The 117,069-nt window shown below is 36.7% G+C and overlaps 1 protein-coding gene and 3 long non-coding RNA genes across 4 annotated transcripts; 1 reads left to right on the top strand and 3 right to left on the bottom strand.

Annotated features, from left to right (window-relative positions):
* Positions 1–802: 802 nt before the first annotated feature.
* LOC137032429 (B-cell receptor CD22-like) lies at positions 803–60,449 on the bottom strand. The gene is made up of 13 exons (XM_067404190.1): positions 60,395–60,449; positions 50,836–51,183; positions 50,489–50,737; positions 17,478–17,735; positions 17,144–17,386; positions 3,529–3,867; positions 3,182–3,430; positions 2,849–3,106; positions 2,530–2,772; positions 2,350–2,446; positions 2,187–2,251; positions 1,588–1,822; positions 803–1,524 (listed from the first exon to the last, which is right to left on the bottom strand). Exons 1-13 carry the CDS (start codon positions 60,447–60,449, stop codon positions 1,467–1,469), a joined length of 2,697 nt encoding a protein of 898 aa, XP_067260291.1. The 3' UTR covers positions 803–1,466.
* On the bottom strand, positions 9,076–12,607 carry LOC137031583 (uncharacterized). Its single transcript, XR_010896579.1, has 3 exons — positions 11,501–12,607; positions 11,059–11,163; positions 9,076–10,271 (listed from the first exon to the last, which is right to left on the bottom strand). It is a non-coding gene; the product is annotated as an uncharacterized lncRNA (long non-coding RNA).
* On the bottom strand, positions 13,009–15,062 carry LOC137031585 (uncharacterized). The gene is made up of 3 exons (XR_010896581.1): positions 14,978–15,062; positions 14,858–14,903; positions 13,009–14,638 (listed from the first exon to the last, which is right to left on the bottom strand). It is a non-coding gene; the product is annotated as an uncharacterized lncRNA (long non-coding RNA).
* An 18,548-nt stretch (positions 60,450–78,997) lies between the features above and the next one.
* Positions 78,998–80,673, top strand: LOC137031584 (uncharacterized). The gene is made up of 3 exons (XR_010896580.1): positions 78,998–79,050; positions 79,140–79,221; positions 80,012–80,673. It is a non-coding gene; the product is annotated as an uncharacterized lncRNA (long non-coding RNA).
* The last annotated feature ends 36,396 nt before the right edge of the window (positions 80,674–117,069 follow it).

Raw genomic sequence — 117,069 nt, 5'->3', positions numbered from 1 at the left:
TTTTAAAGCTATTTATTATAATTCAATAAAGTGTTTTTTTGTACATATCCACGTCTCATTGTTTGGTGATTGTGGGAAGAAACTTGTGTGCCCTTAGTTGATATTTCCCCGGCTGATTAAGGTTGGGGTGGCGTAGTCGCTACTTTGTATATATCTGGATGCGAGAGTGCCCTCTTTGTGCCACATTTACAATATCTTGCAAGGTTTAATGTACAAAAACTCACTCAAGTTTAGTCAAAGCCCAAAATATACAGGCTATTTTACTCCGTGAGACTTTTCAAATGACATATGGCACATCACTCTCTGAGCTGTATGATGCTTTTGACACTTTGCAGTACATAGTACAAAAAAGTATTTCATAAATTATGGAAACTTTTTTTTTTTTTTTACATTTTAAAAGCAAATAACTCAGCACTACTTAGAAGTTTATCAAATATTACATTCGTTGTAAAGTTAAGATGCATTTTTGAACCTCAACGGGACTATTTTGTGTGGAACAGTGAACAATTTCTTCTGCTGTGTTTTATTTTGATCTAAAACACATTTCCTTTCATCAGATGGATTTGATACCAGAAACATAAGTGAGAGGACCTATTTTTTTATTTATTTTTTTAAAATCATTTTATTACCACTCAGTTTTAAGGGACAGTACCATTTCCCTTTCCGCTTTTAAACTTTTTGCACATTATTTGAAAGATCGGTTTGTCATCAACCACTAGAGGTCCTACCTGTGTAACCAGCAGACACAGAGACATTACTGCATGAGGTTAATAATCAGGTTTATTGAAGCATTGGCCTTAGTTATAAAAAACATACAAGGTAAAACATGAAGAGGAAACTCTTCATAAAATACAAAATACAACATAATACATTTAAAAAAAAAAAAAAAAAAAACTTTATGCATTTCAATATTGATAAGCAGTACAGATATAACTGGATTGTTTTCTTTGGCTTGTGTTATGTAAAAAAAATCCTTTATTATTTAATAAATGTAATATTGTTATGCAAAGAGTTATAAACTGCATATTCTAATTTCCATAAATGCATAACTGACATTCTTTGGCTTAACTTCAGATGAGAGTGTCATGACGTAAACAACATTGATAAGATTGTGATTTTTTCTCTCTCTGAAGTATATTTTTGATTTCTAAGTTAATGCCCAAAACTGAAGACCAAAAATACTGACATATAACAAATAATATAGACCAAAACATATAATACACCAAAGTCTACATTAAAATATTATATTCAAACTTAAAAAGAAACCATTAACACACACACACATTAAATACAGAAGAAACAGACAAAGAGTCAAAGAGAACAAATGCGTCTTATTGTGGGTGTTGAACCTGTGTGTATTGATTGTGGTTGGAACAGATGGGTAAATTATTGCACAACTATCCAATCCTCAATTTCCCAGCAGTCCAGATTGATGTCTGAACACAGGCTTTATGACGGTCTGTCTCTCATTTGACGCTGCTGTAGATCACTGATGCGTCTTCCACAGTTTCAACAGCTGATTGCCTAAAAACAGAAAAAAGAAAAAGAAACACTGTTACAGGCGATATGAAGTTGTTTGTTTCTCACCTCACGGCAGCATCAGGCTGATGAACTCTTATATTGTCATACTGGTTTTCATTCTCCTCTTCACTCTTCGTCTCTTTCTTTCTGTGATGTTGGACAGTTGCGTACTGGATCTCCTCAGTATCTCTGGATTCAGGAGTTTTTCCTCTGAATCTCTTTGGTTTCGCACTGGCATACAGAGAGTCATTGGCTGAATCCGGTTCAGAAAGAGGCTCGTCATGGACTGAAGCTCTCTGTGATGCAAGAAAATAAGTAATTATTAATTTAAAAAATGTAAATCAGTTTGATCTGAAGTCTAGAGCAGTTGGTCTCAAACTTTTCAGATCAGGCGCCACATCAGAACAATATTTTTTGAAATATTTCACTGATTCACACTTGATTGTAGGAGAAGAAAAGGACAGAAGAAGTGTTTTAAGTGAAACATTCACACTGCCAGTTTGAGAATCACTGGTCTAAAGAAAGAGAAATATTAGTTCATGAACATTTGTTTCTGGATTGTGTTAATAAAAACTTTGATAATGTTAGTTTCCCATCAGTCTGTTCAGTTACAGTCTGAAACACAGATAACAGCTGATCGATTGATTTTCTGCTTCTGTAAAGTCGTGTGTCTGAATGATTTACCTGTTTCACTGCGAGATCTTCAGTTTCATCACTCCTTCGTTTCTTTCTGTTATAATGACAGACATGAGCAGCATATGGACAAATATATTACATTAAAAATATCCACATCAAACCAAAATGTTTTTTTTTTTTTATCAAGCTCACATTATAAACAGGATGATGATGATGATGATGATGATGAAGAATAATCCTCCAGATGTCGCTGCGATCACAATCACATTCCTACCATCACCATGATGAACTGAAAGAGGAAGATCATCATGATTAACTCTCCAAACTGATGAATGATGTGAAGATACAGGAGTGTGTTAATAAAAGCTTCACCTGTGACAGTTACAGCGTCTGATCTCTGAGATCCATGTTGATTGTGAGCCTGACAGTAGAAGCGTCCACTCTGTAGTGCACTGAAACTCTGTCCAGATCCAACAGCTGAGCTTTCATTCTCCTTAAACCAGCTGAAGTTCAGAGCAGGAGGGTTTGAATCACTGCTGCAGATCAGAGTCACTGAATCTCCTGCCCAAATCTGACCAGACTGAATGATGGACACTGAGACATTCCTGGGTGGGTCTAAAATAGACAAAAGAAAGTGCATATTAATGTTTTGTGATTGTTAGTCCATTAATTTGAATCATCATTAACTCACACATGACGTTTAAAGTCACATTATCAGAGTATTTCTCTCCATGTTCATTGATGGATCTGCACTTGTATTCTCCACTGTCATCAGAGCTGATCTTTGAGATGCTGAAGATTCTTCCAGATCCTACAAACGTTCCTCCTTTAAACCAGCTGAAGTTCAGAGCAGGAGGGTTTGAATCACTGCTGCAGATCAGAGTCACTGAATCTCCTGACACTATTTCACCAGATCCGTTTATCAACACTGAGACGCTCCTGGGAGGATCTAAAACAGACAAATGAAAGTGTATTTCCAAACATAAACTCAATACATAAAAAGAACAAATGAATCTGTACTCACACATGACATTGATCTGAACAGCAGGAGAGATGTGATTGTGTCCGTGTACAGCACAGCTATATCTGCCTGCATCCTCTCTTCTGACTGACTGCAGCAGGAGTTCATTGTTTCTGTCTCTTCTCTCAGTTAATGGCTGTGAGTTTCTGTACCAGATGAATGTTGCTCTGTCAGTCAGAGTGCAGCTGCTTTTACATGTCAGACGGACTGAATCTCCCTCTGTCACTCTCTCAGGAGACTCCACCTGAAGATCTGAACACAACACACACATTATATCTAGTGCTGCTGTCATACACTGATTATTATTCAACATAATGCACAGAAGAAGAGAGAAACCTCATGAAAGTCACCTGTGACAGTAAGAGTCACTCCTGGATCACCAATCCATTTGTCTATATCAGTGATGATTCTGAAATAGTACATGTGTGAATCATTCAGTGTCACATGACTCAGTCTGATGGTGCAGTTCTGCTGTTTATCTCCCAGATACTGAAGCCTCTGACTGTATTCAGTGTCATTCAACAGATCTGGAGGCTCTACACCCCTTATAAAGTCTTTGGTCCAGAACGCTTTCTTGATCTGATGTCCAGTAGGGTATGTATAAGTGCAGTTCATTATCACTGATGAGTTCTTTAGTGCACAGATGTGTGAAGGACTGTAACTCACACCCCAATCAGCACTAGAAACCCCTGAAACACAGAATTCATCAAGATAAACGTTGTTTTATCAGTTACAATGGACCATGAAAACAGCCTTAGCGCTGTTTTATTGACATTATAGTAGCCTTAAAATAACACTGTATGAAATTATGTCCTGCTTTATGTTTTTCTGTCCTTTAATGTTTTTAGTTTGTTTTGTTTTGTTTTGTTTTTTGTGACTTTAGTAGCTTGTTTTATGATGTTCAGAGTTGATCTGAATATTTTTTTGATTTTGAACTTTTGCTATAAATTATCAATTAGTGTCGCACACCTGTAGGTAATGGATATGTGCGTTGGATAGAAGACCAGTGAAGTAAAAATTCAGAAAAAAAAAAAAAAAAAAAGAATCCCGCACACTATCAACTTACAAAACCGTAATATATATATATATATATATATATATATATATATATATATATATATATATATATATATATATATATATATATATATATATATATTAGCAAAGAAGATCATGAAGATCATGTGTTTTTTTTCAAAACTTTTGTTATAAGTTATAACAAATGTGCTTCAGAAACACACAGTTACAGCAACCAGAGAAACATTAAAGCTGTTGTCCGTAAGTTTTGCCTCTTTGTCGCCATCTCTGTTTGAAATCTGCAATTGCAGTCATATGTGGAATTATTATCTTTATTTTGGTTGTGCATTGGCACGGCTCCTCAGTGCAGATGAATCTAATCTGTGTGGATCCTGTACTTCAGAATCACAGACAGTAGACTTGAAGTATGACCAAAGTAGGATTTTTCAGCGGAAAATGTCATCTGAACAAGTAAGTAACATTTCTGCCACTTTTGTCCTGACCAACTGAGCATTAGGCCTACAATAAATCGTGCTGCCAATGGTGATTAAATTTAACGATCGCTTAGCTCGGATCATGCCAAACCGTGCAAATTATTATTACTGCTATACTTTGTTCTCAAATTGTTAATGCTAACATCAGCATTGCATGACTGTGCATTTAGTGTGAATTAACATTACCTGTAGATTTCAATGTCTGCATCCACTCTGCAAGTCTTTTGCTTTTGACTACGGGTGAATCTCCAGTTGTCATTTTGACCTTTCTGGATTATAATCCACCATCAAAATGATAAGTTTAATTATTGGAGCTGCTGTGAGAAAAGGCTATAAATGATCTGCTATCAGCAGCATCCTATATGCATAGTCTAGCTGGGACTCCTTTCTTTCTGTTTACAGACGTGATGTAAAGACGCAAAGACAAACAGCTGCATGCTTGAATTTCCTGCAGAAATCCACCAGTATCAATTTATTACAAAACATTATTACAGGCTTACCATTGTGAATCGAGCTAAGATAAGTAGATAGTTTTGAACACTGTCTGGCAAAAATTGGCTTTGGATAATTTTTAACCAAATAAACCCAGCCCAACTAAAGCAAGCTCTTACCTCCATAACAGTGACTTCAAACTTCATTATTTTCAATAAAACAGCAGTAAGGCTTCCTGGAGGTTAAGTGAGGGCTGCTCATGCAGGGCCACCGCTAAAGGGCCAACGTTTTGCCAATGAGCAAATTCTCAGGGGTCCTGCGCTGACAGTCCTAAGTGGAGTCCAGTGCGGGCTTTTTTGCAGGGATAACACCAATGTTATCATCTCTACACTGGTTACCTGTTCTGTATCAATTATAAAGTATTGCTAATGACCTATAAGGCCCTAAACGGTTTAGCTCATGTGTATTTAACCGTTCTTCTATCGCCCTACAATCCTTCACGCTCTTTAAGATCACAAACTCTGAGCTTCTGGTTGTTCCTAGGATATCTAAGTCCACTAAAGGAGGGAGAGCGTTTTCACATTTGGCTCCTAAACTCTCTGGAATAAGCTTCCTGATAATGTTCAGGACTCAGACTCGCTCACCCAGTTTACATTCACATAATGAATGTCATGTTTATAACATCCCTGTCAACAATTTGATCTCACAGTGATCTCAGCATGAGTTCCCAGGATACTCGTGATGTGGTCACAATGAGATAAATCTGTAACCTTACTGTCCCAGAAATTTCAACAAAATATCAATGGAAATGGCATTGAATCAATGTTACAATGTGATGTTGGTTCAACATCATTCTCTTTCAGAAAATGAAACACAACTACAACTGACTTAAAGCCACACAGCTTGAAATCAACTGAAGATAAAAGAAGACAATAAATATCTCAAGATCTCAGCAGAAGTTCTTTTTGAGAATTAACAGGTTTAGATGTTGATGTTTTATTGAAAATGTTTGTTCACCATTTTGGTGATCAGTGTTTCCTTTAGTTGGGCAGTTTGACTCTTGGCTTTTCATGTAAGTTTGTGGTCTTTGTAACAGTGTTTACCAAAACACATCATTTGTTGCAAAGAAACCAGAAACAAAGATGATCAGGTGATATAGTTTTCATCATCATAAAGCAAAGTCATTTACTAACTGTTTTCCTGAGCAAAAGTGTGTATTTGTTTTTAATAGGTTATATTCACCAAAAATACTTTCTTGCAACAGATCAGACATTCTGAATCTTGACTTGTAAAGTGCAAATTTCTAAAAACATTTGACACACACAGACATCAAGAATCAGCATATGAATCTCAACAATGGTGACAATCAAAAGCTTCATGCCGCAATGCATGCTGGGAGTAATGAGTTGTATACTATGGTGGCTCCCAGCATGCATTGCGGCATGAAGCTTTTGATTGTCACTATTGTTGAGATTCATATGCTGATTCTTGATGTCTCTTTTTGTCTGAGTGACACAGTTGTTCAAATTGTTTTTTTATCTTGTCATGCATTTAAAATCTTATTAAAATGTGAATTTTTAAAATGTTACTTTTATGCCTATGTTTTATGCATGTCAGTCAGCTCTGAGATCTTCTATGCAAACAAAGTCCTTTGACACATAAACCGCTACAATATCTCCACACGATCTTCTGAGAAAACAAAAATGATGATCTGATGATACACTGATGTGTGTCCAATCAAATGCTCTGATGAGTGAGAAAGTCCCTCCCCTAAACCACCTGACACTGACTAGACAGTACAAAATTACTAATTCATGTTTAAGACTGATATAACGAAAAACTATTGGACATTTATAAAATGGACAAGCCCATTGACACACCTCACCGAACTTCCGGTTTCAAAAGGAAATACATCAATATAGCACAGAAAACTGCTCATTAATCATAATTATATGATCCAAACAGGCCACAAACTTCAGAACAAAATGAAAGACTCTTTATATCTAAATTACACAGTGCCTCAGAAGTTGAAATGAAAGAGAGACTCACTGTGAATCATGAGCAGAAAGATCAGAGGAAGAGCAGGAGCCATTCTGACCAACATCAGCATCAAATATATCTATAATACAGCGTAAATCATCACTCATATACTCATAAACAGTGTCTGTTCATCACTCTAAACAGCTCTTAGTGTTAGTAAGATCTTTGCTCATCTGAAGATTATTAATGCTCAACATCAGTGTGTGTAAATGAACTGATCATTAGATGTACAGAAGATATTTCTCATGTCAGGAATCATGTGTTATATGAGCTTCATCTATAGAAATAATCATCAGTTTTTATTGAAGTATGAATGTGTTTGTCTTACCGTGTTGAAGCTCATCAGATCAACAGCAACCAAATGACTGACTGTTTTAACTCATGCACTTTAGCTTTACATTGAAGAACTTTCTGTGGTTAACACTGTTTATTAATGACCAGTGCTGGAAATATCAGTGTCCCTCCCTCTACAAGAGAACAACATCACTGAACTAAACCTAATTAAAGAAAAATAATGATCTTTTTCTTTAAGTTAATTTAAATACATTCACTATGAAGACGTTTAGAGAACAGGATTGAGATGTTCTGCTGGATATTTCAGACATTTTGTGAAGGTTAGTTGATGTTTTTGCACTCAAAAAGAGAAACTCTTTGTTCTCCTTTGTTCTTTTGTTTTTTTTTTTTGTTTTGTTTTTTTCTGTGAAAGGATTCACAGAAGTACTGTTTCAGATTCACCACTAATAAACCTGATGGAAACTGGATTGGTACTCCAGGAGTGACTCTTACTGTCACAGGTGACTTTCATGAGGTTTCTCTCTTCTTTTGTCTGTCGCCCCCTACTGGACATCTTTCATTGCTGTGTCACGTGATTAATGCTTCTGTTATAACTCAGTTAAAACAACCCAAACAAATTTTTATTTTAAAAAGTCAAGGGTCAAGAGCCCAACTAAAGCAAACCCTCATCTCCACGATGGTGGCTTAAAAATTGTGATTTTCTCCTTTGGTGATTCTGCTTGTTATCATCAGGTGTCTTCAATAATGCTCAATCATCACTGTTAATCACTTAATTATCTCATTAACTTTAACACTCTGGAGTATGTTCTCACATGTACTCTCTGGAGAGTTAATTTAACACTGCAGTTTTTGCTGTGTAGGAACATAGAAGTATGCTTAAAGTGCAAAAATAATATATAAAAAGTAAACTATAAGTGTGATGTCATGTTCACTTACAGAAAACTTAAAAGTATACTTGCACTAAACTAGCAGTTTACTGAGAGTATATTTCAAAGTGTACTTTCGGATACTAAAAATGTAGCTACTACTAGTATTAAAATAGTAAACTACTAGTATACTAGTATAAGTTCACTTTTAGTACCCTTGTGAAAAAAAAGTGCACTTTAGTATACTTTTATAAAGTGTACTTATTGCAAAAATAATATACTTTAAAAGAACACATTTAAGTGTGAATTAAATGTAATATTTTCATCGCTTAAGTGCAATCTATTTGTAATCAATTTCAAATATATCACAGATTAAGTTCATATTAAATGCAATAAGTTGAACTTTTGAGTGATTTTTTTGAACAACTTAAGTGGTACTTTAATACAACTTTATGACAACCTTCATAATTGCTTCTAGTACCTTTAAAATATAGTTGAAGTGCACTGCCCAATGTACTAACAAGCAATTAATGTGAACTAAAATATATTTTAATATCAGTTATCAATACACTTAAGTGTGAATTAAATGTAATGTTTTCAGCCGCTTAAGTGCATTCTATTTGTAATTAATTTCAAATATATCACAGATTAAGTTCATATTAAATGCAATAAGTTGAACTTCTGAGTGATTTTTTTTAAAGCACTGAAGTAGGACTTTAATACAATTTTTTATGTACTTCAAAATATGGTAAAAGTATACTTCCGAATGTACTGACAAGCAATTAATGCGAACTTAAATATACTTTAATGTAATTTACATGTACACTATTATATAATTTAATACATTTGTAATTACATTTTTTGTACATATAATAATGAAGTTACAATTTAGTATATTTCAAAATATTACAATCAACACAAATGCAAATTGAAACCCTCTACATTTACTGACAAAATAATCTCTAAAACAAATGCACAAAAACCTTTTTGTTGATGCACAAGAAAAACCCAAGAAACACTATACACAATCACAAACAATTACAACACTTTAACTCTCATTTAGAAAGAGTCTGGAGGACAGTGAGGCTTATATGCACTATAATTTTCTCCATCACATACAAAGGTACCTAAACCTACCATCACAATCTTTCTGCATTTTTACATTTTCAGATAAAATCATTCTGTATAAGATGATAAATAAGATAACACCCATGAATTAATACAAACAAAATGTAAAGAAAAGAAAAGATTCAAAACTTTGGGTAACACTGTACAATAATTTTCTATTAGTTAACTACTTTAGTTAACATGAACTATGAATGAAAAATACTTTAAGCATTTATAAATCCTAGTTAATATTACGTATGCATTATTAAAATCAAACGTTGCATATGTTAATAGATAATGCACTGTAAACTAACATGAACAATAACTATACATTTTATTAACTTTAGGCAATAAAAAATGTTTTTTTCTCATGTTAACAAATATTGATAAATACTGTAAAAAAAAAAAAGTCAATGCACATAGTTAGATAATGTTATCTAATATATTAATTGATGTTAACAAGCGAGACCTTTTGTAAAGTGTTACCTTTTGTAAACCTTGTTACTTATAAGCTCTGCAACCCTTACTAGCACAAACATTAAACAGGACAAAAAGGTTTCTTCTAAAATCTTTCTCCAGCATTACAGTGAATGTAATTTTGAAAAGAAAAAAACAAAACAAACAAAAAAAACAATGAATTCCAAAGGCACAAAAACAAGAAAACCAAAATTGTCTGTCACCACCTTTTTTTAAGTTGTATGAAAAAGTGCTGTTTATGTCAATGTCCCAGAAGCTCTTCATCGGCAGAAAACCTTAAATGTCCATGAAGCTGCGAACCACCTCTACACAGCATGCATAAATGAACATGTTCCAAAGAGGCAAGAAAGTAAAAAAAATAAATACCTGGAGGAAAAAAAAACAAAAAAGAAGTAAGAGTCAGTCTGTTATTATAATTGGTTCAATCGAATGAAATCAATAGATATAGATATATATACAGAACTCCAAAGTTTATATCCACCTTTGTAGGTTTGAAAATAATAAAAACCCATTTGGTATTCCCTAAAGGCAAAGAGTTACTGATAGTGATTGAAGCCTGTGGCCAAGATGTTTACTGTGTACTGATAATTTCCTCCACTTTAATACCAGTTACAGTGTGAAATAAATATGAATGAACATCTGAAGGTGTGTTACAACATACAGTACAACTGACCCATAACTTGTCACATTTAATCACTCAATCAGTGTTTCAACGCACGGAAAGACGTCAATGAAACAACTTGTAAACAATGTCACGTAACATCACATTTACTTCAGAAAAATCATATTCAGCATAAACTCATTAGTCAGCTATAGAGAGGAGCATTCTGCTAATTATATGCACCACGTTACATATTCATTATAATTTTATTTTAAATATTTTTTTTTATAATTAATTTATGTATTTAATGTTTGAATACATAATTTATGACAGCTACAATTTAAATGTTTATATTTCAAAAAACAATTTAGAGTAGAAATATGATTATGTAATTCTAAAGTTTACATAATCATAACTTTATTATAAAACAAACAAATCATACAAATTAGCATTGTATTTGTTTCTTTATTTAGTACTTCCCTGATGAAGCAGTTTATTCTGCAAGGTGTAAGTAAACTTTTGACCGCAACTGCATCACCCAAGATGAATTACCTCAGTCATCAGGACAACACTGTTGTAGAATCCTGGGAGAAGCTCCTTCACATTTCCCACAAACACCAGGATTCCAGTGACCACACCATCTTCACTGACACTGGCCTTTCAAAATAGAGAACATTTTTATAAATGTTATTATTCCTACTTTACAAGGAATTAAACATAACTTTATCAATTACACAAATACAGATAAATAACCTAAGACCCAAGCAAACTGAGGGGTTTTGCTTTGAAAATAATTATATAATAATATCATTATATATAAATATAAATATATAATGATTAGATGGGGATTTGTAAGTGCACAGGTGAGAATTTATTACTTGCAAACAGAAAAGATTCAAAGCATTTAAAAGCTATAAGGACAGTTGATGGCAGTGTTTTAGCTTGTAGTGTGTGATCAGGGTGGCTGAATTAATGGAAAAACATGGAACATCACCTCATCAACACGAGTCTTTGATTCCACACAGCTTGCACTGTATCTCCAATAACAAATATGTACTGATCCTACAAAGTGAATATATAAAACAACAGATAAGCACAAAAATATTACATATTACAAACACAAACAGTAATTGAACAACTAACTTTTCAAATGCAAAAAGAAAAATAGATTATAAGCATTACTGGTGGTTATAATAGCGATTAAATGTATTGTCTTTAAATGTTACAAGATCAGATCTTTGAATTTAGTTCTGCAAATTTAACTTAAAGTCATTTAAAATGATTTAAAAAGTCAGAGTTCAGTGTTCTTTGAACACGCCCACACACGCGACCACGTTCATATTGTATAAGAAATTATTATAATGCAATCATAAATAAATTACAGGAAACATGATTAATTCACCTCCATATTGCGATTAAACTAAATAAGTTACACTCATAAGAACTGCTATGTTCCGGTGAAAAAATAAAAATAAAGAGAGCATATATCAAGATACTTACTTGCTTCTTTATTTGTAATACATAACGTCTCATTTGTAGTCATCCAAACGTGCGCTCCTTTGTTTTCTTCTTTGATCAGCAAAGTTGCCTCGCGCATCGCGATCACAGAAAGATGGCTGAAGGTGCATTTTTCAAACTCTGGTGAAGTAATGCGCCGTCATGACGTAGTATTGTGGCGCATGCGCATGATTAAATTTGTTCAAGTTGGAAGTTTTCTAATTCATTGTTGTAGTTAGACTGTACGTTTACAGAACTTGACTCATTCACCTAACTGAAATTCAATTATTTTATAGTTTAGTCTGATTAAAATTAAATGTATTTTAACTGAATATGAATTCAAATTATTTTTTAGATCTGTTAAACTTTTGCTTGCAATTAAATAGGTTTAATCAACTTAGAACAACAATGATATTATAAGTATTATACAGATATGTAAAGTACAGCACTGTTGCATTAAGTATCACAAATACAGCACTCCGTAAAAAAAAAAAAAAACATTTTATGTCAAATATTATGTAGAAAACTGACACTAGTCGAGTTTAGAGCAGGAGCTGGTGATAAAAATTTCAACAATAAGTTGTACAGGATTATACACTGTAGGGCTGCACGATTAATCGCATGCTATTCTCACGCGCATTTCGTCAGTAAAGCCGGTTCCCTGATTACCGCTAAATCGCCATCACCTGCTTTCAAATGAAGCGGCATTTAATAGACAGAGCCGTAGATCACTGAAAAGCCACGCAATATCGCGTTCATATCGCAGATGAATCGCCTGCGATAATGAACGCGATATTGCGTGGCTTGTCCGTGAACTACGGCTCCGTCTATTAAAAGGCGCTCCGTTTAAAAACAAGTGATGGCGATTTAGCGGTAATCAGGGAACCGGCTTTACTGACGAAATGCGCGTGAGAATAGCATGCGATTAATCGTGCAGCCCTAATACACTGTATAAGCAAGTGTTTTGAAATTCAGAAAAATAAATTTCAAGTGTATTAATGCACACAGTATTTATTAAAGACTAAGCACATTTAAAATACATTAACAAATGTCATCTTGGACAACACACTTAAGTTGAAATTAAAATTAATTATTTTTCATGTACTTTAATATAGGCCTATAAGTCAATACATCAGAATAAGTTTACTTATTTAAAACACTATAAAGTCATAATTAGGTAAAAATTAAGTGCATTTTTAAAAAGTGCTCTTAAGCATGTTTAGAAATATTGTCATGAAAGTGTACTTTCTTCAAGTACAACTTAAGTCATTATTACAAAGTGCATTTTTAAAAAAGTGTTAATAAATATTGTCATTTAAGTGTACTTTCTTTAAGTACAACTTAATAAGTCATTATTACAAAGTGCATTTTTAAAAACGGCACTTAAGCGTGTTAATAAATATTGCTATTAAAGTGTACTTTTTTTTAAGTACAACTTAAGTCATTATTACAAAGTGCATTTTTAAAAAGTGCACTCAAGTGTGTTAATAAACATTGTCATTAAAGTTTACTTTCTGTAAGTACAATTAATAAGTCATTATTACAAAGTGTATTTTTAAAAAGTGCACTCAAGCGTGTTAGTAAATATTGTCATTTAAGTGTACTTTCTTTAAGTACAGCTTAATTTGACATTATTACAAAGGGCATTTTTAAAAAGTGCACTCGAGCATATTAATAAATATTGTCATTAAAGTGTACTTTCTTTAAGTAAAACTTAATTTGACATTATTACAAAGTGCATTTTTAAAAAGTGCACTTAAGCATGATAATAAATATTGTCATTAAAGTGTACTTTATTTAAGTACAACTTAATTAGACATTATTACAAAGTGTATTTTTAAAAAGTGCACTCAAGCGTGTTAGTAAATATTGTCATTTAAGTGTACTTTCTTTAAGTACAACTTAATTTGACATTATTACAAAGTGCATTTTTAAAAAGTGCACTTAAGCGTGTTAATAAATATTTTCATTAAAGTGTACTTTATTTAAGTACAACTTAATTAGACATTATTACAAAGTGCATTTTTAAAAAGTGCACTTAAGCGTGTTAATAAATATTTTCATTTAAGTGTACTTTCTTTAAGTACAACTTAATTTGACATTATTACAAAGGGCATTTTTAAAAAGTGCACTTAAGCATGATAATAAATATTGTCATTAAAGTATATTCTATTTAAGTACACTTAAGTGGCCTTTAATTTTAATTATATTGTATTATCTGCAAGTGCACTTTTTAAAAAGTATACTAAGTACACACAAAGTACACTTTCAATACAATTAAGTGCACTTCTTTTTCACAAGGGTACAGATGCAGTACAAATGAGAAACGTAGCTGTGAACTAGTTAAAGTTTACTACTGTTACACTTATAGTACACTTAAACGTATACTTCAATTGGGCCAATTTAGTCCCAAGCGGTATTAAAATAGTACACTTACAAGTTTACTACTAGTACATTGATATTATACTTACCACATAAAGTATACTTGAACATTACTTTAGTATACTTGATCAAATGTACTTGAAGTATACTAGTTTTTCGTAAGGGTACTGATGGATTGTGATGTTTAGAAAAGCTCTGAGGTCGTGGACTTGAGCTCAAGAGTTGTGTATTTGTCTTCATTGAAATAAGAGAGCTATAGGAACAGAGACAGAAGGACTTACATTATAAAATAAGAGCAGTGACAAGCAAAATGTATAGCAAATTTTAAATATATATATATGTCACTCTCTACACATCATGTGTAACACCACCTGAGGGCGCTGTACATACAGTTGTTTCAGTCTGAAACAGATAACAGCTGATCGATTGATTTTTTTGCTTCTGTAAAGTTGTTTGTGTCTGAATGATTTACCTGTTTCACTGTGAGATCTTCAGTTTTAACACTCCTTCGTTTCTTTCTGTTATAATGACAGACATTAACAGCTTATAGACAACTGTATTTGAAAATATGAATGTTGTTTGTGGTTCTCACATTATAAACAGTATGACGATGATAATGATGATGGCGAGGATGAAAAATGCTCCACATTCCACTGTGATCCCAAAAACTACATGCCAACTGGATCTATGATGCTCTGAAAGAGAGAAACATTATCAGCTAAGATGAACTGTCCAGACTGAAGAAAGTTCCCAGCCAGCAGAGCCATGTGGGCCAAATGGGTTTGACCTGGGCTATCTAACTGGGACCCAGTTTCCATGTAGGCCCCACATGGATTTGCCCAGATGAAATGAACACTCCTTAGAGATTCATATGCTGATTCTTGATGTCTGTGTGCGAGTAAAACTCACAGGAACCCAAAATATGTAAATGGTGTGTTATAAATCGTATAAATCAATCAGCTTACAGCATCTGATTATATTTTCTCTTGCAAACAGACACAGCTGTCAAGAGAAAAACTAATGTTAAAAAGTCAAGAGCCTGACTAAAGCACACACTGATCGCCACAATGGTAACATCAAATCAAACTATTACTTTCAAATAAGTAATCAACATCTAAGCCTCTTCTTAATTCTTAATACGAACTTCTGTAGATGTCTGACAGAAATAAAGTCAGTCTGGTTAGTAATAAGTGAAGCTAATGTTGTTTGTGGAGTTGTTTAATCAGATCTTGAGAGATGTAATGTATTTTATCTTCAGTTGATTTCATCCAAGGCTGTGGCTGGAAGCAGTTCTTGGGTGCTTCTCAATATCCCTCCTCGTCTCCTCGCTCCTCCGTCCTCCATCCTATGACCCGGAAAACGATCGAGCTCAGCCATCTTGAAGGACATATCAATTCTCTAATTGCACCGCGAGGATCGAGGAGTGAGGAGGCTTTCTGAGGAGTCATGAGCGAGGATACACCGGTGCATCCTTTGCGGAAGTCTTTCTCGTCGAGAAACCTGACGCAGGCATAAATTCTCCTCCCCCTTCATATCTGTCACAATAATTTAAATGTATGCTTTACTTTTACAGTTTAAATAAACTTTATACCTCATATATTTCAACGGGGCATCTTGCTTTATTAATATTTATTATAATTTTTTAAATAACCAAACTTTAACAACATGTGGATAGATTCCTCGAGCGCAACTGATGACGCTTTGAAGTGACGCTAAAGAGAGCGAGGATATATCATTTCACTTGATTCAATTCCTCCATCCTCGCATCTTTTCCTTGCGTCCTTCCCTCGCATCCTGAAGGGGTGGAGCTAATACGCGAGGAAAGGAAGCGAGGAAAGGAAACGAGGATGCACAAATAAGAATTGAGAAGCACCCCTGGTGTTTCTCTTTCCTTCAGTGATTATGCTTGTTAACAGCAGGTGTTCATCACTAATACAAAATCATTATTCAATCACTTAATTATCTCATTACCTCCAACACTGATTAAGGCTACGTTTACACGTGGACGGCTATTTTCATAAACGGACATTTCAGCCTCTCCGGTTTCAAAAATAACATCGTGCACACATGTCAGTTTTCAGAAAAGTGTTCATTTACACGTACCCGTGTATATATGACGTCAAGAGTGTAACGAGCAGCTCAAGCCCACGTAAGCCAATCAGAATCCCGAAAAAGAATCCCGAATTCCTCTTGAAGTGATTCGAAGTTGTTGCAAAATTGTTAACCTCCGAGCACTCATTCGTCTCTGCTCCTCGACATAATGGAGCAGCTGTATTTGCAAATGCAAACACACGAGAAGAGTTTGCACCAACATAAATGCGACTGCTACTCTGAACGCTTCCATGATCACATGTAAACATAGTTGCGAGCTCTGGCGCATACTGTGACGTTGGCTGCCTAAACACCCGTTTGTCTCAGTTTACATGCAAACGTGCAAACGAAGATTTTCAAAATCTCCACTCTGGCCGGAGTTTTTAGAAAGACTCGTTTTCAGAGGCGAATTCTCCGTTTGCGTGTAAACGAAGGGCGCAAACAAAGGGAAATGTCTCCGTTTTTCAAAATAACCATGTACGTGTAAACGGGGCCTAAGTGTTACATTAAACAGCCTGTAGTGTGCACACTAAGCAGTGTTCATTTCATCTGGGCAAATCCATGTGGGGCCTACATGGAAACTGGGTGCAAAACTGGCTGGGTCAAACTCATTTGGGCCCCACATGGCTCTGCTGGCTGGGTTATATACAGGTTTCCAAACCTTCACCTGTGACAGTTACAGCGTCTGATCTCTGAGATCCATGTTGATTGTGAGCCTGACAGTAGAAGCGTCCACTCTGTAGTGCACTGAAACTCTGTCCAGATCCAACAGCTGAGCTTTCATTCTCCTTAAACCAGCTGAAGTTCAGAGCAGGAGGGTTTGAATCACTGCTGCAGATCAGAGTCACTGAATCTCCTGACACTATTTCACCAGATCCAGTTATCAACACTGAGACGTTCCTGGGAGGATCTAAAACAATATGTAAATTAATGTTTTGCGATTGCTAATCTATTAATTTGTTTATTTGGTTACTACAGTTACTGAACCATTTTTAACTCACACATGACATTTAAAGTCACAGTATCAGAGTATTTCTCTCCATGTTCATTGATGGATCTGCACTTGTATTCTCCACTGTCATCAGAGCTGATCTTTGAGATGCTGTAGATTCTTCCAGATCCTACAAACGTTCCTCCTTTAAACCAGCTGAAGTTCAGAGCAGGAGGGTTTGAATCACTGCTGCAGTTCAGAGTCACTGAATCTCCTGACACTATTTCACCAGATGGACTGATGGACACTGAGACACTCTTTGGAGGGTCTAAAAGGGACAGAAAATAAATTCAAGACAAAACATTCCAAAAATGATGTAAAGAGCCGCTATTAAAACGAACAGACTGAAGAAACTAGAGACCTACATAGAAGGCAACGATCGTGTCCTTGCGCAACGTTCCCTAAAGTTCTCTAAAGGTGACGAAAATTCCAAACCTTTACAGAACATTCGGGACGTTCCTAAAACATCCTCTTTTGGTAATGAAAGTGCTGCAGTTCAAGCTTCCTAATATGACTTTAGGGGGGCGTTCTCTTTTGGTTATTTTACGGTCAAAAAAGAACGTTACAGAGAGGACATTTGGGAAGTTATCAGAACGTCCTATAGTAATAGTCCCCTAAACATTCCCAGAATGTCCTGAATGTTCCCTGAAGGTCCACCAAATAACGTTCCCCAAACCTTAAAAGAACTCCACATCGTGACCGACTCTGAACGTTCTGGGAACGTTATTAGACAACTTCCTTGACACCAGTGGAGACGTTGTGAGAATGTTCTGGGAACGTAAAATTTCTAGCGTTCAGAATATAATACAAACATGAAGGACTCTGAACACAGTACAGGATAAAACAACACTTGAAGATGAATGATTGTGATTTTTTTATTATTATTATTATTAAATGCTTGAAAGAACAATAACAATTGTCATCATTGTCATATAATAACAATAACACAGTACGCCAGAGTCCGACAGTCTTTCAGTCCAGAGAGTGTAGAACCCAAGAGGCGACACTTTGATACTTTTTGGGTAACAAAAAGGGTGAAAATACTAACTGGACCATAGAATCCTTCACATCTTACGCACCCAAAATCAGCGAATTTCACTGCCAAATCAGAAGCGCAATAGAACAGTTTTCTTTAAAATTAAGTCACCAGTAAATTGTATGGCTCCTACAGTAAATGTTGTATTGTCTTATATATGTTTTATTTTACCAGTTGTTGAATCCAACCATTCAACCATCTGAGGTAACGCAGTTAGCCTACTTTATTGAGTATTTCCATTTTATGCAACTTCACACATTTATTAATAGTAAATTAATAATTAATAAATGTAAGATCATCATGTTTGCAGCAAACAATATATTTCAGACCTAGTGGAGTAATAATAATAATATCTAGGTCTGAATTGAAATGTTAATATTGTACGTTTTAATAGATCACGCTACAAACATAATGATCTTATAATACATGATGCATTGCTGTGTCCGTTATCCCATAATAATTCCAACTTTTGGACACATTTGCTTTAACAGACATTAGACAACACTGCAAAATCAAGCTGTTATATTCATATATTTATTGTCCAACATTCCCAATTTTTCTGATTCATGTCCTTACTTTAGTTTCATATGTTGGTATTAATTCAGTGTTTATAATGCTAATACTTAATATAACCCAAACTGACTGGGTTTCTAGAGAGCAAAGGTTTTATGAAAAAAGTGGAAGACTTAAACACAAAGTGTGTAAAATAAACTGTTTAAAGGATTTGATGATCACTAGTGATAGTATTTTATTCTGTGTTGTCATCATTCAGGATGGATTTCAGCTTTAATGTACGTTTTGTTTTAACAAAGCAGCTGATATTGCCATAGAAACTAGTGGACTGACGAGTCGCTTTCACAAATGGCGGAAAATGGCGGAAACGCAGGGCTGCTGCTTGGCGCCGGTGTTGCAATGGATCGTTTTATTGAGTGTCACTTCTTGTTAGTATGGAAGCCCGTTTCCGCAACTAAAAAAAAAAAAAAAAAAAAAAAGGATTAATTGCGACTTTTTAACTCAGAATTCTACTTTATATCACGCAATTGTGAGATATAAAGTCGCAATTGCAAGTTAAAAAGTCAGAATTCGGAGATAAAAAGTTGCAATTAATCTTTTTTTTTTTTAGTGGCGTTTTTTTTTTTTTGTGCCGGAAACGGGCTTCCATATGTTAGTGTATAGTGTTTGGTCCAGATTAAGTGCCCAGTCATGAATGAATGATTGTGATTTACAGGTGACTCTCATCAAGGTTGATGTCAGTAGCAGGAGATGGTGACCTCTGGTGGTAGTTTGAGGGTTTGAACAAATGAGAAATAAAACTGATCAAGTTACAGAAACACAAAAGACAGAATAACAGAAGCTGACTGAGCACTTTGAGACCATCAATGAAACATTGTCCTTTGTGAATGTGCACAAAGTTTGTTTGAGGAAAAACATGAAATATACAGTTATGGTTTAATTTTTGTTAATTTGATTTAGTTGATCAGCATTTAGATGGTAATCGATCTGGCAACAGTAGGCCTTGTTTTTCTTGGACGATCACTTCCAAGTAGATAAACTGCTCACAAGTGTAATGTTTTCCTCAAATGACAAAGAAATTAATATTTATGTTAATATTAGGAAGCAAATCCCCACACTCATCCTCGTGAACGGCTCTGGTATTCCTACAGTTTATGTGGAGCGCGGCTTGTCAGGCTATCACCAGACGAAGCTCAATTTAAAATTGAACATTGGTCTGGGGAGTTTGCTATACTTTTCTACTGCACAAGAGGCGTGATCAACCAGCATTATTCACGCAATTGGATAGTCCTTTAACCAATCAGATCAACGATCCGGGTGACGTACTTTGCAGAGCGAAAACTCCAGACAGGTTTAGTTTGTATTGGTTTGTAGCATTGATCAGCGGTTTGCAGAAGCAGTAATGGCATCGAGCGATTTTTGCAGGTTGTGCAAAAAAAACATGAAAGTGAGTGATATTTACACCCGCTCGAGCGATTTGTTTGCTAAACTAAAGAAGTCATTCAGCATCGTCGAGAGGTTAAAGGGAATTGGATTGACGGTCGTGCTTGTCGTGTTATACCCACCAATAGCGAGCAAGGTGGATAAGCCAGTCTGTGATTGGTTCCCGCAAAAGTGTAACAGACGCAGTAGAAATGAATGTACGGGTTTCCTGATTGAGTTGCCGAGCGAAATCAAATCGCCGGCAGATCAGGCTGGGTTTACCCAGTCTAGAGCGCGGCCGTTTCCTGGAGGATCTGGTCATTTACACATAGAAGCACATATTGACAGAAGAACGGGGATAATAACGTTGTCCTAGAATGATTTAATACGTATTTGTCTTAAATAATAAAATATTGTTAAACACCTGAAATGATTATAGCATATTTTAAAATAATTCAGGTCTTCTTGGGTCCATTTGTTTTAAATTACCCGAGACCTGAAGCTACTATATCAGACCCGAACCGTATCCAAGGCCCTCGTCAAAGTTTTGGACACGAATCCTCTCGAGTCTCTGGTCAGATCTCTGGTTTTCAGATCCAAATCGACCCGTGAAGACATCTAGTATCCACCACTGAACATCTCTGACTCAGGGTACGGTTACACGACAACGATGTGTCTTAAAAACTGATACGTTTTTCTTTTCTTTTTTTTTTTGCATAAAGAAAACTATGTTATTAAAATGATTCCTGTTCACATGGATCCGTGAAAACGATTAAAAATGCTGAAACTGACGCTCTGTCCAGCCAGCCACTGCTGAGATACAAGTATAACGCGTTCCCTATCACTCTCGCTGCATTGAAATACATTATTTTACTATTATAAAAATATTCTTATGATTATTTTTTTGATGAAATTGTCTAGCTTTAATGATAATTAGAATAATTGTATGATTATATAGGCTATGATTTATATACAGTCAAACCAATATATATTCAGACAGTGGCTGGCTGGTTTAGGTCCAGCAAAGCATCCCCACTGAGCAAATTACGTCCAGAAGACGTCTTTTTGAGGTCTTGTCTCAGGTTGAAAAGACGTCCACTGAGGGGCCAGAATGAAAGTTTTTATGACGTCTTTTTTTGACGTCTTCTGGACATCCGATATAGACGAACACGCAGAATCACCAAAGGAGAAAAATCACAATTTTTAAGCCACCATCGTGGAGATGAGTGTTTGCTTTAGTTGGGCTCTTGACCCTTGCCTTATAAATATTAGTGTTTGTTTGGGCTGCTGTAACTGAGTTATAACAGCCAGACAAGCAAATAGAAATGATCAGGTGTTGGTTATGGACTCACATAATCATTATTTGACCTGAATCTCTGAACTCATTTAGAGCCCAATCTCTGAGTTAGATTTACATTATTGATTACAGCAGCACTGTGATTCTACAGCACAAGATCAGCTTTATCAATATAATATAAAGGATTTCACATGATAAAAGAATCATTCTCTTAAGCACACACAGACATCAAGAATCAGCCTGTGAATCTCAAGGACGGTGACAAGCAACATATTCTGATCAACAGATCAACTCTGAACATTAGAAAACAAGCTACTAAAAAGTCACATAAACAGAACAAAATAAAATATGAGAATAAAGGAAATTACTAAGACAATTCAGCTCATAATTTATTCATGCAGCAATGCATGATGGGAGCCATGGATGAATTTTGATTGGTGGCTCCCAGAATGCACTGCAACATGCTTTTTGATGGTCACCACTGTTGAGATTCACAGGCTGATTCTTGATGTCTGTGTGTGCCTAAGAAGAATACTTTTTTTTTAACACACCTTTTCTGAAATCATTTGAATCATATTGTAAAAGCTGATCTTCTGTAGAATCACAGTGCTGCTGTAATCAATAACGTAAATCTAACTCAGAGATTGGGCTCTAAATGAGTTCAGAGATTCAGGTCAAATAATGATTATGTGAGTCCATAACCAACACCTGATCATTTCGATTTGCTTGTCTGGCTGTTATGACTCAGTTACAGCAGCCCAAACAAACACTAATATTTATAAGGCAAGGGTCAAGAGCCCAACTAAAGCAAACACTCATCTCCACGATGGTGGCTTAAAAATTGTGATTTTTCTCCTTTGGTGATTCTGCGTGTTCGTCTATATCGGATGTCCAGAAGACGTCAAAAAAAGACGTCATAAAAACTTTCATTCTGGCCCCTCAGTGGACGTCTTTTCAACCTGAGACAAGACCTCAAAAAGACGTCTTCTGGACGTAATTTGCTCAGTGGGTACTTTTAGCCTTAAGATAATTTGTGAATACGGCCCCAGATAGGAGTCCTCTTGACTGCTCCTAACGTTCACAGATTTAGGAGCTAGTTTTAGCGCTAAAATGCTTTGTGAAATACTCTTAGAACAAAAATGTAGGACTCCTAAAATTAGGACTGACACGCCCATTATTTTTAAGAGTTTCTCCTAAATCGGCAAGTTAGGAGCTACTTTTAGCCTTAAGATGTTTTGTGAATACGGCCCCAGATCATTAGATGTACAGAAGATATTTCTCATGTCAGGAATCATGTGTTATATGAGCTTCATCAATAGAAATAATCATCAGTTTTTATTGAAGTATGAATGTGTTTGTCTTACCGTGTTGAAGCTCATCAGATCAACAGCAACCAAATGACTGACTGTTTTAACTCAAGCACTTTAGCTTCACAGTGAAGGACTTTCTGTGGTTAGCACTGTTTATTAATAACCAGTGCTGGAAATATCAGTGTCCCTCCCTAAACATGAGAACAACATCACTGAACTAAACCTAATTAAAGAAAAATAATGATCTTTTTCTTTAAGTTAATTTAAATACATTCACTATGAAGACGTTTAGAGAACAGGATTGAGATGTTCTGCTAGATATTTCACACCTATTATTGTGAATGTTATTTGATGTTTTTGCACTCAGAAAGAGAAACTCTTTGTCCTCTTTTGTCTGTCGCCCCCTACTGGACATCTTTCATTACTGTGTCACGTGATTAATGCTTCTGCACAGCAGTGACGTCCATTAGAGGCAAGCATGTGATCAGATAGATGATTTACTTACTAAAGTGCAGAACTTAGACACATATTTTGAAACCCAGACGAGTTTTAATTACTTAAATGCCAGAGGAGGCTGACAGCATAAACTCCTCTCATCACCAAACTGACCAATCAGAATTGATATTCAAATGACGCAACGTCCTTCACTTCCGTTAGTAATGCGGCCTGAAGCGAGAAATACAAGAGAAAACATTCAAAAAATGATGTAAAGAGCCGCTATTAAAACTAACAGACTGAAGAAACTAGAGACCTACATAGAAGGCAACGATCGTGTCCTTGCGCAACGTTCCCTAAAGTTCTCTAAAGGTGACGAAAATTCCAAACCTTTACAGAACATTCGGGACGTTCCTAAAACATCCTCTTTTGGTAATGAAAGTGCTGCAGTTCAAGCTTCCTAATATGACTTTAGGGGGACGTTCTCTTTTGGTTATTTTACGGTCAAAAAAGAACGTTACAGAGAGGACATTTGGGAAGTTATCAGAACGTCCTATAGTAATAGTCCCCTAAACATTCCCAGAATGTCCTGAATGTTCCCTGAAGGTCCACCAAATAACGTTCCCTAAACCTTAAAAGAACTCCACATCGTGACCGTCTCTGAACGTTCTGGGAACGTTATTAGACAACTTCCTTGACACCAGTGGAGACGTTGTGAGAATGTTCTGGGAACGTAAAATTTCTAGCGTTCAGAATATAATACAAACATGAAGGACTCTGAACACAGTACAGGATAAAACAACACTTGAAGATGAATGATTGTGATTTTATTATTATTATTATTATTAAATGCTTGAAAGAACAATAACAATTGTCATCATTGTCATATAATAACAATAACACAGTACGCCAGAGTCCGACAGTTTTTCAGTCCAGAGAGTGTAGAACCCAAGAGGCGACACTTTGATACTTTTTGGGTAACAAAAAGGGTGAAAATACTAACTGGACCATAGAATCCTTCACATCTTACGCACCCAAAATCAGCGAATTTCACTGCCAAATCAGAAGCGCAATAGAACAGTTTTCTTTAAAATTAAGTCACCAGTAAAGTGTATGGCTCCTACAGTAAATGTTGTATTGTCTTATATATGTTTTATTTTACCAGTTGTTGAATCCAACCATTCAACCATCTGAGGTAACGCAGTTAGCCTACTTTATTGAGTTTTTCCATTTTATGCAACTTCACACATTTATTAATAGTAAATTAAAAAATAAGAAATGTAAGATCATCATGTTTGCAGCAAACAATGTATTTCAGACCTAGTGGAGTAATAATAATAATATCTAGGTCTGAATTGAAATGTTAATATTGTACGTTTTAATAGATCACGCTACAAACATAATGATCTTATAATACATGATGCATTGCTGTGTCCGTTATCCCATAATAATTCCAACTTTTGGACACATTTGCTTTAACAGACATTAGACAACACTGCAAAATCAAGCTGTTATATTCATATATTTATTGTCCAACATTCCCAATTTTTCTGATTCATGTCCTTACTTTAGTTTCATATGTTGGTATTAATTCAGTGTTTATAATGCTAATACTTAATATAACCCAAACTGACTGGGTTTCTGGAGAGCAAAGGTTTTGTGAAAAAAGTGGAAGACTTAAACACAAAGTGTGTAAAATAAACTGTTTAAAGGATTTGATGATCACTAGTGATAGTATTTTATTCTGTGTTGTCATCATTCAGGATGGATTTCAGCTTTAATGTACGTTTTGTTTTAACAAAGCAGCTGATATTGCCATAGAAACTAGTGGACTGACGAGTCGCTTTCACAAATGGCGGAAACGCAGGGCTGCTGCTGGGCGCCGGTGTTGCAATGGATCGTTTTATTGAGTGTCACTTCTTGTTAGTATGGAAGCCCGTTTCCACAACAAAAAAAAAAAGAAAAAAAAAAAGATAAATTGCGACTTTTTAACTCAGAATTCTACTTTATATCACGCAATTGTGAGATATAAAGTCGCAATTGCGAGTTAAAAAGTCAGAATTCGGAGATAAAAAGTTGCAATTAATCTTTTTTTTTTTTTTAGTGGCGTTTTTTTGGTTTGTTTGTTTTTTTGATTTTTTTAGTGGCGGAAACGGGCTTCCATATGTTAGTGTATAGTGTTTGGTCCAGATTAACACTCTGGGGTGAGCGGTCACACCGGCGTGATCACCGCGTTTTTTTTCTAACCAGTGTGAAAGAGACTCAAAATACTCTGTCAGTGTTGCACATACAATTAAGAGTTATACACCATTTTAATCTGTGGAATATTTTCTTTTATTTGTATACACTCAGAGTAAAAACAAAATGTTGTGCTTTTCGTAAAATAAAGAAAACTAACATGATGCGTGATCTCTCGTCTCCCTCTGAACGAAGTCCAATCTGATAGTTCTCCGAAAATAAACTATAACTTAGTGAATACTAATCACAATAAAATTATACTTGTGTCTAAAGAGACGTTGAAATGTCAGGTTTTAAATCGTGTAAGTCAAATCGAAAACAAACCTTCTGTGTTTATGTAATCTGTATGAAAAGAGAGCCATGTCAGAAGTCTGTGATTCAGCTCATTATCCGCTAATGCGGCCACACCCACGGAGCCAGCGCTATTCAGAGGCAAATTCAGTCAATACATGCATACATCGTCTCAATCGTGTATTTATTGTCTTGAAAAGTGTATACCCATAGTTAGCGATCTCTGGCCTCTGTTAGTTCAGTTATTTCCTGGATTGCCTATTCTTCTTTAGCATTGGCATTTGTGGACTAAAAGTGTACAGAGCGCCCTCCGGCTGCAAGTATGAATTGTAAACACAGTATCCAGCGTTCACAGTGACAACAATAAATAATGAATAAATACTCCTCTGTATAGAAAATTGACATAAACATGAGAATCCATCAATATTTCTCCAAATGTGCATGCTTTTAAGCTAAAAGCCTATATGAAATGCCATAGAGGTAACATAACTGTTCAGACACTTTGTATCATAGAAATGCATTATATTTTAATAATAGAATACCATTATTTTAAATTGTAATAATATTTCACAGTATTGCTGTTTTTTCTGTATGTTTGATTTACATTGTGATGAGATTTGGGACATGATCAACAGAGGGTTTTTCACAGCCTATCTGACTGAAAGAGCTCATTATTTATGCAGGTCATTAGAGCTCTTTATGCGATTATTTTGTCTTCTCAGGTGAGAATCACTCATTATTCATGAGGATTCACGCCTCCACGCATACTGTGTTTCTTGACCAAATATGTTTTAGAAAATTTAAATCTCTCTATTGTTTTATATGAAGGAGTAGGAATGATAATTTTTACATAATTTTGAAGCAAAAACTCTAGTCTACAACCTCAAATACCCAGAAGTCTTGTGAACAAAGATTTAATATATATTTTTTGGCTTTATTTCAGTGACTTAAGTTTTTTGTTTTTTCCATAACCACGCATAAACGTTATTCCTTCAAAAATACAAACATGTACATACATGTTCCTTACATATTATTGTAGCCTAGTTTGTGCTGAATACAGTGTAATTACACTTTTTCCATTAATGTGTTTATGAACAACTGAAAAAAGCACAAATGTCAGGGCATGTCAAAACTTCTCCAGGCCCCAAATCAGCCACAGACCACTGAGGGTTAAGTGCCCAGTCAGGACCATAAAAAAAAATATTAATAATAATCTTCTCAGAATAGTGAGTGTGATAAAAGAAGGAAGTTGCAGAAATGAACAAACAAAGACAAGTGAAACCAGAAAAAGGAAATGAATCAAGAACATGCTGCATTATCAAATAAATTAAATACGTTAATTAATGTTGATTAAAAATCAATGTTGATTTTAAAAAAAGATCAATGATATAAAAAAATGGGAGTTCTAGATTTAAGTTAATGTCTATCAGCTCCGAGATCTTCTATCAGCTCTGCAGCATTTTGTTTTTTTTTAGAGGATTAGGCATATCTGAATTTAAAAGAGCACCCTAGCCACATACATTGCAGTAAATTGATTAAAATGGTCTCATTTTACAGAAAACCCTCTATATTTTAACACAGTGGTGGAATATTGTATATATTATATTGTATTTATTCATAATTTTATGATAAACACAGATAAAAAGTCAAATATTTATATAATTTTTATTATAATTTTTATTAAAAATATGTAATTTAGGATAGGTTTAGTCTACAAACCTGCAGAACGTTTCTTTTTATTCCACTAGGTGGCAGTAAACAGGGGAAAAAATAATCTTCTTGATATCTCTTTCTAAACAAAAGTGATTGAGATTTTACTGAAAGGAGGTATTGGTACCTCGAAGCGTTCCTTTACAGTCTCTGTTTTTGAATTCTGAAAGAATTGGACATACCCGAATTAAAAAGAGTGCCTTACCCATAAAAATTGAAGTAAATGGATAAAAATAGTTTCATTTTACAGAACACCCTCTAAATTTTAACACAGTAGTGGAATATTGCATATATTTTATTGTATCTATTCACAATTTTATGATAAATACAAATAAAAAAATCTGATTTTTATTTATTTTTCAATAAAGTTTTTATTTGAGAGTCTGTAATTCAGGATCCGTTTCGTATGGAAGCCCGTTTCCGCCACTAAAAAAAAAAAAAAAACTCCACTAAAAAAAAATAAAAAATAAAAAGCCACTAAAAAAAAAAAAAAAAGATGAATTGCGACTTTTTATCTCAGAATTCTGACTTTTTAACTCACAATTGCGAGTTATAAAGTCAGAATTCTGAGATATAAAGTCGCAATTGCGTGATATAAAGTCAGAATTCTGAGATATAAAGTCGCAATTGCGTGATATAAAGTCAGAATTCTGAGATATAAAGTCGCAATTGCGTGATATAAAGTCAGAATTCTGAGATATAAAGTCGCAATTGCGTGATAAAAAGTCAGAATTCTGAGATATAAAGTCGCAATTGCGTGATATAAAGTCAGAATTCTGAGATATAAAGTCGCAATTGCGTGATATAAAGTCAGAATTCTGAGATATAAAGTCGCAATTGCGTGATATAAAGTCAGAATTCTGAGATATAAAGTCGCAATTGCGTGATAAAAAGTCAGAATTCTGAGATATAAAGTCGCAATTGCGTGATAAAAAGTCAGAATTCTGAGATATAAAGTCGCAATTGCGTGATAAAAAGTCAGAATTCTGAGATATAAAGTCGCAATTGCGTGATATAAAGTCAGAATTCTGAGATATAAAGTCGCAATTGCGTGATAAAAAGTCAGAATTCTGAGATATAAAGTCGCAATTGCGTGATAAAAAGTCAGAATTCTGACTTTTTTTCTCGCAATTAACTGATGGTCAGTATCTCTGTCTGTAACAGTGCATCCAACGATAGCCGTGCTGCCGTGAAGTCTGAAGCTGTTGGTGTATAAAATGTGCCACTTCTGCTTTGTCTGATTTATTGCGCCTCCGCCACAGCAGATTCTTCTTCTTATTATGATTATTATTATATTGTTATTATTGTGTAAAATGCATTAGTGTATCCATTCTGTTAAAAACAACTTTTATTGTCCAAATACCTCGACTGTAATTTGCAGAATTGCATGATTCTACCCTTGAGTTGCAAAGTTAATGAAACATGATAGGTATTGGTTGTTTTAGTATTAAGCCCACTAGATGGCAGTAAAAGTTTTTTCTCCTTGAAACGCTGTGTACAAGGTTACCGTGGAAACATTCTATATGCATATTCCTGCATAATGCATATGTCCGGAGACTAATCTTTATGTGTCTCCTCCAGTAAAATCAATATTTCTTTATTGGTAAATCGGCACTAAAAATAATCCTTTATGATGTCCTCTATTTTATGTATAATAATTTCAAAGCAGCAATCCTGATGGTCTATTTAATGTATAATAATAACAAAGCAGTAATCCTGATGGTCAGTCGCAATGAAAGGAAATGCAAGCAAAGTAAGAACTGTGATAAATAACGTTTCACATTAGTGAGAAAAAGTCAGAATTCTGAGATATAAAGTCGCAACTGCGAGAAATAAAGTCAGAATTCTGACTTTTTATCACGCAATTGCGACTTTATATCTCAGAATTCTGACTTTATATCACGCAATTGCGACTTTATATCTCAGAATTCTGACTTTATATCACGCAATTGCGACTTTATATCTCAGAATTCTGACTTTATATCACGCAATTGCGACTTTATATCTCAGAATTCTGACTTTATATCACGCAATTGCGACTTTATATCTCAGAATTCTGACTTTATATCACGCAATTGCGACTTTATATCTCAGAATTCTGACTTTATATCACACAATTGCGACTTTATATCTCAGAATTCTGACTTTATATCACGCAATTGCGACTTTATATCTCAGAATTCTGACTTTATATCACGCAATTGCGACTTTATATCTCAGAATTCTTACTTTATAACTCGCAATTGCGACTTTATATCTCGCAATTCTGACTTTATATCTCAGAATTCTGACTTTATAACTCGCAATTCTGACTTTATATCTCAGAATTCTTACTTTATAACTCACAATTGCGACTTTATATCTCGCAATTCTGACTTTATATCTCAGAATTCTGACTTTTTATCACGCAATTGCGACTTTATATCTCAGAATTCTGACTTTATAACTCGCAATTGTGAGTTAAAAAGTCAGAATTCTGAGATAAAAAGTCGCAATTCATCTTTTTTTTTTTTTTAGGGGCTTTTTTTTTTTTTTAGTGGCGTTTTTTTTTTTTTTTTTTTTTTTTTTTTTAGTGGCGGAAACGGGCTTCCATAGTTTCGTCTATAAACCTGCAGAAAGTTTCTTTTGATTCCACTATGTGGCAGAAAATAGGGGAAAAAATAATCTTCTTGATATCTCCTTCTGAACAAAAGTTATTGAGATTAAACTGAAAGGAGGTGTTGGTACCTCCATGTGAACTTATACGGTCTCCAGTTTCTGAAAGAATTGGGCATACCTGAATTAAAAAGAGTGCCCTGCTCATATACGTTGGACTAAAAGGATAAAAATGGTCTCATTTTAAATAAAACGTTTTAACACAGTGGTGGAATATTGCATTTATTTTATTGTATTTATTCACAATTTTATGATACACAAATGAAAAAAAAAATCATTTTTATTTATTTTTCAAATCACGATTTGATTTAAGAGTCTGTAATTTATGATCTGTTTGGTCTATGTCCCTTCAGAATATTTATTTTTATTACACTGGGTAGCAGTAAACAGGGGAAAAAAGAATCTACTCAATATCTCCTTCTGAACAAAAATTATTGAGATTTAACTGAAAGTGAAAAGTGATCGACATGTCTATGGAGAGCTACGAGAGCTAGCTTTAAGGTGGTAGGACGCAATACGCGATGACGTCATCAACAATTGCCGCTAACAAAGATCATTGATACTAAGGGTAATAAACGTTTTTGGCTGCATCACATGTTTAGATCTGCACATATGAGACATATTACAGTGTTGTTTGGCCATACATGCTCATAGACAAGTGAAAATAGTCTCATTTGGAAGAAAACAACCTAAAGAACGAGCTGATATAGCATGTGAGGCTAGTAGCAACACGAGGAAGTAGTGATCGGAGCAGGAATATGATTCATGTATTGGCTTGTTCAGAGGAGTCATTTTTATCTTAATGATTCTTTTGATAATTTTGTTACTAAAACGTATCGGATCTGTGAAATAAACTACTCAGTGATGTTCTGGAGAGTGAGAGCTTTCATTTGATATACGACTTGTCTATGGTGAGTTTGTGTGATATAAATACTAATTTGAATATTATGAATATGATTTTTTCAATGGGGGGTCATTGGGGGGGGGGGGGGGGGGTAAATTGTAATAAAAATGCAAAAGTGACGGGATTGGCAAGAAAGCTGAGGTTCTAAGCTTTTAAAAGATACCCTATATGTCTAGTTTTGTGCTCCACAATTTATAGATTTTTGAAAATAATTAGCACATAAACCTCTACAATATCTCCACACAATCTTCTGAGAAAACAAAAATTTTGATGATCTGGTGACACACTGATGTTTGTCCAATCAAATGCTCTGATGAGTGAGAAAGTCCCTCCCCTAAACCACCTGACACTGACTAGACAGTACAAAATTACTAATTCATGTTCAAGACTGTGACGTAACTAAAAACTATTGGATATTTATAAAATGAACAAGCCCACTGACACGCCTCACCCAAACTTCCTGTTTCAAAAGGAAATACATCAATATACCACAGAAAACTGCTCATTTATTGCTCATTATGGGTTCTTTGAAAATAAAATGACATTTAAAAATATGAATGAAACAGGTACTCACTGTGAATCATGAGCAGAAAGATCAGAGGAAGAGCAGGAGCCACTCTGACCAACATCAGCATCAAATATATCTATAATACAGCATAAATCATCACTCATATACTCATAAACAGTGTCTGTTCATCACTCTAAACAGCTCTTAGTGTTAGTAAGATCTTTGCTCATCTGAAGATTATTAATGCTCAACATCAGTGTGTGTAAATTAACTGATCATTAGATGTTCAGAAGATATTTCTCATGTCAAGAATCATGTGTTATATGAGCTTCATCTATAGAAATAATCATCAGTTTTTATTGAAGTATGAATGTGTTTGTCTTACCGTGTTGAAGCTCATCAGATCAACAGCAACCAAATGACTGACTGTTTTAACTCATGCACTTTAGCTTCACAGTGAAGGACTTTCTGTGGTTAACACTGTTTATTAATGACCAGTGCTGGAAATATCAGTGTCACTCCCTCTACAAGAGAACAACATCACTGAACTAAACCTAATTAAAGAAAAATAATGATCTTTTTCTTTAAGTTAATTTAAATACATTCACTATGAAGACGTTTAGAGAACAGGATTGAGATGTTCTGCTGGATATTTCAGACATTTTGTGAAGGTTAGTTGATGTTTTTGCACTCAGAAAGAGAAACTCTTTGTTCTCCTTTGTTCTTTTGTTTTTTTTTGTTTTGTTTTTTTCTGTGAAAGGATTCACATGAGTACTGTTTCAGATTCACCACTAATAAACCTGATGGAAACTGGAATTGGTACTCCAGGAGTGACTCTTACTGTCACAGGTGACTTTCATGAGGTTTCTCTCTTCTTTTGTCTGTCGCCCCCTACTGGACATCTTTCATTGCTGTGTCACGTGATTAATGCTTCTGCACAGCAGTGACGTCCATTAGAGGCAAGCATGTGATCAGATAGATGATTTACTTACTAAAGTGCAGAACTTAGACACATATTTTGAAGCCCAGACGAGTTTTAATTACTTAAATGCCAGAGGAGGCTGACAGCATAAACTCCTCTCATCACCAAACTGACCAATCAGAATTGATATTCAAATGACGCAACGTTCTTCACTTTCGTTAGTAATGCGGCCTGAAGCCAGAAATACATAAAGCAAACAGGGACTGAAGAAACTAGAGATAAGACCCACGTAGAAGGCGACGTTCTCGTGACCTTCCGCAAAGTTCCCTAAAGTTCTCTAAAGGTGATGAAAATTCAGAAACTTTACAGAACATTTGGGACGTTCCTAAAACGTCCTCTTTTGGTAATGAAAGTGCTGCAGTTTAAAGGGTTAGTTCACCCAAAAATGAAAATTCTGTCATTTATTACTCACCCTCATGCCGTTCCACACCCGTAAGACCTTCGTTCATCTTCAGAACACAAATTAAGATATTTTTGATGAAATCCGATGGCTCAGTGAGGCCTCCATAGCCAGCAATGACACTTCCTCTCTCAAGATCCATTAATGTACTAAAAACATATTTAAATCAGTTCATGTGAGTACAGTGGTTCAACATCAATATTATAAAGCGATGAGAATATTTTTGGTGTGCCAAAAAACAAAAAAAAAAACAACTTTTTTAGTGATGGCCGATTTCAAAACACTGCTTCAGGAAGCTTCGGAGCGTTATGATTCTTCTGTGTCGATTCATGATTCAGATCGCGTGTCAAACTGCTGAAATCACGTGACTTTGGCACTCCGAACTGCGGATTTAACACGCTGATTCATTTGTGCTCCGATGCTTCCTGAAGCAGTGTTTTGACATCGGTCATCACTACATAAGTCATTATTTTGTTTTTTTTTGGTGCACCAAAAATATTCTTGTCGCTTTATAATATTAATATTGAACCACTGTACTCACATGAACTGATTTAAATATGTTTTTAGTACCTTTATGAATCTTGAGAGAGGAAATGTCATTGCTCCCTATGCAGGCCTCACGGAGCCATCGGATTTCAACAAAAATATCTTAATTTGTGTTCTGAAGATTAACGAAGGTCTTACGGGTGTGGAACGACATGAGGGTGAGTAATTAATGACAGAATTTTCATTTTTGGATGAACTAACCCTATAAGGTTCCTAATATGACTTTAGAGGGACGTTCTATTTTGGTTATTTTATGGTCAAAAAAGAACGTTACAGAGAGGACATTTGGGAAGTTATCAGAACGTCCTATAGTAATAGTCCCCTAAACATTCCCAGAATGTCCTGAATGTTCCCTGAAGGTCCACCAAATAACGTCCCCCAAACCTTCAAAGAACCGTCTCTGAACGTTCTGGGAACGTATTAGACAACTTCCTTGACACCAGTGGTGAGAATATAATACAAACATATAAAGGAGTTTGAACAACAGGATAAAATAACACTTGAAGATAAATGATTGTGATTTTTTTTAATTATTATTATTATTAAATGCTTAAAAGAACAATAACAATTGTCATCATTGTCATATAATAACAATAACACAGTACGCCAGAGTCCGACAGTCTTTGCAATGGATCGTTCTATTGAGTGTCGCTTCTTGTTAGTGTATAGTGTTTGGTCCAGATTAAGTGCCCAGTCATGAATGAATGATTGTGATTTACAGGTGACTCTCATCAAGGTTGATGTCAGTAGCAGGAGATGGTGACCTCTGGTGGTAGTTTGAGGGTTTGAACAAATGAGAAATAAAACTGATCAAGTTACAGAAACACAAAAGACAGAATAACAGAAGCTGATTGAGCACTTTGAGACCATCAATGAAACATTGTCCTTTGTGAATGTGCACAAAGTTTGTTTGAGGAAAAACATGAAATATACAGTTATGGTTTAATTTTTGTTAATTTGATTTAGTTGATCAGCATTTAGATGGTAATCGATCTGGCAACAGTAGGCCTTGTTTTTCTTGGACGATCACTTCCAAGTAGATAAACTGCTCACAAGTGTTATGTTTCTCCTCAAATGACAAGGAAATTAATATTTATGTTAATATTAGGAAGCAAATCCCCACACTCATCCTCGTGAACGGCTCTGGTATTCCTACAGTTTATGTGGAGCGCGGCTTGTCAGGCTATCACCAGACGAAGCTCAATTTAAAATTGAACATTGGTCTGGGGAGTTTGCTATACTTTTCTACTGCACAAGAGGCGTGATCAACCAGCATTATTCACGCAATTGGATAGTCCTTTAACCAATCAGATCAACGATCCGGGTGACGTACTTTGCAGAGCGGAAACTCCAGACAGGTTTAGTTTGTATTGGTTTGTAGCATTGATCAGCGGTTTGCAGAAGCAGTAATGGCATCGAGCGATTTTTGCAGGTTGTGCAAAAAAACATGAAAGTGAGTGATATTTACACCCGCTCGAGCGATTTGTTTGCTAAACTAAAGAAGTCATTCAGCATCGTCGAGAGGTTAAAAGGAATTGGATTGACGGTCGTGCTTGTCGTGTTATACCCACCAATAGCGAGCAAGGTGGATAAGCCAGTCTGTGATTGGTTCCCGCAAAAGTGTAACAGACGCAGTAGAAATGAATGTACGGGTTTCCAGATTGAGTTGCCGAGCAAAATCAAATCGCCGGCAGATCAGGCTGGGTTTACCCAGTCTAGAGCGCGGCCGTTTCCTGGAGGATCTGGTCATTTACACATAGAAGCACATATTGACAGAAAAACAGGGATAATAATGTTGTCCTAGAATGATTGAATATGTATTTGTCTTAAATAATAAAATATGGTTAAACACCTGACATGGTTATGGCATATTTTTAAATAATTCAGGTCTTCTTGGGTCCATTTGTTTTAAATTACCCGAGACCTGAAGCTACTATATCAGACCTGAACCGTATCCGAGGCCCTCGTCAAAGTTTTGGACACGAATCCTCTCGAGTCTCTGGTCAGATCTCTGGTTTTCAGATCCAAATCGACCCGTGAAGACATCTAGTATCCACCACTGAACATCTCTGACTCAGCGTACGGTTACACGACAACGATGTGTCTTAAAAACTGATACGTTTTTCTTTTCTTTTTTTTTTTGCATAAAGAAAACTATGTTATTAAAACGATTCCTGTTTACATGGATCCGTGAAAACGATTAAAAATGCTGAAACTGACGCTCTGTCCAGCCAGCCACTGCTGAGATACAAGTATAACGCGTTCCCTATCACTCTCGCTGCATTGAAATACATTATTTTACTATTATAAAAATATTCTTATGACTCTATTCTTTTGATGAAATTGTCTAGCTTTAATGATAATTAGAATAACTGTATGATTATATAGGCTATGATTTATATACAGTCAAACCAATATATATTCAGACAGTGGCTGGCTGGTTTAGGTCCAGCGAAGCATCAGTAAGCAACGAGTTGAGATCAGGGTCATTTGACCGCTTTAATTGAGATAAACCCATAAAAAGTCAATCATACAAAAGAACAGAGTCATAATATTATATTCATCATAATAAAATTGTGTATTTCTGTGCAGCAAGAGTGATAGGGAACATGTTACACTCTGCCAGCCACCAGCCCACCACTGACAGACCTGCCAGAATCAGACTGGCAGCTGCCACCAGATCATGTGACCTGTCAGTGGCTGCTCCCGCCAGCGAGTTGAAGATTGAACCCAAACTCAAACACTGTATTACTCATGCCTGGCCAGTAGGTGGCGATGTCACTTTGTAAAGAAACATTACACTCCTATAGATCTACTCCACTAGATATACCTGTACATCAGAATAAGAATGGCATCTACGCTAATATCTGTCTCTCTGCTTATCCTGAGGTTTTCCGGGTGCTGGATCCAGGCCGTATCCAGATCAGATGGAGAACCTGTGTCTGGACCTGACTACAACGTAGCCCAGGAGACAATGGGCCTAAAGATCCAGTTCTGGCTGCATCTATAATTCAGGGGCCGTATTCACAAAACATCTTAAGGCTAAAACTAGCTCCTAAATCTGTGAAACGTTAGGAGAGGACTCCTAAGTCACTACCCCACAAGAAATGTTACGTTCCCAGAACATTCTCAGAACGTCCCCACTGGTGTTGAGTAACGTTCCCCTTATGTTCACAGACGGTCACGATGTGGAGTTCTTTTATGGTTTGGGGGACTTTATTTGGCGGACCTTCAGGGAACATTCAAGACATTCTCTGAACGTTTAGGGAACCATACTTTATTTGGAAATGTTCTCAGAACGTCACCGCTGCCCTTGTCAAAAACCTGACTAATAAAAGTGGCTGTTCAAACAAAAACTATTTTCACTTAAAGCTCTTTACAGGTATTTCCTGGATTAATATTATGAAACCTTTTCTTTAAATTGCAAATCTCTTGCATTAAATCATTAGCTGACAAAAACACACACATGAGCTAAATGTAACTGCTGTATCACTGCATCAGTAACTACACAGTTACTGTCTTTAAATAAAGCAACATGCAGCAGAACATCAGAGTTTCTGGATCATCACTGACTGAAGCACAGGAGCTACCCTTCAGCACAATGGTGACACATAAAACTCAGATAACACAAACAACATTAAACAATAACAGGGGCTGTATTCACAAAACATTTTATCTTACCACTAAGAGTTCTCCTAAATAGCAGTAAAAGTTCTTAGCTAAGAGTTTTCTCTTAAAACCTATTCACAAAGCTGCTGAGACCAACTTTTACTAAGGAATAGACTGAAGTCTTAAGCTGAGAGTAAGGGCGGGGTTGACCTCGTTGCTATGGACTAAACACACAGTGATTGGCTGATGGGGGAGGAGTCAGTGATTTAATCATAGAAATATTGTAGAATGAGGTGTCATGTTTCCATATTAAAATAAAGGTTTTAAAATACAAATGTTGTCCTATTCAAATAAATGTTTTTTTTTAATAAAAATGTTCCCACAGTCAAAATAAAATGTTGACATATTTTTGCCATAAAGGTTTTAAAATGAAGGCTAAGTGTCACTAATTAAACTATACAGTTAACTGTCCACCTCTTGGTTGTCTGCATCTCAAGAGAATGCAGAATTCAAGCGACAAATTATGTTTTATAAACAAAGTTTGGGAGAAACACATTCAAACGGTCTTTCTAATCAGCATGATATACTCAGACGAGATATATATATATATATATATATATATATATATATTTTTTTTTTTAATCTATTAAATTATTTGTAATTGTGAACCCATGAAAACCATTGCCACAGGTAATCAGACAATATTTATTTATTTGTTAAAGATTAATTTTTGGCATCTCATCATAGATTCAAATCAATTCAAATTCAATTTTTTTTTTTTATTGCATTGCATTTTATTGCATTTATGAAGAAAAGGTTCAGCACCTAAGGCTCTGTCGCTATTGTCTCAATGGTGTTCAGTGTCTTTGGGTGGATTAGGACTGTTTGTGATTTGGTCTTAGTGACTTAGGAGTCCTCTTGACTACTCCTAATGTTTCACAGATTTAGGAGCTAGTTTTAGCGCTAAAATGCTTTGTGAAATACTCTTAGAGCAAAAATTTAGGAGTCCTAAAATTAGGACTGACACGCCCATTATTTTTAAGAGTTTCTCCTAAATCGGCAAGTTAGGAGCTACTTTTAGCCTTAAGATGTTTTTTGAATACGGCCCCTGACCTCTCTAGATATCTGCATCTTCACTTATTACAAACCACTCTGACTTTGTTTCTTTCATACACATCTTCTTAATGAGGTGTTGATGTTTTATCAAAATTTATAGATATCACTGTTACGGAGGTAAGCGCTTGCTTTAGTTGGGCTCCTGACCCTTGACCGTTTGACTTTTTTTTCTCCAGTTGTTGTAACTGTGTTTTTCTAAAGCATTTATTACTACAAAAAATTGTGAGAAAATAATTATTATCAGTTGGTTTTGATTTGATTATCATACAGTGACCTTATTCACTGATCTTCGAATATTGTTTTCTTTTATGTAGACATATGATAATGCATTAAATTCTGTCCTTTTTTGAAAGTTTTTATCCTAATGCAGAAATTATTCAGACAACATCATGTCGATTCACACAGACATCAAGATTCTGCGTATGATCCTCAACAATGGTGACAAAATTTTCAGATAAACAGATTAACTCTGAACATCACAAAACAAGCTACTAAAGTCACCAAAAAAAAGATTTTTTTAGTGTCACCATTGTTGAGGATCATACGCTGATTCATGATGTCTGTGTGAGTCTAATAGACAGTGCTCAAAACTCTGAATAAAATATATATATATATATATTTATAAAAAAATAAAAAAACTAATAAAAAAGGATAGAAAAAATGCTGATGCAAAACTGACATTTAACACACCCATAGTTTAGACTCTGGAGAAGACCAGTGAATCATCAGCACTAAACAACCAAATTCATCTGATCAGACTTTCTCCTGCATCTTTTGCTATAACAAACGTGTTTTGAAAACACAGTTAAAGCAGTCAAAGAAAATCTAATAATAAAATAGCAAAAATCAAGAGCCCATCTAAAGCAAACGCTCTCCTCTATAACGGTGACTTCAAACTTTATTATTTTCTATAAAACACACACACAGAAGGCAAAGTTCTTGTGCAACTTTGTCTAAAAGTGACGAAAATTGTGAAATTTTACAGAACATTTGGGACATAAAACAACCTCTTTTGGTAATGAAAGTGCTGCAGTTCAAGGTTCATTACATGATTTTAGGGGGACGTTCCAATTTGGTTTATTTTATGGTCACATAAGAACGTTACAAAGAGAACGTTTGGGAAGTTATCAGAACGAGCTATAGTAATAGTCCCCTAAACATTCTCAGAACGTCCTGAATGTTCCCTGAAGATCCACCAAATAACGTTCCCCAAACCTTAAAAGAACTCCACATCGTGACCATCTCTAAACGTTCTGGGAACGTTACTAGACAACGTTCTTAATACCAGTGGACGTTCTGAGAATGTTCTGGGATCGTAACATTTTTTGCAGGACAACCTGTCACCTAGTAACGTTCCCAGAACGTTCAGAGACGGTCACTATGTAGAGTTCTTTTAAGGTTTGGGGAACGTTATTTGGTGGACCTTCAGGGAACATTCAGGACGTTCTGGGAATGTTGAGGGTACTATCACTATAGGACGTTCTGATAACTTCCCAAATGTCCTCTTTGTAACGTTCTTGCATGACCATTAAATTACCAAAATGGAAAGTTCCCCTAAACTCATATCGGGAACGTTATTAAATGATCAACAGAGGACCGTGTGGGAACGTTCTGTTAATGTCCCAAATCTCCTATTTGTAACGTTCTTTTTTTGACCATAAAATAACCAAATTGGAATGTCCCCCTAAAGTCAGATAAGGAACCTTGAACTGCAGCACTTTCATTACCAAAAGAAGACGTTTTAGGAACGTCCCGAATGTTCTGTAAAGGTTCAGGGGCCGTATTCACAAAACATTTTATCTTACCACTAAGAGTTCTCCTAAATAGCAGTAAAAGTTCTTAGCTAAGAGTTTTCTCTTAAAACCTGTTCACAAACCTGCTGAGACCAACTTGAAGTCTTAAGCTAAGAGTAAGGGCGGGGTTGACCTCGTTGCTATGGACTATACACACAGTGATTGGCTGATGGGGAGGAGTCAGTGATTTAATCACAGAAATATTGTAGAATGAAGTGTCATGTTTCCATATTAAAATAAAGGTTTAAAAATACAAATGTTGCCCTATTCAAAATAAAATGTTGCCATATTGTTGCCATAAAGGTTTTAAAATATAGGCTAAGTGTCACTAATTAAACTAGTATATACAGTTAAAAAAAAAAAAAATAATATATATATATATATATATATATATATATATATATATATGTGTGTGTGTGTGTGTGTGTTTTTTTACTCTATTCGATCATTTGTAAGTGTGAACTAATGAAAACCACTGGCACAGGTAATCAGACAATATTTATTTATTTGTTAAAGATTTTTTTTGGCGTCTCATCGTAGATTCAAATCTATAAATCAAAATGTATTGCATTTAGGAAGAAAAGGTTCAGCACCCAAGGCTCTGTCGCTATTGCCTCAATGGTGTTCAGTGTCTTTGGGTGGATTAGGACTGTTTGTGATTTGGTCTTACCCACGTAGAAGGCAACGTTCTCAGGACCTTACGGAATGTTCCCTAAAAGTTCTCAAAAGGGGATAAAATTTCTGAACCTTTACAGAACATTCGGGACGTTCCTAAAACGTCCTCTTTTGGTAATGAAAGTGCTGCAGTTCCTTATATGACTTTAGGGGGACATTCCATTTTGGTTATTTTATGGTCAAAAAAAGAACGTTACAATGAGGATATTTGGGACATTAACAGAACATTGCCACATGGTCCTCTGCTAGTCATTTAATAACGTTCCCGATATGAGTTTAGGGGGACGTTCTATTTTGGTTATTTTATGGTCATGCAAGAACGTTACAAAGAGGACATTTGGGAAGTTATCAGAACGTCCTATAGTAATAGTACCCTCAACATTCCCAGAACGTCCTGAATGTTCCCTGAAGGTCCACCAAATAACGTTCCCCAAACCTTAAAAGAACTCCACATCGTGACCATCTCAGAACGTTCTGGAAACATTACTAGGTGACAGGTTGTCCTGCAAAAAATGTTACGATCCCAGAACATTCTCAGAACGTCCACTGGTATTAAGAACATTGTCTAGTAACGTTCCCAGAATGTTTAGAGACGGTCATGATGTGGAGATCTTTTAAGGTTTGGGGAATGTTATTTGGTGCACTCTTAAAACAGATGTGTTATATCTTAACACATCCGTGTGTCTAGTTAAAGACAACACATGTTGTGTTACTTTTAACTCAACCAGTGTGTTATTTTTTCTTAATACAGGCATAAAATATTTAACACACTAATGTGTGAGAGAGAGAGAGAGAGAAACGACACTGTGTCCAACACAACATGTGTTAACTATCATCCAATCACATTGCTGCTACATCACTCCACAAGCCGTTAAGCAAGTTTGTGCCTCTTTCTTCATTGGCGGATGACTTAACACACGTGTGTTAAAAACAACACAACCTGTGTTATATCTTAACACATCCGTGTGTCTAGTTAAGGACAACACATGTTGTGTTACTTTTTTTAACTCAACCAGTGTGTTATTCTTCTTAACACAGGCAATGTGTTAAAATATTTAACACACTAATGTGTCATAAATCACATAATTTGTGTCATAGATGTGCTATTTTTGACCAGTTAAAATGAATGCAATACACACTCTTAGAAAGGATGTGTTAAAACTGACTCAAAATGTGTTCAATTCTTACACATCAGTGTGTGAGTTTAGGGACAACACTTGTGTGTTAATTCTGACACATTCACTGAGTCAATGATTTTAACACAGTAAATGTGTCAGGAAGGTGATCTGCTGTTAACAAGCAGAATCAAAGGAGAAAATCACAATTTTTAAGCCACCATCATGGAGATGAGTGTTTGCTTTAGTTGGGCTCTTGAACCTTGACTTTTTAATATTAGACTTTGTTTGGGCTGTTGTAACAGCTAGTCAAGTAAACAGAAAAGATGATCAGGTGGTGTTAGTTATGTTTTCACATAATCATTATTTGACCTGAATCACTGAACTCATTTAGAGCCCAATATCTGAGTTAGATTTACATTATTGACTACAGCAGCACTGTGATTCTACAGCACAAGATCAGCTTTATCAATATAATCTGAAGGATTTCTCAAACGTTGTTCTGATTTAAAAGAAAAAAAAAGCTCTTTCATTTAGAGACACAGACATCAAGAATCAGTCTGTGAATCTCAACAATGGTGAGAATAATAAAGCATGTTGCAGTGCATGCTGGGAGCCACCAATCAAAATTCATCCATGGCTCCCATCATGCATTGCTGCATGAATAAATTATGAGCTGAATTGTCTTAATTTAATTCCCTTTATTCTCACTATTTTTTTTTTCTTTCTCTGTTTTATGTGACTTTTTAGTAGCTTCTTTTCTAATGTTTCTAAAATCAGAATATGTTGCCTGTCACCACTGTTGAGATTCACAGGCTGATTCTTGATGTCTGTGTGTGCCTAAAAGCAAGGATTTATTTATTTTTTTTTTTTTGATCAGAACAATTTTTTAAGAAATACCTTTGAATTATGTAGAAAAAGCTGATCTTCTGCTATAATCAATAATGTAAATCTAGCTCAGAGATTGGGCTCTAAATGAGTTCAAGACAAATAATGATTATGTGAAAACATAACAAACACCACCTGATCATCTTTTCTCTTTGCTTGTCTGGCTATTATAACTCACTCACAACAGCCCAAACAAAATCTAATATTAAAAAGTCAAGGGTCAAGAGCCCAACTAAAGCAAACACTCATCTCCATGATGGTAACTTAAAATTGTGAATTTCTCCTTTGATTCTGCTTGTTAACAGCAGATCACCTTCCTGACACATTTACTGTGTTAAAATCATAACACAATGAATGTGTCAAAATGAACACAAGTCATCCACCGATGAAGAAAGAGGCACAAACTTGCTTAACGGCTTGCGGAGTGACGTAGCAGCAATGTGATTGGATGATAGTTTAACACATGTTGTGTTGGACACAGTGTTGTTTCTCTCTTTCTCTCTCTCTCTCTCTGCACATGATCAACTTAAATTGACACAAAAATGTGTTAAAATAGCCATAACACAAAAAATGTGTTATTAATTAACACATCCTTTTTGAGAGTGTGGATCTTCGGGGAATGTTATTTGGTGGATCTTCAGGGAACATTCAGGACGTTCTGGGAATGTTTAGGGGACTATCACTATAGGACATTCTGATAACTTCCCAAACGTCCTCTTTGTAATGTTCTTATGTGACCATAAAATAAACCAAATTGGAACGTCCCCCTAAAATCATGTAATGAACCTTGAACTGCAGCTCTTTCATAACCAAAAGAGGACGTTTTATGTCCCAAATGTTCTGTAAAATTTCAGAATTTTCGTCACTTTTAGACAAAGTTGCACAAGAACTTTGCCTTCTGTGTGTGTTTTATAGAAAATAATAAAGTTTGAAGTCACCGTTATAGAGGAGAGCGTTTGCTTTAGATGGGCTCTTGATTTTTGCTATTTAACTATTAGATTTTTATTGGCTGCTTTAACTGTGTTTTCAAAACACGTTTTTTATAGCAAATGATGCAGGAGAAAGTCTGGTCAGATGAATTTGGTTGTTTAGTGCTGATGATTCACTGGTCTTCTCCAGAGTCTAAACTATGAGTGTGTTAAATGTCAGTTTTGCATCAACTTTTTTCCCCTCCTTTTTTTTTATAAAAATATTTTATACAGAGTTTTGAGCGGTGTCTTTTAGACTCACACAGACACCATGAATCAGCGTATGATCCTCAACAATGGTGACACTAAAAAAAATCTTTTTTGTGTGACTTTAGTAGCTTGTTTTGTGATGTTCAGAGTTAATCTGGTTATCTGAAAATTTTGTCACCATTGTTGAGGATCATACGCAGAATCTTGATTTCTGTGTGAATCGACATGATGTTGTCTGAATAATTTCTGCATAAGGATAAAAACTTTCAAAGAAGAACAGGATCTAATGCCTTATATGTCTACATAAAAGAAAACACAATATTCGAAGATCAGTGAATAAGGTCACTGTATGATGATCAAATCAACATCAATGACTAAACATCCAAACCCAACTGATAATATTTATTTTCTCACAATTTTTTGTAGTAACAAATGCTTTAGAAAAACAGTTACAACAATTAAAGAAAAAATAAAGTCAAATTGTCAAGGGTCAGGAACCCAACTAAAGCAAGCGCTTACCTCCGTAACGGTGATATCTATAAATTTAGATAAAACATCAACACCTCATTAAGAAGATTTGTATGAAAGAAACAAAGTCAGAGTGGTTTGTAATAAGTGAAGATGCAGATATCTAGAGAGATCTGGGGCCGTATTCACAAAACATCTTAAGGCTAAAAGTAGCTCCTAAATTGCTGATTTAGGAGAAACTCTTAAAAATAATGGGCGTGTCAGTCCTAATTTTAGGACTCCTAAATTTTTGCTCTAAGAGTATTTCACAAAGCATTTTAGCGCTAAAACTAGCTCCTAAACCTGTGAAACGTTAGGAGTAGTCAAGAGGACTCCTAAGTCACTAAGAGCAAATCACAAACAGTCCTAATCCACCCAAAGACACTGAACACCATTGAGACAATAGTGATAGAGCCTTAGGTGTTGAACCTTTTCTTCATAAATGCAATAAAATGCAATGCAATAAAAAAAAAATTGATTTATAGATTTGAATCTATGATGAGACGCCAAAAATTAATCTTTAACAAATAAATCAATATTGTCTGATTACCTGTGGCAGTGGTTTTCATGGGTTCACACTTACAAATAATTTAATAGAGTAAAAAAAAAAAAAAAAATATATATATATATATATATATATATGTATCCCCTCTGTGTATTTATTCCTCTTCTCGTGCTGATTAGAAAGACCGTTTGAATGTGTTTCTCCCAAACTTTGTTTATAAAACATAATTTGTCGGTTGAATTCTGCATTCTCTTGAGATGGCAGCAATATGTCAACATTTTATTTTGACTGTGGGAACATCTTTATTAAAAAAACATTTATTTGAATAGGGCAACATTTGTATTTTTAAACCTTTATTTTAATATGTAAACATGACACCTCATTCTACAATGTTTCTATGATTAAATCACTGACTCCTCCCCATCAGCCAATCACTGTGTGTTTATTCCATAGCAACGAGGTCAACCCCGCCCTTACTCTCAGCTTAAGACTTCAGTCTATTCCTTAGTAAAAGTTGGTCTCAGCAGCTTTGTGAATAGGTTTTAAGAGAAAACTCTTAGCTAAGAACTTTTACTGCTATTTAGGAGAACTCTTAGTGGTAAGATAAAATGTTTTGTGAATACAGCCCCTGTTATTGTTTAATGTTGTTTGTGTTATCTGAGTTTTATGTGTCACCATTGTGCTGAAGGGTAGCTCCTGTGCTTCAGTCAGTGATGATCCACAAACACTGATGTTCTGCTGCATGTTGCTTTTTTTAAAGACAGTAACTGTGTAGTTACTGATGCAGTGATACAGCAGTTACATTAGCTCATGTGTGTGTTTTTGTCAGCTAATGACTTAATGCAAGAGATTTGCAATTTGAAGAAAAGGTTTCATAATATTAATCCAGGAAATACCTGTAGAGAGCTTTAAGTGAAAATAGTTTTTGTTTGAACAGCCACTTTTATAAGTCAAGTTTTTGACAAGGGCAGCGGGGACGTTCTGAGAACATTTCCAAATAAAGTATGGTTCCCTAAACGTTCAGAGAATGTCTTGAATGTTCCCTGAAGGTCCACCAAATAACGTCCCCCAAACCTTAAAAGAACTCCACATCTTGACCGTCTGTGAACATAATGGGAACGTTACTCAACACCAGTGGGGACGTTCTGAGAATGTTCTGGGAACGTAAAATTTCTAGCGGGGTAGTGACTTAGGAGTCCTCTTGACTACTCCTAACGTTTCACAGATTTAGGAGCTAGTTTTAGCGCTAAAATGCTTTGTGAAATACTCTTAGAGCAAAAATTTAGGAGTCCTAAAATTAGGACTGACACACCCATTATTTTTAAGAGTTTCTCCTAAATCGGCAAGTTAGGAGCTACTTTTAGCCTTAAGATGTTTTGTGAATACGGCCCCAGAAATTGTATCACCTTTTGAGAACTTTTAGGGAACGTTGCGTAAGGTCCTGAGAACGTTTCCTTCTACGTGGGTAAGATCAAATCACAAACAGTCCTAATAAACCCAAAGACACTGAACACCATTGAGGCAATAGCGACAGAGCCTTGGGTGCTGAACCTTTTCTTCATAAATGCAATACATTTTGATTTATAGATTTGAATCTACGATGAGACGCCAAAAAAAATCTTTAACAAATAAATAAAGATTGTCTGATTACCTGTGCCAGTGGTTTTCATTAGTTCACACTTACAAATGATCAAATAGAGTAAAAAAAACACACACACACACACACACACACACACACACACACACACACACACACACACACACACACACACACACACAAACACACACACATATATATATATATATATATATATATTTTTTTTTTTTTTTTTTTAACTGTATATACTAGTTTAATTAGTGACACTTAGCCTATATTTTAAAACCTTTATGGCAACAATATGGCAACATTTTATTTTGAATAGGGCAACATTTGTATTTTTAAACCTTTATTTTAATAAGGAAACATGACACCTCATTCTACAATATTTCTGTGATTAAATCACTGACTCCTCCCCCATCAGCCAATCACTGTGTGTTTACTCCATAGCAACGAGGTCAGCCCCGCCCTTACTCTTAGCTTAAGACTTCAAGTTGGTCTCAGCAGCTTTGTGAACAGGTTTTAAGAGAAAACTCTTAGCTAAGAACTTTTACTGCTATTTAGGAGAACTCTTAGTGGTAAGATAAAATGTTTTGTGAATACGGCCCCAGATTTTTAATCCCCGTATCCGCTTACATATATTTATATATAATCTATTTTTAATCTTTATAATAAAAATGTATAATTCAGATTTTGATCTCCATATCCATTTACATATATTATATATATCTTCCAAGGGGGTTTTTCCCTCCTAGGACTTTTTTCCCAGTGTTAGCACGCTGGGTTTTTCTCCTAGGGGGTTTTTTCCACCCCTGGGAGTCAGCCGACATTGGCTTAATGTAGCACCATCTTGTATATGTTACATATTACCACGCTTGCTTGTACAGCTTATTTTTAACCACTTCTCTTTTTTCTGTGCTTCTAATATGTAAAGCTGCTTTGAAACAATTACCAATTGTAAAAGCGCTATATAAATAAATTTGACTTGACTTGACTATAGACTAAACATGTAACACACGTGCATGACGTCACCTTTTTAACAAATTCCTGTTTTTGTATTTTATACAAATATGATAACAGTATTGTTTTCAAAAACTTGCACTTTGAAACCCCCTTTTTTTTTCAGAAGTTTGCGTTTTTAGTACCCCAAAATGTCATTGTGGTGTAAATGAACAGCCAAAACTCATAAAAAGTTTTTAGTCGTGTCACGTAAATGGCCCCTTAATTTGAATTTTTTTGCACAATGACAATTCACCAGCTTTTTTACTTTCAACATGTTTCATCGTGTTTCTTCAACTATACAGAAATAAACATCTTTAGTGACTCATCACTGATGATCCTGTCAATCATATGTGGCTCCGCCCACAGAGCTCAGGATTGGTTCCTTCATGCTCCGCCTCTTACTGCAGCATCTTCCTGTTGATCGGAACAAACAATAAGATGAAGAAAGACTGACTGAAGTTCATCAACAACATTATAAACCTTTCACAAGATCCACAAATCAATCACACTAGAGCTGAAGAGAGTTTGATTGATGATATTGAGAAGAGCTGCAGGTTCAGACACTCACTGATGGATTCTCATGTTTAGAAAAGCTCTGAGGATCAAGAGTCCTGCAGGAGTCTTCAGGAGCTCTGGGATGAACCGTCTGTGTGAAAGAGAGAGAGATCGGTCATGTGATCATCTGTGATGGATCATCTGACTGTGACGTCTCACTTACTGTGAGTGTGTCGTACAGGTCAGAGGTCGTGGACTTGAGCTCAAGAGCTGTATATGTGTCTTCATTGGGATCAGAGATCTACAGGAGAGACAGAAGGACTCACATCACAAAATATCACAAAAATAAATGTATAATATTAAAAATATGGTCAATAATAAATTTAGGAATATACATGTTTTTATAGAAACACTGTAAAAATATAAAGGAAAAAAGATCCCTGACAATGTTCAAAATAAATGGGACGCCGTACGCTTTTCTTGGCTTCAAATTCAAGTCACATGACAGATTAGACCATGTTTTTGACCACATAAAACAAATCAATGATAAATGATTGTACGTGAATGAAGTCATCTCTGATTGGTCAGTGTTGTGGCAGACATGTATCTTGTACAAAACCCTTATTTATCATTAAAAACTCAACCAGATTGGATCAATTGACTAAAAACTTAAGCCCACTCACAACTGTCCAATAAAATCAGGTTTGTTTTTTGATTTTTATATTATCGTACAAACTAGTTACTGACTGGATTGTGACTGAGAAGGTTTGAATCCCGTCGGTCTGTACAGTTACAGTCTGAAACACAGACAACAGCTGATGTGAATCATGTTGAGATGATTTACCTGTTTCACTGTGAGATCTTCAGTTTGACCATCCCTTCGTTTCCTCCTGTTATAATGACAGACATTAACAGCATATGGACTCTATTAAATTAAGAGAAAATATGAATGTTGATTTTAAAGATTACTAATAATTAAAAACACAACTGAGCCATTATTAGACCAAAAGTGAACTTATACAATCACTGCAGGGTTTTTTGTTATTGAGCTCACATTATAAACAGGATGATGATGATGATGATGATGATGAAGCATAATCCTCCAGATGTCGCTGCGATCACAATCACATTCCTACCATCATCATGATGAACTGAAAGAGGAAGATCATCATGATTGACTCTCCAAACTGATGAATAATGTGAAGATACAGGAGTGTGTTAATAAAAGCTTCACCTGTGACAGTTACAGCGTCTGATCTCTGAGATCCATGTTGATTGTGAGCCTCACAGTAGAAGCGTCCACTCTGTAGTGCACTGTATTTTTTTAATGTATCTACCTCTAAAAGTACAATATTTTCATGTAAAATATGCTTATTTTTTATGTTGTATGTAAGCAATAAGGTACGAGAGGCTTTGCTGTATCATGTATAAGTCACGGCTGAAGGGCATTCACATATCGCATATCAGATTGGAAAGGCATTTATTTTCAATAAAAATATTTAAAAAAATTAAAATATAGTGCCTAATGAGCATTTAATAATAAAGAATTCATCAGGTTGTCCCAATAAGGCGGCATCTATGTAATAATTTTAATAAATTTAAGGAAACACATTATTCTGATGGTCCGCTTTAGACATTATACTAACTATAAGTAACTTTGCAACTACATGTCAACTAACTCTCATTAGAGTATTAGTAGAGTATTAGTAGGTTAGGTGTTAGTAGGGTTTGGGTTGAATAAGATGGAATGTAGTTGCAAAGTTACTTATATTTAGTAGAACATCTAAAGTGAACCATCAAAATAAAATGTAACCAAATATAATCATTTACACACTTTTGCATCCTGAAATGTACAACAATACTGAGGTGCAAATACTATCCACCACTATTTACAAGTATAAATAGTATCTAACTATTTATTGAAAATACTGCTAGTTTTACGTTATGTAAATAAAATCTATTGCTATTTTTACTTATTGTAAAGATCATATCACTAAGAAAATGCTGCTATTGTCACTTAGTGTAAATAGACTCTAATGCTATTTAAACTTGAAAATATCTGATGTTGAAAAATATAGTCCTATACCAGGGATGAGCAACTTCAGTCCTGGAGAGTCACTGTCCAACAGTTTAGCTCCAACCCTGATCAAAACTCACCTGTCTGTAGCTTTAGTCATGTTGTAGACCTTTAGATGGTTCAGGTGTGTTTGGAGCTAAACTCTGCAGGACTGATGTTGCCCATCCCAGTCCTAAACTCTGCTAGCTTTTCAACTTAAACAAGACCAAATACTCACACATGACACTGAGCTGAACAGCAGGAGAGATGTGATTGTGTCCGTGTACAGCACAGCTATATCTGCCTGCATCCTCTCTTCTGACTGACTGCAGCAGGAGTTCATTGTTTCTGTCTCTTCTCTCAGTTAATGGCTGTGAGTTTCTGTACCAGATGAATGTTGCTCTGTCAGTCAGAGTGCAGCTGCTTTTACATGTCAGACGGACTGAATCTCCCTCTGTCACTCTCTCAGGAGACTCCACCTGAAGATCTGAACACAACACACACATTATATCTAGTGCTGCTGTCATACACTGATTATTATTCAACATAATGCACAGAAGAAGAGAGAAACCTCACCAAAGTCACCTGTGACAGAAAGAGTCACTCCTGTTTTACCAATCCATTTTCCTTTATTAGTGATGAATCTGAAATAGTACATGTGTGAATCGTTCAGTGTCACATGACTCAGTCTGATGGTGCAGATCTGCTGTTTATCTCCCAGATACTGAAGCCTCTGACTGTATTCAGGGTCCTCAGACAGATCTGGAAACTCTTCTGTGTCCAGTTTATAGTTTTTTGTCTTGCTCCAGAACACTCTCCTGATCTTATATCCAGTAGGGTATGTATAAGTGCAGTTTATTATCACTGATGAGTCCTTTAGTGCACAGATGTGTGAAGGACTGTAACTCACACCCCAATCAGCACTAGAAACCCCTGAAACACAGAATTCATCAAGATGAACATATTGTCATAAAATGGGTTGTTCCAGTCCTTGATTCTGATTGGTTGAGCCGCGTTCAAAGCCAATGTAAATTACTCTACAAACATACACCTGCAATTTTTTTTTTTTTTAAATATAGATTTTTTTTTTAAGGACTAACGTTTATAAAAAGCAATAATCCCTGTGAAGTCGTGGTTTACAGTGAATTTAGAACAGATAAAGGTAGTGACGTTGATAGGCACAATGTGAAGCAGTTTTCATGTTTGTTTGTTTTTTCATTTTCAGTTACACTGGACCATCAAAACATCTACTAAATTATATATGAGCAATATCACACGAGTAGCCGTGCGATATGGCTGTATATCAGCCATATCGCACGGCTACGAGTGTGATATTGCGTTTATACAACAGTTCGACGGCACGAGTGTGTAAATAAATAAGAACAACAACGGAGTGTCTTTAAAATCCTCTTTTGTGCAGCACTACTTCCTTCCGCCACGGATTCAAATGTCAATTTGACAGTTGGACCAAGCCTCCGTTACTAATTCTAAAACGTCACTTCAGAACTAGTAACGAAGGAATGTTTCAAAACTCAAGTTGTCAGTTGAACCAAGCCTCCGTTGCTAACTCTAAAATGTCACTTTAGAACTAGTAACGAAGGAACGTTGAGTCGCTTCATTGAAACACATTGAATTTTCTACAGTATTAGAGAGAGAGAGAGAGAGAGAGAGAGAGAGACAAGAGAAGTCATGATCTACATGAGCTCTTAGATTTTCTTCTTTGTTTGCTATTTTGAGCTGAGAAATAGATAAAAAAATCTACAAAATCTACAAGAATACCACATACAGAAGTGAACTTTGATGAAAAGGACTCAGAAAGTATAGTATTTTTGTTTTTAAACCCAAATAATCAACGCAGAGGATCAGAGGATCAGATTTCTAGCAGCAGGCCTGTTGGAAAATTGGAGGGAAGTTTTAAAACAAGAGAAGATCCACTTATTCACAGAGGGAGAAGCAGTGAGTACAACTAAAACTGCCCTGGGAATCTTTTTTTATCTGGTTAGGTTGTTTTTTGCAAATACATGGGCATAAAATTGACATTTTTATATTTTTATAAGCTAAAAATGCTAAAAAGCTAAAACTATGGCTAGCCCACACTCTAGCATTCCTCAATGTAGCAATTCAAATGAGCCAGAGAGAATCAACCAATCAGAGCAGCAGCCGCAATCACCCCACGACCATATACAGATGAGCTCAGACTGTGTGCCCATACACTATCCCTCTGATATCAAAACTGACTCTGCAAGGAAAAACTACAAGCAGAAACTTCTTTCAAGCAGTCCAGAGACTCTATTTGCGGATCTGTTCAAAACTGGAGAAATCTGCAACCTTATTTTCTTCTCTGATCACCCCAATGCCTGGCATAAGGCCATCATCAACCATTACCCCTCTGTAAAGAAAGAAGGCATCTGTAATGGCTGGAAAGTCAAAATTAGAGAACCACATGACCCTGACAACACTGTGATGACTGTGAACATCTATAAAAATGGCACAGTCATGGTACAGGGGAACCTGAAATTATTCCAGGCGAACTATGAAGCTATGAAATATGAGAAGGCTTTACTCTCTGAAAGTCTGTCATCTGAGCAAAATGCACAGAACAGCACCTCAGATCTCAGACCCAATCCTGCAGAAACTGCTAAAAGTGAAAACATCTCACCCTCCCTGCTCAAATCTATACCTCTACTTCAGGAGCACTTCACAAAGCTGGAGATGGAGATGGTCCAGCTCAGAGAAACTGTGCTTAAACAGGAGCAGTCAGACACATGTCATACTGAGCTCAAGCAGAACACAGAACACTTAACACAGAGACTGACAGCCCTCACACAGCAAATGAGAAAGCTTCAGAAGGAGAAGGACAGTTATCAGTGTGAGCTGACTGCACTGAGACTTCAGCTACAGGACAGAGAACAGTCCACACTAGAGATGAGGCAGCAGCTGAGAGAGATACAGGAGGAGAGAGAAATAGAAAGCACTGAGATCCAGACCCTGAAAGAGCAGCTGAGAGAGATACAGGAGGAGAGAGAGACAGAAAGCAATGAGATTCAGACCCTGAAAGAGCAGCTGAGAGACATACAAGAGACGAGAGAGTTGGAGAACAGTGAGATCCAGGCCCTGAAAGAGCAACTAAGAGAGCTTCTCCTGGCCAGAAAAGAACCAGAGCAGACACACAGAGCTCAAACAATGCCCTCCACCCCAGAGCTTTCTAACACAAGGAGTCAACACCCACCCCTCTGTGCAGAGAGACCCAATCCAGACAGCTCACAGCCATCACAGCGCCCCCTGTCAGGCTCCCCTGTCCCAGCACAACAGCATCAGCCCTCGTCTCACAGCAGACCAGCACCATCCAGCACAGAGGAAGCTCAAATAGCTCTCCTCATTGATTCAAACGGCAAATTCATCGACACAAAAAAACTTTTCCCTCGACACAAAGCTGTTAAATTCTGGTGTCCCACCACTGACAAAGCCTTGGAGCTCCTGACAGAATCTCAACTAGGTCGGCCCAGTCACATCATAATCCACACTTGTACCAACGACCTGCGGAGCCAACAGGACAGAGTGTCTGACTCCCTCAGAGCCGTCGTGGAAAAAGCTAGAAAAACGTTCCCTAACTCAAAAATCATCCTGTCCACTTTACTTCAAAGAAAAGATTTCCATCCCAAAACAATCAATAAAATAAATTCCAGCATCTCTAGACATTGTGCCCTTTTGCCTAACGTCCACTTGGCCCACCATCCAGACCTGGACACTGACTGTCTATATGACCACGTCCACCTTTACAAGAACCTGGTTCATATTTTTGCAAAGAGACTCAAAGATGTCACTCTGAACAGGAGTGACCAGACAATCCCCAGGTGGAGCAGAACCAGCCCTAAACCAGCCAATCCGACGAGACTCACTTCAGGAAACTACATTGCAGCCAACACCTCATCCAAAGCCCCGGCCAGAGCACCTCCCAGAGCTTCAACACGCAGACCGGATCCATACGGACAGAGACTATCCTACAACAGTCCCGCAGCTCCAGCAGCTGAAGCCCGCCCACAGCAGAGCCCGGCCCAGCCAGGCAGACTGAGCTACGCCCAGGCTGTCAGCGGAGGAGCAAACCGAGCTAACGATGAACTTCACGACATCCAACACATGCTGAGTATCATCTGCTCTCACTTACTAACACACAGTGGACAATGGTAAAAAAAAAAAAAAAAAAAAAAGTGAATTTAGATTTGATCGTTTTTCCTAACATTACTTTCCACAATTCATTGTTTTTCACTCAATATACTATACATATATATTTTTTCTATCGATCTCTTTTCTCAAAATGGCAAACAAACCATATTGTTTAATTTAAAAGTTTGTGATGAAATCACTCAGCTTTTCTACATGGAATATCCAAGGTCTAAACTCCTCAATCTTTGGTCTAAAAAGTAGAAATCCTGACTTTATGAGAGAAATTCAAGACATAGATGTCATAATCTTGCAGGAAACCTGGTGTAGAGGAGATGTGTTCACTGGTTGTCCCTCAGGATACAGAGAGATCATATTACCATCAGTCAAACTCACATCAGTCACACAGGGGAGAGACTCGGGGGGATGATAATCTGGACTAAATCTGAACTATCCATAGAATCAGTCAAAAAAGATCAATATCACCTGTGGCTGAAAATTAAAGAAGGAATAATATCAACATCTCAGCCTGTCTTCCTTTGTGCCACATATATACCCCCTCGAGTCTCCGTACTTCCAAGAGGAAACCTTTCAAACCATAGAACGGGAAATCAGCCATTTCCAGGCCCAGGGAAATGTGCTGCTTATGGGTGATCTGAATGCCAGAACTGGAGAAGAATTTGATTTCTTAGAATCACATGGTACAAGATTTATCACTGGCAGTAATAACCTATTCCCTTGTTACCCCACCAGACAAAATTGTGATCACACAGTGAACGCTCACGGACGGCAGCTGCTGCAGCTCTGCCGAGGACTGGCTCTGTACATCGTCAACGGAAGACTGCGAGGGGACTCGCTCGGCCGATACACCTACAGCTCAGCTCTTGGTAACAGCACTGTAGATTACGCAATCACAGATCTCGACCTTTCTTCTTTGAGAGCATTCACAGTCAAACCCTTAAAACCTTTCTCAGACCACAGCCAAATCACCCTTTATATAAAGCAATCTGAAACATCACCCAAACCAATTAAAACACCATATCAAATGAACAAAATAACATCATTTAAATGGACAGAAAACAGCGCCACTAATTACATCAATGCTGTTGAATCTTCAGAAATTCAATCCCTTTTACATTCATTCCAAATACAAGTATACCCTAAAAATCAATTCGGCATCAATCAGGAAGTACAAGATCTAAACAACATATTCTACAAAACAGCACGAAAAAGTAATTTGACAATTGTTAAATCAAAGAAAAAATATTTAGAAACTGACAAATGGTTTGATTTGGACTGTAAGGCTCTGAGAAAAAACCTCAGAAATTTATCAAATCAAAAACACAGACAACCAGATAATCCAGATGTCCGCCTTCATTACTGTGATGCACTAAAACAATATAAAGCCACACTCCGTCGGAAAAAAGCACAGTTTTTGCAAAACCAGTTTGAAGAAATCGAAAAGTCTATAAATTCACACAAATTTTGGGATAAATGGAGATTACTATACAAACCAAATCAAGAAGTTCTGGCAATCCAAGATGGGGAGAAGTGGAAAAACCACTTCCAAGAATTGTATAGCCCAACTGAAATTCTAAATTCTAATCAAAATGAAATAATAAACAAACTAGACAATTTGGAAAGATCAATTAAAGCAAATCAAAACCCCTTAGATTTCCCCATAACAATAAAAGAATTGGAAGACAAATTACGGGTCCTTGAGTCCAAGAAAGCCTGTGGTGTTGACAGCGTCCTGAATGAGATGCTGAAACACACAGACCAAAGCTTCAAACTGGCCATGCTAAAACTGTTCAATGATGTTCTGAGTGTCGGGTTTTTCCCTGAGATCTGGAACAAGGGCCTCATCAGCCCTATCCACAAGAATGGTGACAAATCAGACCCCAACAACTACCGAGGCATCTGTGTGAACAGTAACCTGGGGAAGGTTTTCTGCAGCATCTTGAACACAAGACTCCTAGACTTCCTTATGAAGCACAATGCCTTGAGTAAATGTCAAATTGGCTTTCTTCCAAAATGTCGCACATCCGATCACATTTTTACATTACAAACACTAATTGATAAATATGTTCATCAAAACAAAAGACAAATTTTTGCTTGTTTCGTTGATTTCAAAAAAGCATTTGATTCAATCTGGCATGAAGGATTATACCTAAAACTTATTGACAGTGGAATAGGGGGAAAATTCTATGATTTGATCAAATCAATGTACACAGCCAGCCAATGTGCGGTTAAAATTGGAAACACGAGAACCGAATTTTTCCCCCAGGGGCGTGGAGTGAGACAGGGCTGCAGTTTAAGCCCCACCCTCTTTAACATTTATATCAATCAATTGGCCAATATTATAGAAAACGCTCCCATTCAAGGTCTCACTCTACACGACACAGATATAAAGTGTCTTCTCTATGCAGATGACCTGGTGCTCCTGTCGCCCACTAAAGAAGGGCTTCAGGACAGCCTGAATCTGCTGGAGGATTACTGTCAGTCCTGGGCCCTGACAGTCAACCTCCAAAAAACTAGAATCATGATGTTCCAGAAACGCTCCAGATCTCAGGGACCAACACACACATTCACACTATCACACAGAACCATTGAAAGCACAAAAACATACACTTACCTTGGCCTGAAAATAACTCCAACAGGTAACTTTACTTTGGCTGTGAATGAACTCAAAGAGAAAGCTCAAAGGGCTTTCTATGCCATTAAAAGATCAATTAAAATTGACATCCCAATCCAAATTTGGCTCAAACTTTTCAAATCTATAATTGAACCTATTGTTTTATATGGCAGTGAAGTGTGGGGTCCTTCTATAAAATTTGATTTCTTAAATTGGGAAAAACATCCGATTGAAATTCTACATTTAGAATTCTGTAAAAGAATACTGAAAGTCCAAAGAAAGACGCCAAACAATGGATGCAGGGCAGAATTAGGCCAATACCCTCTCCTTCTAAATATCCAAAAAAGAGCCATCAAATTCTGGAAACACCTAAAAACAAGCGACCCCAACACATACCATTACAAAGCCCTAAAACACCAAGAGCTGAGCGTAAGTAAGAGTCCCCTGTGCCAGCTGGTGCTGAGACTGACTGACCTCACACCCGCTGAGATCTGCCAGCCTCAGGACTCACACACACTCACACACATTCGGCTTACACAAATTATAAACACAGAAAAAGACAAGTACATCACCCATTGGACAAACACCACTAAAAACCAACACAAACTGGAATGTTATTCGGCACTAAATCGAGAATACGCTATTGCGAACTACCTGAGCACAGTTAGTGATGCGAAACTCAGGAAAACACTGACGGTGTACAGACTCAGCGAGCACAGTCTGGCCATAGAGACGGGCCGGCGCAGACAGACATGGCTCTCCCGTGAGAACAGACTCTGCTCGCACTGCATCCTGGGAGTGATGGAGACGGAGCTGCATTTCCTCACAGAATGCCCAAAATACCAAGATATCAGAGACCACTACTTCCCCAAAATTAATAAAATATTCCCCCAATTTAACTCCTACAGCCCAATCCAAAAACTATATTACATTCTTGGCGAAGAAGCCAAATGTTCCAATATAGCTGCAAGATTTGTTGCATCTTGCCATCTCCTGAGGGACAACCAGAAAGAAACAAACAGCCAGTAAACACATCCCCATTAGACCTACACACTGTATATACTGTATATAATGTTCAAATTCTAAGTTCAGTTATTACTACATGATTTCTGTATTATAATCTTTTTTATTTATTATTTTTTAGAATTATTCTATTCTGTTACTAAAATTATTTTTATTTATTTTATTATTTTCTCTACATAGGCTTTACTCAGATGTTCTGTTATTCTAAATATTTTTTCTATGTTGGTTAAATGCTTTGGCAATACAAAATGTATCTTTTTGTCATGCCAATAAAGCTATCTGAATTGAATTGAATTGAGAGAGAGAGAGAGAGAGTAGCTATTACCTGTTTGGTATATTGCATTACATTCATTCATCAAGTCGATGTCCATAATATTACATCCTTTAAACAAGTCCGTTTGAATGTCCGCTGAGGTAAGCGATCTTTGTATTTGTCTTTTTTTTTTTTTTCAGCTTTGGGAATTTTCCATAGCACCACAGCGCTAAAACAACTTCCTTTTGAAAAAGTTCCTTTCAATTTAAAAGTCTCTTGTGACTCCCTGACTAATTCTCCTGTAAAGTGTTGCCGCCATCTAATGGCGTATTAATGTAATGTTCACTCAATCCATATTACTTAATGGACATATTTATATAAAATAATATTTATTGAACACCATATAAGCACAATTGTACAGTTCAGTCAAACATGAAGCACTAGTTATTAAAAAAAAAAAAATAGGTCACCATTTACGCTGGTATGTGGGTTTTACAAATATTTAACGAATGAAAAGGATTTTAAAGAGCTTGTGACAAAACCTACTAACTCCATTGGATCCTCAAACTGTCAATCAAGCCTCATTAATCCGCCTCCCCTCGTGAATGAAGTGCGCACGCAGTTTGGACATCTCCTCTGTGCAATGCAAAGGTAAATAAAAGATCTGATGTTTGAAAAAAAAAAAATGTAAAGCGTTTTCTTTACTCAAAAAAACATGTTTATAAAGTTTAATGTTTTACATATTTGAAGCAGAGAAGAGTCTGATATGTCCCGTCTAGTTGTAGTCAATGTGCTATATGTAACGTAACGTTTATTATTATCAAATTTAATATAGCACAATTCGCTCTGTACACTTGCTCTGTAACAAATAATAGATTAATAAGACCAAAGATTGCCCGTTCTATGTAAATTGAATTATGTCTCGTGTTTAACCACTATAAGAGCCAGCGGCAAATCCCCGAGTCACTGGCCGAGATGAAGCTGTTCTCGGCGGTTACAGAATCACTGAACGGCCGCTGAAGCACTCAAGCTCGCATCTCCGAAAACGCCAAAACAAATTGTAAAATAGGTGCTGTTATTAAATATGAGTCACATATTTCAGGTCTAAACAACTACATTCTCGCCTAAAAAACTATTAAAACTACAGTTCGTGGTACAAGAAGTAGTATTTGTAAAAATTACGGTTGATTTGATCGGCCGCCATGACGGTCACTTCAAGCGGAGTGATACAAACGGTGAAAAGGCAGTAGGAGTGCTGTTATCACTGAAATATCGCATGGCTATCAGCCAATCAGATTCGAGAACCAGACAGAACTGTTGTATAAATATATATATATATATATATATATATATATATATATATATATATATATATATATATACTTCTTGAAAACAGTCACTCATTGCAGGAAATAGCATTAGCTAATCTCAGAATAGTGAGTGTAATAAAAGATGAAGGAAGTTGCAGAAATGAACAAACAAAGACAAGTGAAAACAGAAGAAGGAAGTAAATCAAGAACATGCTGCATTATCAAATAATCAAACACGTTAATTAGGACTAAGAAAACATTCAATGATGATTTAAAAAAAAAAAAAAAGATCAATGATATCAAAAATGGGAGTTTGTGGATTTAAATTAATGTCTGTCAGCGCTGAGATCTTCTATATGCAAACAACATTTTTTGACATATAAACCTCTACAATATCTCCACATTGTCTTCAGAGAAAATGAGCCAAAAAATTTTCTATGATCTGGTGATACACTGATGTTTGTCCAATCAAATGCTCTGATGAGTGAGAAAGTCCCTCCCCTAAACCACCTGACACTGACTAGACAGTACAAAATTACTAATTCATGTTCAAGATTGTGACGTAACTAAAAACTATTGGATATTTATAAAATGAACAAGGCCATTGACACGCCTCACCCAAACTTCCTGTTTCAAAAGGAAAAACATAAATATACCACAGAAAACTGTTCATTTATTTGCTCATTATGTTTTGTTTTGTTTGTTTGTTTTGTTTTTGAAAATAAAATGACATTTAAAAATATGAATGAAACAGAGACTCACTGTGAATCATGAGCAGAAAGATCAGAGGAAGAGCAGGAGCCATTCTGACCAACATCAGAATCAAATATATCTATAATACAGCATAAATCATCACTCATATACTCATAAACAGTGTCTGTTCATCACTCTAAACAGCTCTTAGTGTTAGTAAGATCTTTGCTCATCTGAAGATTATTAATGCTCAACATCAGTGTGTGTAAATGAACTGATCATTAGATGTACAGAAGATATTTCTCATGTCAGGAATCATGTGTTATATGAGCTTCATCTATAGAAATAATCATCAGTTTTTATTGAAGTATGAATGTGTTTGTCTTACCGTGTTGAAGCTCATCAGATCAACAGCAACCAAATGACTGACTGTTTTAACTCATGCACTTTAGCTTTAATCTGACAGACTGTAGTTAACACTGTTTATTAATGACCAGTGCTGGAAATATCAGTGTCCCTCCCTCTACAAGAGAACAACATCACTGAACTAAACCTAATTAAAGAAAAATAATGATCTTTTTCTTTAAGTTAATTTAAATACATTCACTATGAAGACGTTTAGAGAACAGGATTGAGATGTTCTGCTGGATATTTCAGACATTTTGTGAAGGTTAGTTGATGTTTTTGCACTCAGAAAGAGAAACTCTTTGTTCTCCTTTGTTCTTTTGTTTTTTTTTTTGTTTTGTTTTTTTCTGTGAAAGGATTCACAGAAGTACTGTTTCAGATTCACCACTAATAAACCTGATGGAAACTGGATTGGTACTCCAGGAGTGACTCTTACTGTCACAGGTGACTTTCATGAGGTTTCTCTCTTCTTTTGTCTGTCGCCCCCTACTGGACATCTTTCATTGCTGTGTCACGTGATTAATGCTTCTGCACAGCAGTGACGTCCATTAGAGGCAAGCATGTGATCAGATAAATGATTTACTTACTAAAGTGCAGAACTTAGACACATATTTTGAAGCCCAGACGAGTTTTAATTACTTAAATGCCAGAGGAGGCTGACAGCATAAATTCCTCTCATCACCAAACTGACCAATCAGAATTGATATTCAAATAACGCAACGTCCTTCACTTCCGTTAGTAATGCAGCCTGAAGCCAGAAATACATAAAGCAAACAGGGACTGAAGAAACTAGAGATAAGACCCACGTAGAAGGCGACGTTCTCGTGACCTTCCGCAAAGTTCCCTAAAGTTCTCTAAAGGTGATGAAAATTCAGAAACTTTACAGAACATTTGGGACGTTCGTTGATCTTCTGAACACAAATTAAGATATTTTTGATGAAATCCGATGGCTCAGTGAGGCCTCCATAGCCAGCAATGACATTTCATCTCTCAAGATCCATTAATGTACTAAAAACATATTTAAATCAGTTCATGTGAGTACAGTGGTTCAACATCAATATTATAAAGCGATGAGAATATTTTTGGTGCACCAAAAAAAACCCAAAATAACGACTTATTTAGTGATGGCCGATTTTCAAAACACTGCTTCAGGAAGCTTCGGAGCGTTATGATTCTTCTGTGTCGATTCATGATTCAGATCGCGTGTCAAACTGCTGAAATTACGTGACTTTGGCACTCCGAACTGCGGATTTAACACGCTGATTCATTTGTGCTCCGATGCTTCCTGAAGCAGTGTTTTGACATCGGTCATCACTAAATAAGTCATTATTTTGTTTTTTTTTGGTGCACCAAAAATATTCTTGTCGCTTTATAATATTAATATTGAACCACTGTACTCACATGAACTGATTTAAATATGTTTTTAGTACCTTTATGAATCTTGAGAGAGGAAATGTCATTGCTCCCTATGCAGGCCTCACGGAGCCATCGGATTTCAACAAAAATATCTTAATTTGTGTTCCGAAGATTAATGAAGGTCTTACGGGTGTGGAACGACATGAGGGTGAGTAATTAATGACAGAATTTTCATTTTTGGATGAACTAACCCTATAAGGTTCCTAATATGACTTTAGAGGGACGTTCTATTTTGGTTATTTTATGGTCAAAAAAGAACGTTACAGAGAGGACATTTGGGAAGTTATCAGAACGTCCTATAGTAATAGTCCCCTAAACATTCCCAGAATGTCCTGAATGTTCACTGAAGGTCCACCAAATAACGTCCCCCAAACCTTCAAAGAACCGTCTCTGAACGTTCTGGGAACGTATTAGACAACTTCCTTGACACCAGTGGTGAGAATATAATACAAACATATAAAGGAGTTTGAACAACAGGATAAAATAACACTTGAAGATAAATGATTGTGATTTTTTTTAATTATTATTATTATTAAATGCTTAAAAGAACAATAACAATTGTCATCATTGTCATATAATAACAATAACACAGTACGCCAGAGTCCGACAGTCTTTGCAATGGATCGTTCTATTGAGTGTCGCTTCTTGTTAGTGTATAGTGTTTGGTCCAGATTAAGTGCCCAGTCATGAATGAATGATTGAGACCATCAATGAAACATTGTCCTTTGTGAATGTGCACAAAGTTTGTTTGAGGAAAAACATGAAATATACAGTTGTGGTTTAATTTTTGTTAATTTGATTTAGTTGATCAGCATTTAGATGGTAATCGATCTGGCAACAGTAGGCCTTGTTTTTCTTGGACGATCACTTCCAAGTAGATAAACTGCTCACAAGTGTTATGTTTCTCCTCAAATGACAAAGAAATAAATATTTATGTTAATATTAGGAAGCAAATCCCCACACTCATCCTCGTGAATGGCTCTGGTATTCCTACAGTTTATGTGGAGCGCGGCTTGTCTGGCTATCACCAGACGAAGCTCAATTTAAAATTGAACATTGGTCTGGGGAGTTTGCTATACTTTTCTACTGCACAAGAGGCGTGATCAACCAGCATTATTCACGCAATTGGATAGTCCTTTAACCAATCAGATCAACGATCCGGGTGACGTACTTTGCAGAGCGGAAACTCCAGACAGGTTTAGTTTGTATTGGTTTGTAGCATTGATCAGCGGTTTGCAGAAGCAGTAATGGCATCGAGCGATTTTTGCAGGTTGTGCAAAAAAAAAAATGAAAGTGAGTGATATTTACACCCGCTCGAGCGATTTGTTTGCTAAACTAAAGAAGTCATTCAGCATCATCGAGAGGTTAAAGGGAATTGGATTGACGGTCGTGCTTGTCGTGTTATACCCGCCAATAGCGAGCAAGGTGGATAAGCCAGTCTGTGATTGGTTCCCGCAAAAGTGTAACAGACGCAGTAGAAATGAATGTACGGGTTTCCAGATTGAGTTGCCGAGCGAAATCAAATCGCCGGCAGATCAGGCTGGGTTTACCCAGTCTAGAGCGCGGCCGTTTCCTGGAGGATCTGGTCATTTACACATAGAAGCACATATTGACAGAAAAACAGGGATAATAATGTTGTCCTAGAATGATTTAATATGTATTTGTCTTAAATAATAAAATATGGTTAAACACCTGACATGGTTATGGCATATTTTTAAATAATTCAGGTCTTCTTGGGTCCATTTGTTTTAAATTACCCGAGACCTGAAGCTACTATATCAGACCCGAACCGTATCCGAGGCCCTCGTCAAAGTTTTGGACACGAATCCTCTCGAGTCTCTGGTCAGATCTCTGGTTTTCAGATCCAAATCGACCCGTGAAGACATCTAGTATCCACCACTGAACATCTCTGACTCAGCGTACGGTTACACGAAAACGATGTGTCTTAAAAACTGACACGTTTTTATTTTTTATTTTTTGGCATAAAGAAAACTATGTTATTAAAACGATTCCTGTTTACATGGATCCGTGAAAACGATTAAAAATGCTGAAACTGACGCTCTGTCCAGCCAGCCACTGCTGAGATACGAGTATAACTCGTTCCCTATCACTCTCGCTGCATTGAAATACATTATTTTACTATTATAAAAATATTCTTATGACTCTATTCTTTTGATGAAATTGTGTAGTTTTAATGATAATTAGAATAATTGTATGATTATATAGGCTATGATTTATATACAGTCAAACCAATATATATTCAGACAGTGGCTGGCTGGTTTAGGTCCAGCGAAGCATCAGTAAGCAACGAGTTGAGATCAGGGTCATGTGACTGCTTTAACTGAGATAAACCCATAAAAAGTCAATCATACAAAAGAATAGAGTCATAATATTATATTCATAATAATAAAATTGTGTATTTCTGTGCAGCAAGAGTGATAGGGAACATGTTACACTCTGCCAGCCACCAGCCCACCACTGACAGACCTGCCAGAATCAGACTGGCAGCTGCCACCAGATCATGTGACCTGTCAGTGGCTGCTCCCGCCAGATTGAACCCAAACTCAAACACTGTATTACTCATGCCTGGCCAGTAGGTGGCGATGTCACTTTGTAAAGAAACATTACGCTCCTTTAGACTGAACATGTAACACACATGCATGACGTCACCTTTTTAACAAATTCCTGTTTTTGTATTTTACACAAATATGATAACAGTATTGTTTTCAAAAACTTGCACATTGAAACCCCTTTTTTTTTTCAAAAGTTTGCGTTTTTAGTACCCCAAAACGTCATTGTGGTGTAAATGAACAGCCAAAACTCATAAAAGGTTTTTAGTCGTGTCACGTAAACGGCCCCTTAATTTGATTTTTTTTTTACACAATGACAATTCACCAGCTTTTTTACTTCATCATGTTTCTTCAACTATACAGAAATAAACATCTTTAGTGACTCATCACTGATGATCCTGTCAATCATGTGGCTCCGCCCACAGAGCTCAGGATTGGTTCCTTCATGCTCCGCCTCTTACTGCAGCATCTTCCTGTTGATCTGAACAAACAATAAGATGAAGAAAGACTGACTGAAGTTCATCAACAACATTATAAACCTTTCACAAGATCCACAAATCAATCACACTAGAGCTGAAGAGAGTTTGATGGATGATATTGAGAAGAGCTGCAGGTTCATACACTCACTGATGGATTCTCATGTTTAGAAAAGCTCTGAGGATCAAGAGTCCTGCAGGAGTCTTCAGGAGCTCTGGGATGAACCGTCTGTGTGAAAGAGAGAGAGAGAGATCGGTCATGTGATCATCGGTCATGTGATCATCTGTGATGGATCATCTGACTGTGACGTCTCACTTACTGTGAGTGTGTCGTACAGGTCAGAGGTCGTGGACTTGAGCTCAAGAGCTGTATATGTGTCTTCATTGGGATCAGAGATCTACAGGAGAGACAGAAGGACACACATCACAAAATATCACAGCAATAAATATATAATATTAAAAATATGGTCAATAATAAATTTAGGAATATACACGTTTTTATAGAAACACTGTAAAAATATAAAGGAAAAAAGATCCCTGGCAATGTTCAAAATAAATGGGACGCCGTACGCTTTTCTTGGCTTCAAATTCAAGTCACAGGACAGATTAGACCATGTTTTTGACCACATAAAACAAATCAATGATAAATGATTGTTCGTGAATGAAGCCATCTCTGATTGGTCAGCAGTATTGGGGCTAGTTACTCAAAAAAGTAATATATTACATATTACATATTACTCTCAAAAATAGTAATGCATTACTTTACTTTATTACTCCCTGGAGAAAGTAACTAGTTATATTACTAGTTATATTACTAGTTAAATTTTTTTTTCTTAATTACTCTATAATTGCCTGAGATGCATCAGATGGAGGGAGAACATACAAAGGAGGAGTGTTCTTTAGGGTCTTTATTACGCCAACAACAGACTGGCACTGTCTAGCACAAATAACTACAAACAACTGTAGTTGTGCAATCAAGTACAAACAAGTATTAACTTCCTCAATGTTTAACAAACACTGTCTGGTGCAAACAATCAATTTGATTGTCGATTAACAAGTACAAACAAAAAAAATATTAACTTCCTCAAAAAAATATATCCATAAATAAAAAAGACTGGCCTTACCAGCACTGTGTAGAGGAGAGGTAAATTGTTAAAAAGCAAAACACAGTGCAGAGGAGAGGTAAGTTGTTGAAATGTTGGTAGTACTTTATGTTCAAATGAAAGTGTTTGCTGCTTGTGGGGCTGCTCGTTCATGTCACTCTGTCGCTTCGCAACGAGCTTGATGTGTCCGTGCTGTCGCTGCAGGTGCTTCTTCAAGTTGGAGGTAGAGTTACAAGCGGTGGAGAGCAGCTTTCTCCCCGGGCAGAGTGTGCACTTCACCGTCAAGTTATTTTCCTTCCGTTGAACATATTCAAAATAATGACTGAATCTCCACCCGTCGAAACTAGCTTTCTGTTGCTGGGAACCTTCCTCTGAAAAAGAGCTTGCCGTCGTTGACGCTTCCATTTTTCCCCATCTGTCTTTGAGGGTGCCGCTCTGCTGCTGGCTGCCGGGTGTCGACCAATCGGTGATGGTAAATGATATACCTCGTGCCAAACCCAGACCAATCACTGTTCCATTCACGCCCTCCTCCCCTTCCCTTCCCTTCTGTTCTCTGTGTTGTGTGCCTTGTGTGTGATGAAGGTGCTACTGGTAAATGTAACGCAAGTAACTAGCTCGGGAAAAAAGTAATAATATTACCATTTTCAGACGAGTAATGCCTTACACTACCAGTTACTGAAAAAAGTTTGTAACTTTGTAACGCGTTACACCCAACACTGTTGGTCAGTGTCGTGGCAGACATGTGTCTTGTACAAAACCCTTAATGGGGCCTGAGTCATCATATATCTGACAGTAAATTATCATTAAAAACTCAACCAGATTGGATAAATTGACTGAAAACTTAAGCCCACTCACAACTGTCCAATAAAATCAGGTTTGTTTTTTGATTTTTATATTATAGTACAAACTAGTTACTGACTGGATTGTGACTGAGAAGGTTTGAATCCCGTCGGTCTGTACAGTTACAGTCTGAAACAGACAACAGCTGATGTGAATCATGTTGAGATGATTTACTGTTTCACTGTGAGATCTTCAGTTTGACCATCCCTTCGTTTCCTCCTGTTATAATGACAGACATTAACAGAATATGGACTCCATTCAATTAAGAGAAAATATGAATGTTGATTTTAAAGATTACTAATAATTAAAAACACAACTGAGCTAGCTACATTAGACCAAAAGTGAAATTATTCAATACAAAACTGAACTTATACAATCACTGCAGATTTTTTTATTGATCTCACATTATAAACAAGATGATGATGATGATGATGAAGAATAATCCTCCAGATGTCGCTGCGATCACAATCACATTCCTACCAGCACCATGATGAACTGAAAGAGGAAGATCATCATGATTAACTCTCCAAACTGATGAATGATGTGAAGATACAGGAGTGTGTTAATAAAAGCTTCACCTGTGACAGTTACAGCGTCTGATCTCTGAGATCCATGTTGATTGTGAGCCTCACAGTAGAAGCGTCCACTCTGTAGTGCACTGTATTTTTTTAATGTACCTACCTCTAAAAGTACAATATTTTTATTTAAAAAATGCTTATTTTTTATGTTGTATGTAAGCAATAAGGTACGAGAGGCTTTGCTGTATCATGTATAAGTCACAGCTGAAGGGATTGGAAAGGCATTTATTTTCAATAAAAATATTTTAAAAAATTAAAATATAGTGCCTAATGAGCATTTAATAATAAAGAATTCATCAGGTTGTCCCAATAAGGCGGCATCCATGTAATTTTAATAAATATAAGGAAACACTTTATTTTGATGGTCCGCTTTAGACATTATACTAACTATAAGTAACTTTGCAACTACATGTCAACTAACTCTCATTAGAGTATTAGTAGAGTATTAGTAGGTTAGGTGTTAGTAGGGTTTGGGTTGAATAAGATGAAATGTAGTTGCAAAGTTACTTATAGTTAGTAGAATGTCTAAAGTGAACCATCAAAATAAAGTGTAACCAAATATAATCATTTACACACTTTTGCATCCTGAAATGTACAACAATACTGAGGTGCAAATAGTATCCACCACTATTTATAGTATAATAGTATCTATTTGCACTTATTGCATAGAAAATACTGCTAGTTTTACGTTATGTAAATAAAATCTATTGCTATTTTCACTTATTGTGGAGATCATATCACTAAGAAAATGCTGCTATTGTCACTTAGTGTAAATAGACTCTAATGCTATTTAAACTTGGATATATCTGATGTTGAAAAATATAGTCCTAAACCAGGGATGAGCAACTTCAGTCCTGGAGAGTCACTGTCCAACAGTTTAGCTCCAACCCTGATCAAAACTCACCTGTCTGTAGCTTTAGTCATGTTGTAGACCTTTAGATGGCAGGGTTGCCAACTTTGGGACTTTGGCTGGAGTGAGACTTTGTAAAAATTTCAGTTTGCGTGTGTGCGAGTAAATGTTTGGTAACCCTAATTTTAAAAATCAATGTCAGTCCATGTTTACTTAGTATCATTGAAAATGATGAAATGTGAAATAATTTATTTTATTTTTTGTTACCTGACAGGGGCGGAGCCAGACATTGTAAACATTCGGGGCTTAGCCCAAATCTATATTTGTCTAAAGACATTTAAATTTTCTATTAATAGCTTTACGGACATGAAAGGAGCTTTTGTTGTAGTATTGTTGTTCAGAAAATGTACATTATTTGACACTGTAATTTGTAAAACTTTGTTGGATGTACCTTCGCTAGGGGGGTCCGGGGGCATGCCCCCCCGGAAGAAAATTTTGTACATTTTAAGGTTAGATGCATCAATCTGGTGCACTCTGGAAACTCAAAATTAAGAGCTTCAACCCATGTACAGTGTGCAAATTGAACAAAGAAACAGCATTGACTTGTACCTGGACATTAAAAAGGGTTCAAACATTTATTTTATTTTTTTTTTTTTTTACAATACTTTTGTACTCATTTCTTTTTAAAAGATAAATCCTTGAGCTTTTATTTTGATCACCAGATCACCAGCTGATCGCGTGCGCAAATGCGCTCACTTCTCTTGAAAACACGCAGCACAGACAGACTGTATATATACTTAATCGCTGTCTTTTTGCTATTTTATAAAGGTGTAACGGGGAAAATAAAATTGTAATGAATTGTGCCAAAATGTTTGTTTATCCTGTATAATAATTCTAAAATATTAATTGAACAGAACAAACTAAATACACCTAAAAGAAGGGATATAGGGACACCTGCAGGTGACTAGGGTAATTTATCAGTGAGGTCGGCCATTTTCTCCTCAGTCGCAATAAGCTTTTGAGGAGAACGTTTTGTGACCGGATTGACTATATTACACGTCTGTATGGTGTTTCCATTTTGTTTATTCCAGTAAACAAGTGAGCTCAGCCTATGTCTCCGTCTGATCCTTTCCGGGAGGGCTGACACAAATGAAAGAACCAGAAAGAGGGGGTTACAATGGTGCCGTGATTCCCGTTTGCGATCAACGCAAAGCCGATCTCCGGGGGAAACGATGGACGACTAGGCCTGTAGCGGAAAGAGCAGCGCGGACGTCACGTGCTTCATTCGTTGAGTAGACTGCGGTTGCCAGATTCTCCAGTTAAAGACACTTTTTTTCAGAGGGACTTTCAAAAGGGAAAAGAAAAAAAAACGTTGGACTGCAGATAAGTGAAAATAATTGAATGGTTTTGTTTTGATTAATCTGACTTAGAGTTTAGTTCTAGAACATTCTGAGTATTTTACATTTGAAAAAATGGCTGAGGGTGGTGCAGATAATTCTTTTCTTGGGATTGGACGGGGTAAATACCCAATGCAGTTTTCTGTTAACAAGCCAGGGTTGAGTGAATTTGGCTATAAGACTGACATTCATGCTGGTAATGGGGGAAATTATGTGGGTCATGATGTACACAAGACTCTCCCTCTTACTTCTACTCCAAAGCCATGTAATGCGGAAAGTTCTAGTGATCGAGACGTCAGTGAACTTGGTGCTTTAGTTAAAGAATTGGGCCGACAAATTGGCGATTCAGTTACAGCCAAACTTTTGTCAGGGGGTGAATTTGCCAGAACCAATAAGGGAGATAACAGCACAGGCTCTCAATGTGCTAATCTTGATTTGTCGCAGTTGAATGTCATTCTGAAATCAGATGAAAAAGATCCACCAGTGTTTAGGGGGGATGGTTCAGGCAGATGTGACATTCAAGAGTGGGTTGATATGATGCAAGTTTACCTGCAAAAGAGAAATGTCAAAGTAACTGAACAGGCTGATGAGATCATTAGTCGTCTAATGGGCAGGGCCAAAGACATTGTAAAAGTGGCCCTACGTAGCAACCCTGCGCTTGACTGCACAAGTCACCCTGAGATTATATACAGCATACTTAAGCAACACTTCAGTGAGGTGTCCTACTCCAGCATGCCACTCGCAGACTTTTACAGTACAGTGCCTAGACACGGTGAGAATCCTGTTGACTACTGGCTTCGCCTTAATAAAGCAGCAGACATAGCTGACGAGTGTCTCAGAGGGCAGGGCAGAAGAATGGACAATTTGAATTCTGAAGTTGCAATGATGTTTGTGAGAAATTGCCCAGACCCTGATCTAGCACGCACTTTTAAAGTACGGCCGTTAGAATGCTGGACTGCGAAAGATGTTCAGGAGCTTTTAGATAGCTTCCAACGTGAGCTTAAGTTAAAAACTTGCACCAACGCCTACCCAGTCAGCCAAAACGCCCACACAACTGTGCAGAGCTGTGGAAATTCTAACGTTGTTTCTGAGTCTACATTAATGTGTCTTAAGCAGGGAACCACTGGACCTGGTGAGACTAAACTGGATGTGAAGGACCAGTCTGGTCTGAATCGGATGGCTGACATGCTGGCTCAGCTGATCGAAGTTTTGAAGAAAAAGGAGGAGAGTAGACCTGAGTATGTGTCTTCTGGGAGAGTGCGTGGAAGGAACACAGCTGGACCAAGGAACTGTAGGATTTGTGGTGACACAACTCACACTACATTTGACCACTGCAGATCTGATCATTTGTGCTTTAGATGTCACGGTGCTGGCCACTCAAAACGTGACTGCACAGCAAGATTCCCAAAATCGGCCGCTGCACTAATACCACCTAACAGTCAGGAAAACTAATGCACCCACATTTGGAGAGGGGGGGTGTGGGTGATGTTGAAAATTCCCTCAGAGTTGATACAGATTTCGAAGCTTTATTCAGCTCTTACAAGAACATATGTCCCGACTCCCAGAAAGTTGTCTTTCAAAATACACAACGCGTTGAATGCTCAGATGCACTTTTCTACACGCCTGTTCGTATTAATGATTTACTCACAGTCAGTGCAATGTTAGACACCGGCTCCATGGCCTGTACATTAAATGATTCAGTCGTCAGTAAACTAAGAGAACATGGTGCTTTGGATGCTGTTAATGAAAAAGATACAGATGTCATTTTAATTGGATGTGGTGGCAAGAGAACATTTCCAAAGTGCATGCTTGAGCTTAAGCTGGACGTTTACGGCTGTGATGTTATTGTCCCATGTCTTGTCGTTCCAGGCCAAGGAGATGATCTCATTTTGGGGACAAACGTCATCAAACATCTTGTCCACAGATTAAAATATTCTGACAGATATTGGGAACTCATCTCTACTCCCAGCGGACATAATCCAGAGAGTGACGAGTTCCTGTCTATGATGGCTGGTGTATGTCGATGGAAGGGCGGAGCGATTCCTGATGTCATTGGTACAGTTAAGCTTCAACACACAGTTAAACTTTCGCCTGGCCAAGAGCATCTTGTCTGGGGTAAACTCCCCATTAAGTCCTGTAGCCAACCGGGCAGTACCGTTATGGTGGAACCATCTAGACTCCGTTCGGCCTCCAGGAATGTTTTAGTGTGTCGTGTTGTCACTCCGCTTTGGGGCGATGGCTGGATTCCACTTAAGCTAATCAATCCTAGCGATAAGCTAGTAACGCTGAAGCGAAACACTAAAGTGGCTGACGTTTACCCCTGTATTGCGCTGGAGGATGTGTGCGAAACAAAGCCCGAGCTTCCACTTCATTCAAGCATTCAACAGTCAGTAACTGAGTCAAATAAGTCTGATGCACTGTGCGACAGGCTCCGTAAGTGTGGATTGGAAACTGTTGATTTGAAGTGTGAAGTTTCTGAATTCTGGAAGACAAAACTGTGTGATCTAGTGCTCGAGTATGAGTCTATCTTTTCCAGACATTCTCTTGATTGCGGTGAAGTCAAGGACTTTGTTCACAGGATCCGTCTGTTTGACGAAAGGCCATTTCGCCTGCCATACAGGCGAGTTCCTCCTTCGCAATACCAGAAATTGCGTGTTGCTTTGAACGAGATGGAGGAGAGGGGAAAAATCCGCAAGTCAGTCAGCGAATTCGCATCACCTTTGGTTCTGTGCTGGAAAAAAGATGGCAATCTTCGCATATGCACAGATTTCCGCTGGCTTAATGCGCGGACAGTGAAGGATGCACACCCCCTACCCCACCAGGAAGACTGTCTGGCGGCCCTAGGTGGCAATTCGTTTTTTAGCACTATGGATTTGACCTCAGGATTTTATAATATTCCATTACATGAGGACGACAGAAAGTATACAGCGTTCACAACACCAGTGGGGTTACACAAATATAATAGGCTTCCACAAGGCCTCTGTAACTCACCAGCAAGCTTCATGCGGATGATGACTAAAATCTTTGGTGAACAGAATTTCTTGTCATTGTTGTGCTACCTGGATGATTTAATGGTCTTTGCACCTGATGAAGAAATTGCACTGCAGAGGCTAGAGATGGTTTTCGGTATGTTAAAACAGCACAATTTGAAATTATCACCGAAGAAATGCCACTTCTTAAGACGCTCAGTGAAATTCCTTGGCCATTTAATTATGAAGGAAGGTGTGTCTACGGACCCTGGAAAAGTTGAAGCAATTACTAAAATTATTTCCTCGGATCTGATGTGCCCAGATGGTGTCACCCCATCGGTTAAGAAAATCCAGTCCTTTCTTGGCCTCGTTATGTGGTACCAACGCTTTATTGAGAATTGTTCATCCCTCGCACGACCACTTTTTGCTCTGACTAGCGGAGTTAGGAAAGCTAGAGGTGTTGGGCGAAAAGGGATTCCTGCGTCCAGAAAACTCACTCCTGAAGACTGGTCTCCAGCTTGTGAAGCGGCCTTATCGGCATTAAAGGAAGCTGTCCTGTCCAATGTTGTTCTTGCACATCCTGACTTTTCCAGACCTTTTATTCTTGCCACTGATGCTTCGTCTGAGGGATTGGGTGCCGTGCTTTCGCAACTGAGTCCTGGGGAAAGCAGGGCTCGACCCATTGCATTCGCGAGTAAGTCACTGTCCAGAGCGCAAGCCAGATATCCAGCACACCGACTTGAGTTTCTCACCCTCAAGTGGGCTGTATGTGATAAATTTAGCCACTGGCTAAAAGGACATCAGTTCACAGCCTGGACAGATAATAACCCCTTGACACACATCTTGACAAAACCAAGGCTTGACGCCTGTGAACAAAGATGGGTGGCGAAACTCGCTGCCTTTGAGTTTGACATCAAATATGTTCCAGGGCCGAAGAACTCCATTGCTGATGCCTTGAGCAGGCAGCCTTTTGTCAACGGTCGTGTCAGTCACCGCATAGTAAGGGAACCTTATGACAAGCTGTTGGCGGAGTCAAATAATCATTCCTGCGCTGCTGTCCAAGATGTTTTCCGGTTGTCCAACGCCAGTCAGCGAGTGCTTGACAGTGTAGAGGTCCCAGCAAGTGCTTGTGAGCATTTGGCAGTCAAATCGGATGCGGACGCGTCTGGGAGCTTTTCGAGTGATGAAGTGGCTGCTGTCTTCTCTAATCACCTCTCTTGGGATGAAGGAACAAGAACATGGGCCACTCCTCTGGCTGGATTTGTCCAACAGATCTCAGACGTTGGATTTGATGCCCTTCCTTCTTACTCTCGCCAAGAACTGAGAGACAAACAGTTTGAGGATGATCATTTGCAGAGGGTGATGTTCTATGTTGACCAAAAACGCAGGCCTTCGAGACGTGAGCGCATGGGAGACCCCAGTGCTGTTCGGAAGCTCATGAAGCAGTGGGAGAAGCTATTATTGAACGATGGTGTCCTGTATCGTGTGTTGAGAGACCCCTTGTCACGTCACAAAAGATTCCAGTATGTGGTACCATCTTCCCTGAAAGCTGACGTGCTGAAAGGATGCCACGATGAGGCCGGACACCAAGGCCAGTATCGCACTCTCCAACTGTCTCGTCAACGCTTCTACTGGACAGACATTGAACGTGATGTTCGTGACTATGTGAAGGTGTGTAGTCGTTGTGTGCTTGCAAAAACACCTGAACCCGAGGGCCGAGCTCTATTGGAGAGTGTCAAGACTTCTGCTCCACTTGAATTAGCCTGCATTGATTTCTGGACGGCGGAAGATTCACAGAATAAGTCAGTTGATGTTTTAGTGGTCACTGACCATTTTACCAAGCTGGCCCATGCCTTTCGCTGCCCAGACCAGTCAGCTAAATCAGTAGCAAGGAAGCTCTGGGATAACTACTTCTGTTATTATGGTTTCCCGGAACGCATCCATTCCGATCAAGGGGCCAATTTCTGTAGTGAGCTTATTAGACACTTGCTTGATTTTTCCGGTGTTAAGAAGTCACAAACGACACCGTATCATCCTATGGGAAACGGAATTACAGAAAGATTTAATCGAACATTAGGAAACATGATCAGAGCCCCTGAACCTCGACCAAAGCAAGATTGGCCTCGGATGCTCCATACTTTAACATTCATGTACAACTGTACGGTGCACGAAACTACGGGGTACCCTCCCTTCTATCTAATGTTTGGACGCACTCCAAGACTGCCAGTTGATGTTGTTTTCAAAAGTGTACTGTGGAATGATTCGGACAACTCTCTTCCCAAGTACGTAGAGTCCCTGAGTAAGGATTTGAAGGATGCTCTTGCTGTTGCAGAGTCTAACACTTCAAAAGAACAGTCTCATCAAGCCCACATGTACAATCGAAAAAATAAGGGTGTGAAAATTGAAGTTGGTGATAGGGTCCTATTAGCCAATAAAAGTGAACGCGGCAAGCGCAAACTTTCAGACAAGTGGGAAAATGTGGTGTATACTGTGGTTGATCACGATCCTAAAACCCACATTTACAAGATTAAACACCCTTTATCTGGTCAGTTAAAGGTCGTACACAGAAACCTTCTTTTGTGTGTAAATTTCCTCCCTTTAAGTGACATTGTGGGGAAAAAAAATGACGAAAGTGTATTTTCTGTAGATGATGACGTTTCTGATGGCTGTTCTGTATCTTCTGATGATTCTGTACCTGATGGTGTAGGCCCAGTTGTGGCTGACAATGATGCTCAGATGGTTGGGTCAGGTAATACTCATGACTCAGCTAAATTTGTTGATGTTCCATCACTAAATGTGGTCCCTGGAAGTGTTTCCGATGACCACCCAGTCTGTCAGGGAAGTCTTGATGACAGTAACGTATGTAATTTTGACCCTAATGTTGATGGTACGGTTGAATGTACTGAGTTACCGGGTCAAAGGTCAAAATTTGGCAGGTTGTTGAAACCAGTGAATCGCCTTATTTCTTCTATGAATCAACACACTTTGTTCCAAAATAGAAAGCAAACTCTGGGTAAATTGTCTATTTCTGTTCTTAGTCTGAAGTATTGAAGTATTAAATTTGGTGTATAGTGTCAACCTGTGTGCGTGTGTAGGAATTGCAGAGATGAAATGTAAAAGGCACTTCATTTGGGTCATGATTAAGGAGGAGTGATATGCGCAGCACTTTTTCCTGTCAGTTCTTTATATGAACAGTTATTACTGATCAAAAGCATTATGCTAAGAATAGCAATTCTAGTTTGTTTCTCTGTTTTTCGAAGAAAAAAGACAAGAAGTTTCGTTTGTGTTTTGTTTTTTTTAAGTTAACCACATTTTGGCAAATTCAGTGGGGGAGAATGTAACGGGGAAAATAAAATTGTAATGAATTGTGCCAAAATGTTTGTTTATCCTGTATAATAATTCTAAAATATTAATTGAACAGAACAAACTAAATACACCTAAAAGAAGGGATATAGGGACACCTGCAGGTGACTAGGGTAATTTATCAGTGAGGTCAGCCATTTTCTCCTCAGTCGCAATAAGCTTTTGAGGAGAACGTTTTGTGACCGGATTGACTATATTACACGTCTGTATGGTGTTTCCATTTTGTTTATTCCAGTAAACAAGTGAGCTCAGCCTATGTCTCCGTCTGATCCTTTCCGGGAGGGCTGACACAAATGAAAGAACCAGAAAGAGGGGGTTACAAAGGCACAAAGCCATATCACAGTTTCGATTTTAGTTTGTTGGCAAGTATGTTTTAAATTTTCAGTTCATTATGAAATGGTGGTGGCAGCAGAGGGTCATTAATGGAAAACACTGAATGAATGTATAGCTGATAAATGTGCTAAAGTTGTCATAACGGTTGTTATATAACAAAACGCATATGACGTACTCGGTTACTTACGTAACCTCGGTTGCCTGAGAGATAAGGGAACGAGTATTGCGTTGCAAACGCTATGAGAAAACTCCTTTTCTCAAGAAAATAACGGCCATGGTGTGTAAAGCAGAAGCAGCCTGGCCAGCGGCGGAGTGTGCACGATCCGGGAGTGCTGAAGACGTTCTGCGCGGCATTGATGGGTGCGCGGCCACAAATGGGCGGCGACCGCTTCTTCCAGTGGCAGGAGCTTCACATATCCTTTTTCCTCAGCGCCCTCAAAAAATAGAGCGTTAACTGTACGTATACACCGCCGCCGACTTGAGCTGCAAAGAAGCTCTGGCCGCTTTGTCAAAGACGCTTGTCAAAAAGTACGGGGAAGCTTGACGCTTTGGCCGCTCTGTATATTGAGTGCGCGCGCGCGGCCGGGGCTCTCTCTCTCTCTCTCTCTGCTCGTGCGCGCTGAAAATTTCATATTTTGGTATGAACATTAACCCTGCCAGCGGATAGCCTTTTGAGATTTGCTCGCCAAACGGAAAATCTACCCGCATTTGGCGCGGGAGTTAATTTCGGACCCTACATGAGACTTTTTATTGAGCAATTTAGCTAGCCCACATCATAACGCACGTCAGACAACATTTGCAACTATAGTTTAAGTCTGTAACTTAGTCGGCACACAGACTGATTAGGCATAGGCTACGTCTGTAGTGACAAGGCTCACCATTTTATTATTTGCTTACCTTGATTGTCTTCCAAACTTTCACATGTGTCGACTCCGACTCCGAACCTATGCTCCGAACTCTCTCTGAACTTCTCACAAGCAACTGAAGAATCAGGTGCAAGGTTTTCAGCCAATCAACGATCAGAGAATACTGCAGCGAGAACGTTGTAGGGAGATGTAACAGCTGTGGGCCTTAAACTCCTCTCCTGTCATTAATACGCTGTGGTCTAGTCATCAACAGAAAGTAACGGATTGAGAGGGGAGAAAAATGGATTTTGGCGTGACATTTCTTGCGTGTGCGTGAGAGCGTGAGATTGATGCTGAAAGCGTGAGTGTCACGCCAGATGCGTGAGAGTTGGCAACCCTGAGATGGTTCAGGTGTGTTTGGAGCTAAACTCTGCAGGACTGATGTTGCCCATCCCAGTCCTAAACTCTGCTAGCTTTTCAACTTAAACAAGACCAAATACTCACACGTGACATTGAGCTGAACAGCAGGAGAGATGTGATTGTGTCCGTGTACAGCACAGCTATATCTGCCTGCATCCTCTCTTCTGACTGACTGCAGCAGGAGTTCATTGTTTCTGTCTCTTCTCTCAGTTAATGGCTGTGAGTTTCTGTACCAGATGAATGTTGCTCTGTCAGTCAGAGTGCAGCTGCTTTTACATGTCAGACGGACTGAATCTCCCTCTGTCACTCTCTCAGGAGACTCCACCTGAAGATCTGAACACAACACACACATTATATCTAGTGCTGCTGTCATACACTGATTATTATTCAACATAATGCACAGAAGAAGAGAGAAACCTCACCAAAGTCACCTGTGACAGAAAGAGACACTCCTGGATCACCAATAAATCTTCCACCAGGTATATCAGTGATGAATCTGAAATAGTACATGTGTGAATCATTCAGTGTCACATGACTCAGTCTGATGGTGCAGTTCTGCTGTTTATCTCCCAGATACTGAAGCCTCTGACTGTATTCAGGGTCCTCAGACAGATCTGGAGGCTCTTCTTTTCCCTTTTTATCTTTTGTTTTTGTCCAGAACACTTTCTTGATCTTATATCCAGTAGGGTATGTATAAGTGCAGCTCATTATCACTGATGAGTTCTTTAGTGCACAGATGTGTGAAGGACTGTAACTCATATGGAATTACGTTTGTTCCAAAAATAATGAACGTAACTTTTCAAAAAAACTAATAAAAATATAAATTGAAACTGAATAAAATGTCTTTGAAACTTAAAAAAAATAAATCGCAGGCAAAATGTTTGACTTTGTTTTTAATACACTGCATGTTTTGCTAACAGTTTCTTTTCTTTCTTTCACTGATCTTTACTTACAAAAGCATTTCCAGAGTTTTCGTTTATGCTTCTGAAGTTTTCGTTTACGATCCCAGAGTTTTCGTTCGTCTTTCTGACACAAATCTCTCGCGGGGGCGGGGCCAGCAGTGGTGTGTTCTCATTGGCTTACTGAGTTTTTGATTGACAGCTTCTTCTTGACCTGGAAGTGAAGACGTCAGCGTTGTGTTTACAATTACATGTGTGGAGGTGAGCGTCTGTAAGCGGCTTCTTATTTCATTTTAGTGATGTAAAGATAGGAGTTTTTATTATTTTATCTATATCTGCTGCTACTATAGTGAGATGATTTCTTAGGCCTAGCACAGACGAATGATATAATCATCATTATCATCAGTCATCGTCGTTATCTGGATACTCGCGGTAAGTCAGTATTTTTTACGTTTACAAAATCAATATAAGTAACATTACTTGCTTTTTCAGATGGAGAGGTATTTTAGAGCTCATTTAGAGCCCACTTTATACAGCAGTGTTGTGTTGATTTAACAACATTACAGGATCTGGTTATGTACTGTAGGCCTACATACAGCCTTGGATTAGATCATATTTAAAGGGGAAAAGGTAGTCTTTAATAATAATACATATAAATTACTGTGCAAAAGTCTTAGGACACCATTAGATGTTGTTTTAGCAATGGTATAGTGACCATATAATTTTTTTTCAGTCTTCTTATTAGAATATGACCAGGAAATACTTTAAATTTGTAAGCATTATTAAAAAACAGGAAAAAAAAGACTTCTACAGGCTTTAGTGACCTCTCCTTACACTTGAGTAATAGTGAGAACCTGGCTCTCTCAAACCTAAATGGAATGGAAAATGACTGGAAGGCCAGGAAAACTTTCAAAATCTGATCACAAGTTTCTCCTTTGAAAAAACTGGAAGTCTAGGAGGTCACATTAAATACTGATTTTTGCTTATAGAATCCATTTTGTTCACATGGATGGTCATTAAAACATTGCTAAAACAACAAAGCTAAGACTTTTGCACAGTACTGTATGGCTAAATGCAAAACCTAATACATGAAAGTAATTATGGCTGAAATTATATATAATTTGTTTGAAATAAATATTTTAAGTCTGCATAATTTGTTATGTGGGAATTCAAAGCAGTTTGAATTGTTAGATTATAATACATCTGATTTCTTATTTTCCAGGGAGTGGAGCAACTTTTCCATTAACAAAATTCTGATGCTGACCCAGAGGAGGGAGTGGTAGCCCCAGAGATCCACTGTCCCCAACAGACAAGAATCTTATTTTGTTCAGACACATCACCTTTGACTGACTGGGATCTTGATCTTCAGACACCTGATATTATGCAAATATTTTAATTTTTTTGGAGCTCTAGATTAAAACAAGACACAGTTCACAAACACACAAGAGGTTGTACTTTATTCTTATTAGTCCATACTGATCTTGGATTAGCATACCAACAACATATGAATGTTAAAGTGATAGTTCACCCCAAAAAAATTCTCATATATTTTACTCACCCTCATGCCGTCCAAGATGCCTATTACTTTCTTTCTACAGATAAACATGAATTAGGATTTTTAGGAAAATAATACATGTCTTCGAGTCCTAAAGACACATTAATCCATGCGACCCCAGTGGATGAATCAATGTCTTCTGAAGTGAAACAATAGATGAGAAAAATACTAATAATTTAAACTGTTTTAATTATTAACAATCGTTTCCCACCAACCATCATACGTGTATGGGTTACAGTCCACTTATGAGATGGACACAGAGATGGACTATTTTCTTAAAGATATTTGTGCTGATGTGGAGAAAGTCATACAGTCAAACCAAAAATGTATTCAGACAACATGAACATTTCATTCCATTCATTAAGTTTATTCACTATATTTAAAAAAATGGTAATAAAATGAATTTTATGAATTTTACACATGTATTCTATAATAGGTGCTTGTGCATTTTTATAGTAATGTACTGTATATCATGAGAATACTGTGCATTACATGCAGTTAGTGTTTTGTGGATTCTGGTCGTTCCTTTCACAACATAATTGCATCCAACACTTTCACTTTGATACCTGTGTGTATGCTGTAGTGACAATAAAGAATTTAAATTTATTTGAATTGATTCATATTTTCATTTATTCAACTGTTTATATATATATATATATATATATATATATATATATATATATATATATATATATATATATATATATATATATATATAAAGTCACAATTGAAACTGTTGATTGTTAAAAAAAAATCTACTTTTATATGTTAGATGATAATGTTAACTAAATAAAATGATTAGAATGATAAAAAATGGCAACAAGATCATTCTTTGTGTGGAGTACTGAAATGTTCTTTGAGGTCTATACCGTCTTACAGCAAGCCACGACTGTTATTTTCATATTGTTTGAATCCTTCAGAATTGAGTGATCATTAATTGTGATGGTGTATGTGCATATGCTAACAATGGGTAGAGTGATGGCCATGGTTGCCAACCTTGATTAGCTGGTTGGAGTGAGACTTTCTTGACGGCTGAATATATACATGTATATGATACTAGTATTCTCTTTAAACTGTAACAGCACAACCTAATCAGACCCAACAATAGAGAAGAATCATCAGAAATAATCAAATATTCTCCGAAAACATTGGACATTATGCAATATTTTCAGTATTATAACTTTTAATGTACAATTAAACCTCAAGACATTCATTTTCTCTCGCGTTTGATCTCTCACGCTCCTAAAAGTTTATGTGACAAAGTAGAAGCCGCAGATAAATACAGATAAAATTAAAAAAAAAAAAAAGCTTTAAATGAAATAAGAAGCCGCTTACAGACGCTCACCTCCACACATGTAATTGTAAACACAACGCTGACGTCTTCACTTCCAGGTCAAGAAGAAGCTGTCAATCAAAAACTCAGTAGCCAATGAGAACGCACCATTGCTGGCCCCGCCCCCGCGAGAGATTTGTGTCAGAAAGACCAACGAAAACTGGGATCGTAAACGAAAACTTAAGAAGCATAAATGAAAACTCTGGAAATGCTTTTGTAAGTAAAGATCAGTGAAAGAAAGAAAAGAAACTGTTAGCAAAACATGCAGTGTATTAAAAACAAAGTCAAACATTTTGCCTGCGATTTATTTTTTTTAAGTTTCAAAGACATTTTATTCAGTTTCAATTTATATTTTTATTAGTTTTTTTGAAAAGTTACGTTCATTATTTTTGGAACAAACGTAATTCCATAAACTCACACCCCAATCAGCACTAGAAACCCCTGAAACACAGCATTCATCAAGATGAACATGTTGTCATAAAACGGGTTGCTCCAGTCCTTGATTCTGATTGGTTGAGCCGCGTTCAAAGCCAATGTAAATTACTCTACAAACATACACCTGTTATTTATTTATTTTAAATTATAGATTTTTTTTTTAGGACTAACGTTTTATAAAAAGCAATAATCCCCGTGAAGTCGTGGTTTACAGTGAATTTAGAACAGCTAAAGGTAGTGGCGTTGTTAAGCACAATGTGAAGCAGTTTTCATGTTTGTTTGTTTTATTCATTGTCAGTTACACTGGATCATCAAAAAGAAACTACATAATACTTTTTTTTCTACTTGAAAACAGTCAATCATTGCAGGAAATAGTATAAGCTAATCTCAGAATAGTGAGTGTGATAAAAGATGAAGGAAGTTGCAGAAATGAACAAACAAAGACAAGTGAAAACAAAACAAGGAAGTTAATCAAGAACATGCTGCATCATCAAATAATCAAACATGTTAATTAGGACTAAGAAAACATTCAATGTTGATTTAAAATAAAGATCAATGATCTCAAAATGGGAGTTCTGGATTTAAATTCATGTCTGTCAGCTCTGAGATCTTCTATATGCTTTTTTTTTTTTTTTTTTTTTGACATATAAACCTCTACAATATCTCCACATTGTCTTCTGAGAAAATGAGCCAAAAATATTACTGATCTGGTGATACACTGATGTTTGTCCAATCAAATGCTCTGATGAGTGAGAAAGTCCCTCCCCTAAACCACCTGACACTGACTAGACAGTACAAAATTACTAATTCATGTTCAAGACTGTGACGTAACTAAAAACTATTGGATATTTATAAATTGACAAGCCCATTGACACGCCTCACCCAAACTTCCTGTTTCAAAGGAAACACATCAACATAGCACAGAAAACTGTTCATTTATTTGCTCATTATGTTTTGTTTTGTTTGTTTGTTTTGTTTTTGAAAATAAAATGACATTTAAAAATATGAATGAAACAGAGACTCACTGTGAATCATGAGCAGAAAGATCAGAGGAAGAGCAGGAGCCATTCTGACCAACATCAGCATCAAATATATCTATAATACAGCATAAATCATCACTCATATACTCATAAACAGTGTCTGTTCATCACTCTAAACAGCTCTTAGTGTTAGTAAGATCTTTGCTCATCTGAAGATTATTAATGCTCAACATCAGTGTGTGTAAATGAACTGATCATTAGATGTTCAGAAGATATTTCTCATGTCAGGAATCATGTGTTATATGAGCTTCATCTATAGAAATAATTATCAGTTTTTATTGAAGTATGAATGTGTTTGTCTTACCGTGTTGAAGCTCATCAGATCAACAGCAACCAAATGACTGACTGTTTTAACTCGAGCACTTTAGCTTTACATTGAAGAACTTTGTGTGGTTAACACTGTTTATTAATAACCAGTGCTGGAAATATCAGTGTCCCTCCCTAAACAAGAGAACAACATCACTGAACTAAACTATTTAAAGAAAAATATTGATGTAATCTTTTGTCTGTCGCCCCCTACTGGACATCTCTTATTACTATGTCAAGTGATATAATGCTTCACACAGCAATGATGCCCATTACAGACAAGCAGGAGATCAGATAGATGATTTACTTACTAAAGTGCAGAACTTAGACACATATTTTGAAGCCCAGACGAGTTTTAATTACTTAAATGCCAGAGGAGGCTGACAGCATAAACTCCTCTCATTTCAAAACTGACCAATCAGAATTGATATTCAAATAATGCAACATGTCCTTGGAAACTGTGCTCTGCATTTCACCCATCCAAGTGCACTCACACAGCAGTGAGTATTGAACACACACCCAGCGCAGTGGGCAGCAGTTTTTGCTGCAGAGCCCAGGGAGCGATTGGGGGGTTCGGTGTCTTGCTCAAGGGCACCTCAGCTGTGGGTAATGAGAGTGGAAAAGAGCGCTATTCATTTAGCTACTCCCCAACCTACATTGCCTGCCGATACTGAGACTCGAACCCGCAACCTTCTGGTTACAAGTCAGACTCTCTAATTATTAGGCCACAACTGCCCACTAAAGTGGGAAATACAAGAGAAAACCTTCAAATAATGCTGTAAAGAGCTGCTATTAAAGCGAATAGACTAAAGAATTATAATACAAACATATTAAGGACTTTGAAAACAGTACAGGATCTAACAACACATGAAGATGAAAAATGTGATTTACAGGTGACGCTTATCAAGGTTGATGTCAGTAGGAGGAGATGGTGACCTCTGGTGGTAGTTTGAGGGATTGAACAACCACATATGAGACGATCACAAATAAAACTGTTAATTTAAAGGGACAGTTACAATTTCTTATGGAAGCATATTTGTAGCAACATTATGGAAGTAAATTAATGCCAAATGTTTTTGAAATAAAAAGCTTTTTGAATTGCACTAATTGAAAAAAAAAAAAAAATAGTGCTTGCATTTAGATCTATTGTATTTTTAAGGCTTGCATTTTTATGGGCTGAAATTCAACATGGTCCTATATTTAAGCTGTGAATATTTCACAGCTGTGAATATTTTAAAAATATTTCACACACATTTTCATTATTAAATATTCAATAATTTATATTCACCTTTCAGATTTCACTTCCAAAATATTTATTCTGTTTAAAAATACAACCTATACAATTCGACTAGCAGTTTTCAGTCCATTTTATTTCACTTTACAAATTTGCTTCCACAAATTCAGTGGTTCAAATTCGGCAGAAAATTCAACATTTCACATCCGGGAACTGCAGGAAAAGCAGTCGAGTACCAATGCATGATCTCCATCTGCTGTTAGTCTTCTTCACCAGCAGGTGCCACTAGCGGCTGTTTACGAAGACCAGAGCAATGGCTAGTAATGCCGAGTTCAGACTGCACGATTTTCAAAGTAGTCGGGTCACTGTTCTTTTCACACTGCATGACTATCTTGGCCAGCATTCAGTCGCTGCTGTGTTCAAACTGTACGATGGATCGACGACAGAAGGTTTCACACTGCATGACTTTACAATAGGAAGAATGGCCGACAACTCTGTCTGGCACGCAAACTACGTTTCACAACCAAACACACGCGAGACCTGACAAGGAAACAACGCGATATCACGCGTTCAAGACTGGAGTTCTCACATGAGACTGGCCCTGCGTCTCAATCAGCTCCCAAGCTCCCTAGGTCGTGAATCAGTATATAATGAAAGTGAATGTGGCTGATACCCTCATCAGTGCCCTGACTACTGAACTAGGGAGCTGATTGAGACACACGGTGGGATTATTATTAAAAATAGTAGCCCGCAAGAAGCTTGAAATACGAATTGCCTGTGCGCTGATTTGCAGCGAAAACAACATAAAGAAAATAAGAATATGGAGAAGGAAATGTTTGGGGAGACGCGAAGAACAAGGATTGTGTGTTCTGCAACGACAGTTGGAGCAAAATACATAACTTTTCAATGTGCTGCTGTTGGATGGTCAAGCAAATGTTTGTGCTTTGGTTCTGTTTGATAGAATTGTAATGTTTATGTGAATGAAGACATGCTTGCTGATATTGTGGTCTATAACTCCTCCCTGAACTCCCCGCTGCTCTGTATCTTGCTCTCTCATTGGCTGTCGGTCATCGCCGATGTAGTTTTCAGTCAGAACACTTTTCACACAGCAGGATTTAGAATCGCCGACAGGTCCAGATATTTAGCATGCCAAATATCTCACGGGCGTCGGCGACTCGTCGGCGATTCTCTCAGATCGCGTCTTTGCTCATTCACACTGCGTGATTGTCACTCGCGTGAACGAGCACCGATTTGCCTGTGATTTCGGGCATTTGTTGGCGATTTCTCAAAACCTGTCGGCGAGCCAAAATCGGGGCTAAAATCGTGCAGTCTGAACTCGGCTTAAGTCATCATTCATTCATTCATAAAAACGGATTTACAGAAATGGAGCAAGCGTAAGTGAATGTGTGATGATTATCAGGGCCAGTATAAATGCAGAAAAGCTGATAAAGACACAAAAGCTGCATTTATGGTTAATTCAGTGTCTTTACGGTTACTTTTCCTGTGTAGGCTACAGCTTTCTCTACAGTGAACGAGATTATAACGTTATTGCCCGATGCTGATGTACAGATCAAACGTTAAATCTGAGGTAGACATATATTTCTCTCTGTTGTTTAGTTTCCTTAACTTTATATCGCAGCGCTGTGTTGTAATACGAAGGTTTCCCTCGTACTTCATAGGATTCCCCTGTTCAGGACATATAAAACGCTTAACACAGCTTAATGGACTCGTACAGTGATATAAAAGACCAAACTCGCACCTTTTGTGATTTTTAAATTGAAAAAAAAAAACGTTTCTCTAACGTCAATACAACTGGATGTTTTTTACGTTCCCAGAACCAACATTGAATATCTGGAGAACACTTTTCTAACAAAATTCTGTTAGCTGGGAGGCAGAGACGCAGATCTAAGTGCAAGGTTTTATTAAAACATACAACAAAACAAACACAAGAACAGGAAACCAGGGAACTGATATTCAAACTATTTTAAAAGAGAGCAATGAATTGTTTCCATGTTTTACTAAAAGTTGCCATGTGTATAAATAGCAGACAGTAGGAAGATATTTAAGTTATGCCCTGTTTGCACTAAGCATTCTTTTTTTTTTTTTTTTTTTCTTTTTACTGTGGGGAATGTGTATATGTGGGCATGTTTGTTCATTATTCAAATCAGGTCAGTAGGAGGGGTAAATGTGTTTCTTTCTTTCCTTTTAGACTCATACGTATGTCCTCTCCTCTCCATTGAGCTGAACTTCACATTCAGGCAACATTTTACACAATAATCCAAACATATCAAGTAAGATTATTATTATTATTATTATTATTATTATTCATACTTCTTAAAGTAAAAACATGCTTGTATTGAATTATATGTATGACATGTGCATGCTTACAAATTAACTGTGAATTTGAAAGCTTTGCAGATAAATGCATTTGAATGATTTTATTCATTAAAATTATTTAGTCTGACTCATTTTGCTATAAAGTTATGGAGACAAAAATGTGTGATGTCACTGCTGAATATTTTCTAAAAGTTTATTCTGTTTGCCTGAATCTGAATACACAAACATTTGATTCACAGCTCTGTACATTTAAAAAAAAAAAACTGCAACTATATGCTGTGATTATTATATAAAGGTTACTCGAAAATCACGGGCAGGTGTGTTTGAGCAGGGTTGGCATGGCTTAAAGGGATCCATTGTATTCAAGCTTCAGGACACAATCAGAACACACAGATTCAGATAACCTAAGCTTCAGATTGATGATAATGGTTATTGTTATTTTAGTTACTTGCTTTTATTATCATTAAATCATCTTACTGCATTTGAAGCTAAATTGGCAATGGAAAATTATTAGCACAAGCAACAGTCACAAGTACAATAAATAAAACAAAAAGAATACATTATATTTTTGTTTGTTTGTTTGTTTTAATTGTCCTAACTATCCTACACAATAACTAGTCAGTTGGTGTCTTAAGGGTGACAATGAGAAACATATTCAGGGTTGTTTCTCAATACAACATTCCTCTTGAGTCATTAGAGCTCCTCTAATGGGAAAGACAGTAACTAAGAAGCATGCAAACTTTTGTCTAGATACATATTGCTGTTGATTGTATTGTGTCAATTCTGTATTTTTTCTTGCTCACTCGACAAGGATGTGCTAAAAATGGAAAAGTTTTTCTTTTGCGTTTTTCATGTACACACAACGATGTTGTCAAAATGATCCTCATTCACACAGATCCACGAAAGCAACTAAAAATGCTGTATTACTCATGCCTGGCCAGTAGTTGGCGATGTCACTTTGTAAAGATAACAATATTGTTTTCAAAAACTTGCACTTTGAAACCCATCTTCAAAACGTTTTGTTTTCAAGCCCCGAAACACTGTTGTCATGTAAATGAACGGCCAAATTGCATAAAAAGTTTTCCAGTTTGAGTTGAAAACGGTGTTGTGTAAACAGCCCCTTAAAGTCAGTCCTGGAGAGTTTAGGTTCAGCCTTAATTAAACACATCTGAATCATCTAATCAAGGTTTTATGCGTTAGGTCTTGCCAAAATAATGGATCCTTCATAGGAATGCAAGAAAAATAGCGCCGGGTTGAAACAAAACTCTGCAAGACTGTAGTTCACCAAAGTATTATTGAGACAATGACTGATTGATCTGTACAGTTGAAACAGTACATTTCTGTACACACACACACACACATATATATATATATATATATATATATATATATATATATATATATATACTATGAAAAATATATGTAGAAATGTTTACTCTTTAAGACAATGTTTAACACAATTTGTCATTTTAAGGAAGGTGAAAGATCCTAAACTGTGACCAGGCTTAACATAAAGATCTACACCGGTAAATTAGTAAGGTACTTGTTATTAACTTTTCTTTTCCTCATGTTCTGCGTTGGTTTAATCTTATCAAAATACTAACACATTTTGTGTTCAGGTTCAGCTGAACTGTCAACATTCTTCAACTAAATAAGTAAGTATGGATTTCCTGGTCAAAGATTAAATCTAGTCCTTGATATCAGAAAATGTTTTTTTTTAAGGAAGGAATGGCAGTGATAATTTACTCATAATTAGTCATATAGTTTGACCAATGGTTTTCAAATAAAAATCTGTTTTATTACATAATTTAATTCATTGCCTTTTCTTGGCTATTTTTTTTGTTTTTATCACAAGCACAGATGTAGTTTGTCTTCGCTTAGCCAGTCAGAATGCTTTGAGGCCTGTCTGTTTGTTGAGAGAATGCTGTTTTTCTAGTGTAACCAGTTTAAAAAGCCCAGCTGACATAAGCAAGCATGGATGTGTGTCAGCCCAGGCAGTAATATGAACTCTACTCATATATACCTAACCACGTTTGTGGATCCATTTATTGTGCTGTGTAGACTCGACAGAGACCAACATGAACTACACAGAGAAATGCATTATTAGAAGATACATCACTGTACTTATGAAAACAAACCTTGTTTTATTTTATTTTATTTATTTATTTTTAAAATCTAATTGAATTCACAGGCAAAAAGCTGAGGAACAGCATGGAACTTCCTCTAAGTAAGTATTGAATATTTCAAGCCATCATTTCTTCATGCATCCATTGATCCATCCATCCATCAATACATCCATCTGTATTATGTACAGTGTCAGGTGTGAATATTATGCTGTTGGGCTCGACTGGATCAGGAAAGAGTGCGACAGGAAACACCATCATAGGTGGAGATAGAAAACGATTTGAAGAAGATTTTTCTCCTGAGTCTGTAACCAGATTCTGTGATTTCAGAACAAACAATCACAGTGATCGACACTGCAGGACTCTATGATACATCGAGGAAAATTACAGATGTTCAAATTGAAATAGAGAAGATATTACAGAGTACAAATAATGGTATTGATGTGTTTCTGCTGGTCATCAAACTGGGTCAGACATTCACAGAGAAGGACAGTAAAATAGTGCAGTGGATCAAGGATAATTTTGGAGCAAAGGCCTTAAATCACACAATATTGCTCTTTACTCATGGAGACCAGTTACATATATCAGTGGAGAGATACCTGAATAAATCTGAAAAACTGCAGTCAATAGTTGATCAGCATTCAGGACGCTATCATGTTTTTAACAACAAAGATAAAGATCGATCTCAGGTCACTGAGCTTCTGAAAGACATCAACAAACTGAGGAAAACTCCTGGATACAGGAGATACACTGAGCAGGACTATAAGGAGACTCAGGATAAAATTGTACGCATAAAATGTCTCACTGGAACAGTAAAAGGTGGAGGAGTAGGAGGTGTATTAGGAGGAGCAGGATGTGCAGTAGTTGCTAAAGCAGGAGCAGTTGCATTAACTGTAGGAAAAGCAGCAGTAATAGGAGCAGCAGGAGGTGCAGTTCTGGTAGCAGCAGCAGCTGGTGCTGGAGTGTATTTTTTTGCAAGAAAATGTATTCAGAGGTAAAAAAAACAAAACAAAGGATTAAAAGACCCTCAACATAACTAAGATAACTCTTGTATATAATATTAATAGAACAAAAACATTTGAAAACACATCTACTGTCACAAAACAAAAGCCAAGTCAAGAGAGCAAGGGCTGCAGAAAGTGTGGCAGTAAACATGCACCAAAAAAGTGTCCAGCTTTCGGAAAAGACTGCTGGAATTGTGGAAGAAGGAATCATTTCGCTAAATGCTGTTATTCAAAGAAAAAAGTGCAGCTTTTAGAAAAGAGGAGTGACAGTGAGGATGAAGAAGCACCAATCTTCGTGGACTCCATTGAAGATGGACAAACTGCTTCAGCTGATGAATGGATAGCACACATGGATGTAAATGGTACTGACCTTTCATTAAAACTAGATACAGGGGCCCAGGTTAACATCCTGCCCATGAAAGACTTTCAAAGACTGAGAAAAAAGCCCAAGTTAAGTCACAGAAAAGTAAATCTGAAAACGTATGACAACAAGACCATACCCACAAAGGGAGTTTGCAGAGCCAGTCTGTCCTGTAACGGAAAAAAGAAGGATGTGTTTTTTGTGCTAATAACAAGCTATACTTGGACTCAAAATGTGCATGCAGCTCGGTTTAATAAAGAGAGTCCATGTCATAAATAAAGAAGTGACAACGCACGAGAAGACTAAAGATGCAACTTCAAAAGGAGTTATGCACTGTGACTGGGTAAAAGAATACAAAGAGGACGCTTACCAGGAGAATATAAGATAAAACTAAAAGAAGATGCAGAACCTGTCATTCACCCAGCAAGAAAGGTGCCAGTTGCATTAAAGGAAAGACTGAGAAAGAAAATGGACACTCTGATAAAAGAAAGAGTCATCAGGAAAATAGAAGAACCCACAGAATGGGTGAACTCCCTCGTCATAGTGGAGAAACGTGATGGAGATCTAAGATTATGTATAGATCCGAAGGACTTGAACAAAGCGATTCAACGTGAGCACTATAAACTTCCAACAAAATCAGATATAACTACTGCAATGAGTGTAGCATGTTACTTCTCTAAATTGGATGCCTCATCTGGGTTTTATCAAATTGTGCTAGATGAGGAAAGCGCAAAGCTATGCACCTTTAACACACCATTTGGAAGGCATTGTTTCCTAAGGTTACCGTTTGGCATCAGCTCAGCCCCAGAAGTCTTCCACAAAACTGTGCAGCAGTTTTTTGATGGAATAGAAGGAGTAGGAGTTTTCATAGACGATGTCATAGTCTGGGGCTGCACAAAAGAAGAGCACGATGTAAGACTTCGCAGGGTCCTAAATCAAGCACAAATGACAGGGTTAAAACTAAATAAAAGCAAGTGTCAGTTTGGTGTGAGAGAAATTACATACCTGGGGGAGAGACTGTCTGAAGAAGGTATACAGCCGGACAGAAGAAAAATCCAGGCAATTGAAGAAATGCCGGAACCAAGAGACAAGAAACACCTACAAAGTGCCTTAGGGTTAGTAAACTACATGGGGAAGTTTGTTCCAAATCTTTCAGCAAATTCAAGGTCATTAAGAAGCCTGATGGAATCAAACATAGAGTGGCAGTGGAAGCAGGAGCACACAAAAGAATGGATGTGGTTGAAGGACAGTTTAACTAGAGAACCTGTTCTTAAATTCTACGACCAAGATAAACCACTAAAAGTCTCAACAGATGCATCAAAAGCTGGTTTAGGAGCCGTCTTACTCCAGCAGCATGACACAGAATGGTATCCAGTCGCATATGTCTCCCGCACAATGACTTCTGCGGAAAGAAACTATGCGCAAATAGAAAAAGAGACTCTTGGTGCAGTGTTTGGCTGTGAGCGATTTCATGAGTATGTTTACGGAAGACCAGTGATCCTTGAGACAGATCATAAGCCTCTCATAGCAATATCAAAAAAACCACTGGGAGAAGTGCCGCCACGCATACAAAGACTGATGCTACGACTACAAAAGTATGATCTGACATTTGAGTTTAAACCAGGCAAGCATTTAGTAGTAGCAGACATCCTGAGCAGGGCTAGCTTGCGGAATACTATAAGCACTACGGAGGAAGATGTGCAGATTCACGTGGACTCTATCAAAGCACAGATGCCAGTGTCAACCACAAAGTGGGCTGAAATAGCTAACGAAACACTGAAAGATGAACACTTGAAGAGAGTGATTGAAGTGATTCACATGCCTGGGGATGGAACATTGAGAAATCCATACCAACACTTTAAAGGTGAACTGTCAGTGCTTGATGGGGTTCTGCTAAAAGGAACAAAAATTGTTGTGCCTATCTCAATGAGAAAATAGATGTTGAAACTTGTGCATGAGGGACACTTGGGAACGGAGAAATGCAAGAGGAGGGCACGAGAGGTACTGTATTGGCCGGGCATGCACAGAGACATAGTGACATTAGTGCAGAACTGTGAAGTATGCCAACGGCACAGACATCAGCAACCAAAAGAGCCAATGAAACCACACGACAAACCAATGGAACCATGGGGAAAGGTTGGAATGGACTTATTTCAGCTGAAAGACAAAGACTACTTGTTACTCATGGACTATCATTCCAATTACCCAGAATTCGTGTTGCTGTCAAACACAACAACTGAGCAGGTTATTGCACAAACAAAAGCTATATTTGCACGTCATGGTATTCCAGTGACTGTAATAAGTGACAACGGACCACAATTCACAAGCCAGAGCTTTAAGGACTTTGCGAGAAATTACGGCTTTGAGCACATAACATCAAGTCCTCTTTACCCGCAATCCAATGGCTTAGCGGAGAAAGGAGTGCAGATCATAAAGCGCCTTCTGAAAAAAGCCATTGAGACAGGGGAAGATCCACACCTGGCTGTTCTTAACTACAGAACATCACCATTGGAGAATGGCCTATCGCCGGCAGAAATGCTCATGAATAGGAAACTGCGGACAAGACTTCCATCAGCAAAGCATCACATGGTACGGAGTGCATTGCATTCCTCAAATGAGAGGCAGATGAAATACTACAACAGCGCAGCCAAACCACTAAGTCCACTGGCTCAAGAAGAAGTAGTACAAGTGAGATGTGATGGACAGTGGGGACCGCTGGCTAAAAAGATAAAAGAGACTACACCCAGGTCATATGAGGTGTTAACAGAACATGGAAAGATAATGAGGCGGAACAGAAGACACCTGCTGAAAGTGCCTCAGAGAGAGATGAAAATCAAGGAAAGTGACACACATGACCTGGCAATCTCAAAACAAAGTGAACAAGCAGAAACGCCAGACGAAAGTAAGGTATTAGGGACTGATAAAGAAAAGGATGTTGAGACACTGACAGAACGTCCAAAGAGACAAATAAACAGACCAAAAAGATTGATAGAAGAGATGTAAAGGTCATAACAGAGAAAGAAAGAAAGGAATTTAAGTTAAAAGCTGAAGTGGAGATGACTAAGAATTGTGAATGGTGATATATGAGTTATTTTGTAATTCTTAGAAAGGATCAAATGTTGAGTATAAAGTTATAAAATATTGTTAAAAAAAAAGAAAAAGAAAAAGAAAAAAGGAAGATGTATTGATATGTGTGTGTTGCCATGTTATGATGGCCACTAGATGGCAGTATAATGCAGTGATGCAGCTAAGTTCAGTTCTATGTTAGGACCGGAGAACAAGAATAAACGCATTCTGATAACAGTACTCGGTGTGTGAGCTTCATCAATACAATGCCACAGATTTTTTTTTAATATATATATATAGAATGATTTGGAGGGTTTTGGTGGTGTTCCTTGTCTTTTATTTTGAAATTTGTTATCTTGTTTGTTTGTTTGTTTTTTTTCAAATAGTGTAATGCCTTTATTCACAATTTCCTTCTATACTTCCCTTCTTTTGAAAGGACCTAAATAAAATGTAACATCTGTTTTCATGCATATTGTGTAATTTAAAGGTGCCCTAGAACACTATTTCACAAGATGTAATATAAGTCTAAAGAATGTGCCAGAATGTGTCTGTGAAGTTTCAGCTCAAAATACCCCATAGATTTTTTATTATACAATGTTTTATCTGCCTATGTTGGGCCATAATTAAAAATGCACCGATTCAGTGTGTGTCCCCTTTAAATGCTCGCGCTCCCCGCCCCCAAGCTCGTAAGAGTCGCAACTCTATAATACATTGCATAAACAATAGAATAAGTTCACACAGCTAATATAACTCTCAAAATGGATCTTTACAAAGTGTTTGTGATGCAGCATATCAGATCACGTAAGAATGGTAATCATTTTTATGGATGTTTACATTTGATTCCGAATGAGTTTGATAATACTCCATGGCTAACAGCTAATGCTACACTGTTGGAGAGATTTATAATAAATGAAGTTGTGTTTATGAATTATACAGACTGCAAGTGTTTAAAAATGAAAATAACAACATGGCTCTGATCTATATATATATATATATATATATATATATATATATATATATATATATATATATATATATATATATATATATATATATATATATATTCGTTTTTATTATTTGTTTTGGGGCATTTTATTTTGAAAAATTTGCGTGCTCTTATTAAATATCAGTATGTACGTCAGCTGACGTCATACATAAGTAAGGGGTTCAAATTCAAATCGCAGCGCAATCGGAAGTTTGTCCTCTTTCCTGCAATGACACTAGAGAGGAGAGGTACGATTTCATGAGATCCGTTCATCAAATGTTAAAGGGTTAGTTCACCCAAAAATGAAAATTCTGTCATTTATTACTCACCCTCATGCCGTTCCACACCCGTAAGATCTTTGTTAATCTTTGGAACACAAATTAAGATATTTTAGTTGAAATCCGATGGCTCAGTGAGGCCTCCAAAAATATTCTCGTCGCTTTATAATATTAATATTGAACCACTGTACTCGCATGAACTGATTTAAATATGTTTTTAGTACCTTTATGGATCTTGAGAGAGGAAGTGTCATTGCTCCCTCAAGTGTCAAGGCCTCACGGAGCCATCGGATTTCAACTAAAATATCTTAATTTGTGTTCTGAAGATTAACGAAGGTCTTACGGGTTTGGAACGACATGAGGGTGAGTAATTAATGACAGAATTTTCATTTTTGGGTGAACTAACCCTCTAAATTGTGTTATAAGTATTTATGTCATGTTTAAATGATCAAATGTGAGAAAGAATTCCATGTGATGTTATATTTGACCATTAGTTCATGTTATCAACTTGGTAAATGTAGTTTGTTAGAATGATGTTAACGGGTGAGTGCATTGCGTGAGATGGTGGCGAAGTGTGTGTGTCATGTGTGTGAGAGATGTGTTAGAGGCTAAGCGGTTAACATCTCGATTAAGTAATATTTCTATATAGATAAATACAAATTGATAAATAATAGATTGATATGTATAAATAAAAAGACATGTATGTATAATTAAATATATTTTGTACACTAAATATATATTTTAGTCTTAATATATTTTGTACATTGCATTCATTGTGTGTTCTGTGGTTAAATGATTAGTTCACTTTCAAATAAATAATTTTCCTGATAATTTACTCACCCCCATGTCATCCAAGATGTTCATGTCTTTCTTTCTTCAGTTGAAAAGAAATGAAGGTTTTTGATGAAAACATTCCAGGATTATTCTCCTTATAGTGGACTTCAATGGCCTCCAGACGGTTGAAGGTCAAAATTACAGTTTCAGTGCAGCTTCACAGGGCTTTAAACGATACCAGACGAGGAATAAGGGTCTCACACTCCAATCCTAACCTCTGAGTCACCACCCTGCTCTGAGTCGGTCTTGAACCCCAGCCCGATCGCTGCTGGCATGTGAGGCGAATGCACTACCAATGATGTTAAACACCTCATTCTCTAGCGGGCGTCATTGTGCAGTAGTTTACATGCAAAACTCTCTATTTTTTAAACAGTTCTGACCAAGTCCAACTCTGCTCCACATTTGGATTGACAGCCGTCACAACCAACTAATGACCGTGTTTACTCCTTTCTTTTCAACCACTGGATAGGATTTAAAAAACGGCTGTTGTATTTGTGTAAGGCGGGATGTTACATTGGTCGAAGTGCTGTTAAATGTAGGTGAAAAACTACGCAGCAGAAAAAATAAATAAAATGCTTTCTTAAAAAGGCAAAAGAACGCATGCACGTTTTTAAAAAATATTATAATTAAAAACCACCAGACTGATGAAAATGCGGGACATTTTCTCAATATGCGACGTACGGGACAAGGAGTCAAAATGCTATGCGGTACAAAGCAAAGCCACCTCCATTATGGTGACTTTAAATGAAACTATTAGTTTCATTAAAACATAAATGACAGAAATAGAGTCAATCTGGTCAGTAATAAGTGAAGCTGGTAATGCTGTTTGTGGTGTTTTTAATCCTCCTCTGCTAAGATCTTGAGAGATTTAATGTCTTCTTTTATCTTCAGTTGATTTCATCAAAGGCTGTAGCTGAAGTCTTGTGTTTCTCTTTCCTTCACTGATTCTGCTTGTTAACAGCAGGTGTTCATAACTAATGCTCAATCATCACTTAATTATCTCATTAACTTTCAGTGCTGCTTCAATGGTACTTTAACTCTGTAGTGTGTACACACGAACACTCGGCAGTGTTAATTTAACATGGCCGTTTTGCTGTGTACAATTCCATAAATCTTACCTGTTTCATTTATGTATGACTTACAAATATGAACTTCTGAGTTTTAAGGGGCTTCATTGTGCTGGAGAGTAGAGCCTGTGTTTCAGTCAATGATGAGCTGAGAAACACTGATGTTATGCTACATGTTGCTTTATTTAAAGGCAGTAACTGTTGCTGATGCAGTGACAATTTCTTAACTAATTTTAATTGCACAGCTAGCAGTTATCTGCAAGAGATTTAAGCTGTCGTGATGTTTCAAGTTTTGATGATTTTGTTTAATTTGGTTATTTTTACTTTAGTAATATTAATTTTAGTAGACTTAAAGGTGCTCTAAGTGATCCTGGGTGGAGTAACTTCCTGTTGACGTTCGAAGTGTTGTCAAACAAAACAGAGGCTAGCTAGACCCTCCCTCCTCCTCCTCCTCCTCCTTGAATCTACAACTCAACAGTTTAAGAAACATCAGGGAATGTGGAAAATAGAAACATCTCAGTGATTGACACTCACGTCAGGTTTGAGTTTGATGCAAGTCATGTTCTGATCTTTATGTTCCTAAAAATAAAAGACGAATCAGTCTACAGAATATTATTAACAGCTTCAACAACATAAGGACAGATTCCTTGAGCGCAGCTGATGGCGCTTTAAAGTGACGCTTGAGCGATCAAGAACATTCCAAAAAATAAGTTTTCCTGTGATTCCTCTGTCGTCATTTTCTTTACTTGCAGCCACATCCTTGATAAACAAACACTTTACGCTCTGCATCTGTGTTCATTTAGCACACTATCCTTTTGACACACACACACACACACACACACACATGCACGTTGGGTTTTCATGTTTTATGGGGACTTTGCATAGACGATATGATTTTTATACTGTACAAACTAAGGTCTAAGGTCTTTATTATAATGTATATATATATAACTGTATATATTTTATTCCCTAACCTTAAACCTACCCATCACAGAAAACTTTTTACATTTGTATATTTTTTTTTTTTTAAAAATTACTTAGTATGATTTATAAGCTGTTTTCCAGAAAATGTTTCCACATGCACACACACTCTCACACACTCACTCCTGATGTCTTTTCCTGTAAATCAGGGCTTTTCCTGCAGAGCTCTGTTTACTTTCAGTTTCACTTTGACAATAACAGTAGACGAATGACAGAAATAAAGCCAGTCTAGTTTGTAATAAGAGAGATTTAATGTCTTTTCAGTTGATTTCAAGGCTGTGTCTGGAAATCAGTTGTAACAGTCTTCAACCATTATTTCCATCAATGGTAAACGTTTGGCACCCTATATGTTTTTTGGTGTTTATTCAACATCTGCCCATTGACGTTTGGCATCAAACAAATGTTTAAATGTTGGATTTAGACGTCAACCCCACTTTCATTTTCATCCAAAAGAGTCAACACCCTGTGTTTGCTGGATTGATAGTGTTGAATTGTTCTCACTGCTGTTATGAAATTGTTCCAGAATTTCCAGGTTGACACCTCTGTTTTTCTTGCCTTATGTATTAATTAAAATTTTTGTTTGCTTTGTCAGTTTTTTTTTAGAATATGTTTGATAAAGTTGAAAGCTTTTATGCTGATCTGAATGTCTTGATACATAAAGAAGCAAAAAAAGGCTGAAAGTGAAGCAGGTAAACATTAAGAGTTCAGGAGGAAACAGACATCCTGCTTCCTCTGTTTTAGTCTGTTTTCATCATTTTTCATCTGATGGATGAGAGGCTCACTGAAACACAGTAAAACTATTCCATATTTCTCTGTTTTTACTTCATTCAGTCACATTACTGTTGTAAAACACAGGAAAATTTCATTCTTTCTTGCTTTTCTGTTGTTCTGCTGTTGTGATCATGAAATTTGATCATGAGAAACTTTCTCAGTACTCAGCAGTTAAAAAGTTGTTGACAAATTATGATGAATTCTTGACGAATAAAAAGAATCTGATGTACAATTAATGTTTTTTTTTAATTTTGTTAAAGTATATATATATATATATATATATATATATATATATATAGTTAGTTTATAATATTAATATATTAATATAATTAGTTAATATAAAACTAATTAATCACTTTTTTGTAATTAACTGCGATTAAATAGTTTTTCATATTTTTATATTGTAATAACTTCACAGTTTCTCTCTAAATTAATGTAGTAACAACTTTAAGACAGTATATTTTAAATATTTGTTTAATGGCATCTCTGAATGAAGGCTAGAATCACTGACACTAATACTGCTGCTCATGTCTCTATGAAATTGATTTAAAAAAACATTAATGCTAGACATTCAACATTACAGTATAACTGAAAGCTATTTATTTCAACATTTATTAAGCTTTAGAAAAATAACTTTTAATTTAAGTGAACTTAAAACAATCTTCACATAAACCCATTATAATAAATACATGTGGCCTTCCCAGATAGCAAACAATGATCGAAATAATGTTAAATCAATGTTAATGTGTCAACGTTAACCGCATTGAATCAATATCACTTTCGCACCTGCAATTAATGTTGAAAAAAATGTTTCAACAAAAAATCAATGGAAATGGCATTGGTTCAACATCATTCTTGCACTCTCAGAAAATGAAACTCAACTACAACTGACATAAAGGGTTAGTTCACCCAAAAATGAAAGTTCTGTCATCAATTACTCACCCTCATGTCGTTCCACACCCGTAAGACCTTCGTTCATCTTCAGAACACAAATTAAGATATTTTAGTTGAAATCTGATGGCTCCGTGAGGCCTCCATAGGGAGCAATGACATTTCCTCTCTCAAGATCCATTAATGTACTAAAAACATATTTAAATCAGTTCATGTGAGTACAGTGGTTCAATATTAATATTATAAAGCAACGAGAATATTTTTGGTGCGCCAAAAAAAAAGATTCTTGGAGGGTGGAAATTCTCATTTCCTAAAAGCGTGTGCTGTTGGTTTCCTTGCAGTGGATTTCAGTGTGTGTGTGTGTGCTTGTGAGATTTTGTGCACAGGGGGATACTCAAGGTGGGCTGAAGCCTGCCCTCCTCTGGACGCACCCCAGCTCAGTGCCGAGAATTGTGTCTTTGTGTGGTGATCCATTTATTCTCTACATAAATATTAGCAGTCTGGAGTGGTTGGCTGCCACCAGCATCGTATTACTATATGATCCTGTGATTCATTTTTAAAGCTATTTATTATAATTCAGTAAAGTGTTTTTTGTACATATCCACGTCTCATTGTTTGGTGATTGTGGGAAGAAAATCAAACTTGTGTGCCCTTAGTTGATATTTCCCCGGCTGATTAAGGTTGGGGTGGCGTAGTCGCTACTTTGTATATATCTGGATACGAGAGTGCCCTCTTTGTGCCACATTTACAATATCTTGCAGGGCTTAATGTACAAAAACTCACTCAAGTTTAGTCAAAGCCCAAAATATACAGGCTATTTTACTCCGTGAGACCTTTCAAATGACATATGACACATCACTATCTGAGCTGTATGATGCTTTTGACACATTGCAGTATAGTACAAAAAAGTATTTCATAAATTATGGAAACTCAGCACTACTTAGAAGTTAATCAAATATTACATTCAGACACAGAGACATTACTGCATGAGGTTAATAATCAGGTTTATTGAAGCATTGGTCTTAGTTATAAAAAACATACAAGGTAAAACATGAAGAAGAAACTCTTCATAAAATACACAATACAATATAATGCATTAAAAAAAAAAAAAGTATGCATTTCAATATTGATAAGCAGTACAGATATAACTGGATTGTTTTCTTTGGCTTATGTTTTGTAAAAACATCCTTTATTATTTAATAAATGTAATATTGTTATGCAAAGAGTTATAAATTGCATATTCTTATTTCCATAAATGAGTCTTAATGTGGGTGTTGAACCTGTGTGTATTGGTTGTGGTTTGAACAGATGGGTAAATTATTGCACAACTATCCAATCCTCCATTTCCCAGCAGTCCAGATTGATGTCTGAACACAGGCTTCATGACGGTCTGTCACTCATTTGACGCTGCTGTAGATCACTGATGTGTCTTCCACAGTTTCAACAGCTGATTGCCTAAAAACAGGGAAAAAAAAGAAACACAACAATGTTACAGGCGATATGAAGTTGTTTGTTTCTCACCTCACGGCAGCATCAGGCTGATGAACTCTTATATTGTCGTACTGGTTTTCACTCTCTTCTGATCTCTTCATCTCTTTCTTTCTGTGATGATGGACAGTTGCGTACTGGATCTCCTCAGTCTCTCTGGATTCAGGAGTGTTTCCTCTGAATCTCTTTGGTTTCACACTGGCATACGGAGCGTCATTGGCTGAATCCGGTTCAGAAAGAGGCTCATCATGGACTGAAACTCTCTGTGATGCAAGAAAATAAGTAATTATTAATTAAAAAATGTAAATCAGTTTGATCTGAAGTCTAGATTCTCAGTCTAGAGCAGTTTGTCTCAAACTTTTCAGATCAGGCGCCACATCAGAACAATATTTTTGAAATATTTCACTGTTCACACTTGATTGTAGGAGAAGAAAAGGACAGAAGAAGTGTTTTAAGTGAAACATTCACACTGCCAGTTTGAGAATCACTGGTCTAAAGAAAGAGAAATATTAGTTCATGAACATTTTTTTCTGGATTGTATTAATAAAGACTGATAATGTTAGTTTCCCATCAGTCTGTTCAGTTACAGTCTGAAACACAGATAACAGCTGATCGATTGATTTTCTGCTTCTGTAAAGTCGTGTGTCTGAATGATTTACCTGTTTCACTGTGAGATCTTCAGTTTCATCACTCCTTCGTTTCTTTCTGTTATAATGACAGACATTAACAGCATAAGAACAAATGTATTACATTAAAAATATCCACATCAAACCAAAATGTTTTTTTTTTTTAAATCAAGCTCACATTATAAATAGTATGATGATGATGATGATGATGATGATGAATAATCCTCCAGATGTCGCTGCGATCACAATCACATTCCTACCAGCACCATGATGAACTGAAAGAGGAAGATCATCATGATTAACTCTCCAAACTGATGAATGATGTGAAGATACAGGAGTGTGTTAATAAAAGCTTCACCTGTGACAGTTACAGCGTCTGATCTCTGAGATCCATGTTGATTGTGAGCCTGACAGTAGAAGCGTCCACTCTGTAGTGCACTGAAACTCTGTCCAGATCCAACAGCTGAGCTTTCATTCTCCTTAAACCAGCTGAAGTTCAGAGCAGGAGGGTTTGAATCACTGCTGCAGATCAGAGTCACTGAATCTCCTGACACTATTTCACCAGATGGACTGATGGACACTGAGACGTTCCTGGGAGGATCTGAAACAGACAAATGAAAGTGTATTTCCAAATATAAACTCAATACATAAAAAGAACAAATGAATCTGTACTCACACATGACATTGATCTGAACAGCAGGAGAGATGTGATTGTGTCCGTGTACAGCACAGCTATATCTGCCTGCATCCTCTCTTCTGACTGGCTCGAAGTTGAGTTTGTTACTCTCATTTAATATCTTCTGTGAGTTTCTGTACCAGATGAATGTTGCTCTGTCAGTCAGAGTGCAGCTGCTTTTACATGTCAGACGGACTGAATCTCCCTCTGTCACTCTCTCAGGAGACTCCACCTGAAGATCTGAACACAACACACACATTATATCTAGTGCTGCTGTCATACACTGATTATTATTCAACATAATGCACAGAAGAAGAGAGAAACCTCATGAAAGTCACCTGTGACAGTAAGATTCACTCCTGGAACACCAATCCATTTGTCTTTATTAGTGATGAATCTGAAATAGTACATGTGTGAATCCTTCAGTGTCACATGACTCAGTCTGATGGTGCAGTTCTTCTGTTCATCTCCCAGATACTGAAGCCTCTGACTGTATTCAGGGTCCTCAGACAGATCTGGAGGCTCTACATCCTTTTGTAATGGGCCTTTGGTCCAGAGCACTTTCATGATCTGATATCCAGTAGGGTATGTATAATTGCAGTTCATTATCACTGATGAGTTCTTTAGTGCACAGATGTGTGAAGGACTGTAACTCACACCCAAACCAGCACTAGAAACCCCTGAAACACAGAATTCATCAAGATGAACATGTTGTTTTATCAGTTACAATGGACCATCAACTTACAAAACTGTAAAATATACTGTATATACAGTACAGTCCAAAAGTTTGGAACCACTAAGATTTTTAATGTTTTTAAAAGAAGTTTCGTCTGCTCACCAAGGCTACATTTATTTAATTAAAAATACAGTAAAAAACAGTAATATTGTGAAATATTATTACAATTTAAAATAACTGTGTACTATTTAAATATATTTGACAAAGTAATTTATTCCTGTGATGCAAAGCTGAATTTTCAGCATCGTTACTCCAGTCTTCAGTGTCACATGATCCTTCAGAAATCATTCTAATATGCTGATTTGCTGCTCAATAAACATTTATGATTATTTTCAATGTTGAAAACAGTTGTGTACTTTTTTTTTCAGGATTCCTTGATGAATAGAAAGTTCAAAAGAACAGCATTTGTCTGAAATACAAAGCTTCTGTAGCATTATACACTACCGTTCAAAAGTTTGGGGTCAGTAAGAATTTTTATTTTTATTTTTTTGAAAGGAAATTAAAGAAATGAATACTTTTATTCAGCAAGGATGCATTAAATCAATCAAAAGTGGCAGTAAAGACATTTATAATGTTACAAAAGATTAGATTTCAGATAAACACTGTTCTTTTGAACTTTCTATTCATCAAAGAATCCTGAAAAAAAATATTGTACACAAATATTTTGTACAATTGTACACATTAAATGTTTCTTGAGCAGCAAATCAGCATATTAGAATGATTTCTGAAGGATCATGTGACACTGAAGACTGCAGTAATGATGCTAAAAATTCAGCTTTGCCATCACAGGAATAAATTACTTTGTGAAATATATTCAAATAGAAAACAGTTATTTTAAATTGTAATAATATTTCACAATATTACTGTTTTTACTGTATTTTTAATTAAATAAATGTAGCCTTGGTGAGCAGACGAAACTTCTTTTAAAAACATTAAAAATCTTAGTGGTTCCAAACTTTTGGACTGTACTGTATATATATATATATATATTAGCAAAGAAGATCATGAAGATCATGTGTGTTTTTCAAAACTTTTGCTTCAACAAATATGCTTCAGAAACATATAGTTACAGCAGCCGGAGAAACATTAAAGCTGTTGTCCGTAAGATTTGCCTCTTTGTCGCCATCTCTGTTTGAAATCTGCAATTGCAGTCATATGCGGAATTATTATCTTTATTTTGGTTGTGCCTCAGCACGGCTCCTCAGCACAGATGAATCTATGTTTGGTGTCAGTCACCACACCGGTGTGGATACTGTACTTCAGAATCACAGATTGTAGACTTGAAGTATGACCAAAGTAGGATTTTTCAGCGGAAAATGTCATCTGAACAAGTAAGTAACATTTCTGCCACTTTTGTCCTGACCAACTGAGGGGAAAAGCATTAGGCCTACAATAAATCGCGCTGCCAATGGTGATTAAATTTAACGATCGCTTAGCTCAGATCATGCCAAACCGTGCAAATTATTATTACTGTAATACTTTGTTCTCAAATTGTTAATGCTAACATCAGCATTGCATGACTGTGTATTTAGTGTGAATTAACATTACCTGTAGATTTCAATGTCTGCAGCCACTCCGCAAGTCTTTTGCTTTTGACTACGAGTGAATCTCCAGTTGTCATTTTGACCTTTCTGGATTATAATCCGCCATCAAAATGATAAGTTTAATTATTGGGGCTGCTGTGAGAAAAGGCTATAAATGATCTGCTATCAGCAGCATCCTATATGCGTAGTCTAGCTGGGACTCCTTTCTTTCTGTTTACAGACGTGATGTAAAGACGCAAAGACAAACAGCTGCATGCTTGAATTTCCCGCTGAAATCCACCAGTATCGATTTATTACAAAACATTATTACAGGCTTACCATTGTGAATCGAGCTAAGATAAGTAGATAGTTTTGAACACTGTCTGGCAAAAATTGGCTTTGGATAATTTTTAACCAAAAAAACCCAACCCAACTAAAGCAAGCTCTTACCTCCATAACAGTGACTTCAAACTTCATTATTTTCAATAAAACAGCAGTAAGGCTTCCTGGAGGTTAAGTGAGGGCTGCTCATGCAGGGCCACCGCTAAAGGGCCAACGTTTTGCCAATGAGCAAATTCTCAGGGGTCCTGCGCTGACAGCCATAAGTGGGCCCGTAAAGGGCCAATGCAGGCTTTTTTGCAGGGATAACACCAATGTTATCATCTCTACACTGGTTACCTGTTCTGTATCAATTATAAAGTATTGCTAATGACCTATAAGGCCCTAAACAGTTTAGCTCATGTGTATTTATCCGTTCTTTTATCGCCCTACAATCCTTCACGCTCTTTAAGATCACAAAACTGATCTGAGCCTCTGGTTGTTCCTAGGATATCTAAGTCCACTAAAGGAGGGAGAGCGTTTTCACATTTGGCTCCTAAACTCTCTGGAATAAGCTTCCTGATAATGTTCAGGGCTCAGACTCACTCACCCAGTTTACATTCACATAATGAATGTCATGTTTATAACATCCCTGTCAACAATTTGATCTCACAGTGATCTCAGCATGAGTTCCCAGGATACTCGTGGTTACAATGAGATAAAACTGTAACCTTACTGTGTGCTCATACTATGGTCACAATGTGAGGTCAAAGTGCACTCACTGCACAAAGACTGTAGGTACCCAGCATGCGCTGCAGCATGAAGCTTTTGATTTTCACTATTGTTGAGATTCATATGCTGATTCTTGATGTCTCTTTTTGTCTAAGTGACACAGTTGTTCAAATTGTTTTTTTATCTTATCATGCATTTTTAAATCTTTCATAAATTATTTAAAATGTGAATTTTTAAAATGTGAGTTTTATGCCTTTTAGTTCATGTCAGTCAGCTGATATCTTCTATGCAAACAAAGTCCTTTGACACATAAACCTCTACAATATCTCCACACGATCTTCTGAGACAAGATCTTCTGTCTGGTGATACACTGATGTTTGTCCAATCAAATGCTCTGATGAGTGAGAAAGTCCCTCCCCTAAACCACCTGACACTGACTAGACAGTACAAAATTAGCAATTCATGTTCAAGACTGTGACGTAACTAAAAACTATTGGATATTTATAAAATGAACAAGCCCATTGACACGCCTCACCCAAACTTCCTGTTTCAAAAGAAATACACCAACATAGCACAAAAAACTGCTTATTAATCATAATTATTATATGATCCAAACAGGCCACAAACTTCAGAACAAAATGAAAGACTCTTTATATCTAAATTACACAGTGCCTCAGAAGTTGAAATGAAACAGAGACTCACTGTGAATCATGAGCAGAAAGATCAGAGGAAGAGCAGGAGCCATTCTGACCAACATCAGCATCAAATATATCTATAATACAGCATAAATCATCACTCATATACTCATAAACAGTGTCTGTTCATCACTCTAAACAGCTCTTAGTGTTAGTAAGATCTTTGCTCATCTGAAGATTATTAAGGCTCAACATCAGTGTGTGTAAATGAACTGATCATTAGATGTTCAGAAGATATTTCTCATGTCAGGAATCATGTGTTATATGAGCTTCATCTATAGAAATAATCATCAGTTTTTATTGAAGTATGAATGTGTTTGTCTTACCGTGTTGAAGCTCATCAGATCAACAGCAACCAAATGACTGACTGTTTTAACTCAAGCACTTTAGCTTTAGACTGACAGACTGTGGTTAACACTGTTTTTACACACAGTAACGGTAATATCATTGTTCCTCTCTCAACAAGATAACATCACTTAACTACTAACTAAAGAAAATTAATGATATTTTCTTTAAGTTATTTAAATATATTTAGAGATATTTAGAGAAGAGGATTGTGCAAACAGACATTCTGCTGAATATTTCACTCTTATTATGAACATTAGTTGATGTTTTTGCCTTTAGAAAAAAAAGTACATTTTTGTCCACTTTTGTCTATCGCCCCCTACTGGACACATTTGATCATTGTGTCACGTGTACAGCAGTTACGGTCCATTAGAGGCAACCAGGTGATCAAAGGAATTACTTACTAATGTGCATAACTTAAGACACATATTTTGTAAAAGATGTATTTTATTTGACTTTTCTTTCATTCTTTGAAGCCCAGAAGAATGTTAATCCAGCTTTCTGAAACTGACTAATCAGTATTGATATAAAAAACGTTATTCACTTCCATATAAATTGTGGCCTGAAGGGGGGGGGAAACTAAACAAAACCAAATGATGTAAACAGCCGCTATTAATCAAATGTAGAAAAAAAAATAATAATAATAATAAAGAAATGGCTTTTATGTCCTGAAAATCTATTGTATGAGGACATTGATATCTTTATTTATTGTAATCTATGAAAATAATTGAGATTTTTGATTAAGCCAATGAATATAACTTTCAAATATTTGGACACACTAAGGTCCAGTTTATTTTTCATTCCACTGTGCCACTTTTTCATTTTTTTTTTTTTTTTTTTTTATGTAAACATGTACAAGACAGATGTCTTTGACCACTGCGTTTGTGTATTGTTCAGCGTCTCGCATGTGAGATGCCAAAAACTTTAAAAACAAAGCATTTTCCACCACATGTTTTGTTTTTTGTTTTCTGTTCTTGTTGTTCCTCTGTCCTTCAGTCATTCTGCTTATCACCTAATTATCTCATTAACTCCAACACAGATTTGTGTTACATTTAACAGCCTGTAATCAGAAAACCTTGAACTTTATTTTAATATTATTTAATAATTATTATTTAAGTTAAATCTCAGGGGGTACTTCAAGTAAATATATTAGGTCAAAGAGAATTACCTAAAAAAAAAAAAAGTTCCTGCATGTAAATACACTCTTAAAACAGATGTGTTAAAAACAACACAACCTGTGTTATATTTTAACACACCCGTGTGTCTAGTTAAGGACAACACATTTTGTGTTAATTTTAACTCAACCAGTGTGTTATTTTTTCTTAATACAGGCATAAAATATTTAACACACTAATGTGTGTGAGAGAGAGAGAGAAACGACACTGTGTCCAACACAACATGTGTTAACTATCATCCAATCACATTGCTGCTACGTCACTCCACAAGCCGTTAAGCAAGTTTGTGCCTCTTTCTTCATTGGCGGATGACTTAACACACGGGTGTTAAAAACAACACAACCTGTGTTATATCTTAACACATCCGTGTGTCTAGTTAAGGACAACACATGTTGTGTTACTTTTTTTAACTCAACCAGTGTGTTATTCTTCTTAACACAGGCAGTGTTAAAATATTTAACACACTAATGTTTCATAAATCACACAATTTGTGTCATAGATGTGCTATTTTTGACCAGTTAAAATGAATGCAATACACACTCTTAGAAAGGATGTTAAAACTGACTCAAAATGTGTTAAATTCTTACACATCAGTGTGTGAGTTTAGAGACGACACTTGTGTGTTAATTCTGACACATTCACTGAGTCAATGATTTTAACACAGTAAATGTGTCAGGAAGGTGATCTGCTGTTAACAAGCAGAATCAAAGGAGAAAATCACAATTTTTAAGCCACCATCATGAAGATGAGTGTTTGCTTTAGTTGGGCTCTTGAAACTTGACTTTTTAATATTAGATTTTGTTTGGGCTGTTGTAACAGCTAGTCAAGTAAACAGAAAAGATGATCAGGTGGTGTTGGTTATGTTTTCACATAATCATTATTTGACCTGAATCACTGAACTCATTTAGAGCCCAATGTCTGAGTTAGATTTACATTATTGATTACAGCAGCACTGTGATTCTACAGCAGAAGATCAGCTTTATCAATATAATCTGAAGGATTTCTCAAATGTTGTTCTGATTTAAAAAAAAAAAAAAAAAAGCTCTTTCATTTAGAGACACAGACATCAAGAATCAGCCTGTGAATCTCAACAATGGAGAGAATAATAAAGCATGTTGCAGTGCATGCTGGGAGCCACCAATTAAAATTCATCTATGGCTCCCATCATGCATTGCTGCATGAATAAATTATGAGCTTAATTGTGTTAGTAATTTCCTTTATTCTCACTATTTTTTTTTTCTTTCTCTGTTTTATGTGACTTTTTAGTAGCTTCTTTTCTAATGTTTCTAAAATCAGAATATGTTGCCTGTCACCACTGTTGAGATTCACAGGCTGATTCTTGATGTCTGTGTGTGCCTAAAAGCAAGTTTTTTTTTTTGATCAGAACAACTTTATAAGAAATACCTTTGAATTATGTAGAAAAAGCAGATCTACTGCTGTAATCAATAATGTAAATCTAGCTCAGAGATTGGGCTCTAAATGAGCTCAAGACAAATAATGATTATGTGAAAACATAACAAACACAACCTGATCATCTTTTCTCTTTGCTTGTCTGTCTGTTATAAATCAGTTACAACAGCCCAAACAAAATCTAATATTAAAAAGTCAAGGGTCAAGAGCCCAACTAAAGCAAACACTCATCTCCATGATGGTAACTTAAAATTGTGAATTTCTCATTTGATTCTGCTTGTTAACAGCAGATCACCTTCCTGACACATTTACTGTGTTAAAATCATAACACAATGAATGTGTCAAAATGAACACAAGTCCACCAATGAAGAAAGAGGCACTAACTTGCTTAACGGTTTGTGGAGTGACGTAGCAGCAATGTGATTGGATGATAGTTTAACACATGTTGTGTTGGACACAGTGTTGTTTCTCTCTCTCTCTCTCTCTCTCTCTACATGATCAACTTAAATTGACACAAAAATGTGTTAAAATAGCTATAACACAAAAAATGTGTTATTAATTAACACATCCTTTTTGAGAGTGTATGTAATGACATGAATTTGTATATGATTACATGATTAAATGACTCAGTGAGTGATAATTCAAATAATTAATTTCTGTGTGAAGGCAATTCAGAGATTTGTTTCTAAACACATTATTATTGTTAGAAATGTATTGCTGAAAACACATTCAGGGATGCAAACAGATAAGGGGGGGAAAAGGTGAGAACATTGCGCGGGCGAGGACATGCAGTGCACTTTTTTTTTCTTTTTTTTTAAGTTATTTGCTTTACATTTTCATTTGTAGTTACTTACAGGGTAATACAAAAAATAAATGAAAAAAAAATCCTTAATGTCCAAAACTATTTTTTGTGCAAAAAATTAACATATTGTTGCAGCATTTTACCAAAATGAACATTTGGTTAAAATCTCATGTTATAAATGACGAAATGCTATGCAGGATATTTAAAGCAGAACTAAGTAACTTTTTTACCTTCATAAATAGTCCTTACGATGGTTAATTGACTTGTAGTGGTGTGTTTGAGGCGTGCACTAACCCCCTCTGGCACGTCTACGCCAGAAAACAGCACTTGCAAGTTGAGCTGCATGTTCACGTTCACGCGAGAGTGACAAAATGCTTTACGGTAATTCAAAAACAATGTATATATTATGACTTTATAAGGCAATTTCGAAAATTACCCACCTCCATCGAGATTTCTTGTACTGTATTTACAAAACTACTGCGCTGGTGAGTGTTGTAGTCGTTGTAGTCCAGAGCTGCGCTTGGAGTATTTACGACAGTGTGATTCACTGAAGGAGCCTGTAGGGGGAGCTTCGCAAATCTTACTTTGAAGTTTAAAACAATATTGGCTGATTAGACTGCAATATGTTTGCCACATCTCAGACCTCAAATACATAAAACACCCCCACGTTTGAGAGCAGAGAATAGACTCTATGCACAGCGCAACACTTGTATTAGGAGTGAAGCTAAGATCCTCTCACGGGTTATTGTGAATCCACTTTTTGCGTGTTTAATTGTCCAAAGGGAAATTATGAAATCCAATCAAAGAATTAAACCTTGAGGAAGTGTCATAACAAGACCACTGATCTCTATATGTCGTTATTATCGCTCAGTGAACGGGATGCATCTTCACACCGAATGTATTTAAATATTCTTATAGTGATAACTAAAATGTTTTAATATACTAAAATGCAAGGCTATCATAGTTAATGGTATAATATAATTCAATAGATATAATTAGTTATGATCAATAGTAAGTCCAAATATGATAGAAATAGCTTATTTTTACTATAGTTTGCTATCGGAGAATACTATAATGGAAATGATTTTAGCGGAAATACGTAGGCAGTAGTCTGTGTATAGAGTCCATACTGCCCTGCAAACAAGTCCACTTAGGGCTGCCAGCGCAGGGCCCCTGAGAATTTGCTCATTGGCAAAACATTGGCCCTTTAGCTCTGGCCCTGCATGGGCAGCCCTCACTTAGCCTTCAGGAAGTCTTAGCACTAGTGATGTTACGATCTGTGTCGAGAAATCCCAGAAGCTTTCAGTGAAGCGCGTATCGAAGCTTGTATCGCTTTAGATCAATGACGTCATTGATGACGTTCGAAGCCTCGCTTCTGCCTGACTGGTTCGAATGGTTCGACTGGATGCGGTTCAAATCTTAGAGCGACATTTTGACAGACATATAAACCCATGGGATCCCCTCAGAATGTGTGGTTTTAGAATAATAATATCGCCCCTCCTGCCTGTTATGACCAAATAATTTATTTACACACATTTAATAGCCCCATTCATTTAAAAACCAATATGTCTATTACACAGTTATGTTATACAATCATTATATACAACCAGAAAATACACATTACATTCAAATAAATATATTAGTCTTTGTGGAAATTGATTTTTTCTTCACCGTTATTTCTAAGCCATAACTGCCGAAAAATACAGTGTATCACAGATCACATCAGGTCATCTATAATGTATCTACTTGTTTTACACTCTTTGACCACCAGGTGGTTTTGTGAGCAAATGAAGCCTCGAGAAATGAACCCTTTTGTGAACCACTTGGCTGAAAAGCTTCAATGCTTCCTGAGGCTTCATCTCACCATCACTACTTAGCGCTGTTTTATTGAAAATAATAAATTTTGAAGTCACCGTTATGGAGGTAAACACTTGCTTTAGTTGGGCTCTTGACCCTTGACTTCTTAACTTTAATTTTTCTAAAGCATATTTGTTATAATAAAAATTGCAGGAAGTAAAACTGATCTGATGATTCTGACATCATGTAGTGGACTGATTTACTGATCTCACCCAGAGTCTGATCTGTAATTGTCTATTTTATTCAAAGGAAAAAGGAATTAAAATCAAAAGCAGTTTCACAGACACTCAGTAACAGAATAATTGTGTGAATTAGTGTAATCTGGGACACTTTAGACTTCTACAGCTTCATCTCAACACTTGATAATGTATGATAACAGCAAGAAGAAGGTCATATTAACATAGACATGAACACATCAGAGGTTTGGTGTCCCAGTCCAGATCACCCTAATTCACATTGTGAGAAACTGGATATGAGTTTATTAAAGCAACAAGAAAATAATGGCACTTTTACATTTCCTTACATGTGAATATACACCAGAGGTGGAAAGTCCAGGGGTCAGAAAGTAAAAGTCCTGCCATATTTTTTATTCCACCCACTGAAGCATTAATGAGATAATTAAGTGATAAATTGAGTGATGATTGACCATTATTGAAGACACCTGATGATAACAAGCAGAATCACCAAAGGAGAAAATCACAATTTTTAAGCCACCATCATGGAGATTGGCGTTTGCTTTAGTTGAGCTCTTGATCCTTGACTATTTCATAATAGATTGTGTTTGGGCTGCTGTAACTGAGTTATAACAGCCAGACAAACAAAGAGAAGAGGTGATCAGGTGGTGTTGGTTATGTTTTCACATTATCATTATTTGACCTGAATCACTGAACTCATTTAGAGCCCAATTTTATAGAAAAAGCTTATCACAGTGCTGCTGTAATCAATAATGTAAATCTAACTCAGAGATTGGGTTCTAAATGAGTTCAGTGATTCAGATCAAATAATGATTATGTGAAAACATAACCAACACCACCTGATCATCTTTTATTTATTTGCTTGACTAGCTGTTACAACAGGCCAAACAAAATCTAATAATAAAAATTCAAGGGTCAAGAGCTCAACTAAAGCAAACACTGATCTCCATGATGTTGGCTTAAAAATTGTGATTTTCTCCTTTGGTGATTCTGCTTGTTATCATCAGGTGTCTTCAATAATGGTCAATCATCACTCAATTAATCACTTAATTATCTCATTAACTTTAACACTGCTTCAGTGGGTGGAATAAAAAATATGGCAGGACTTTTACTTTCTGACCCCTGGACTTTACACCTCTGATATGCACAATTTTGTACATTACAGAAAATTATAAAACAAATTGATATAATGAGAGTGGTTTATATAAAATGAAATAAAAGGCATAAACCTCAGTCAGAAATTATGTGATCCTATAAAATAATACACGTAAAGACACAAATGGGATGAACCCTATTTCTCGCAAACCCCTTTTCTCGCGACATAACAAGGGAGATCATTCCAGTTCAGAACAGTAGCTGAAACCAACAGTTCAACACAGTCCTCATTTCCCATGTTATTCGGCTCACCTTTGTTCCAAAACCTGAATAACATATATCAGATTTTCAATTATTCAGAACACCAACTGTGGTGTGACTTCAGATATTTCCTGATGGTTATGATGGATTTTAAAAACGATAATAAAAATACTAACCAAATAAATACACAGTAGATTTTATCACTTACCCTTGTTTCAGTGGTGAATTATCCACCCATTTCATGTTGCCCTCCTGCTGTATGTCAGTCAAACCAATCCACACACCTTCCAACCACAATGCCTCATAGACTAATGAAGTTAGGTACCTCTGTGTGTGAATAAAAACAGGAGTGAGTGTGATTCCTCTCATTCATGAACAGACTCTCACACAAACTCACCTGCTTCTCTTCAGTGTCGATAATGACCAGATCAGCTCCTCGATCCCTGCAGTACTTCCTGCTGTCAGACCAGCTCTTTGACTCATTGGATATGAAAAACCAACCCCACAGATATCCTAACAGAAACACACTTTTTAAAAACTGTATACATAAAAGAAAAAGTAGGGAAAAAACACTACTTCCCCTCTAGAAATTTTACGTCCCCAGAACGTCCCTGCTGCCCTTGTCAAAAAATTGAATTGAAATTAGAGCTAAACAGATTAACAAAAGTAGCTGTTCAAACAAAAACTGTAAAATTAAGGTTAAAAAATAATGTTTTTTAAAAAAAAAAAAGCATTTTACATCGATTTCCTGGATTATTATGAAACCTTTTCTGTAAAATGCAAATCTCTTGCAGTAAGTCATTAACTGACAACAGCACATGCATGAACTAATATCACTACTGTATCACTGCATCAGCAACAGTTACTGCCTTTAAATAGAGCAACATGCTGCATAACATCAGTGTTTGTCAGCTCATCATTGACTGAAGCACAGGCTCTGCTCTCCAGCACAATGGAGACCCACAAAACTCACACAACACAACAGAACATTAAACGCTAAGAGATCTCTCTAGAGCTCAGCATCTTCACTTATTACAAAACAGTCTTGTATTTCTTTCATACAACAATTCTTAATGAGATGTTGATGTTTTTTTGAAAATAATAATGTTTGAAGTCAGCGTTATGGAGGTAAGTGTTTGCTTTAGTTGGGCTCCGTACCCTTGACATTTTAGCTTTAGTTGTTCTCCAGTTGTTTTAACTGTGTGTTGCTAAAGCACAATAGTTAAAACAGAAATTGTGAAAAAAAGAACATGATTAAGGTGAGACACCCCAGGTGAATAGGGTAAAAAAAATAACTAATAGATATCACCATACTTCCCCAGCTGATTGATTACATTAAAAATTGCTAACATTTTTTGTATTACAAGGTTTCTAAAATATTATGTTTAAATATGCAAATGAGGCATTATCTAATTAAATATGTGCTAATTTGCATACATTTCTAGAACAAAAATCTGAATATTGGATGAAGTCAGGTTCAAAATTCTCATTTAATTTTTTGGACATATAAAAGACATAAACATAAAAGATTTATTTTTATAAAAGATGGATATCTCTTTTTATCACTCCATAAATCAGAATATACTATCAACAGCCAGAAAAAAATATTTTTTTTTTAGGAATAAAATGTATAAAATCCTGCAAATTATATATCAAAAAATGCCTCTGTAAAAACCTTCAGAATATAGATATGAATAAAACTGTAAAGTTTGGTGTATGTAAGGTCTGCTGAAGTGGAGATTTCTGACTCAGAGCAGGAGAAAAAACTAATTTTGAGAAAATGGCCTTTAAAGATATTTACTGTAATTGAAATCTATAGACACAAATAGATAAAGTGCTATAAAACATACACTTAAAGGTGCCATCGAATTGAAAATTGAATTTATATTGGCACAGTTAAATAACAAGAGTTCAGTACATGGAAATGACATACAGTGAGTCTCAAACTCCATTGTTTCCTCCTTCTTATATAAATCTCATTTGTTTAAAAGACCTCCGAAGAACAGGCGAATCTCAACATAACACCGACTGTTACGTAACAGTCTGGGTGTACGCCCCAATATTTGCATATGCCAGCCCATGTTCCCAACATTGTGAAAGGAATTACACAAGGGCAGCCAGTATTAACGTCTGGATCTGTGCACAGCTGAATCATCAGACTAGGTAAGCAAGCAAGGACAATAGCGAAAAATGGCAGATGGAGCAATAATAACTGACACATAAACACATTCATAAACACAACTTCATTCTTTATAAATCTCTCCAACAGTGTGTAATGTTAGCTTTAGCCACGGATCACCATCAAACTCATTTAGAATCAAATGTAAACATTCAAATAAACACTGTATTTACGCGATTAGACATGCAGCATGACGAACACTTTGTAAAGATCCATTTTGAGGGTTATATTAGCTGTGTGAACTTTTTTTATGGTGTTTAAGGCAAGTGCGAGCTCTTGGGGCGTGAAGCACGAGATTTAAAGGTGCCCTAGATTGTTTTTTTACAAGATGTAATATAAGTCTTAGGTGTCCCCTGAATGTGTCTGTGAAGTTTCAGCTCAAAATACCCCATAGTTTTTTTTTAATTAATTTTTTTAGCTGCCTATTTTGGGGCATCATTAACTATGCACTGATTTTTTCAGCGTGGCCCCTTTAAGAGATGCGCTTCCTCTGCCCCACGAGCTCTCGACTATATATACATCGCATAAACAAAGTTTACACAGCTAATATAACCCTCAAATGGATCTTTACAAGATGTTCGTCATGCATGCTGCATGCATGCTTCGAATTATGTGAGTAAAGTATTTATTTAGATGGTTACATTTGATTTTGTGTGAGTTTGAGGCTATGCTCTGTGGCTAAAGCTAACATTACACACTGTTGGAGAGATTTATAAAGAATGAAGTTGTGTTTATGCATTATACAGACTGCAAGTGTTTAAAAATGAAAATAGCAACGACTCTCGTCTCCGTGAATACAGTAAGAAACGATGGTAACTTTAACCACATTTAACAGTATATTAGCAACATGCTAATGAAACATTTAGAAAGACAATTTACAAATATCACTAAAAATATCATGATATCATGGATCATGTCAGTTATTATTGCTCCATCTGCCATTTTTCGCTGTTGTTCTTGCTTGCTTACCTTGTCTGTGCACAGATCCAGCCGTTAATACTGCCTTTCCTTGTCTAATGCGTCGAATGGGCTGGCATATGCAAATATTGGGGGCGTACATATTAATGATCCCGACTGTTACGTAACAGTCGGTGTTATGTTGAGATCCGAGTGTTTTCCGGAAGTCTTTTAAACAAATGAGATTTATATAAGAAGGAGGAAACAATGGAGTTTGAAACTCACTGTATGTCATTTCCATGTACTGAACTCTTGTTATTTAACAATGCCAAGATAAATTCAATTTTTCATTCGAGGGCACCTTTAAAGGGGCCGCACACCCTGAATCGGCTCATTTCTAATTATGCCCCAAAATAGGCAGTTAAAAAAAAATGAATTAAAAAAAACTATGGGGTATTTTGAGCTGAAACTTTACAGACACATTCAGGGGACACCTTAGACTTATATTACATCTTTTAAAAACGTTCTTCGGCACCTCAAAAGTGTATTTTGGATGTTTTCTTTCCACTAGTCTGAAAAAAAAAACACTTAATGAAAAGCCAAAAAGCGCAAAATCTCAAAAGTGACAGGTGCCTGAAAAAACAGTGTTTTTGCCTGTAGTGTCTCCCCT

Source organism: Chanodichthys erythropterus, chromosome 12, assembly GCF_024489055.1.
Source record: "Chanodichthys erythropterus isolate Z2021 chromosome 12, ASM2448905v1, whole genome shotgun sequence".
Taxonomy (NCBI): domain Eukaryota; kingdom Metazoa; phylum Chordata; class Actinopteri; order Cypriniformes; family Xenocyprididae; genus Chanodichthys; species Chanodichthys erythropterus.
This window is presented reverse-complemented; position numbering and strand designations above follow the sequence as displayed.

Excerpts from the sequence above, each read along its gene's own strand:
- LOC137032429 (XM_067404190.1), bottom strand. The coding sequence starts at position 60,449 with ATGTTGGTCAGAATGGCTCCTGCTCTTCCTCTGATCTTTCTGCTCATG. Across the intron at positions 51,184-60,394 it reads CTTTCTGCTCATGATTCACA|GGGTTTCTAGTGCTGATTGG; the intron begins GTGAGTCTCTGT and ends TCTGTGTTTCAG. Across the intron at positions 1,525-1,587 it reads CAGCCTGATGCTGCCGTGAG|GCAATCAGCTGTTGAAACTG; the intron begins GTGAGAAACAAA and ends TTCTGTTTTTAG.